Source organism: Typha latifolia, chromosome 3 (assembly GCF_019914945.1).
Source record: "Typha latifolia isolate L0001 chromosome 3, TyphaL0001v2, whole genome shotgun sequence".
Taxonomy (NCBI): domain Eukaryota; kingdom Viridiplantae; phylum Streptophyta; class Magnoliopsida; order Poales; family Typhaceae; genus Typha; species Typha latifolia.
In genome coordinates this window covers 11,038,300-11,178,211 of record NC_133088.1, presented here as the reverse complement: position 1 = coordinate 11,178,211, position 139,912 = coordinate 11,038,300, and the positions used below count along the sequence as shown (strand labels likewise).

Genomic DNA, 139,912 nt, shown 5'->3' with positions numbered 1-139,912 from the left:
ATTGCCTCTATCTCAGCTGGTAATGATGAATTCATCGGAACCATGATTGCTGATGCAATTGATAAAGTTGGTCCTGATGGTGTTCTTTCAATTGAGTCTTCCTCATCATTTGAGACCACTGTTGATGTTGAAGAAGGAATGGAGGTCTGGTGCAAGTTTTGAAGCTTTAAATTATTATTCCTATGTATATCAAATTGAGGCACATTCCTTATGTCTGCCTTTTTTCTCTCCTCCATAAGTGTTTTTAACCATTTTGCAGATTGACCGAGGTTATGTCTCCCCACAGTTTGTTACAAATCCTGAGAAGTTACTTGTTGAGTTTGAGAATGCTCGAGTACTTGTGACTGATCAAAAGATCTCAACTATAAAGGAAATAATTCCTTTGTTGGAGAAGACCACACAATTGAGAGCTCCTCTTCTCATTATTGCTGAGGATATAACAGGTGAGGCTTTGGCAACTCTTGTCGTTAACAAGCTGCGGGGTATTCTCAATGTTGCTGCAATCAAAGCTCCTGGTTTTGGCGAGCGAAGGAAGGCTCTTCTTCAGGATATTGCCATTGTGACAGGTAAAAGTGATGATTATGCTATATTCATTTCTTTGCATGATGGTTGCTTTCCTGAAGAATTCTTTGCGAGTACTATCTTTCTATAATAGTAAAGTGCTTGCTATCTATGTCCATAACATTCTAGGGCAGTTATGTTCTAGTACACTGCCTAATATTTTTCATTTTTTTTATAGCACTGCAGTCCTGAGGTTTGATGATGGATTTTTTTTCCTTATATTATTTTTTCATTTTAATATTTGTGCAAACTTATATGGTTGTAATTCAACCAACAGTTTGTAATGTAGTTTCACTCTTTGGTGAGTAATGGATAGCATTTTTTCTTCCTGTCCACAGGAAGTTGCTCTTATCTTCTTGTGGTATGACCCACCAATGTCCAAGTAAAATCTCACTCTTGTTCCAGTTGTAGTATAATGATTTTTCTCTTTTCCTTCAATGACTTGTTTAAACATTCTGTCTTGTTCAAAAGGTTAGGGGGCAACTTTGTTCAGTCAAAGGGATAGGATGGGTAATTCTTGTCAAGCATATAATTTGTTTTGCTCATAAGGTTCCATAAGATAGTTTTACTGCAGTGTTGGATGATGATTCTTTTTGGAGGAAGACTTAATTATTCTTAAAAAGTACTTAGTTTAAAAAACCTTTACTAGTGCCTAATTTACAATCAAAAGTTTTTTATTTGATTTTTTCCTTTTCTTTTTTGGATGGCAAGTTGCTCTGTTCTTTCAGAGTTCAGGGTCTCGGTTGCTGTACTTGGGTTTAGATATTTTTGGATAGTTGGCCACCCTTAAAGTACGTTTCTAATACCTTTTCATCTAAAGAATTTCTTTGAGCAGCTCCTTTTTCTCTACATACTGTTGGTCTTGGTGCTTGTTTCTATCCAAGCCTCCATTAACTTCAGAAATAATTTTTTTCTTATTTTGGAATATAGCTATTTATTATAATAATAATTTTATTCTAGAATACAAACATTATTTATTAAAATTATATCTTATACCATATACTAATCTAATTACTAATTTACCTCAATTTTTATGATATTTGATTTGATATCATAAATATCAAATCAAATAGTATTTATGATAATTTATAAAAAAATAAAATATTTGTTTTTATATATATTTTTTTATTTTATATTAGAAAATTATTACATTCTTATTCTAGAATATAAGTGAATATAAGAATCGTAAAATAAAGACCTTATTTTGAAAATAATAAAGATGAATACCTATTCTAGAATTGACTTTATTCCTAAAACAAATGTGGCTAAAGTAAATAGGATTGCTTTTTTTTCCCCTTTGTGTATGTGTGTGTGTGCTTGTTTCAAATGGTAATGCTTTATCAGGTTATCGGCAGTAGCTGAGTATCAGTTTTGTTTATTGAGCTTGTTATCAAGATGCACAATGCACATGTGCTGAGCTGATGGACCAGAATGGGCAATGTGCGAGATGCTCAAGCACGCATGCATAGCTGAGGGCAGGTCTATTCTGTGTCCATGACTGAACCTATGCTGTGGGTATCACTTCTACATCCTGGGTTAACATAAAAATTCTAGAAATTGGAATGACAGCCTTAAACTAATAACATTTTGGTGTTACAAGTTAACTGTGGAAAGAAAGCATCAAACTGTTTTTTTTATCAGTATTTAAGGATCTATCTTCTTAATCTGAACCATTTTTTCTCTTTATATTTTCCTTTCATTTTTTTTTGGCCTGATCTGTACTTACATTTCAACCTTTGTTATCTGATAAGTCATACTTTTAGAAGACTTATTATATTCTTTATCTTGCAGGTGCTGAATTCCAAGCAAAGGATCTTGGCTTATTGATAGAGAATACAACAGTGGAGCAGCTTGGCACAGCTAGGAAAATTACGGTCTCACAATCTTCCACGACCATAATTGCAGATGCAGCCACTAAAGATGAGATACAGGCTAGAATTGCACAGATAAAGAAGGAGCTTGCTGAGACGGACTCAGTCTATGATTCTGAGAAATTAGCTGAGAGAATTGCAAAACTTTCTGGTGGTGTGGCTGTCATCAAGGTTGGAGCTGCAACAGAGACAGAGCTTGAAGACCGCAAGCTCCGGATTGAGGATGCCAAGAATGCTACTTTTGCAGCCATAGAGGAGGGAATTGTACCTGGAGGTGGTGCAGCCTATGTTCATCTCTCAACCTGTGTTCCTGCCATTAAGGACAAGATCGAAGATGCCGATGAACGCCTTGGGGCTGACATCATACAGAAGGTAACTTTGCAAAGATCTCTATATCAAGGTTAAATATTTACAGCATCTAGTCTTACATATGAAATTTGTACAGGCACTAGTGGCACCTGCAGCCTTGATAGCACATAATGCTGGAGTGGAAGGAGAAGTGGTGGTGGAGAAAATTAAGGACAGCGAGTGGGAAGTGGGTTACAATGCAATGACCGATAAGTATGAGAATTTGGTGGAATCCGGTGTCATTGACCCAGCTAAGGTCACAAGATGCGCGCTACAGAATGCTTCCTCAGTGGCCGGGATGGTCTTGACAACGCAGGCTATCGTTGTAGAGAAGCCAAAGCCGAGGGCTCCCGTAGCTGGACCAGCAGAGGGGGCTCTTTCCATTTAAGTACAGGTGATTCAGCTCAGTTGGACAAATGGTAGAGTACATTTTGAGAAGGGAAAGAATGTGGCAGCAGCTTAAACTTGTTTGTTACATCTCTTCTTCGGGATTTTTTAGATTTACTGTTTTGCAATGTTATGATCCTTATGGATAAACAAATGATGTTATTCTAGGAACAATATCTCGTGTTATCAATTCAACGTATCTTGTTTTGTTGATTTCTGTTACTTGAACTTAGTGTAGTCTCATGTTGAAATACCAGCTCTCTTTTGATGTGATATAAAGTAAAGAAAAAATAAAAATAAAAATATTTTTAATAGATATAATTAGTGTATAGTATAAAATGTAATTTTAGTTTATAGTATTTGTATTCTTGAATAGAGTTCTATGATCTTTAGTTATTATTTGGGGGGAAGAAGTTATGTTTTAGAATAAAAAAATAGTCATTGTTGGAATGAACCGGAAGCTTTTATTGCGGATGACAGCTCTTTATTCTTTGTTAAGCATGTGCGTAACACATGCCCCAAACTAATAATATATTGTCTTCTTCGAAGTTTCTTACTAGAAGAATGTTAGTAAATGGCCAAGAAATTGTATAAAATGAATGATTCTGTGGACGGTACCAACTTGACCAAGATGTTAGCATGCAAGTATATATTTTTTTAATAAAAGAAAAGCATGCACGGATCACGGATGCACCTAATTGAAGGAGAGCATGCAGCGAGATGGTTATTTTGATGGTTTAATAATATTTGGTCTCAGCTTTTTCCAACTTGCTTAGGTTGGATTGGCCACATACATTTAAGCTGCTTTAGGTAGTCAGAATTGATGGGCCTATGAGTCACTTTGGTTCATTATAAACGAGGACTGCTGATAGGAGGTATAATTTTGTTATTAGCTATTAGGACAGTAGAGGTGCTTATTAGGCCTGACCCACCCAAGCCCGGTCCGAACTCGATTGGTTTGAATCAAGCTAAGCCCGGTCCGAGCCTGGTTTAGACCTCCCGACTCAACCCCGAAAAGGTAATAGATGGCATGAGCTAGGCCTTTGCCCGCACAACCCGACTCGAAAGCTTGAGTCCTACGCTTGCCCGTAGCCCGATGGCTGGACAGCAAGGGAGGGACGGCCGTTGGTGGCTACTCAACGGTCAACCTCTCGCTTGTGGCTCGGTCCTCCGGCAGCCCTAAGAAGAAATAATAAGAGAGGGAGCTAGAGAGAGAGAGAGAGAGAGTAAGAAGATAAGGAAGAAGAGAGATAGAGAGGCTCACCGACGAGTAAGAGGGTCAATAGTGGCTCTTCTCGACGGTTGGAGGTTGCTGTGGAGCTAGAAGGAGAGAGAGGTAGAGAGAGAAAAAGACTAGAAGAATAAGAGAAAGACAAAGAGAAAATTAGAGAGAGAGAGAGAGGGGTTGGGGTGGTTCGTGTGGCGGCGGCGGAGTGGCCGGTGGGCTCAGTTCCACCTCCACACGTCCCCGCGACGCCAAATAAGGAAGGGCTCGGTGGAAGTGCCTGGCACCTCTGCCATGGCAACTACATGTAGAGCATGCTGGGCACGAGGCCAGCCACAGCGTGGCCGGTCGCGTTGTGCTAAGCTATTTCAATTATTTTTTTTACTTATTTGGGTCATTACAAAAATAATGGGTAGGGAGAGCATTTATAGCGACTTTTATCAAAGTTGCCTTTCTAGCTTCAAAAAAGGAATGACGTGATACGATTCAGACTTCACTGATGTCGTCTCAAGCATGGATACACTTTAGAGATGTCTTTGTCTTTTATTTTAGTGTTTAATTCTAGAAAAATAACTTTTTTGTATGTCGCATTCGAACGTGGGTGGAGTGCGTTCGAACGCCTGCATCAAATTCGCACATCCAGAGAGTGTGAATTGTGCGTTCGAATGCGCCTGCGAACGCCTGCATCGTGTTCGCAAATCCAGAGAAGGGAGAAATGTGTGCATTCGAATATGATCGGGCACGTTTGAACGCGGTCGGCGAAAATGCACTGTTTAGGGTTAATTTTGAATTATTGGTTAGCCTTTAAAGGTGTGGATGGAAACCATGGAGTCATTATTGATGATTTTAATTTTTGCCTTGTTTCCTTCGTCTTCTTCGCTCCCGTTCTCTCGATCCTGGCGACGCCGCTTCTAACCTCCCTCGACCGGCCAATCACCCTAGTCCCTTAGGGGCGACCCTCTTCTCCTAATTCTTCCAATCTATCCAACACTTGCTATAACGCCCCTGCCCGACACGGGCACGTGCCCGCCCACGCGCCTATCAGGCACGCGCGACGCACACGACAAGTCGGGCGCGGCCCGTCACGCATAGATCGACCGAAGTCTCAGCCCTGTACGTTGTATATGATCCATCTATTGAAGAAAGGCCTAGAGCAGCACCTAAGTAAAAAATAGACGAGAGGAAGGACCAGGTCCGCGCACGCCTTCTCGAGGGCTACTATACTACCACTACTATCTCCTGTGCACATATAATCATGACATCATCAAATAAAACCTGCTAACCTATCCATAATCACGTAATTCATCACCAGATAAATCATACTATTAACCAAATAAACCTGTTAACATATGAATATCCCAGTCCACAATAATATATATTAAACCACTACATAATCTGGCAGGACCCACACAGGCCACAATAAACTAGCAAGATACAACTAAAACGACTAATATAAGAGTACATTATGATTCGACCTGTATTATACAATTCATCGTCTAATATAAAAGAGTACAAATATTAAATACTGGTACAACTCAAGTCCTATATAAACTATCATCTGTACCGTCTCGCATCTATAGCTCACCTCATTATCGCTCTAAAATATCTTCTCAACATATGTCAAGTCGCTATTACGTACCACATATCTGAGAGGGTTAGGAAAGAAATAAAGAGAGTCATGAGCAAAAGGCTCAGTAAATAGACCTTACCCCGAATTAGTGATGCCAAATAGAGAGTAAATCATGTACTAGATAATATGAATCAGAAAGAGCATCATATCATGAATGAGTATATGAATGTTCCTCAATAATACATAAATAAAAAATAGATAACATGTCATGTCATAACTAGTAAAATATATAATCCTCAATAATGTATAAATAAATCTCCATGTCATACCATCATCATAATTTTCTCTCAAATATGACACATGATGCATGCCGACCATGACCATACTATGATATTAAATGCAACCACATATGATGCATATTGATCACTCGATAATTAGGTAACCAAATGATAATGAAATTATATGCATTTCTCAACATCACAATCATCACCGACATCTCGGTATAATATCATCATACTAGACCACTGTGCACAATCAACCCCCAGTACCCGGTCTCAACATCATGCCCGAAGGCTCCGAGCATATTCTGCCATCCGCTAGGAGTATCTCAAATATAACCATACCCTGCCATCCGCTAAGGGTATCAACATCCATCCAGACTGGGCACCCTTCTAGCTGATAAAAATCTCGTGAGGATAACTCGCCACATATGCCCTGGCGAACGGCATGTGTCTGAATGTCTGCTGCGCACACAGACTAACGACCTCGGACGTAAGGCCAACAGGATCGCGACTATGTCGAGCGATTAATCATCCACCAAGCGTGTCCTAACCCTCGCGCCTACTTGGGTATCCTCATGCTTTCTATCAACTATTCTATCAATCACATTTCATGCTTTCATTCTAAATGATAGATCGCATGCATATATCAAGTACGATAATAAGGCAATGTATAACAGGAATTTAGGTGGAACAAGAATCTAGAGAAAAATGATGCAATGTAGACTCCAACCATGTATCTAACACATGCATAATCCTACTAGTCTATCACATTCACACTCATACTAGAAATAACTCCGATACAAAGTCATAATAGTATAATCATCTTTAATCATCTCTATTTATCATCACCATACTCATTCAAGATCAGCCTAATCAAGCGCATGATAAAATATGCTCAATTGTAATCATCTTTAGATAAAGTCATATAATCATATTGGAGGCCAAAACATGCATATACATAAGATATAATATATCCTAATTTGAGAAAGACGTTTAGGGGATAAGACTACTCACCACCACTGCAAATACCAAACAACAACTCGTTCACGTTGCTACGACAATAATTAAGCCTCGATAGCTAAGTCCATGGGATCCTAAACAGGGGGGTCGGAATCTAAAATTATTTAAGTAGTATGATGTTAGCCGTTTATCTGATTAAAATCCGTTCATGTAATATATGATGATTTAGAAGGTTTTAAAATTTATACTTATCTTTATAACTAGCTAGATTTTTAATTACAGATAAAAATAAAATTAAAAATATAGATAAAACCTAACTATAATTATATCTTGATTAATTAAAGATTATTTTATAAAATAATAAATAAATACATAAGCCTAGTATTTTATTTGTTACAAAAATAACAATATATAATAAATTAATAGAATTACTTAAAATTTCTATCATAAGAATATTAGAATATAAATCTAATAATTATAATTTACAAATCTATCTATTAATCTAGTATACATATAAGTAAATAAATAAGTAAATAAATATAAGTATTACCTATATTTTATGTGTAATAGTTTATAACCTAATTAATCATCAATAAACTTTAATTAACAATAATCATAATGATGAATATGTATTATTATTAAAATAAATAATGTCTAAATCTATTTGTATTAATTAAGAAAGAAATACCTAAATAAATAAATAATAAAATTAAAAGGATAATGAATCACTAGTACTAGTGATGGGCTTGGCCCAGCACTGGCCTGCTACAGTGGTGGGCCGAGCCCAGCACTGTTGTAGAAAAATAAAAAGAGAAGAAGCAACTGAGGAAGAAGAAGAAGAAAAGGAGGAAGAAGGAAGAAGAAGAAGAGAAGAGAAGAAGGGAAGAAAGAGGAGGGAGGTGTGGACCCGGGCCGGCGGGGAGGGCGTTGGCAGTTGGTGGCCAGCCAGCTGCCGACCTCTCGCTGGCGGTTTAAACTGAGAAAAACTCAAAGTCTAAGTGTCAACAGCATACAAATAACCCTACATGGGCCCCACACAGGCCACAACACATCATCAAGAGCTTTTCACAACTACATATATACAACGGTGGTATATACATCATTATACAAGTACAAAGTCACCGGCTAGAATATAAGACAATGATAAAGACATACTTGGAGGATGTCCACATGTACATTAAATAAGAGAACTCAACTAGCGCAAAACACTAACCACACACTACTTTTTACCCACTCGCGAGGTCTCTAAGGGAGTATCCTGCTCCACTCGCTCACTTGGGTCTTTGGAAAGGAGAAAACAAAAAGAGTCATGAGCTATAGGCTCAGAGATTAGACCTTACCCCGAATCAGTGATGCCAAACAGAGAGTAAATCATGTACTGGATAATATGAATCAGAAAGTAGCATGATGCCATGTATGAACATATATATATGTATCCTCAATGACATATATGAATGAAATTAATCCTCATGAATGAGCATATTATATCCTCATCTAAAAATATCACATGATGAAATTACTATATAACATCACCGAATATAACGACATATCATGTATAACAATAATAAAACTGGTCACATTAATGATGATGCATGATGCATGCAAACCACTAGAATATAACGACATATCATGTATAACAATAATAAAACTGGTCACATCAATGATGATGCATGATGCATGCAAACCACTAGATAATCGTATATGTCAGAGCCAGATATAATCCACATATCTCTCACTATCACAATTAACCGTCTCAACTCTGAATATTATCCACCATGCTGGACTACGGTACCCGGCCCCAAACTCGATACACATTATGTCACAAGCTCAGAGCATACCCTGTCATACGCTAAGAGTATCTCTGTAGATAAATCATACCCTGCCATACGCTAAGGGTATCTTAGAAGAAAGTAATCATACCCTGCCATACGCTAAGGGTATCTCAGAAGAAAGTAATCATACCCTGCCATACGCTAAGGGTATATCAATGATAGTTGTACCCTGTCATACGCTAAGAGTACAACCATCAGCCATCACCATACTCTGTCATACGCTAAGAGTATGTCCAGTACCAGTCCGGACTAGATACCGTTCCAGCCATCACATCATATCACATCTCATCACATACACATGTACTTTTATGATTTTCTATACATGATAAATCATATGTATATATATCCAGTACGGACAACGATCATGCAACTCAGGAATTTAGGTGATAAAGAAGCCGAGAGAAAAATGATGCAATGCCAACTCTAATCATGTATACTTTTGCTAGTTTATCACATGCATACTCATGATAGAGATCATCCCGACATAAAAACTATAATAGTATAATCATCTCTATATATATCACCAATGTACTCATATCTCAGATCAGCCTAATTAAATGCATGATAAAATATGCTTTACTGAAATCATCTCTAGATAAAATCATATAATCATGCTGGAGGCCAAAACATTCGTATACGTAAGATATAATATATCCTAATTTGAGAAAGGCGTCTAGGGGATAAGACTACTCACACCACTGCAAATACCAAATCACCACTCGCTCACGCTGCTACGATAACGATCAAGCCTCGATAGCTAGGTCCACAGGGTCTTGAACAGGGGGGTCGGGATCTGAAATTATTTATAACAAACATGTCAATTCTTCTATTCATTAAAATTAACCCGACAAAATGATAGTTTTTAGTTTTAATTATGTACTCTTCAATTCTATATTTGTTTTTGTTATTTATTAATCATAATTATATTATTTACTAGTGTATTTAAAATATATTTTATCTATCTACTATTCTCTTTGATAATTAAGAAAATAATAATTAAGTTACTGCAATTAATTATGTAAGAGTATACGTACATAACCCTAAAAATTTCTTAGGATTAAAATAGTAATTTATATTGCAGGTGTTTTGCTAAACATGATATAATTAGAACTATATACTAACTATGATATAATTATATTTAATTTGTATAACTTAAATACATTAAATTAACTAAGCTAAACTAATTGTGCATATCTATATATATATATATATAGAAAAAAAATAGAATTGTATATAGTGCTGGGCTTAGCCCGGCACCATGCATAGCAAGGCGCTGGGCTGAGCCCAGCACCCCTTGCAGAGTGCAGCCAGGGAGAGAAAGGAAGAAGGAGGAGAGGAAGAAGAAAGAGAAGAAGAAGAAGAAGAAGAAGAAGGAGAAGAAGAAGAAAGAAGAAGAAGAAGAAGAAGAAGAGGAAGAAGGTTGGGCCATGGGGGAAGGGTGCGGCCGCTGGTGGCCACTCAGTAGCCGGCCTCTCGCCGACGGCTCAATCCTCCGGCGATCTGAGAGAAAGAGAGGTAGAGAGAGAGAGAGAGAGAGAGAGAGAGAGAAAGAAGGAGGGAAGCTCACCGGCGTTAGTGGATGTGGCGGCGGCAGCGGGTAGAGAGAGAGAAGGGGTGTTAGACGAGAATGAATCCGAGAGAGAGAGAAAGTGAAAGAGAGAGAGAGAGAGAGAGAGAGAGAGAGAGAGAGAAACGGTGGGGAGGGGGCTACGACGGCGGCGACAGGGGCCTACCGCGCCAGCTGGCTCGGCCAGGTTGGCCGAGCCGGCGCTTGGGGCGCGTGGCGCCCAACACTGCTGCCACTGCATGGCACGAACTGTCGTGCCATGCAGTGGTGTAGTTTTTTTTTTTAACTTGGGCTTGGGTTATTACACATACAAGTGTTGATCCAATGGATCCACCTAGCGAGGAAGCCCATATGTCTAAGAACTTAAAAGATAGCATTCCAGTTAAGCTTGTCATAGGCTTTCTCCATGTCATACTTAATCATGATAATGGGAATATCACACTTAAACTTCTCCATAGAATGTGAATTTTTTTGAGTACAAATAATATTACTAGAGATGGGTCACCCAACCACAAAAGCAGTTTGCTTAGAAGAAACTAACTCTATCAACAACTTCCTCATTCTATTGGCTAAAAGTTTAGCCAACATCCGATAGCAAACATTGCATAAAGAGGTACGATGAAAAGCTTGAACCTTACGAGCATTTGGCTTCGTATAGACTAGAGCAACATAAGTTTGAACCCACATAGGAGGGAGGGTGCCATGAATATGAAATTGTCTCAAGGCTAGGCCATGTTTCTGATTAAGGTGGTTCTAATAAGTCTGAAAAAAATTCAATATGAAAGCCATCCGGCCCTGGTGCCTTCCCAAGGGGCATGGACCACAAGGTGGTATAGATTTCCTCCCGAGTAAACATGGTGAGGAACTCATCAACACATGATATCAGAATAATAGAGAAGGCACAAGGAAAGATATTAGGGTTAGTCTACAACTAATAATTATCAGTAAATGTATGTCAAATTTGATAAGGATACTCAATGATCTCAGTAGAATGAAGCATAATGGATGTAATTAAAATTTTGCGAATGATGAAGCAAAGTAGAGACATGGAAAGAGTAGATATTACGGTCCCCCTGATTAGCCTTGAAACACCCAAACCTCCAAATACACGTGTAAACCGCGTGGGTAAATCCCCCCATGCGGTGCATCACATGACCTGTCGGTAATAGAATTTCACAAGGCACATAGCAGCGCAAGTTTATACCATAAATAAACTTAACCATAAGAGTTCGGATATAAGTTCCACAGGCCACAATAAGCCTTCAAGATACACATCCAAAATGAAACTCTAAAATCCGAAATACAATGTCAATCATAACGCACTCGTAGGGGCTCAATACAACTAATAGATATACTAAAATAAAAGGACAGTTACTCCTCGCTACCCGCACCTGCGTCCCTTAGCTCTAAAATAATGCCACCAAGAGGTGGTGAGCACACAGCCCAGCGAGTAGGATCCATACAATCTATAATAATGAAATCATAAGTGCATATCCAATGCAGGCCTATAGTTGCTAGCCATAACAATACGCTTGTTTAAATGACCTACCATGAGTTATTAAATCTATGCAATCAATAAGGACTACACGTCACTATCCTGGAATATGCAAGTTCCTAAACGTATCATGATAAGTCCACACAGATATCATGCTTAACACAATCTTTTATTCGTACAAATCTCAATCATAGTGTTTACATGTTATGCATAGCAATAAAAGAGTAGTTAGTCATCTCATGCTCACCAAGGCATTAATCATGTTTTATCATAGCTCACCGAGCCATTCACCACACATGATAGATACTCTTAAGAAAATCATCCATCACATAACTATCCATCATCTCATACATCGAGGGGGATATATACACATCTAGCAATGTCACCTACACATGCATGGCGACACTGCATGTGACCGATTGTTTGTGGCTATCAGACTAAGCACCATAGTCGTAAGTCCATATCTCACTCTCTCTAAATCATCACCGCCCTCAGTGGGAGAATCGGGAGCCCTCAACTCATCAACGGATGCTCTAACCCTGCCATCGTCGGTACCGCTAAAGATATATCCCTGCCTCACAATCATATTCTTTTATTATCATAATTTAGTCCTCACTATGCAATATAATTACCTAAATGCCACACAAGCTCCTGACCTCAGGTGTAGGCCGCTAATAATATAGTCATATAAAATACACTCTACCCTTAACCCTAGACTGAGTGAGTATGGGCACTGCCTAGTTAGAGCCCGATTACTAATGATAGGTGAAAGTGGTGCAGTGTCTATGAGTGTATAAGGTATGTCATAGTCATCATGATCGTTACATTCTATATTCATAACAAATATTTATACAAGAGTTTATCATATATGATACATGTAGAGCATCGTTACTATAACACCCCCGCCTGGCATGGCACGTGCACACCCACGCGCGGCGCACGTGAAAAGTCGGGCGGGGCCCATCACGCATAGATATTCTCCTGTGCATATGTAATCATGACATCATCAAATAAAACCTGCTAACCTATCTATGATTATATAATCTATCACCAAATAAATCATACTATTAACCAAATAAACCTGTTAACATATGAATATCCCAGTCCACAATAATACAAGAGTACACTATGATTCGACTTGTATTATCCAAATCATCGTCTAATATAAAAGAGTACAAATATCAAATACTGGTACAACTCAATATCTGGTTAAAGTATTATCTATACCGTCTCGCATCTATAACTCACCTCATCATCGCTCTAAAATATCTTCTCAAGATATCTCAAGTTGCTATCACGTACCACATATCTGAGAGGGTTAGAAAAGAAATAAAAAGAGTCATGAGCTAAAGGCTCGGTGAATAGACCTTACCCCGAATCAGTGAAGCCAAAAAGAGAATAAATTAAGTACTGTATAATATGAATTAGAAAGAGTATCATGTAATGAATGAATATATGAATGTATTCTCAATAATACATCAATGAAAAGTAAATAACATGTCATAATTGATAAAAGTATATAATCCTCGACAATGAGTAAACAAATCTCCATGTCATACTATCATCATAACTTTCTCTCAAATATGACACATGATGCATGTCGACTATGACCATGTTATGAGATCAAATGCAACCATATGATGTATATTGACCACTCGATAATCATGTAATAAGATGATAATAAAATCATATGCATTTCTCAACATCTCAGTCATCAATGTTATCTCTATATGTCATCATCATACTAGACCACTGTGCACAGTCAACACCTAGTACCCGGTCTCAACATCATGTCCGAAGGCTCAGAGTATACTCCGCTACTCGTAAAAGTATGTCAAATATAACCATACCCCGCCACCCGCAAGGGTATCAACATCATCCAGAACGGGCACCCTCCTAGCTGATAGAAACCTCGTGAGGATAACTCGCCACATATGCCCTAGCGAACGGCATGTGTCCGAATATCTGCTGCACACACAGACTAACGACCTCGGACGTAAGGCCAACAGGATCGCGATTATGTCGAGCAATCAATCATCTCCTAGCACGCCCTAACTCTCGCGCCCACTCGGGTATTCTCACGCTTTCTATCAACTATCTAATCAATCATATTTCATGCTTTCCTTCTAAATGACAAATCATATGCATATATCTAGTACAATAACAAGTCAATGCATAACAGGAATTTAGGTGGAATAGGAATCAAGAGAAAATGATGCAATACAAGTCTCCAACCATGTATCTAACACATGCATACTCCCACTAGTTTATCACATGCACAATCATGCTAGAGATCATCTCAGTACATAATCATAATAGTAGAATCATCTCTAATCATCTTTATATATCACCAATGTACTCATATCTCAGATTAGCCTAATCAAATGCATGATAAAATATGCTCGACTGAAATCATCTCTAGATAAAGTCATATAATTATACTGGAGGCCAAAACATGCATGTACATAATATTTAATATATTCTAATTTGATAAAGGCGTCTACGGAATAAGACTACTCACAGTATAATTAGAAGACCCAATACACATATCCCTCACGTCCATCGATCAATCATCACAAATTACTAGCAAGGTCTACAAAGTATCAAATAAGGGGGTTGGGATCTGAAAATGTTTGAGTAATATAAGGTTAGTTATTTATTCAATTAGGATCCGTTTGTGTAACATATGATGACTTATTAGGTTTAAAATTTCTTCTTTTGTTTTTATTAAATAATTTGATCTATATCATATATTTAATTATAATAATATTAGTATGTTATTATTCTAATTGTAGATTTATTTATAAAACTATAATTTGCTAATTATATATTAAGTATATAATAGACAATCTCTTTTGATAAAAAAACGTAAAAGAGCTCTATGTACAATAATATAATTTAAGATACAAGCACCTATATTATATAATATTATATAATTATACTTTAATTACTTTGTTACTACTACCCTTACTAAACAAATTAAGAGTTGCATATAAAATAATCTTTACTTAATCATGTAATATAAACATTAAGTAAGCCTACTATTATATTGCATGAATAAGAATGTATAATAAGTTGTACATATATATATATATATATACCTAATTATAAAGACATGTATTAATCTTATAAAATATATGAAGTTAAAAATATATTTATGTACAAATATTTATAATTGTAATTAACTGAAATTACACTAATTACACTTAGCATGTTACTAAATATATCTATTCTTGACAAATTAAACTAAAAATCTAATTTAGATTAACTAAATAACATAAGTACTTTACACGGGTTTTATTACTAGAGAAGGTAAAACGAACAGAGGAAAAAGAAGTAGAGGAAAGGAAGAAGAAGAAGAAGAAGAAGAAGAAGAAGAAGAAGAAGAAGAAGAAGAAGAAGAAGAAGAAGAAGAAGAAGAAGAGAAGCGAAGGGAGGGAGGCTCACCTTGGCTGTAGCGGCGACGGTGACAGCGGTAGACCAATATCGATAAGCGAAGGAGAGAAAGAGAGAGCTTGAGAGAGAGAGAGAGAGGTGATTGGGAGAGAGAGGAGGGTAAGAGAGAGAGAACGAGTCTTTAGAGAGAGAGAGAATGAGTCTTTAGAGAGAGAGAGAGAGAGCTATAGAGAGAGACGGTGAGGGTGGTGTTGTGGCGGCGACGGCAACGACGGCGGCTGTAGGCTCGCGTTGACAAGAAAACATGTGAGAGGGAGGGAGAGAGAGAGAGAGAATATGTGAGAGAAAGAGAGAGAGATATAAAGGGGAAGAGAGAGGCAGTGGGGACGTCGGCGCTGCGGCTGCGGCGCCAGTGGACCCACCAGAGCTAGCTGGCCCAGCATGGTTGGCCGGGCCAGCGGCTGGGAGTGCGTGGCATCCCCAGCCGCGCTAGCAAGCATGGCACGAGGCCGGCCACATTGTGGCCGCCTATGTCGTGTATTGCATAAATCTTTTTTTTTTTTCATGTTGGGTTATTACAGTTAAATGGAAGGTATAATAACTGTAACTATATTATTCTAGACTTGTATAAACTCTACTCGTGGGGGGGGGTCTCCACAGTACACTAAATCTCGTCAGCTAGTCGGCTCCTCCGGAATCCCAAAATTCTCCTCACGTAGTGTCAATCTTATTAATTTATGCAAGTAAGGCCATACGTAAGATTAGCGAATTAATAGAATACATTTTCTTATTAGAGAATTTATGTTTAGGCGTATACATGAGTCAAGGGTCCCCAGGGTGAGTTCTACGTTATCCTAAAATTCACATGATAATAAATTATCATTACAGGGGTGGTTAGACTAATTAATCAAGTGAAATAGAGAAATGAGGCTATAGGGTCCAATTAGCCCAAAATAGGCTAGGCTGAGGGTATTAGGTTGGGCCCAAGCCCAACTCATGGGTTGCAGTCCAACAGGCCCGTGGCGTCATGGGCTGCGGGCTGAACCGCAGCCCGTTTAGCCCTATGGGCTGCAGTTCAAACCGCAGCCCACATGCCTTGTTGTTTCATGGGCTGCGGTCTAAGCCGCAGCCCAGCAGGGGTGTGGGTGGGGGGTTAAACAACCCCCACCCTCGCACGCCCTTCCCTTCCAAGGGAAGGAGATAGAGGGAGGGGAGAGAAGGTCCATGAGGCCGTAGTGCCGGCAGCGCAGCCCCGAGGCCGGCGGCACAGCCACGAGGCTAGCGGCGCAGCACGAAGCCGAGAAGGGTAAGTAAACAGGAAGAAAAAGAAAAAGGGGAGGAGGGCTCGACGGTGGCGGGGCGCGCTCCATGGCCGACGGGCATGGAGGTCCTTCCTCCCTTCACCAAGGGCCCGAAGCCCGTTTAGAGATGGTTTCTCTCCTTCTACCAGAGCCCTTGGATCGGCAGATAGACGCAGAGTCGTTGGCCGCCGCGGACTCCGATGACGGCGAGGGGGAAGGAGGTTAATCTACTAAATTTAATGGCGGGGTAGGAGGGCTTACCGATTCGTGGGCTTGGCCTCATCAGCTTCGGGGCTTTATCTGCTCCGGCATCGGCAACCCGCGAGAAAGGAGAGGGAGAGAGGTAGCGAGGTGGAGGAGAAAATGGGGGTTGGGATGGCTGTAGTGAGGGGAAGAAGTGGAGGATTTAATGGAGGTGGGGATGGTGGCATGCACGGCAAGTGAAGAGGAAGAAGAAGAAGAAGGACGGGGGGGGGGTGTGGCGGTGTCTTGGGGATCGGGACACACGCACACGCTTGGCACGTGCGCGGCACCCCATTTTTAAATTTTTTTATTTTTTTATTTGGGGTGTTACAAGCCCACTGGATCAAGGATTTGGAATGCCACTTAGCCTCAATTTGGCGAAGAATGATAGTATGATTGTTATGGTGGGCATTGAGGGTAAGAGCCTCATTTATACTAAGATAATCCCTATAGTATGTTGCCTCAAGGGTAATAATTTGGTCATTTATGTGGGCTGCGTGATTTTTTGGACGTATTCACTAAATCATAGGGCTCGATTTGTAAATAGTAAAAATATAGGGTGTAAACCATAATTACGTTATAAAGCAAGGTGTTATATACAATTTTTTTGAAAAAATATTTTTAACTAAGAGAAATTTATGAGAAATAGAAATAATATTTTTATTTTTTTATGTTCAAAGTGTTCACATTTTAATAATTAGCTATGGTAGCTATCTAAAAATAGGGATATGAAAAAAAAGTTAGCTATGAGACAGTTGATTAGTCGCTTTCGAGAAAGCGATTTTTTTGTTATACTAATATGAAAAATAATTTAGACAGTGTTATAGTTTTGAAAATATATTTTAGTACAGCAGTGTGGATAGATTTTGAAGGGTATATATGCAAAGAAAACCATTTCGAAAATAGGAGAAAAAAAACTGGAAACAACCGTTCCAAGTAGGGATGAAAACGGATCGGATACGGATCGGATAGTGCCCAACCCATATTCGTATCCATATTTTTAGTCCGGATACAAATTCGGATACGGATATTGGACGGATAGAAAAATTTAAAACCATATCCTAACTAAACGGATATGGATAATTTTCGGATAGAGGATCGGATCTTAAACGGATATTGATTGAATTTAAAATAATTATAATATTTTATTTATATATAATTAACACAAAATTATTAAGAGTTTTACGATAAATAATTTTTTTGTATGTCAAATTTATAAAATTAGAGAAATTAATCTCTATAAATAATATATAATGTATTATTAGTAATAATATTAATATTTACTATTTAAATAAGCAAATTAAAAACTGTAAATTATTTAAAAAAATATGCGGATAAACGGATATCCGATATCCGTATCCGAATCCGAAAAATATATCCGACCCGTATCCGAATTCGTATCCGAATTTTTTTCAAAAATTCTATCCGTATCCGAATCGGATAGAAAATTTTTATCCGAATCCGATCCGAATCGGGTCGGATAGCGGGTCGGGTCGGAGTTAATCCTATCCGTTTTCACCCCCTAGTTCCAAGTCAACAGTCCGCTTAATTTATTTTGGAGTTCAAGATGGCTGCTTGTTTTCCTTGGAAGAGTCTTCGTAGGAGCAACCTTCCAACACGGGGAAGACAAAGGAATGCAGACCAAAAGGCAAACCTCTCCTCTCTCCACTCTTTTCCCAGCAATGGCTTCTAGGTATCTCCACCTTTTGGTGCTCCTTTTCTCCTGGAATCTCTTGCTCGGTTTTGCTGCAAGCCAAGACAACTATGCCTCTGTGGTGTCGAGCTACAGAGAGCAGGAGATTTCGCTCGGGCCCTTCGATTGGACGTATTTGAGAGGTCGGTGGGTGTAAAATTTGATGTTTTATAGAGTTATCTCGTTTAATGATCACTTCTGGGCTTTTGTTGTTTTTGATTCATGGTTTGACCTTTTTTGGTGGAGAATGATTGGATTTTTTTTTTCTTTTGTTTCTAATTCATAGTCAATATGCTTATAGCTTCGACTTCATGATCATAATTCTGTTTGGGTGCAGGATATTTTATTCTGATTCCTTAGTTGCTTCCGTAGGAATCCGGTTAATTGTTAACAATCTTTTCTTTCATTTTGAGGGTGATGTTTCGGATTATAATCTTCTTATAAGTTTCTAGGGTCCCTAAAAGCATGATTGAAGAAAATGTTATTCCCAATTAATGCGAAAAATTGCATCGATTGCACCTCATGTCTATGCCCACAAGGCCACAACCAGAGTCATCTACACCACCTTTCTCCACCCACGCTCCGTCACGTTTCTCTCTCCCTTTGCCTCCTCTTGATACGTGCAATAATCTAGTTTTGACAATGATGGAATTCAAAAAGCTTACTCATTTGTGGGTCTTCAGCAGCTAATCAGTTAAAAAGGTTGATGTTATCACATGCTCCTCTTGTTTCAATTACGTCAAAAGTTTCCTTTTTTTCTTTTGGATTTTATATGCCTCTGAACCTTTTTTTTTTTCTGTTTTCTTAGATTCTTTCTTCCTACTCTATATATTACTGGCTAAATGACTCTTTGAACCAATCATGTTGATGCAAATGCTGAGAAGGTAAGTTTTAGTTTGGTCCATAAAAAGATGGTCCCAAATATCTGTAATCAAACCTAAGGTCACATAAGAATTAGAAAAAGAAGGTGAAGAAAAAAAAAGGGAAATAGAACAGTAGAGTGAGAACTGAGAAGGTGATTAAAGTGCCCTAAATCTGCCCTCTTCGTTCTGTTTGTCTTCTCAAAGACAACGCGTTTATAAGAAAACCATTCTTATAAGCTTGGCATTATGACAAGATAATAGATCTATTGACTATAGATCATTGATTTATGAGTTATCTGTTTGTAGAACAGAGTGTATTGTATTCTTTAGAAATTAGCACTAGTGCAAAAGGATGCCCAAATTTGTGTGAAGAAGTTCTCTGTTATCTCATTAGGACCGGCAAATATATTATATAAAATGTTAAATAGATGTATAAAATGGCTGAAGGTTTAATCTTAGTCATATGATGACTTTATTTTCCTTGACTTTTATTGTTGTGAAAAGCATGGGGTCAGTGACACCAACGTGTGCACACACACACATATATAATTGAGTACATTACATATTAGATATTTTTACTAGTGATACATTAGTAAGTGTGTAAAGTAGCTATATAATTCCTTGAATATGTAAATTACCTACTTATCACCAGTAAGTGTGTAAAGTAGCTATATAATTCCTTGAATATGTAAAATACCTACATAAAATATGATTCCCCAAGTAACAAACAAGTAAATATTTCTAACAAATATTATAAGTTGATAACTATCTATCAACAAACATAAAAAACATCACAAAGAAAGCAATATATATATATATATATATATAAAACTCATAGTTATCTTATGGTTTTTGCGTACATTAATATCTAGTGCTTGTAAAATGCATATGTGGTCATTTGAAGTTTCACCCTAGATGGGGTAGTATTGGCCAAAACTTAATGAAAACTAAAGTTGAAACGTATTGGTTAAGGTTGAAACCATAGTTCCTAGTTTTGGTCGATTCCGATCCTAGCTGGTCACCAATCTTGCCCGAAACCCGGCGGGGACGGGTGGGATTTGACTTGGACCCACCTTCTACCTGCCTCTCTTTCTCTCCTTTATCTCTCTCTCTTTTCTTTCTCTCTTTTTTTTCTCTCCTTTTTTTCTCTCCTTTTCTCTTCTTTCTCACTTCTTCCATTAGCGACCGAGTAGATCTCCAACAACCTCGACCTCTGGCAACATTCTTCGATGACCTCGACCTCCGGCGACTTCGAATGAGTTTTTTTTTAATTATTTTTTTAGTTTTTAATTCCTCTTGTTCTCTTTCTTTTTCTCTTCGTGCACTAAGTAGATCCGACGACCTCCACTGTTGTTGCTGCGGTGAAGCAGCAACATTAGTTGCTGAGAGCCCGTGAGAGAAAGGGGGGGGGGGGAGGAAGGGGGAGATAGAGGGGGGGGAAAGAAGTAAGAAAAAATAGGAACCTTATCTATGTGAGTAATTTTTGAGTAAATTTTGAATTTTGAGAGGGGGAAAGGGGAGAGAGAGAGCTCAATATTCATTAAAATTTTAAATTTTAAATAAGTTAATACATTTTTTAAGTTTTTAGGCTTTATATGTAAATAATTTTTATTTTCTTATTATCCTCATTTTTTTCTAAATTTTTAGAATTTCTTTTTGCATTTTAAAATAATATTTAGAATTTTATGTAATTAAAAAAATCGTCCGATCTGATACAAGTGGCTAATACTGCCGATACGGCAGATATGTATTATTTTTTCAGATGGCCGATATCGATACCAATCCCGATACTGGAAACCTTGGCTAAAACTATTAAGATTTCGGGTTTTGACATTTATTTTGGACCACAATAAGCTAAAACAATCTATTTCGGTCTAAAATATTCATTTTTCTAGGGTTTAAAATTGGAACCAACCGAAACTGAACAAAACTTTAAACCATCAACTGCATATTGGATACGTGGTCCGCATGTGCACCCCAATGCAGTACACGTGTGGTCCACATTTTAGTAAATTTTTTTATTAAGTTCCTCATATATATTTACTAGAAATTGGATCATTTGTTTCTATTGACTTTTTAAGTAGCTGAGGACAAGATCCAAACTTTTTGAAATAATTTAATATTCTTATGTACTCTGCGAAGGCTATTTTTTATGTTCCTTTCTGATGGCTATTGGTGATCTTCGTTGTTAAAATACTAATATTTATTTCTCATATTGACAATTTCATAACCTGCACTTTTACTTTCTTGTAGTCGAGCTGCCACCTTGGTTTTCTTCTACGACCATGAATTTTTTGTCTGATGTGAACATTGTAAGTTAGTTACAAATAAAAAAAAAATGGCTTTTGTATGTACAAATGTTACTCTGCTACATTTAAAGTCTAAAGTCTTGTTGGGCTTAAGTTATGTCACTTATTTTCGGCAATGGTGATTTTGCTAATCTTATTATGTTCAATTATTTTATTTGGCACTTAAAATGCCTATTACCATGCGAAATGTGGTTGATGCTGCAAATGTGACTTTAATATTCTGTTTTTTTGGTTCCAGTACATGTATAATTGTATACATCTATGAATGCTTGTCTTTATCCATAATTACATAGAAACATCTCTGTATGTGTAATTTAGTGTGTATTGATGTATGCATAGATGCCAAACCTGACCCCTATCTATCGTCGCATCGATTCGAGGCATCAGCAAAACCCTGGATGATTAATTATGCAAATTGCAGGGCATAATTTTAAGATGATACAACATGATATTCAAAATCTTTGAATGGATGTAGAGGAGTGATGGTTTGCATATAAGGTAGTGGGTCCCATATGGACACTTGTTAGAAGAGGAGGGAACTGGGAAAGTGGGAGGTGATGATGCTATTGGTTGGTTTGATAGGTTTTAGTCTTTTAGGGGGAGGAGATGGACTTTAGGGGGAAAGTCAAAACTCAATAGTGAGAGGTGATGGATTTTGGAGGGAAGCTAGGGAATAAGTGAGCCAGTAGATCAAAAATCTAATAGTTATAATATATATATAATTTTGGGCTTATAAAGCCGAGTTTGAGCAAGCGCCTTGTGTTTAGGTTTGGTTAAAATATATTTGAGATGAGCCATAGCCAACCTAAGCCCGAGTCGAGAGCTTGTTTATTTTGACACCCTAGTTGCTACCCTTGTTTGCAATGCTGGCAAGCACTTGAAGTGGAGATCTCCTATCATGGATTCATATTCTGGGCCATATAGCCCATGCCACATTGCCACCTAACACATATTGTGTAGGCAAGAATGCGGCATTGTGCAAGAAGATTTGCATGGCTTGGTATTCCATGTATGGTGCTAGGTTTCATCATATTTCTTGTGCCACACAATACTGGCATTGTTCATGTCGACCGACACAAATGGTGTCCTGCTGTCTCACAAGGTGCCTACAACACTTAAATTCTTGCTTGCCATATTTGTTAAAAGAATTATACACATTAGATCACCATTGTTTTTCACAACTAGCTTTTGGACATCTATATAGATTCCCCTTCTATCAAATTCAGTTGTATGAGAATTGAATCAAGTCTGTTCTAGTATTTGCTTGTAGTCTTTGTAGTTGGCGTGGATGTGGTTACTACTTACTATTATAACTCCGTTTAAAATGAAGCTAAGTTATTTGCAGATTAAGATAGAGATTATAAAGGAATGGAAGAAGATAGCCGAGTAGATTTGTTTCGATAAGTAGGGAGAGAGAAAGACGTAGTAGTAGATTTGTTTTAATAAGTACAGAGAGATAAAGAGGTCAAAGAATAATCATTAGTTCTCTTGGTTCAAATCAACTTTGAAAATTTGTAGGGGAGATAGGAGTCCTACACCGACTAGATTTAGAAATATGGAAAGTAAACCAAATCCAAATTCCTTTAAGAAAAATCGAGTCCTAGGTTAAGAAAACTGAATAAGTAGTGAACTTTGAAAATCAAAATTGAGTAGGAGATGGAAAGACCAATTCTGCTCTAACTACGAAAATCGATCTCAAGTCGGTGGGCGAAAATTTGAGTAAGAGTAGAAGATGGAAAGCCGAATAAAAGTAGGAAAAACAAAAGTATGACAAACACAATGACAATTTCTTTTAACATGGAAATTTTTTTAGTATGTTGAGAGGATAAAACTACGGATCCGCATAAATCGGATCAATCTATATTGTATCATTTGTAGATATAAGTACTTACAACACCCTATACAATCCGTCATCTAAGTGTTGAAGTTCGTATTTCTTGCTCTTTTCATCTTGATTAACTACTCCATAAATAAATTGTCTTCATGTCGAGTTCGTAGTACATCACTATGGATCACTCCTCAAACTCCTCGTGTTTGTGGTGGTAGTCGATGTAGACTTGGTTTAGCTCATCTGATGCACTTGCTCAAACTCTGATGTGGAACAAGCACTCAGACATACGTAGAAGTTTTCCTTATAATAGATGAAAATTTAACTCCGTGAGGGAACTAGAGAACTCTTCTAAGTTGAGACAAAAAATTCCTAGAGTTCTCTCTTAGATGGATGCCTCAACCTTTGCCTCTCAGTCCCTTAAAGAGAGATGAGGAACATCTATTATTTGTTCTAGGATAGGCCACTATAGGAATCCTTAAAGCATTTTTTATTCTGAACTTTTCTTTGCTATCTTATGCATGCCCTCCGGATGTCATTTATCCCATTTAGATGCCATGTAAGTTTTCTTAAGTGAACCGTTCTGACCGTCCTAATATTCTTAGTCCTGTCCGGATAAAGTGATACATTTTTTTCTGAATTCAATTCTGCATCAATTGACTTGAAATTTTTGCACATTCTGACCTTCCATAAGCTATGTAATATGGCTATACAGTTGAATCTGATTTGTACAACTCAATTAGATGTGTTTTTGTCCATGAATTAAATATCGCTTTCACAATCTCCTAGAAATTCAACCTAATACCTTAAAATTTTGACTTGGAATCAAAGATTAGCTCACTTTTGATATTTTTTAACCAGATTGGTGACATCATTAGGTATTGAGGTTCAGATTGAAAGTGGCTGAAACCATCCGACTGATCTAGAGTGAAACTCAAAATATGGTCAATAATTGTGTCGAGAAGTTGACTGATTTTCATGGAATTGAGATAGATTGGTTTTGGCTAAAACCCAATGACCATGGTATATAGTTCCCTTCAGAAGTTGACCCATTTTCCTAGACTTGCATACAATTCTAGTGGATTTCGAATAGTTGTTTGACCTTTTCTACTCTGATTAATCTTACAAGTTGTATAGGAAGGAGTTTTGTATCATAACTGATGTGCTTGGAGGAGATCCAGTGTAAGTTTGATTTGTTTTCTTTTCTGACATCTAATTCATTGACTTTGTGATGAATATTCACTAATATGAATGATGTGATACCGTTTTTCTTTTTTATATCTTTCAAATGCATAAGGGTGATTAATCTGAAACTAGGAGAGATCTTAGGTTTATTTAGGTGGATTTTGCAAAATGTACTTTCTATATCTTTCTGGTAATTTGCATATATAAATTGCTTATATATGTAATGTAGACATCTTGTAAATCCATTCTGTATCTTATAAATTGCAAAATTAATCATGATTTATCATAGCTCACCGAGCTATTTACCACATAATTTAGATATTCTCCAAAAGTTATTCATCACATAATCATCCATCATCTCATACATCGAGGAGAGATACATACATATCTAGCGGTAATGTCACCCAAACATGCATGGCAATGCTGTATGCGATCGATTGTCTGTGGCCATCAGACTAAGGACCCCGGTCGTAGGCCCATATCTCACTATCTCTAAATCATCACCGCCCTTAGCGGAATAGTCAAGAGCCCTCAGCTCATCAGTGGATGCCATAACCCTGCGTCGTCGGGTACTGCTAGAGATAATGTTCTTACTATCATCATAATTTAGTTCTGACCATGCAGTGTAATTATCTGAATGCCACTTAGGTTATCGACCTCAGGTGTAAGCCGCTAATAGTATAAGTCATATACGATACACTGTACCCTTAACCTCGGGCTGAGCGAGTAGAGGGCACTGCCTAGTCAGAACACGACTACTAATGATAAGTGGAAGTGATGCAGTGTTTTTGGATGTATAAGTCATATCATAGTCATCATGATTATTACATTCTATATTCACTACAGATATTTATGCAAGAGTGTCTTATACCAGGATACATATAAATCATAGTTACATTAATGCATGTGCTAACATTAACATTCCAATAATATCATAAAGAGTATATTATCAACAACAACACATGCCAAGATACATCATGGTAGACTAAATGCTTGTGTTAATATTAACATTCCCACAATATCATGAAAAGTATACTATCAACATCTACGCATACTGGGATACATAATAGTTATACTAAATGCATGTGCTAACATTATCATTCTTGTAACATCAGGAAAAGTATAATAGCAGCAACTATATTGTTCTAGGCTCATATAAACTCTACTCGCCTGGGGATCTCCACAGTACTCTAATTCCCCTCAACTAGCCGGCTTCTTCGGAATCCCAAAATCCTCCTCGCACGGTGTCGATCCTAACAATTCACGCAAGTAAAGCCATACGTAAAGTTAGTGAATTAATAGAATTAGACATATCACATGAGTCAAGAGTTCCCTAGGGTGAGTTCCATGTCATCCTAAAATTCACATTATTTAGGTGATAAGAATTATCTTTAGGGGAGTGGTTAGGCTAATTAATAAGATGGGGATAGGGAATGGGGCTTACAGGGTCCAAATAACCCCATTGGGCTTAGGCTGATGCATAGGTGGGGTTGGGTTGGGCTCGAGCCCAACCCAGCAGGGCAAGGGAGGCCTTGGTGGGCAGCCCACAAGGTTAGCTGTGGTGGGCTGCGGTCCACCAAGTATTTGGTTGGTGGGCTGTAGTTTGCAGCCCACCCAAACCTTGGCTTAGTGGGCTGTGGTCAGGATCACGGCCCACCAGAACTTAGAATGTGGGCTGCGGGGGAGGGGAGGTTTGCTTAACCCCCCCTTCCACCCCCCTCCATCATCTCCTTCCAAGCAAGGGGAGGAGACCGAGGAAGGAGACGCAGCCACCACAGAGGTCGACGGTGCCGACGGCTCAGCCACGCGGCCGGGTAAAGGTGCGGCGGACGGGAGGTGGTAAGAAAAGGAAAAGAAAAAGAGATGAGCAAGGCTCGACGGCGGTGGGGCGTAGCCTGAGCCCGCCTGGAGCCGCTGTCCGTCCTCCCCGCCTACGGGGGAGCAGGAGCAGCTCGCCCGACGACCGGGGTGGCCGACGAGGCGGCGAGGCGCACTTCATGACCGGTAGCCATGGAGGTTCCCCCCTCCTTCACTAAAGGCCCGAAGCCCATCTAAGGAACTCCTCCCCTCCTCCACCGGAGCCCTCGAACTGGGCGGTTAGACGCAAGGTCGTCGGCCGCCGAGGACTCCGATGATGGCGAGGGGAAGGGATTGAATACCAAATTTTAACGAGGGGTTTAGGGGCTTATCGAGAGGGTCGTACGGCTTGGCTTTGTCGGCTCCGGCGTTGGTAGCACGAGAGAAGGAGAGGGAGAGAGATGGTGGGGTGGAGGGGAAATAGGGGAGGGTGGCTGGGTGGCATGCACGGAAGAAGAAGGATGAGAGGATGGGTGTGGCAGGCTGGGACGCACGCGCTCCGCGTGTTCGTCGGGGTTTTTTTTTATAATATTTTCTGGGTGTTACACAAGATCTGGAATGAACTAGAAAGTTATGCAGTCCTTTCCTGGAGGTTGATTGATCATATGACATCACAAAGTACATAACAAACTAAAGACAGTTAGCTTGAGAAAATACAAATAATAGGCAGATAGAACAAGAATAAAGTTAGACAAAAATATAATAAACTTTTGGAGTAAAAGCAGATTGTGGAAGAAAGAAACACTGATCAGCTACTCCATGTTACCTAAGGCTGTTGTTAGACCTTAAATCCACCCACTCATAATTTCACTGATACATTGTTTTTGAATGATCCATTCTGCTTCAAAGAACTCATTGTGCAAGTGGTCTAGACTCTAGAGGCAACTTCTCCTTTATTGGTAATGGAGGTTCCAGTATTATAAAGTATAAACGCTCCACTCTAGGACTCCTCTCAGCAAGAAAATATAGCTGCCTTTGATACCATAGACTCTGAAACTTTCACAAAAATAATATGTTGTTATTTGACTAAGTCCCAGTCATTTCCAGTCCTTCATAGTGAAGCCAGGATCATCCTTCCTATATGGATCAAGCAGCTACAGAAGTGCTGATAGTTAGGTGCTCTCTTCTCCACTGTCTTACAAGTTGCCTAATCTCTGAACTTGATCATCTGTTCTTTTACATGTTATCTTATTTTCTTATTTCTAAAACTTACCACACTGGCTCACAATCATACGACCTTAAAGGAGATGTTAATGTGCCATTGAACTGCTAGGAGATGTTTACACAATTTGGTTTTGCAGAAGTGACTGTTTTATCTTTTTTGTTGTAATCAGTTTTATAAATGCAAGTGAGCACTTTTGCCAATAGATCTTGATATATGGAGAAATAAAGACAAAAGAAAGTAGGGAACCACAACTGGGCAGTATAGAAGTGATAAAGCTATAAGATGTTTTGTTCAGTTTTTTCCCTCTTATCATGCTTGTAGAGGGTTATACAGAAGAAAAACATTATTCCATTGTTAAAAATGTCTTTATTTACTGAATCATGCAGGATAGAGAACAGTTGAAAGAGCTTCCAAAAAGTAGGCTCCCTGTGCTTTGTTTAAAGGATGGCAACCCTTCTATTCCAGACTTATCAGAAGAGCATTTGAATAATCTATGTATGGCCTTGAACTCTTGAAAATACTTTTTTCTTGATTTTGTGTTAATAAGTAGTAACTGGGGCAATATGTTTATGTTTCTCGATTTTCATGATTACTAATTGTCGGGAAACATCTGTATTTTGTGGTTGGTTGAAGTTTCTTGTTAGGTATAAGCAATGATGGCCGTGCCATAAGAGGAGAAAAAAATGGATACTCACCTTCGCCTTTGCCGTTGCTGTCGCCGATCGCCGTCGCCCGAGCGCGTTGGGTGTCTATATATATATATATATCAATTTCTCTCTCTCTCTCTCTCTCTCTCCTCCTCCTCCCTCGGGCTAGGGCATCCGACGCGCTTGGGCAACGGCGACGGGTAGCTCGACGACGAGCGGCGGAACTATTAGGAGGGGTGCTATGCGGCACCCCTCGTGCCATGTGCCGGTACGCCGTCGGCACGGCCATCCATGGGAATAAGTAAAGCCTTTTAGACACGATACAATTCTTGCAACATACTTTGACATCGTTGCGAATCCATGATACTAGTGTCTACCTTGAATTGTTTCTTGACAGGAAAATTTCTTAGATGTTTATTATGGTAACTCCTTGTAAATCATCTAAATTTGTTTTTTTCCATCTAGTGGTAGGTTAATCTAATTTTTTGTAGGTTCAGAAGACGTACTTATTGTAGTTCTTTGCTGAAGAACTTCTTTGAGTTTGATTGTACAAACATATCTCTTTTACTTTATGTTCTGTCACAGGTTGGTATATTTTTAGCTAGACCTAAAAGTATTGCCAGAAGGAATGTTTTTCATTCTCGTATGCTAGCTACTGTCTGTTAGGCTTCATTGAATTATAAGCGGCCTTGAGCATGCTACTCAGCACATGCTTGCCTGATCTGATCTTGAAAAGATGACACCGATACTAACTATGCTATGACACCTCCTAGTATAATAATAGCATTTGCCAACTCACTATCTACTCTAAAAGGTAAAGTTGTTAGAGAACAGGAGTTATAATATTTATACTCTTAGCATTCTCTTTCACTTCCAGGCTTGGGACATTATAACAGGCCCATGGAGTGGGTTTGAATTAAATTGGCGGAGATGTTACTCTAAAAACTTAATCTGTTAGAGAATGATTGCTTTAGGGTTTGTTCTCTATATAAGAAGCAGTGTATGATGAACACGCTACTTTTGATAGAATATATTGTTCGTCCTATCTGCTTCTCTTCTCTTTGCTCTCTTATACTTTTGTGATAGTGATCACAAACTTTCTTTGCCGACTACGCCATACACATTACAGAACATGTCTTAGTACTAAAGTATACAATTTCGAGAAGATATGGTTCATAGTTCAACTAAATTTAGAGCTATGAAAATTAAAAGTGCAAGTCAAAAACCAAAAGTGATTTAGTGTAGGAAACCGAAACCAAGTAAGAAAAGAATTCTGAAATTTACTTAAAGTAAAAAAAGTGAACTTAAGTCGATGAGTGAAAAACTGAGTCCAAGTAGGAAAATAATTTCTAAAAAATGTAAAAGTTGATAATGAATAGAAAATTAAACACGGCAAACACACCATGCCATATTTTTTAATGTGGAAAACCTCTCTTGTAGAGTGAAAAAAATCACAGACCCGCCCAAAGCTGATCAATCTATTTCACCAAACAATAGAAACAAAATTTACTTACAACCTCTCCCGCAACTTCAATGCCATAGTGTTTAAATAATCTCTTAAATTGGAACAATCTTATTAACTATCCTTGTGAAGTAGAAAGTCTCTCTTTGATAAGCATTGGAACTACGTGTTTACTCTCAATCCTCATGTCATTGTGGTAGATATCAATGGAGACTACATTGGTTCAGCTCCCCTGATTTTTTGGGTCATTATCTGTTAAAGCACAAACACTCGGACATATGTAGATGACACAATTGATAGGAGATATGTGACTTGACCATATATTAGAATCTAATTTATACTACTCAATTACATTTAATTTATCAATGAATTTGTTATTACAAAAGTATTGCACTTACAAAGTACATATGAATTTTCAAGTGATCTTGGGGGAAAATATGTTCCAAAGAGAATGAAGTGATATTGGACATTTCTACGGAGGCTATTTATAAAGCACAAATGATCTAGGAGCAGCCTGATACGAGCTGAACAATATCTTGAATAATATGGGGAACTTGTGATTGACATTGCTGGAGAGAAATGTCTCTGTCTATTTGAAGGTTGCTTGAAGATCGAGTGGGAGAGTTCTGATACTTAACTAATATGAAAATGAGATTTAGTTTCTTATGAGAACCAGAATCCTGATCATTCTTAAAAAAATATTTTATTAAAGGGTCGTTTACACTAATTATTTTGCAAGAGAATCTCAGAAAATTCAGTGACGGTATTTCATGGCTCCTTTTTCTTGAGTTCCTATGCCCTTTTTTATTTATCTCTAATGGTCAACATGATCTTGATGGGAAATTACTTCGTTGCAGTGTCAAATTTTCTTAAGAATGGTTCATTTATGGTTGCACAAAGAGTGTTCAGTATGGAACAATGCATTCCGTTCCAGGAAAATATGACAATCACCTTGACAAACGAGCAGGTTCTCTCCTTCATTCCAGATACTGTAACCAGTTACTGACTCAGACTACTAATATCAAATTTATTACTCAAACCTCTTTATGGATAAGATACATTTATTGCTGTTAGCCAGACAACAAACTGCGTTGAACATGAACATGAACATGTTAGGAGTGAAACTTCTAATATATCCAAATTGAAACTCACCTATGCTCCATCACCAATAAAAGTGCAGATAATGTGATGCATGTGATTTTACCTTACATGAAATTTATGAGAATTTGATCTTAGATGCTAGTCTTCTACAGCAGGTGATCAAGTACAACTTATTGCAGCATTATTGCGGATTCAACTTAATGAATTTTAACTATTATCTTCTTGTCTGACGTCTTATCCTAAGATGTCATGTCTTGGGGAAGAAAAAGAAACTTTGTTTTAACAGGGGTAAAATGTGATGACCCAGATCTTAATTTCCTTAATTAATCTATCTACATGTGTACATATTAGATTATTCAATTCTAGCGTCCTTCATAGTGAATGAACATCAAACCTTGAATTCTTAACAAGTTTTTATTTGATCTTTTGAAACATAGACATGGGATGTGATCCATGTTAAGCCCACAAATTCTATGCTTCTCTGAATCTAAAACTTCTGTCGGCGATTATTCTTGGTGTGCTTAACTTTAGCGTAAAAAGTAGGTTTCTCTGTAAAGTATATGCCATAGCAGAAGTTATTGCAGGCATTTTTGTTTCACTCACTGCAGCCATATGTTAATTTTGGAGCAATCAGTACCAGAATCCACTAAGTGCACAGACTACAGGAAGATGGGCAGCAACAATAACTGAAAACACTAACCAACTGCTTCTTAGGCTCAGATATTGAGTGGTAATATATGAACTCTGATAACTTATTGACAAAATACTCAACAGTACCTTGATGAAGTATGAGTGAGCTAGATAGAGTCATTATCTGCAGTTCATCATCACTCTTCAGTTCTACTTTCTAATGGCCCTAACTGTTCAATTTTTCTGTTTGTTCTGCTCTTTGCCCAGAGAAAAAGAAAAATAAAAAGAAGAAAAAGCTGTCTGATTCCTGTATAGTAACTTCTGTGTGCAAGCTTGTGAAATAATGTTACTGTCAAAATCCAGTGAAACCAGACAGAAACAAGTAGGATTAAAATCTGCGTTGGCACCTTAAATGGAGCATTGTGAACTGTCTTTCTCTAATTGTGGAATATCATTTCTGTACATTTACTTCTTTGAAGCTTTACTATGTCGTGATAATAGGGTACTAAATTTATTTTCATCTTCTAACTAAATCATCAGGACAGAGGAAATTGTCTCTTTTCTTTTTCATTTTTGTTAGTTTATACTCTAAATGAAATTAATGATATTGAAGTAGGGAGCAATTTTACAGATATCTCCTGGAGTATGGTACATTGCATTCTTCAATGGCCTTGGACCTTCTCGCACACAGTCAAAGATGGTACACTATTATCAAGCACTAGAATTAGTAGATACTTTTGCATCCAACTGCAGTGGTATCATACAGTCAGTTTCTTTTTTATTTTTTGCTTAAAATTTGGCGTAAATTTCTTATTTCTGGATTGTTGTGTCCTTTGCTTTTATATTCCTTTTCTATACATAATAATCCATGGATGCAAGTGCAGATCAATCGAGGCAAATCATATAGTATCATTACCAGCATAATTGTAGAAGGTTGCCCTAGCACATCAATATGGGGTCCTTACTGTAACCAGACGATTGACATGATGTCTTGTTCTCAACCTGTACAAAGAAAGAAGCCAAGAAATCTCATGGATTTAAGTATGTACAGTTTGGGTGCACTGAACCATCGTATAAGAAGTGAGGACCACAATGAAGCTAATCAACTATTACCTAGACAGAAAGGTGCAACAGAAAAACTAGTGGACAACAATAATACCTCCACACTGACAATACAAAGTTCAATTATGTGCAACAATTTGAATGAGTCATCATGTCTGAGGCACGGGGAGCTAAAGTTCTACTTCTTGGACATAATTGGTATAGCATCCCAGTTTGAAATTACTGCTGGTGCTTTCCACCTAAATCCGATGACTTTAATGAACAATACAGGAAATTTTAGTCAAGTTGTCCTAAAGTGCTTTGTTCGCTATAACGCGATACCGCTGAAGAGTTCACATGATCATTCTGCTGATATAAGCAGGGAACCTTTAATTATAAAGTCACCAAAAATTGGACGCTGGTACATTGCTGTTCAGGTGGTTAACCAGACAGAAGTGAATGGGATTATACAAGAAGCAAGTTTGGAGACTAACATGTGTTTCTCCTTGGAGTGGCAAATATTTGATTGCTTTAATGGAAAGGCTGGAAGTGGTTGTTCATGGGATATGTATATGCTTCAGGTAGGATATTGGTAATTACTTCCTTTATCATTGCTAAGCTGCTACTATTTCATGTGGTTTAATTATTCACCATAAAGTGTAGATATAGCTGTCAAAATTTATGCTTATCACTTCTATACATCCATTTACTGTAATATAGTTCTCTCTTATATTATAATCTGCCAAAGAAGTGAAAAGTGAATAGGAGTGTGGCATATTGCAAACTTTATAGTTGATTTAGAACCAAAAGATTTACCAGGGCCTACAGATGCATATTTTTCTTCCCACCTAAATTCCTCTAAATGGGAATTGACTTAAAGAGTCCACACACGATCAGTTTGCTTTTTCAGTTTCTTTATTGTACACTGAGGAAATATTTTGCATTACCAAATAGGTTGAACTTCTGTATTGCAATTAAAGGAGGTAGAATTAGTCAAATGACTCAAATCCCCCCTTCCCCCAAATCCCAGCTACATAAATGCGTACTTAATTTCAGTTTTCACTGCTTCTGCTTCACTACTTTGTCATTAGTAGTATTTGGACATATTGCTTTGATCCTAAAAATTCTAATCTTTACATAGACACATCTATCTATGAGAGATTTTAATCATTACTTTTGTTTGTAGTGCAAAATTTGAGATACTATTATTCTAATCTGATAAATGTTGAAAGCTGCCTGTCATAGTGATTTCTGCATTCTTGCGTTTCTCTTTCCTGAAATGTTATTTGCACCTTGTCATGTTATTAGCATCATAATGCAGTACTTACATACGGCTTACGATATGAAGACAAAACTTGCCATGTGCCTTCTCATTGTTTTACTGTCCCTATTAGATATCCCATCTCTCTCTGCCTATTCTTTCATTCAATTTAATTGATATTTCAGTGACACATTTGCCTTTTATTTCATTCATGAAGAGGTCATCAAGATGCAATCAGATTTTCTGTGAAGCTATGGTCTTCATGCATTTATTCCATATGCTATTCTGATTTTTGCTTTGTCTTTTCTTGATAAAGATAATAACCATATGTTATAATTGGTGCAAAACTGCCAATTATAATTACAAAGTTAAGGGATGCTCTCCTCGATTTCAAATAGAACGACGTGGATAACCACTTCCTTCGAGACCATTGTTGATTTTATTATTATTATTATTATTATTATTTTTTTTTCATAAGATTATGGCACTTGTTAACTATGGAGAGTTCTCTCCTTTTCAGTGTTTTCTCGGTCTCCCTCTCATGTGTGCTGCTATCTTCCCTCCCTAAAACCTAACCAATACAACAACACTCCTACCTATCTCTCCACATCCCACCCTCTTCCTCTTAGAGAGTAAAATGACACTAATAAACAAGTTATTGCTGCTTTATCACAGAAAATATTTAAGGATTATATTATGCTCTAAATCTACAAAAGGTAATAAAATTAGATCGACGAGTACTAGAAGAATCTTCTATATTATTTATTAATAAGAAACACCGGGAAAGTAATTTGCTATGATATAATATGCTAATTGGAAGGATTAATTATGAATTTATGTTGGTTTCCTGCAGAGAGTTCCCAAAAGAAATCCAGCTGTTCCGTATGAGTCCTATTACCTTCCTCTTGATGAAAAAGCATCCATTAGTTCCAACAAATTCTTCCTGGAGAATCTGTTGAGCAGTTCTTCTGTTGAGGAAGACGCATGGACTTTCTTCTTTCTGGATATTCCACGAGGTGCTGCAGGATCTGTTATCCATGTTCAGCTGATATCTGATATGAAAGTGAATTACATACTCTACTTGAAATTTGGTGGTTTACCAGTGAATGATTCCTGGGACTATTTTGCAAGTAGCACTAGTAGTAGCAACAATTCCAACTTGTGGACATTGAATGATTCACATGATAAAAGCATCAATCTATATATTCTGTATGCCAGGGAAGGAACTTGGGGTTTTGGATTGAAGCATTCTACCAACAGGGAGAAAAACCCTCAGACTTCTATGTCAATTTCCCTTGAGGGTTGCCCTAGAGATTGCAGTCATAACGGCGCATGCCACTCTCAAGTGGATGAAAGTGGATTGACGTTCTACAGGTCTCTCATAGATCTTCCTTTTTCTATAATAAAATAGATTTTTAAAGTAGGATGTCATTGAACATTGTTTATTTCAATATAATGCTATCAGATCTTCATAATCTAATCATGGTAGCATTTACTAAATCATCTAACAAATGCATTTGTTTTTTGGTTCCAGCTACTGCTCGTGTAATCATAATTATGGGGGATTTGATTGCAGCATTGAGCTTGTTTCACAGATAGGTAATCATATTTCATCTTACAGGAATACTCCTACATTTTATTGGACTTTCCAATTTGAAGTTCTCTGTCATGCTTGTGCTGAAGAATTAGGCAGTGGCTTGCAAAGTATTGTTGGCTTACCATCATTTAAAGATATAGTTTGGCACCAATAATTCAACCTTCCTAGGCGTAGAGAATAACAATGTTTGATATAAAATTGATAAAGTAGTATTTTTGTGAAACTAGTTATGTGTTCCAAATTATTGCAATTGTACTTTATTATTTATAAATGTCAAAGCAGTCAGTCAGCTTATTTCATCATAAAATCACATAATGGGCATCAAAGTGGAAGACAGCTAATTCAATTATGAAGCCCTTTATCAGAGCTCTACTAAAAATCCCTTCTCCGCTTCTCTTCTAGGATTCTTTTTAAAAATTTGCTAGTGTTACTATGCTTAATTTTTTAACTTGGTTGATGCTAAGACAGTGATATTTGAAAGCAAGATGGATGTATAGGATATTTACTTGCAATAAATGAAATAAATTTTAGGAAGTGAATAATCCATCTATAGTTGTAGAAAACTAGAAATATTCTAATATACAGAAGATAGTAATACAACTAACTTGCGATAAGTATAATACATTGATTAAAAATTTAAAAATGTCTTAAAGCCTGCACCATGGAAAGCAGTATTTTGATTTTGATTTTTTTGCCACCACTGGGTTAGCAAGCTGGTTGGACTGTATATGTGGCTTTTGGCGGGTGCTAAGGCAGCGGCTGGGTCACATAGGCAGTTTTTGGCGGCCCGTTTGGTGATTTAGGTAGATTAGATTAGCAGTTTGATGAGGGGTTGACTTGGGTGTAGGTGTGTGCAAGAAGTTATGTTTGTTGGTGGGCCAAAATAGACCTGATTGATTCTTGATCTTTGTGAGTGAGAACAAGGTATCACAAGTTGAAATACATTAAAGGTGATATAAGTCATACTATGTTGTAGTAATAATATTTGGATGAAAGATAAGGAAAGAATAAGAAGGAAACGAAGAAGAGAACTGAGATGGAAACCAACTCAATCTTATGCAGTTCATCGCAATATCATTCTCCTTGTACATGGCATGTGAATCTCATAGATATAGTCTGGATTTAACATTATATTGTTATAGTACTTATCTCACTTCGACAAGATCTTCATGAAAGGGAAAGTTCAGAGACCCCCACGGGTCTCCATAAAAGGAGATATGAAACCTCCCAAAGCTAATCCTAAGTGTCTTCAAAGACATCTAACTTATTATGTAACTTAAAAAGGACATAGATATGCTAATCATATCCAAGGTAGGAAATTGAAGCTCATAATGAAAACATAGGATTTTCTAGTTGATTCATATGGTACCAAAATCAGCAAATTGAATAACCTATATAACGAATTTTGATATAATCTATTGACATATTTGATGTCCATTCATTGATTGATGGCATCATCATTGTATTAATCAAGGTTCGTCGGATCAGCTGATCCTGATCTAGGTCCGATTCCAGTCAAATGACTGGGATTAGTTAGGATCAGCTAGTTTTGATTAAACCGGGCTAAATCCATTATAGATATGACCCGGATCCGATCTGAGGATATCAATTATTAATGTCCCCAAGCTCTTCCTCTTTCTCTCTTTACTCTTTTCTTCTCACTCTCTCTCTCTTTTGCTTTTTTCTCCTTTTTTTCTCACTCTCACTTACTAACGGAGAGATCTAGCTCCAATGAACTCCGACGAACTTTGGCGACGCAAATCTCACTCCAACAAACTCTAATGAACTATAGATTATCAAGTATTCATTATTTGAAACCATCACATGATCCACATGCTGGTTATTATTCTCCTTAGTATCCTTAGACATAAGATCGAAATATTGATTATTATCCTCCTCAGATACAATAAGATCTATTTGATATGAATAATATGATGCAATCACTATTTGGAGCACCAGACCACCCTAGACATAATTATTTTTAAATTTATGGTGATTATGATGATGACGATTCAGGTGAACGACACGGCCGATCCGGTCGATACATATCATTTTTTCGGAAGACCGATCCCAATTTTTCGAACCTTGAAATTAATGTGAGGAAGATCAACAATACTAATGAAATCTACTATAAGTCCACCTACAAATCCTTTAGGCTTTGAAAATGCATACACAATATCATTGTAGACTTGTAGTCCTTGGGGTTAATCTAATGTATCCTATTCTAATATGTGCTTCTTTTCGAATTACAGGACACATGTGGCAATCAATCTTTCTAGTTGGCTCAAATGCGGCAGCTCTATTACCTGCATTCTGGGCTCTACATAGAAAGGTAACCTTTTCTTTTTACTTCTATTCTTTGGTTTCCTCAAGAAATAGCTTGATCACAGTGCTAAATTTTGTCCATTTGTCATTTGTGTTATGCTACAAAGTAACTAAGCTTTGAGAAAGATTAATAGTTAGGAAGTGCCATAATATAATATCAAGGTTTTAGAGTAGTTAGGTCTAAGGTCGAGTATATGGAATGTAAATTCAGTAAATTAAGGCATCAAAACGATGCAGTCAAAATTACTCTTGGTGTGCAAGAAATAGCTAAAAGAGAGTATTTTCGTTACCCTAGTTCAATAGTTTAAGAAGATGTAGAGATTGATGAGGATGTTGCTTATAGAAGTAAAGAGGGATGGTTAAAATGGAAAGTTCTTCTAGGTGGCGTTTGGTTGCAGTTTAGGGTCAGTTTAGCCCTACTCTCATTTTAAAGCTTGAATATGGTACCTCTAATTTGATTAGGGAAATTAGGTGCTTCATTGTAAGCCATGGGTATTATTTTCATCATTATCTTTGACAAGGCATGCATTTCAAAATGAAAGGTTCCCTAAAACTTGGACAAGGTACATAAAACTTACAGAAAGTGTAAAACTGTAAATTGAGGATACCTTAGGTAAATTGACACAATTATCCTCATTAATGGATTGATGGGATGGATGGAATAAAACACAAGACAATAATATTAAAATTAGCCATCTCTTCCACTAAATTTCTCTGAAAATGTAGGTATCCATATACGCACTACCTTATCTCAATGAATGCAATGCCTACAACTGTATAAGCATTTCTGATTTATATGACTGATATAAATAGATATGCAGTGCATGGGTATAAAATAACAATTCAACTTCTTATGTCCGCAATATGTATCTAGATGTGTGCAATTCATATTCATACATGTGCAATTCACGTACATAGGTACACAATCCAAATTTATATATACTGAATGCTGATTTATATAAAGCAATGACAAGTTATCTTCTCAATGTTGTTTTTCATAAATAATTACCTTTTGTTCAGAAAAAACTATAGCATGAACATTTTATATTGCACAAGATAAATGTAGAATTTTAACATGTCCAAACAAATATACAACAATATATATCTAGTGCATGGGTATAAAACTACAATTCAACCCTTATGTCTGTAATATGTGTCACGACCCGAAATAGGAATTATGACCGGCCATGCATCTCAATATGCTTGAGATACATGAAGCCTTAATAATACTTTCTACGAGTATGATGACAAATAAATAAATAAAATGAAAAACTGCTTTATTAAATTTATAACTAATTGCAATAAATATAAAACAATGTTATTATTTTTGAGTCTCTAACGAAATAAATAAATCTTCTAATCTAAAACATAAAATCCAAAAGAGCGGAAAAGTAAATAGGTGAATCCTATGTGGAGGTGGAGTCCGAGTACATCTCGCTCAGTCGCCCCGCTGACTATTACCTGAGATAAATAAATAAATACAAAAAAATAATTTATGAGCCAACAACTATAGCTCAGTGAGTGGAATTCACTCGAAAACCAAATAAATTCTCAATTTTGTTAATGCTGAATAAGATTAATTGAAAGTAACAATATCCATAACAATTTGAAATAAGCATGCTCTTTAAAATAATAAAATGATAACCATAAAGAGTCACAACTTGTAATCTTGCACAATTTCAACGGATTAACATCTTTTCAATATTTATACAATCATATGTCTCAATGGGTCTAAATCCTGTGGATCCACATCAACTAGAAGTCACATCGAGATGACGCTCAAGACTTTTCTTCATAGCTGATCCGGTTAGGGTCATCAGATGGTATCACTATGTGATCAACACATTCTGTTTTTTTCACTAACCGTTAAGAGAAGTTAGAGTCACGTAGAAATTTATCATTCATCCTAGGACTATTCCTTAACCCCGCCAAAGTCACCTAAAAAAGTCACCGCAGTAAATCGATTTAGGACTTTCCCCTGGACTTTCAGATAGACTTGAGTCACACGGAAAAATCGCAAGTGATTTATATTAGGACTGTTCTCTAAGTCATACCAATACTAGTCTCGTTTTTTTTTCACAAATTTTGATATTTGCACAAAGTATGGTGATGTAGTAAGTATAATGATTAAATGCACATAGAAAAATGTAATAATTAAATTTGCACGTACAGATGAAAATAATAATTTCGCATACAGAAAATTTACAAGTGAACCCACTCACCTGAGTCTAGGCAAGACAACTGAATCTCAAATCCCTAGCTCACGTGCTAAAAATCACTACATTTAATAATAAATAACAATAATATTTTTAATAAAAAAAAATATAAAAAAATTCCTACAATTTAACTAAAAAAATTTAATAATTTGAGTCAAAATAAGCCCAAATCAGTTAGGCTAGGTTGCAATTAGCCCACAGCCCAACCAACCCACACTTAAATGGATTGGGCCCAAGGCCCAATCCAATTAACTAATGGAACTGGGTTGGGTTCCTTGGATTCGGATCCAACCCGACCCGATCCGACCCGAATCCAATCACTTGATGGGAGAAGGTCAGACTCGGGTTGCCTGAGTCTGTCTTCTCCAAGCCAGAGAGAGAGAGAGAGAGAGAGAGAGAGAGAGAGAGAGAGAGAGAGAGAGAGAGAGAGAGAAAGGAAAAGAGAGAGGAAAAGAGAAAGAGGAAGACGCCGGCGGCCACCACTGCGACGGTTCGCCGGCCGCACCCTCAGCTCGCCAACACCCACACGGTGTCGCCGTCTTCACGAGGTGGAGGAGAACTCGCGAACAGTGACCGGAGCCATGAGGGCTCCAACGGTGAACGCCCACGGCACGAGGGCAACGGCAAGATGCTTCCAGATGGAGCAGCAGCGACCCGAAGCCACCGGCCAGCCTAATTTGCTGGCGAAGCCGAAGAACCCCCAAATTAGGTATTTTTAATTTACTTAATTAAATCAAAATTAAACTAGAGGGATGAGAGAGGGCTCACCAGGGAGGAGTGTGGTGGTCCCAATTTCCTCCGGCGAAGCTCCGACGGGCCAAACCCATGTCGCGATTTCGACGGTAAGGAAGAAAGCGAGAGAGATGAGGAAGAAGAGAGAGAAGGGGGCTGAGGTGGTTAAGTAGAGAGAGAGGATTAGGGTTTTAATTTATAGATTAAAGAAAAATCTAGATCTAATTCGATCCGGATTAGGCGTGATTTCTCTCTGCGCCTCGTCGCGTGCCGGAGAGGGAGAGGGGAGGGGCTGCACGTGCAGAGTACGTGCACCCTCCTCTCTCAACCCTTAAATTTTTTTTTTTTTTGGTTACAACTATTCCCAACAAAAAGAAATTTCGTCCTCGAAATTAAAATTAGCGTAATGAAGGATAAAGTAATACCGTAATAGTCGCTATGAAGATTGAGGAAATAGCTCCGGATACTTTTCTCTCGTTTCATCTTCACGCTCCCAAGTTGTTTCTTCCGGCTTGTGGTTTTGCCATAAAATCTTCACGAAGGGGATTACCCTATTGCGAAGAGTTTTTTGTTGAATCTCTAGAATTTCCACAGGGTGCTCCTCATAAGATAGATTTTCTCAAATCACATGGTCCGCACTAGGCACATACTTTCTCAACATAGATACATGGAAGACATTATGTACTTTAGATAACCTAGGTGGCAAAGCAATTTGGTATGCCACCTCTCCAATGCGCTTTAACACCTCAAATGGTTCAATAAAGCGAGGACTCAACTTGCCTTTCTTACCAAACCTGATCAATCCTTTCTAAGGTGACACCTTTAGGAAAACCATGTCGCCTACTTGAAACTCAAGGTTTCTTCTCCGGTTTATCGTATAGCTCTTTTGACGGCTTTGAGCTGCAAGAAGCTTTTCCTTAATTTTGACGATTTTTTGCGTGGCATCTTGTACTATATCTGGTCCCAATAACTGTCTTTCACAAACCTCAAACCAACAAAGTGGAGATCTGCATTTTCTACCATACAACGCCTCGTAAGGAGCTAGCTCCAAACTCGAATGGTAGCTATTATTGTATGAGAACTTCATGAGTGGAAGATGATCATCCCAATTTCCTTTCCACTCCAAAGAACATGCTCGCAACATATCCTCAAGGGTTTGAATAGTCCTCTCGGATTGTCCATCAGTTTGCGGGTGATAAGCTGAACTGAATCTCAATCGTGTCCCCATAGCTGAATGAAGACTCCACCAGAATTTAGAAACAAAACAAGAATTTCGATCAGACATGATAGACAAAGGTGCGCCATGGAGTCAAATAATCTCTCTAATATAAAGTTGTGCAAGACGATCTAAGGAGTAAGTCATACGAATGGCCAAAAAGTGACCAGACTTAGTCTGCCCACGATCACCCAAATTGCATCATAATTTGATCTAGTGCGGGGAAGTCCCGAGACAAAGTCCATAGTCACATCCTTCCACTTTCATTCTGATAAAGGCAAAGGCTGTAATATCCCTGCAGGTTTTTGGTGCTCAACTTTGATTTGCTGACAAGTGAGACATCTAGCTACAAAGTTAGCTATGTCCTTCTTCATGCCATTCCACTAGAAGTTTTCTCGCAAATCTCTATACATTTTTGTGCTGCCTGGGTGGATACTGAATCCTGAACTGTGAGCCTTTGACATAATTTTATTCTTTAACTCCTCACTAGCTGGGACGCAGACTCGATTCCGGTATTTGACTAGTCCTTCCTCTGATCTCGAATAGCCAGGAGCTTTTCCTTTTTCTAATCCTTCCAAGATCTTCGTGAGGTTGGCATCCTCTAATTGAGCAGCCTGGATGCGATCTAAAAGTGTAGGTTTGACCACTAGCCGGCTGCAAATAGCTACTCTCTCTGGATTTGATGTTACTTCAATCTTCAAGCGTCTGAATTCTTCAATAATACACTGCTGACAAATAAGTGCTGATAAGTGCCCTTCTGATGATTTCCTGCTCAAAGCATCGGCTACCACATTTGCCTTCCCAGGATGTTAATTGATACTAACATCATAATCCTTGATTAATTCTAGCCACCTGCGTTGTCTCAAATTAAGTTCTTTCTGAGTGAAGATATACTTGAGGCTCTTGTGATCAGTGAAAATTTTACAAAATTCTCCATAAAGGTAGTGACGCCAAATCTTTAGTGCAAATACCACCGCAGCCAACTCAAGGTCATGAGTAGGATAGTTTTTCTCATGAATCTTAAGTTGTCTAGATGCATAAGTTATTACCTTTCCATGCTGCATCAAAACCAAGGTTCCCAGTTTCGGCTGCGGTTTCGGCCGATCCCGACCGAAACGGGTGGGAACGGGTCGGATCCGACCCGGGGGACATCAATAATTGATGTCCCCACCCCCCCACCTGCCTCTCTCTCTTTTCCTCTCTTTCCTCTCTTTCTCTCTTTTCTTTCTTTCTCTCTTTTCTTTCTTTCTCTCTTTCTCACGGATCTCTTACTCTCTTTCTCACCGGTGACTGAATAGTGAGTAGATCTCCATCTCTCCGGTGATCTCGACCTCCGGCGACGTTATCCGACGACCTCCAATGAATCTTATTTTTTTGTCATTTTTCTAAATTTTTTCTGCATTTTTAAATAATATTTAGAATTTTATATAATTAAAAAATAGTCCGATCCGATACGAACGGCCGATACGGCCGATACGTATCGTTTTTTTGGACGGCCGATACCGATCCCGATCCCGATACTGGGAACCTTGATCAAAACACAACTGAGACTCTGTCGGGATGCATTACTATAAATTACAAAGTTGCCGCCCTCTGTCGGAAGTGAAAGGATAGGAGCTAAAATCAATCTCTGCTTGAGCTCTTGGAAGCTATTTTCACAATCATCTGACCACTCAAATCTCACCTCTTTTTGGTGAGGTGAGTAAGTGGCAAGGCAATCCGTGAAAATCCCTCCACAAACCTTCTATAGTAGCCTGCCAATCCAAGGAAACTGCGTACTTCAGATACTGAAGTAGGCCTCGGCTATTTGCTAACAGCCTCGATCTTCTTTTGATCCACCTTGACTCCATCCTTGCTGATTATATGTCCTAAGAAAGCCATCTCATCCAACCAAAACTCGCACTTCTTAAACTTTGCATAAAGCTTTTCCTCACGAAGAGTTTGAAATATTGTCCTCAGATGTTTCTCATACTTTTCCCTGCTCTTGGAATAGATCAATATATCGTCAATGAATATCACAACAAACTGGTCTAAGAAGGTTTTGAAGACCTGGTTCATTAAGTCTATAAAAGCTGTACGTGCATTTGTAAGGCCGAAAGACATCACTAAGAACTCATAATGGCCATATCGAGTCCTAAGTGCTGTCTTTGCAATATTTTCATTCTTGATCTCCAATTGGTGATAACCAGATCTCAAATCGATTTTTGAGAAGACCTGAGAGTCTTGCAGTTGATCAAAAAGATCATTGATCCGGGGTAGTGGATACTTGTCCTTTATAGTGACTTTATTTAACTCCCGATAATCAATGCAAAGACGCATCGATCTTTCTTTCTTCTTTACAAATAAAACTGGTGCTCCCCAAGGTGATACACTCAGACGAATAAAATCCAAATCCAGCAACTCTTGAAGTTGGGTCTGCAACTCTCTAAGTTCTGCTGGTGCCATCCTGTAGGGTGCGTTTGATATTGGTTCAGTGCCAGGGAGCAAATCTATGGTGAAGTCTATCTCTCTATCGGGTGGAAGACCAGGTAGATCTTCAGGAAAAATATCTAGAAATTCATTTACCACTTGAAGTTCATAAATCTCCTACTTTGCACGCTCCACGCCCACTACCGATGCCAAAAAGCCTGGGCATCCTTTCTTCATTAATCGATTTGCTTGAAGCGCTGAGATAATACTGGTCGTAGGAATCTTTCGCTCACCCTGGAAGAAAAATTCTGGCTTCTCCGGGATAGAAAATGTGACCCTTTTCATTCTACAATCTACTATAGCATGATGTGCAGATAGTCAATCCATACCCAATATAACATCAAAATCATGCATGTCTAAACAAATAAGATCTACTGGAAGTTTCTGATCGTCTATCTCTACTAAACAAGATCTGCAAATAACATTTAAAAGTATGGTCCTCCCTATGGGTATAGTCACTGCTAAATATGATTCCATGATCTCAGGTGCAATAGTTAATAAGGAAAGAAAATCAGGTGAACCAAAAGAGTGTGAAGCTCCAGCAGAGTCTATAAGGACTTTAGCTAGTATGGAAGAAATAGATAATGTATCTTGCACCACGGATGGTGAGTGCTCAGCCTCTTCCTGCGTCAAAGTATAAATTCTTCTTTTATTCTCTGGCCTCGCTCCTGGATTTCCACTACTTGCTGGAGGCCTATTGTTCGCTGTGCCAGACTGGGACGGTCGATGCTGTTGATCCTGCTGAGAAGTTGGACGCCATCTCCCACGTGGTGCTCTGCAATCTCTCGCCAAGTGGCCGGGTCTTCTACAGTTGTAGCAGCTTCGGGGTACTCCATTGCACCCAACACTAGACGAATGGGGGCGTCCACACCTCATATAATTTTTAAGCTGATTCTGTTTGGGACCTCCCCTAGAAGGGTTTAGTCCACTCCCGACCCTCAAGGGCTGTCCAGACGATTGACCACCTCCTCTGTTTTGCTCTTAATACCTCCTCGGCCTCTTCTGTGGATGCTGCTGTTCTCGTTCTCGCGAAAGCTTCCCAATGTTTCTCTCGGCGAGGAGTGCCTTAGACACCATTTCTGGAAGTGTCTGACACTGGAATAGTGATATCCTATCTCTGATGGCTGGCCGCAACTTACCCTCGAAGAAGCTAACTTTCTCTTCTTCGTTCGCTGCTATATATGGAACAAATTGCAACAGCTCGGTGAACCTCGCCTCAAAGTCCACCACAGACATGCCTCCCTGTCTCAGCTCAAAGAACTCATCCAATTTCTTTTTCTTTAAGGCCCGAGGATAGTACTTCTCGAAGAAAATCCTCTTAAAGTTTTCCCAGGTCAGCTCCTTCTCTCGTCCAATGTACTGACACTCAATCATCTGCCACTAATGCTCTGCCCGATCCTCAAACATATAGGTTGTCAAGGCAACCCTTTGATCCTTTGAACAATCCAATACTCGCAATATCTTCTTGATTCGCAGCAGCCATGCCTCTGCTTCAATCGGATCAGTAGTCCCTCTAAAGGCAGGTGGAGATGCCTTCAAAAAATTTTCAAACACTGTACCCCTATCTAGACTAAGGGGCCTTGACTCTGATCTAGCCGGAGTCTGCGATGATTGTCCTCCAATGGCCTGAAGAAGGGTTTGTGGCACTGATACCACTGTATGAGTAGCAGGAACTGGGGCAGGAGTGGGGATCTGGGTAGGGGTAGGAGTCTGGATAGGAGTAGGAGCTTAGGTAGGAGCAGTTTCCGATCCCGTACCAGGAATAGCAGTTGGTGCAAGGGCTGGCGCTTGAGCAGGAGCAGGCTCTTGCTCCTTACTCCTGTTAGGAGATAAACTCTAGGCCACAGCTCCTCGTCGACGACGACACGTATAAATATTACCCCTTCAAGATTTATAAATAAGATAAGAATAATTTTACTGAATATAATAAAAATTTCATAACGAACCTGAGCTTATGCCACCGGACCTCCACACAACTCTAAGGGTGATTTAGGATGACAAAATTTTAGGCTCTGATACCAACATTGTCATGACCCGAAATAGAAATCATGACCGACTATGCTTGAGATACACGAAGCCTTAATAATAATTTCTACGAGTACGATGACAAATAAATAAATAAAATGAAAAATTGTTTTATTAAATTTATAACTAATTGCAATAAACATAAAACAATGTTATTGTTTTTGAGTCTCTAACGAAATAAATAAATCTTCTAATCTAAAACATAAAATCCAAAAGAGCAAAAAAGTAAATAGGTGAATCCTATGTGGAGGTGGAGTCCGGGTACATCTCGCTCAATCGCCCCGCTGACTATTACTAGAGATAGATAAATAAATACAAAAAAAAAGAATCCATGAGCCAACAACTATAGCTCAGTGAGTGGAATCCACTCGAAAACCAAATAAATTCTAAATTATATTAATGCTGAATAAAATTAAATTAAAAGCAACAATATCTATAACGATTTGCAATAAGCATGCTCTTTAAAATAATAAAATGATAACCATAAAGAGTCACAACTTGTAACCTTGCACAGTTTCAACGTATTAACAATTTTTCAATATTTATACTGTCATATATCTCAATGGGTCTAAACCCTTTGGATCCACATCAACTAGAAGTCATATCGAGATGACGCTCAAGACTTTTCTTCATAGCTGTTCCGGTTAGGATCATCAGATGGTATCACTATGTGATCAACACATTCTGTCTTTTCTACTAACCGTTGAGAAAAGTTAGAATCACGTAGGAATTTATCATTCATCCTGGGACTGTTCCTTAACCCCGCCAGAGTCACCTAAGAAAGTCAGCGTAGTAATCTGATTTAGGACTTTCCCCTGAACTTCCAGATAGACTTGAGTCACCACGGAAAAATCGCAAGTGATTTATACCGGGACTGTTCTCTAAGTCATACCAATACTAGTCTCATTTTTCTTTTCACAAATTTTGATATTTGCACAAAGTATGGTGATGCACTAAGTATAATGATTACATGCACACAGAAAATGTAACAATTAAATTTGCACGTACGGATAGAAATAATAATTTCGCATACAGAAAATTTATATAGTTCGACAAAGGTACGAAATATAATAAAATAAATATATGAGTGAACCCACTCACCTGAGTCTAGGCAAGATAGCTGAATCTCAAATCCCTAGCTCACGTGTTAAAAATCACCACCTTTAATAATAAATAACAATAATATTTTTAATAAATATATATATATATATATATATATAAATTTCTACAATTTAACTCAAAAAATATTAATAATTTGAGCCAAAATAAGCCCAAATCACTTAGGCTATCTTGGCAATTGGTCCGCACCCAACCAACCCACACTTAAATGGATTGGGCCCAAGGCCCAATCCAATTAACTAATGGAACCGGGTGGGGTTCCTTGGATTCGGATCCAACCCGACCTGAATCCAACAACTTAAATGGATTGGGCCCAAGGCCCAATCCAATTAACTAATGGAACCAGGTCGGGTTCCTTGGATTCGGATCCAACCCGACCCGAATCCAATCACTTGATGGGAGAAGGCTAGACTCGGGTTGCCCGAGCCTGTCTTCTCCAAGTCGAGAGAGAGAGAGAGAGAGAGAGAGAGAGAGAGAGAGAGAGAGAGAGAGAGAGAGAAAGGAAAAGAGAGAGGAAAAGAGAAAGAGGAAGATGCCGGCGGCCACCGCGGCGACGGTTCGCCGGCTGCACCCTCAGCTCGCCAACACCCACACGGTGTCGCCGTCCTCGCGAGGTGGAGAACTCGCGAATGGTGATCGATCCCATGGTCGACGGTGACCGGAGCCACGAGGGCTCCAACGGTGAATGCCCACGGCACGCTGCCAACGGCAAGATGCTTCCAGATGGAGCGGCAACGACCCGAAGCCGCCGACCGGCCTAATTTGCCGGCGAAGCCGAAGAACTCCCAAATTAGGTATTTTTAATTTACTTAATTAAATTAAAATTAAACTAGAGGGATGAGAGAGGGCTCACTAGGGAGGAGTGTGGTGGTCCCAATTTCCTCCGGCGAAGCTCCGACGGGCCGAACCCATGTCGCGATTCCGACGGTAAGGAAGAAGAAAGCGAGAGAGAGGAGGAAGAAGAGAGAGAAGGGGGCTGAGGTGGTTAAGTAGAGAGAGAGAGGATTAGGGTTTTAATTTATAGATTAAAGAAAAATCTAGATCTAATCCGATCCGGATTAGGCCTGATTTCTCTTTGCGCCTTGTCGCATGCCGGAGAGGGAGAGGGGAGGGGAGGGACTGCACGTGCACCCTCCTCTCTCAACCCCTAAATTTTTTTTTTTTTTTTTTTTTTCTGATTCTTACAATATATATCTGGATGTTAGCAATATATATTTATACATGTGCAATTCACGTATATAGGTACACAATGCAAATTTATATATACTGAATGCTGATTTATATAAAGCAGTGACAAGTTTTGTTTTTCATAAATGATTCTCTGTTGGTTCAGAGAAAACTATAGCATGAACATTTTATATCACACATATAAATGTAGAATTTTAACATGTCCAAACAAATATACAACAGCATAGATGGTTACAACTCATTTTGACATACAAGTCCAGTAAAATTAGTTTTTAGTATTCTTTAGAAAGTCATTTGATCGAGCACTATAGCGTTTCAAATCTGGATACACCTTGTGTCTTTTTGTCCAAATTCAAATACCATCATATTTCGTTGAATATGGTCTTCAACTCTTCATATTCAAGTACAGAAATCTGCAATTGAGGTCCCTCTATTGCCTTGGATTATGTTCGATAGATGTTTAATTCCTAGCTCCCACCAAGGTGCACTCAATAGTTATATATTTTACTAACCATTCAGTCAAGAAATCTTCTACCCATTTAGAATTATGAAAATAGAAAGTCTAAGTTCTTACTATTTGTACCAAGAAGAGTAATGTTGCTACATGCCCATCTTTAGATCAACTGCAAAAAAGTGCCGGTGCAGTTTCATGTTGAAAGGAATGATCTAGTATTCGCACTTAAGTACTTTTATTGGTAGGAATAAACACAGCTCCACTATGAAATCTGGCTTCATCTTCACTGCCCTTTGCATAGCTAAAATCATTTGATTAAGTTGTTCCCTATTGTAAAAATATATTTAAGTAAAACAAGCTTAACTTACATTTATTATGTGCTCATGAAACAACATTAAATATATTCTTATTTTCCTACGGCATATTTGCAGTACATTCTTTGTCGGGCATAAATGATATCGTTTTCAATCGTGTCTCCCCGAAGCAATTCCATGATTTGTTTCCTACTTACATTCATGGCATCGTCCTTTAAAATGCAAAACAAACTATCACAGAAATATATACAGTCATGAAACTATTTTTGTAGTGCATAGAATTTTGCCCGTAATGCATGAAATGATGAAATTGTTCACAATGCATATAGTTATGGTTGCAATGCAAAGGACAATTTGTATTCATTGAAAATATAATTTCATGCATTACAAGCATAATTGTTTACATTACAAAAATAGTTTACATAACTGTGTATATTTCTGTGACCAATGATGGTCATGCTGATGATGGCACATCACCTGACAAGGGTGTGTGCTGATTCGCACGGGTCATGTGAGGTTTGAAACAGATTTTATTGATCCAAAATGAATCTATTAGAGTGGTAAATCTTAATATTCTATATGTTTTTTTTTCCATCATGTGATAAACATCTCACATTTTATTTTTAGTTTTTCCTATTTCAATTGTATTATAGAGTACTTAATCATATTATGGAGTGTTCAATCATTAATATTAGTTTTAATAAATATATTCAACCATATTATGTGTTAAATAATATTTCTATTTAATTATTGCTATATCTTTAATAAAATAGGTCAATTACAAAAAAATCTAAAGATAAACGAGTCTAATGTAGGCTTTTAATACATATATTCAAAGCAAAAACTAAAGATATGATGTGTTGAAGACCTAAAACTAGGGATGGTCATGCTGGTATAGTGGCATGACACTTGGCACGGGATGTTCTAGTGGCACATCCTCGTGCCGAGCCATGTCGGTCCAACACGGCTACGTGCCGTCTGACATTGCATGTGGAGCATTTTTTTTTAGATTTTTTTTCTATTTTCATCACTCATCATCAAATCAATTTTAGTTCCCATGCATGTTTAAAATTTATATTATATCATAGGAGAATTATGAAATTTCTATTTGTTTAAAGATTATGAGACGTTACAACAAACAATATTATTCGTGGATAAGTTTTGAAGATTATTGACAGTATTTAATATAATATTCTCGTGTTATTTTTGTGTCGACAAACGAAGTCGTTGAACCTCCTTATCATGCTACATTCAACTAAATATTAGTTTTAATTAATGAACTATTTTATCAATTAATATTATGCGTTGAATGTTATTATGTATTCAATTATATTATGGAGTATTGAATTATATTATGAAATGTTCAATCATTAATTTTAGTTTTAATGAATGTCTTCACTCATGTGTTGAATAATATTTATTTTTAACTGTTGTTTTATTTTTAATAAACTAGGTCATCTATAAATATAATCTAAAGATAAAACACTATAATGTATGTTTAAATATATATATATACTTAAATAAAGAATTAAAGATTAAATATATATGTATGTTTAAAGATTGACATGCCGGAAACCCAAAAACATCTCTAAATATCTTATAAATTTTATTAAAAATATTATAAATGCATAGGGGAGTGCCACTGGCACGCTGGGAAGGTTCCACTGGCACAACTATCGTTGCCTAAAACCATCTTTAAATTCATTAATTTTTTATTAAAAAAAGTCAAAGGCATGCCAAAGCATGCCAATGGCAGGCAGGGACGTGCTGATCTGCATGGGGTATGCCGACCGGCATGACCATCATTGTATGTGACAATTTAGTTTGCATTTGGAAGGATGATGCCACGCATGTAAGTAGCAAAGGAATCATGAAATTGATCAACGTAGACATAATTGAAGATAATACAATTTGTGCTCGACAAAGAATTTACCACAACTGTGCCATAGAAAAACAAGAATATGCTCATTGTTGTTTCATGAACATTGAATTACATGAGTTAAGTATCTTTTACTTAAATATATTTTGACAACAGAGAACAACTTAACCAAATAGTTTTGGCTATGTCATGCGCAATGAAGATGACATGGTAGAGTCATGTTTATTCCCAACAATGAAAGAAAGAAGACTACACAAGTGCTACTACTGGATTATTTTTTAAACAAGCCGTTGTACTACACCTTCTTGTAGTTGATCTAAAAAAGGGTGTGCAGTGACATTACTCTTGGATAGAAGTTGACAAGTATTTATAGGAGGTGATACAAATGGTATGAACTTGGATTTTCTGTTTGCAAACTTCTGAGTATTTGCATGTTTTTATATGTACTTTTTCTTTGTTATTTGCATACTTCTATGAGTACCTTTATCCACAAGGTAATTGGGTAGACGATTTCTTAATGGAATGGTTTAATAAAATATATAACCATGGAGTGCGCCTTAGCAGAGGCTGAGAAATTATATTTAAGAAACATATTCTAAGGCTTGATTGCCATATGTTTGTACTTAGATATGAAGATTGTATTCATGTGAAGTTTTAGGATTTGGACAAAAAGACATGGGGCATCTCTAATTAGTCACTCTATGTGGCTCGCTATTTCTAAAGAATATTGTAATTGACTTTATTGGACTTGTAGGTCTCCGACGAGTTGGAACTATTTGCACTGCTTTATGCTTGTTTGTACATGTTAAAATTATACATTTATCTATGCAATATAAAATGTTCATGCAATAGTTTTGTCTAAACCAATAGGGAATTATTTATGAAAACCAATATTAAGTATATAAGTAATGCAATCCAAAGGGGGCTCGATCAAATCTGGCTAGGGTTGGACCCAAACAACAAGTAAGAGACATGGATCTGGGTTAGAGTGCATGCAAGGCAGGGCAGTAGGGCTTTGGTGCGTCTCTGCCTCTAGTGAGCGTGTCCCGAGCCAAGGGGTGACCGATTGAAGTAGGGAGGACCCTGGGATAGGTCTAGCCAAAGCTCTTCGGTTTTGGGGTAAACTAGGGCTCAGACACAAAAAGGTGTTCTAGTCGGCTGGTGGGTACACAGTACTAGGTTGGGTTGGTTGGAGCAGGGCACATCTAGGGCTTTGGGTGTCACGACCCGAAATAAGAATCATGACCGACCATGCATCTCAATATGCTTGAGATACACGAATCCTTATTAATGCTTTCTACGTGTACGATGGCAAAATAAATAAATAAAATGAAGATCCGCTTTATTAAATTTAAAACTAATTACAATAAGCATAAAACAATGTTATTATTTTTTAGTCTCTAAACGAAATAAATAAATCTTCTAATCTAAAACATAAAATCCAAAAGAGTGAAAAAGTAAATAGGTGAATCCTAAGTGGAGGTGGAGTCCGGGTACATCTCGCTCAGTCGCCCCACTGACTATTACCTGAGATAGATAAATAAATACAAAAATAATAATCCATGAGCCAACAACTATACCTCAGTGAGTGGAATCCACTCGAAAACCAAATAAATTCTAAATTATATTAATGCTGAATAAAATTAAATTAAAAGCAACAATATCTATAACGATTTGCAATAAGCATGCTCTTTAAAATAATAAAATGATAACCATAAAGAGTCACAACTTGTAACCTTGCACAGTTTCAACGTATTAACATCTTTTTAATATTTATACAGTCATATGTCTCAATAGGTCTAAACCCTGTGGATCCACATCAACTAAAAGTCACATTGAGATGACGCTCAAGATTTTTCTTCATAGCTGATCCGGTTAGGGTCATCAGATAGTATCACTAGGTGATCAACACATTCTGTCTTTTCTACTAACCGTTGAGAAAAGTTAAAGTCACGTAGGAATTTATCAAGCTTACCAAGGAGTCACGTGGTGGTCTCCATTGGCTCCGGCGGCGCTCCGGCAGGCCGATTCCACGGCGTGACTCCTACGATGAGAAAAAAAAAGAAAACGAAGGAGGAGGATCTCTGCGCCTCGTTGCGTGCAGGAGAGGGAGAGGGGAGGGACTGCACGTGCAGAGCACGTGCACCCTCCTCTCTCAACCCCTAATTTTTTTTTTCTGGTTCTTACATTAGGGGTGTGCATCCAAGGTGGTAGGGTGGTTGACTAGAGGGTATGGGATCCTAAGTAGGGTGGTGGTAGATGTCGGCTCAGTGGAGAGAACACGGCTATGGTGTGACTAGGGTAGTGGAGATTGTGTGGCTAGGAGGTTGGGCCGACGGTGGGCTTCGACCAGGGCAGATCTAGGCTTGGGAGGGTGGTGGTGATGGCTGGACCGAATGGGGTAAGGCAGGAGTGAGAAAGGAAGCCAAAGACTAGAAGGGTGGACTAGATGGAGGATGGCGTGCAATATGAGCAGCTCGTGGCTAGGCGAGGCCGAGGAAGCTAGGGTTTGTGTTAGGTCAAATGGAGGATGAGGGGGAGAGAGCGAGAGGAAGGAGATTGGACTAAGACTCAATTTGATAATCAGCTTGATAATTAGCCAATGGCACACACCCATGCCAACCTATGCTGATCGGCACGCATGCCGTGTTGGACCGACACAGCATACCAGTCATTGTGCCATGTGGAGCTATTTAAATTTTTTTTTTTCGTCAATCATTCTCAAATCAACCGATCATTTAGAAGGCTTAGATAAAATTGATGATAATGAGACTAGTGATGATAATGATGGTGATACTAACGAGACTCAGTCTGGTGGCGATGATGATAGAGATAAGGCATGCATATCTATTAGATAACCTTCTCAATGGTATTATTTTTACAGAGAATTTGAGTTTGTAGAACATCAAGAAAGGTGCACCCACATGATTATATGCGTTCATCATCATTACCATCGTATTAATCACACTCACTGGAGCTAGAACACTCTTATTATACTTTATATCTACTATCTGCATATGCTTATAGTGTATCTATACCTATGCTAGTGCCGGTCATTTCCATATATGTTCAATATCCATATCATATTATAGGAGAATTTTAAAATTTCTATTTGTATGAAGATTATATAAGATATTATAATGAGCAATACTATTAGTGAATGAGTTTTGAAAAATATTAACAGTATTTAATGCAATATTTTCATATTATTCTTATGCTGACAAATGAAGTCTTTGATCCTTCTTGACATTTTACATTCAGCTAGATATTAGTTTTAGTTCTTGAACTATTATTATTTAATATTATGCGTTCAATTTTATTATGGAGTATTCAATTATATTATAGGGTGTTTAATTATTAATATCAATTTTAATAAAAATATTCGATCATATTATGTATTGAATAATTATATTTAACTGTTGCTTTATCTGTAATAAAATAGGTCATTGACAAATAATATCGAAGAGAAAGTATTATAATATAGGTCTAATACATATATTTAAATGAAAAACTAAAGATTGACATATTGAAGACCTAAAAACATCTCTAAATATTCTAAAAAGTTTTTAAAAATATTACAAATGCGTGTCAGTGGCACGCAGGGGTGTGCCATCAGCAAGCCAGGGCTTGTCGTGCCGATGGTGGCACGACACGGCATGTGCCACTAGCACAACCATCGTTGACATAAGGTATCCTCAATTTACACTTTTTATTGGGTTTTCTGTACCCTTATTCGGGGTATAGCAACCCTTTCAATTTGAAATGCATGTCTTGTCAAATAGAATGATGGAAATACTACGCATGGTTTACAACTAGACATCTAATATCCCTAATCCAATTAGAGGTATCATATTCAAGCTTAAAAAATGAGAGTAAGGCTAACCTGGTTTTTCTCTAAACTGCAACCAAATGCCATCCTAGTGTGTTGTGCAATTGTTATATACCTGTAAATTGAAAGGGAAGCTTTATAGGATGTCTATAGGATCAACAGTTCTTTATGGATCAGGATGTTGTGCAACACAAAAGAACATATTCGAGGGCAGGTGTGCTGAAATGAAGATGTTAAGGTGGATCTGTGGTGCTACTAGAAAAGAATCAAAGATATAATAAGGAATGATAATATTAGATAAACATTAGGAGTAGCATGCTAGGATCCATAAATTATGAATTACGCAAGAACAGATTTAGCTGGTTTGGACACATCCAATGAAGACCATCTAGATTTAGCTGGTTTACGCAGTAGGGTATTCTGAATTTGGGGCTAAACAGGGTGGGCATATTGTACTTTTACTTGCCTCTTATATTATATAGTATGTGCGATCTGATAAATAAGCTGAAGTGAACAAAACACTACTTTAAATAAGACCTATTAGCTGATGAGGATTCTTATGGAGTTTTATTTGCAAATTACAATAAGATTCATTGCTGATTGCTGAAAGATTCTTAAGGAGTTTTATTTGCAAGTTACAATAAGATCCATTGCTGATTGCTGAATGATAACCTTTTATTTTTATCTCTTTCCTAATGAAATTAGCCTTCATTAGTTTGCAACCTCTGATATGCTGAAATTGAGACTTACTATCTGTTAACTCACTAGCTATTGAGAATAGTAGTTTTTATCTTTTATACTCTAACACTCATCCTCACTTCTGAGCTTGAGACATTTGAAAGACCCAAGAATTGAACTTAACTTAAATAGATGGAGGTTTTATACTTTAGGCAAGCGATGGGTCTGACAGGATTTGAAGCCAAGAATCTTGCTCTGATACCATGTTAACTGACTAGCTGCTGTAAAAGCTAGATTTATTAGAGAATAGTGGTTATTATTTTTTATATTTTAACATTATCTTATTTCTTAAGATTTACAACTTAAATGGTATAATTTTTTTTGGTTTATCTGCAATAAGTGACAATTTCAATTGTAAAAGATTAAATAGCATCTCTGCTAATAGGATTGAATATTTTCTACACAGGCATTTGCTGAATGGGTTCTTTTCACCTCTAGTGGAATATCAAGTGGCCTGTATCATGCATGTGATGTTGGGACCTGGTGCATCTTATCTTTCCACGTACTACAGGTATGCAACATGCAACCAGCAAATTTGTATCATTTCTTATAAAGAGAAAAGAGAGTGCTGACTTGTCAAATACTTGAAATATAGCTTAAAAAGAAATTTACACATTCGAATGTAGTAGTTGGAAATTGCAAATCCATAGCTATGAGAATAGCATATACCATCTGAACACTAAGAGAATGGAACATGTTCCAAATAGTCCACCATTATTTGGTTGTCTACACTCTGCAATTTCCCGTATTTCGTTTGAGAATGACTTCTTTCATGATCTCAGTTGCAAGTTTGCAACTATTAAAATAGTTTGTTTTACCTGCCCACTAGTTTTGTTCATGTCAATTTAATCTCCTTTCTTCCTGGAATTTTCTTAGCATAGATTTTCAGACCAACTGTGGGAATTGATGTTTGGTAACTGTTAAAGGTATGATATATATTGTTGATCTATATCTTAACACCTTAAGTTTTTTGGGTCAATTGGTTATCTAACATAGTATCAAATCTTAGTTTAGAGGTCTCAAATTTAAACATTGTTTGGCCCCATTTAATTTTTTTAATTATTTATTCTTGCACGACATGGAGGGTTGCATACTCTATTGTCTTTCATCTATCCACATATAGTGCGTAGAGATCGTACATGAGAGGGAGTACTAAAAGTATGATATATATTATTTGTCCCTTAATAGATAAGTTTTTGGGTCAATTGGTTATCTAACGACAACTATTATTCGGGAGAGAGAGTTTTTCTATTATGAGAAGACCAACGAGGAAGATGAAAGTAATGGATTGTTTGGGTCAATTTGATTTGGGAACCAATTCAAAATGGAATTAGTTGATTTCATTTGGAGAGAATTCAATTGAATTCATTTGGAAATGAATTCCATTGTTTGTAAAATAATGAAATTTAAAATGAAATCCATTTAAGTTTGTTTCGTTTGAAAAAAGGTAGAAATTTATTTTGTTATGTTCTTGCTTTCCTATTTTACCCATGAGCTTCAATAAAAATGTATTATTTTAAGGGTTAATTTTGAGATTTAGAAAACTTAACTAAGTGGAAAATGAATTCCATTCAAATCTGACCTCAAATCATCGGAACATATTAAATAGTTTGTAAGAGAACTCTATGAGTGGAAGATGATCATCTCAATTTTCTTTTCACTTCAAGGAACAAGCTCGCAACATATCCTCAAGGGTTTACATAGTCCTCTCAGATTGTCCATCAGTCTGCGAGTGATAAGTTAAGATGAATTCAATTGTGTCCTTGTAGCTGAATGTAGACTCTGATAGAAGTTAGAAACAAATCAAGGATCTCGATCAGACACGATAGACAATAGTGCTCCATGGAGTCGGACAATCTCCCGAATATAAAGCTGTGTAAGATAATCTAGGGAGTAAGTCATACGAATGATGAAAAAATGGGCAGACTTAGTTAATATATTCACAATCACCCAAATTGCATCATGATTTTATCTAGTGCGAGGAAGTCCCTAGACAAAGTCCATAGTCACATCTTCCCACTTTCACTCAGACAAGGGCAAAGGTTGTAACATTCTTGCAGGTTTTTGATGTTCAACTTTGATTTGCTGACATGTGAGACATCTAACAACAAAGTTAGCTATGTCATTCATACCATTCCACCAAAACTTCTCTTGCAAATCTCTATACATCTTCGTGTTGCCTAAGTAAATACTGAACTCTGAATTGTGAGTCTCTGACATAATTTCATTCTTTGACTCTTCACTGGCTGGGACACAAACATGGTTTTGGTACTCAACTAATCCTCTATCTGACCTCGAATAGTCGGGAGCTTCTCCTTTCTCTAATTCTTCAAGATTTTCTTGAGATTAGCATCTTCTAATTGAGTAGTATGCATGCAATCTAAAAGTGTAGTCTGACCACTAATTAGCTGCATATGGCTGCTCCCTCCAGGTGTGGTGTCACCTCTATCTCCAAGCGTCTAAAATTCTCAATAATGCACTACTCATGAGTGAGTGTTGCTAAGTGTCCCTCTGATGATTTTCTACTCAAGGCATCAACTATCACATTTGCCTTCCCTAGATAATAATTGATGCTAACGTCATAATCCTTGATCAATTCTAGCCACCTACGTTGCCTCAAGTTAATCTCCTTCTGAGTGAAGATATACTTGAGGCTCTTATAATCAATGAAAATTGCACAAGATGCTCCATAAAGATAGTGACGCTAAATCTTCAGTGTAAAAACCACCGTAGCCAACTCAAGATCACAATCACCCGTCCACTCAAATCTCACCCCTTTCTTAGTGAAGTGAGTAAGTGGCAAGGCAATTCATGAAAAGCCCTCCATAAACCTTATGTAGTAGCCTGCCAATTCAAGGAAACTACGCACCTCAGATACTAAAGTCGGTCTTGGCCATTTGTTGACAGCCTCAATTTTCTTTTGATCCACCTTGACTCCATCCTTGCCGATTATATGTCCCAAGAAAACAACCTCATCTAGCCAAAATTCACACTTCTTAAACTTTGCATAAAGCTTTTTCTTCGGAAGAATTTGATGTATTATCTTCAGATGTTTCTTATGCTTTTCCTTGCTCTTGTAGTAGATTAGTATATCGTCGATGGAGACCACAACAAATTGATCCAAGAAAGGTCTGAAGACCTGGTTCATCTGGTCTATAAAAGTTGCAGGCGCATTAGTGAGACCAAAAGGCATCACTAAGAACTCGTAATGGCCATGAGCCCTAAATGTTGTCTTTGCAATGTCGTCACCTTTGATCTTCAATTGGTGATAGCCATATCTCAAGTCAATCTTAGAGAAGACCCGAGAGTCCCGTAGCTGATCAAATAGATCATCGATCCGAGATAGTGGATATCTATTCTTCTCTGTAATTTTATTTAACTTCCGGTAATCAATGCAAAGTCACATCAATCCATCTTTCCTTTTTACAAATAAAACTGTTGCTCCCCTAGGTGATACACTCGGATGAATAAACCCAAATCTAACAATTCTTGAAGTTGAGTCTGTAGCTCTCGAAGTTCTGCTGGTGTCATCCTATAAGGTGTCTTTGATATTGGTTCAGTGCCAGGAAAAAGATCTATAGTGAAGTCTATCTTTCTATAAGGTGGAAGACCAGGTAAATCTTCAGAAAAAATATTTAGAAATTCATTCACTATTTAAAGTTCATGAATCTTCTACTCCACTCGCTTTGTGCCCACCATAAATGCCAAGAAGCCTTGACATCCTTTCTTCAATAACCGGTTTGCCTGAAGGGATAAGATAATACCAGTTACAGGAATCCTTTGCTCACCGTGGAAAAATTCGGGCTCCTCCAAAAATGTTTTGGTCCACTCCCAATTCTCAAATGCTGTCTAGATGATTGACTACCTCCGCTGCTCTAACCCTAGTATCTTCTCTACTTCTGTGGCTGCTGCTATTTTTGTTATTGGCGAAACTCTCCAATATTTCTATCAGTGAGGAGTGCCTTAGACACCATCTCATGAAGTTTTTGGCACTAAAAAAGTGAGATCCTATCTCTAATGGTTGACCACAACATACGCTCAACGAAGCTGACTTTCTCCTCTTCACTCGTTGCTATATATGGAACAAACCGCAACAACTCGGTGAACCTCACCTCAAAAGTCCACGACAGGCATGCCTCAATGTTTGAGCTTGAACTATCATCTTTCTTCTTCTTCAGGGATTGAGAATAATAGTTTTTAAAGATCTTCTAAAAGTTATCCCAAGTCAGCTCCTTCTCCCGTCCAATATACTAGCGCTCAATCATCTGCCACCAATGCTCTACCTAATCCTTAAATATGTAGGTTGTCAAAGCAACCCTCTGGTCCTTTAAGCAGTCCAAAACTCGCAGTATCTTCTTAATCCGAAGCAGCCATGTCTATGCTTAGATCGGATCAGTAGTCCTCCTAAAGGCTGGTGGAAACGCCTTCAAAAATTTCTCAAATACTATACTCCTATCTAAACTAAGGGGCCTAGCTTATGATGTAGTCGGACTCTGTGATGACTGCCTTCCAATGGCCTGAAGAAGAGCTTGAAGTGCTGAAATCACTATACCAAGAAGAGGAATTTAGGCAGTAGTAGGAATCTGTCAGGGGCAGTTTTTGGTCCTGACCCAGGAATAACAATAGGTGCAAGAGAGCGCTTGAGAAGGAGTAGGCTCTCGCTCCCTAGAACTATCAGGAGAGGAACTCTGGGCTGCAACTCCTCGTCGATGATGACATGCATAAATAATGCCTCTTCAATATTTATAAATATATATAAGAATAAATTTCACTAAATATAACAAAATAATTTCGTAGCGAACCTGAGCTTGTGCAATTGGACCTCCACATAACTCTAAGGGTGACTAAAACTTTGGCTCTGATACCACAATTGTCACGATCTAAAATCAAAATCATGATCGACCATGTACCTTAATACATTTGAGATATACGAAGCCTTAACTAATATTTTGTTAAGTCTTAAAATGACAAAATTTCATTATGAACAACTAACTTTAATAAATATAATCCAAAAGTAAAAAAAGACCAATGCCATCATTAATGTGTCTCTAAGCAAATTGAATTAATAGATAGTCTAAAACATAAAAATTAAAAGAATTGAAAGGTAAAAAGGGTAGATCCTAAGTGTAGGTGGAGTCCCGGTGTATCTCGCTAAGTAGCCACGCTGACTATTACCTGAAATATTAGAATGAGAATCCCATGAGCCAACAACTATAGCTCAACGAGTGAAATCCACTCAAAAGCCAAATAAATCTAAATTTATAAACATAACTTGAACTAAATTCAAATCCAAGGATATAAAATAATAATTTCACTAAGCATGTTTATAGTAACAATAATAACGGTACAAATAATAACAGAGTGAGTTATATCTCATAACATGCTCAGTTCTAATATACTAAAATTTTCTCAATAATAATGTCATTTGTCTCACTTGGGTCAATACCTTGTTGATCCACCTTAGCTAGAAGTCACCTCGAGATGGTGCTCCGGTCTTTTCCTCATAGTTGATCCAGTTAGGATCACTAAGAAATGTGACTATGTGATAAACACACCATATCTCTTATACTAACCATTGAGAGATTAGAATCACCTCAAAAAGTCTTTTGATCTAACATGAGGTTGCTCCCTTAATCCGTCAGAATCACCTTGGTGATTTAAAATAGAACTTTCCGCTAGACTTCTAAGCAGACTTGAGTCATCACGAATAATAACAAACAATTTATACTATGACTGTTTTCTAAGTCATACCAAATATCAATTATATTTTTGTACTAATATTTTGTTTTAGTAACAATTGCTATTTGCACGAAGTATAGCAATACATTGAATCATATATTTTGTACACAGAAATATAATAATTAAATTTGCATACAAAAATGTGAGTGAACTCACTCACCCGAGTCTAGGTAAAACAACAAAAATCTCTAATCTCTAGTCTACGTGTAAAATCACCACTTTTAATAATAAATAATAATAAATTTTAAATTAAATAATATCATGATTTCTACAATTTAAAGCTAAATAAATTGCTCAAATAGGCTAAATCAAGCCCAATTGGTTGGGCTGGGTTGCGGGCTGGCTGCAGCCCAAACATTTCAATAATCGGCTGGGCCCAGGCCCAACCGAACTAAATGAGTTGGGCTGCTAGCTGTAGTCCAACTATCTTTTAGTCAGTTGGGTCGAGTTGGACCCAAACCCAAAACCCAATACGAGTTGGGATCAAAAGATCCCAACCGAATCCTCTCTCAACGAAGAAGAGGAAAGGGAGGAGAAGAGAAAGGAGAGGAGGGAGTCGTCGGCGATCGCACCGACAGCGGACCCCCCTAATCATCAACGTGCGATGACCTTGCCCTACGACAAACAGCGACCCGAGCCATGAGGGCTCTAAAGGGAGTATTAACGGCACGAACCCAGCAGTGCAAAGCTTTCGGTGAAGGCATGAAAACGACCCGAAACAATCGGTCGGCTCGAAGTCGATGAAGCCGCAACACCAAGGAAATTAGGTATTTTAAATCTACACTATTAAACTTAAATTAAACTTGAGGGATGGGAGAGGGCTTACTGACGAGTTGTCTGGTAGTCTTCGATTTCTCTGATGGTGCTCCTGCGGGTTGGTTCTACGGTGACAACTCCGACGGTAAAGAAAGGAAGAAGAACAAGAGGGAAGAAAGGGCTAGGGTGAAAGAGAGGAGATTTAGGGTTTTATTTATAGAGAAAATTCAAATCTGATTTGGATTTGGATTTGGCTAAAATTTCACGACTACTTCGTCATGTGCTAGAGAGGGAGAAGGTGAAGGGTGCGCATGTGCACTGCACGTGTGTCCTAAGAGATTTTTTTTTAGTTCTTACAGTCTCTACCTTTTGTGAATCCTCCAAAAAACTCTTAGACATCTATGCAACCTTTGGACTTCATAATATATCTTATCTTCTCAACCTTTTGAGCTCCTAGAAAAACCTTTACACTTTCTAACATGATCCTTGACTTCTTAATCTTTGGACCTCCCAAAAAACTGTTTTGGTCTTCCCTTCCTCTTTATAAACCCAATGCAACCTCTATAGGGGGGATAATTTTTCGATGGTTATCAAACACTTTTATTCTCCACATAAATCTCTCCTATACTCTTTATCTCCTCTTTACAAACCTCCCATAATCCTTGTGGGTTCTTTTGTCAATGTACCTTATCACTCGGCTTCATTTCCATGTATTTGCTACTGTCTTGAGGGATTTCCTGTAACAGAACGAAGACTATTGTTGCCTGGAGTTGAAGACAAAGGCATGGCATAAGATTAAATACTATCCTTCACATCGGGTGCAATCCAATAATATTATGCTACTGTTTATATCTTACTTTGGTCCTAAATCCTGCAGCCATCTATAAGTTTTTGAAGCCTAGACTATTTTTAACCTGTTCTTGATTGATCTAAGTCTCATAGTCGATCCACTGTTCTCTTTGGTCATATCTTTTGATTATAAATTTCAGATTTGCTGGTTTGTTAAGTTTAAGATGAGATGGATTTAATCTTGCTTATATTTTAATAGACGCCTTCATGATAATTTATTGCTTATGTTTTCTGTATTGCTGAATTCATTTAGCCTTCGTTTGTCCATTATTTGATCGAACCCAAAGTGGACCCAGTTTTAAGACCCGTGGGTCGGTTTCCGTAAACCTACTGAGCCTATATCTTTAGCTATTATGTATCTATATGATATATTAATTATTATGTATCTATATGGATAACTTGTAATTGGTGGTCCATGCGGTATATCTCTTTAATTAGCCTTTTATTTGTTACATGCAATTTCTTGCCACCATGCTATCAATTAATCTCGAAGTAGGAATCCATTTTTGTATCCTCATTCAGTCATTCCTGAAGAATGCTACTCTTTTAAGACTACTTGCCAACAGTTACAAAGACATTGCTACTATCTCAAGGCTTGCTTACAACATGCCCCTCTATGTTCCTTCTCCAATTACTGTTGATGATGATTGTTCTCTATCTGGCTTCAGTTTATGGACTTTTGGCTTTCCTTCATGGCTGTTGTTGGCACTTTCATTTATATGGCTGCAATTAGTGAGGCCTCCAAAAGAGCAATCCATACAGGTGTATTCATCCTCACTGCTCTTTTAGCTGTGACTGGTGCAACTAGGTACTTGTGTGGGATAGATGATTCCCTATACATTTTCTAACTCTGCTTGGTTTATTTATGTGATGTATAAAAGTGATATCTCAGGACTGCAAATATTGGAATTGTAATAGCGATTGGCACTGTTGGCCTTCTAATTGGATGGTTATTAGAATTCTCCACAGCACAAAGATTCATATACTGTCTGCAGGGCTTTGACCTGAATCTGTCCGAATGGTAAGCTTCCAGGCGATTGATCTCATTTTGCAATTTTCTTAAGTACTTGTGAAAGTTTTCTGTCAAGTATTGCAATTCAGTTTTTTTATTTTTATTTTCTAAGATATTTAGTATTCTGAAGAGCTATTCCAACTCTGCTCTAGGTGGCAAAATATTGGAAGCTTGTTCTCGAACATTGTGAAAACACTTAAGAAAAGATTCCAGTGGCGATTTCTACTCTTGGGGTTTATTGCATTATCCTTGGCTGCAGCAAGCTGGAAACTAGAAGCTATTGACAGCTATTGGATTTGGCATAGGTGAGACTTGAGAGAGAACCTTTTCATTTAAGAAGCTTTACAATCTTTAACTTGCTTTCATGTTGTCAAGAGCAATTGAGTAGGATTAGCCAGTTCTGTGAATTTTTAGTCATTCTAATGGCTATATACTCAGAAAAAAGAAAAACACAAGTACATACTTGCTGCTATCCTTTTCCTTATCTCCACTTTATGGATTTAATTACCATGAAATAAATGAAGCCATCCCATGGGTTGAACTAATTATGAGTAGATTTAGGAGCTAAACTTCATATCTTGTTAGGTCATAATTTGTTAAACTGCTGATTCCAAAACCCAGTGAATCTAGAAGTTATGGAGAGTTTTTGAATACTAAGATGATCTTTTAGAGGAATCTTGATTGATAAAGATATTTCTTTTGACTGCAGCTTTTGGCATATCACTATATACACATCTTCCTTCTTCTTCCTGTGTTCGACTCTTGTGGAAAGAAGTAATGAAAGTCAAGCACCTGCTTATGAGCTAGCGCGTCAGGACTCGTTCTCAAGAACAGGACCAAGAGAAATATAGAAAGCAAAAGCAAGCAATCTTTTTGGTGTTATCTTTTTAATATTTAATATTATATTGCAAATTTGCATTGTGCAACTGATGATATTGGTGCCAGTTTTATGAGTAAAAGTACTGGTACTCTAGCAAAGATATTGTATGAAAGAACATCAGTTCTCAGGGTCAAGGGCATATTTGGTTTTACCTCTTATCAGCATACAAACCATTATTGAGAAGGAAGTTGCAATAGGGGAAATCAGGCATTAGGTATTCTACTCTGCTTTGCATCGTACAACAATTGTACATATTGAGATGCAGGAAATGGGAATAAACTGCAGTATGATTGTTTATTTATTGGTTCAAGAACCTTGTATTCCTTATGAGGTTTGTAGCTCTTATTTAGTTTCTTTTTTTTCCTGCACAAAATGGTTTCTTCTGTACAAGACAAAATTATATTGCAAAGTATGTATAATTTGTTACAAATTTAGGGAATTACCCTGCAGTTTATATTAAACAATTCATGCAATTTATTGCATCTATTATTGAGGACTGCTTAATATCTAATTGTTGTTATGTTCGCAAAGGAAAATTGTATTTTATGTGGAAAATCAGAATATCAAATTACAGTATAGTTTGTTGCAATATTGTGAATTGCTTTGCAGGTTATATTAAACAATTCATGCAATTTATTGCATCTATTATAAGGATTGCTTAATATCTACTTGTTGTTATGCCAGTGAAGGAAGATTGTATTTTATGTTGAGCATCAGAATATCAAATTATACTTTCTGTGCTGAATGTTCCTTTGTGAATTTCTTTCTGCCTTCTTACTAATTTTCTGCAGGGGTAAATATTTATATTGATCGTTTTCGACCTCGAAGTCCCTTTATGTTTTTATATTTCATGGACTCAAAATTTCTCTTGGAATTGGTCTTCCTTTGGCTTCTCCCAAATAGAAAGTTACATAATAATTGTTTCATGGTAAGTCCGTTCTTAGCAAGAAGGGTTTCAATATTGCATACTGCTTTCTCTACTAGGTTGTATCAGAAAATGTGGAGCAATGTTCTTAGCTGTCTGCATTTAAATGCCTGTGAGATTATCCTATTCACCAAGCTTCACATTACATTTTGGTTATACTTAGTTCTCGAGTATACTGGAGCAAGGGGCAATCTCAAGGTGGGTAAAGATATGCTTATTTATATAATATTGTGGAATGCAAGCTTCAGTTCACTTGTAAAATAAGAATAAATTTATTTTAAAATAAGCCTTCTTATTACGGTGCAGTAATTAAATAATATTTTAGCTTATTCTAGTATAGTAATTCATTATTTTTTTATCATCTTATGTTATACAACTTTTAAAAATTAGTTTAATAATAATTCACAATTATTATATTGCCTTTAGAATAGATATCACTTGATTACAATCAATTCACCTACAGAAATAGTCATATCACATAAATATTTGTATTGTCATGCATTATAGTGCATTGTCATGCATTGTAACGTATTAACACATTGTATAGCCACTGCGTTATCAGGCATTATCACACACTATAATGTATTATCATTGTATTATCATGCATTGCAACGCTTTGCCACTATATTATCACGCACTACAACACATTACCATTATATTATCACGCACTACAACGCATTGCTACACATGCTATGCACTGCGTTGCCGCTCTATATCTAATACATTGTCATTGTTATGTATTGTTATGTATTTGTAAATTCACATTTATTCTTAATGCAAGTATACGAAGCATTTTAATCTTGTATTTATAATAAAAAATAGTATTATTTTAGAAAAATACTATTTATTACTATTTACATATATTCAAGGGTATTTTTGTCATTTGGTTTAAAATATTATTAATTTCCAATACAATTTTATTATTTTTTAATACTTTACTATTGACTTTATGTGACATCAAATATAATTATTATTCCTTATACTAATTTTGGACTAAATATTAGAATAGCTTATAATAATATAAGCTATCTTTTTTTAGTATTAAAATTAGAATAGTTATTCATATTTCACACTTATTCCACAAGTGAACATAGCTTTAGACAGAAACGATAAATCCTTTTGGTAGTTCCAAGTAATTAGAATTATGAGGAGCCATAAGATAATAAAAAAAATGGTGAAAAAAATAGTGAAGGAGAAAAGAAGAGAACTATAGAGCTAATAGAGCTCCATCTCAAATTTTCAATTAAGCAAAACTCTATAATAATATAAATAGAAAAAGGAAATGCTACAACTATGTATAGTATCTTACTCTGTACATCATTTAAAATCAGGAATAAAATTAGAAAGCTAAAGAACAAATTATATGGATTGGCTTATCTTATCGAGGAATAGTTGGAAAAATATATAAAAAAAAAGAAAAGGAAAACAAAAGCCTAGCTGACATAACATAAATATAAAGTTTGCAAAACTAACTGACTTTGCAAATTAAGAAAGAAGGTATTAAAAGGTACCACAAAGTCTTCCTTAGTATAAAAACAAATTAACTAAATCACTTCACACTAGCTAACCAAATCCCAAAGTAGACATAATAAAAATAGATTAGGAAGAGGTTACCCAAATGATAAAATTTTAAAAAATCAAAAAAGAGAAAATAGAACCCAAGAAGAATTTCTTTACAAATTATCACAAATTAAAACAAATGCCGGACTCAATTTGTATACAATGAGGAAAACTGTTATGAACCGGCTGATTCGATCTATAACGGTTCTAGGCTAGATTGAGGATATAACTTTCAAAGGGAGCTGCGGATAATCTAACCGTTGGATCTTCGTAAATTTTGGATATGTTGTCGCCCTTGAAAAATGCTTTTCAATGAATTCAAGATCGCAGGGTTTGGATGGCTAAACCTTGAGATATCAGCCGAACAGTGGTCGAAGGTGAGATAAACCCTAGCTTAATATCCCTTCAATGGCTAGATGAGTGCCAGGTTAATTCCTTAGTATGAACGGGGAGAAGTTGTTGTAGAAGAGGGGGACTAGGATAGGGGTGGCAAAACTTGACTCGACTCGATAACCTGACACGATAACCCGATTGTTAATCGGGTTTGGGTTTAGGTTAATTGGGTTCGGTCATAAACAAGGTCAACCTGCCTAACCCGATTATTAATCGGGTCGTGTTCGGGTTTATTCGTCTGACCCGCTTGACCCGTTTAACTCGTTTAAGTAAACGGGTCGGGCGGGTCGGGTCGACCCGCCAACCCGCCACACACACACATATATTCTAAATTTCTAATTTGACCCAAATACCGTAATACCCTAAGACCCAAGTCATCAATACTTATTTCCTCAATCCTCACACCAACCACCAGCGTCGTCGCCCCCTTCCCTTACCTCCTTCCCTTACCCATGCCCGTAGCCCACTTTGCCGTCGCCCCTTCCCTCCTGACTCTTCACACTGAGTAACATCGACACAACGTCTCCTCATCGCCGGCACTCGAGCTTCTCATGCCGCCTGAGGACTGAGGTCCTCACGCCATCAGGTCCTCATATCGGATCTGCCCCCTCACGTCGCCCGAGCTCACCGATCCGGCGATCCCCTTCACTCACGCCGTCGATCCCCCTCACTCACACTTCCTCACGCCGCCCGAGCTCACCGATCCCCTTCACTCACGCCATCGACACCTGAGCTCCTTGCGCTGTCGGACACCTGAGCTCCTCGCATCGTCGGTTGAGAAGTGCTTCCCAGGTCAAGCCAGTTGCATTTGCTAACTGATATTAGCCTTTACAAAAATAAAAGCATGCTGTCACCACATATTCAGACCAGACAATGACTACTATACTTTTACGCCCTTATAATTTGTAGTAGTTAGATGTCATTTTTCTTTTCTGGTACTAGTAAATAATCTTCTTCAAGCTCCATCCAGACCAAATATTTGATTTAACATAGAGGTATATTTTATACAACCAAATCTACATGGCATTATTCCGTCTAGTTAGATCAATATATATATCAATTTATCAATGGACACTAAGGGTCTATTCTTTAAAAAATTTCTACCAGTCTGCCTTATACTTCTGTTATACATTGAGGTTTTAATTTCTTGTTAGATCTGTTTAGTCAAATCTATCTCACTTGATTTTAGTTGAATTTAATTTAGTTTCATGACTTTAATTATATGTCAAGATATTATTTCTCTTGCTTTCATTTTAATTATGGGTGTTTTTTACTTAGATTTGCTTGTTAAATATCTTACTAATCTTATAGTGGCATCTTATCCATTAGCCTTTTTATCAATTATATACAAACTTTTTAATTAGTTTGAAGTGTTTAATTACTGATTATTGTTTAGTTACAAATTTTACTGTATTATTTTTTTAATTTCTTGTTAGATCTATTTAGTCAAGTCCATCTCACTTGATTTTAGTTCAATTTAATTTAGTTTCATAGATTTAGTTCCATGTCATGATATTATTTCTCTTACTCTCATTTTAGTTATGGGTGATGATAATGTGGAGATATTCTCTAAAGATGGAGAAAATATTTCTAAGAAGGTTCCTCCTCCCATAGTAGGTGGAGAGAATTCTAGTAGTAAAAGAAAAGGAAAACAAACATTTAGTGTTTGGGAAGTGTTTATGGAGCTACCAAAAGGAGAAGATGGGTTAAAGAGAGTCAAATGTAAATTATGTGGTGTTATATATATATCAAATAATAAGTACGGGACTGGAAATATGAAACATCATATACTTATATGCCCAAAGTTGAAAACTAAAGATATAGGCCAGTTATTCCTTGCCAAATCAGAAGGATCAATATCTTTACAAGTTTCTAAGTTTGATCAGGAGAAATACCGTGAATTGATGACAATGACAATTGTTAAGCATGAATTACCTTTTTAATTTGTTGATTATGAAGGAGTTAGAATATTGCATAGTTACTTATGTGATGAGGTCAAACATATTAGTAGAAATACAGCTAAGACAGATATTTTAAAAATGTACAGAAGGGAGAAGAATAAACTCAACGATTGGTTACATTCTATTCCTAGAAGAATCAGTTTAACATCCGACTTGTGGACCTCTATAACCACTGATTGTTATCTATGTCTCACAGCACACTTTATTGATGAAAATTGGGTATTGCAAAAAAAACTATAAATTTTTGTGCAATGTCAACTTCACACACTGGAATAGCTTTGTCTAATAAGATTTATATATTGTTGACTGAATGGGGTAAAGAGAAAAAGTTATTTTCTATAACACTTGATAATGTATCTGCAAATGATTTATTTGTTGAGTTGTTGAGGAGCCAACTTATGTTGAATGATGCTTTATTATGTAATGGTGATTTCTTTCATGTTCGTTGTTGTGCTCATATTCTTAACTTAATAGTGCAAGAAGGTCTAAAAGAAATAGATAATTCTGTATTCAAAATCAGAGAGAGCATTAAATATGTTAAGGGGTCACAAGTCAGAAAATAGAGATTTGCTGAGTGTGTTAAACAAGTTTCTTTGAATAGTAGTAAATGATTAAAACAATATGTGCTTACAAGATGGAATTCAACTTACCTAATGCTTGACAGTGCTATTATATATCGCCGTGCATTTCTTCATTTATAATTGAGTGATTCAAATTACAAGTATTGTCCATCACAAGAAGATTAGGGTAAAGCTGAAAAGATTTGCAAGTTTTTAAAGTTGTTTTATGATGTTACATCTCTATTTTCTAGATCTATATATATCCTACAGTAAATTTATACTTTTCTAAGATAGTTTTGATCCAATTGAATATAATGGAAGGCATGCGAAGCTCGGATAATTTTATTAGTCATATAGCCACACAAATGAATGTGAAGTTTGAAAATATTGAAAATAATACAGTATTATTTTAGCGATAGCTATCATCCTAGATCCACGATTCAAAATACATTTTGTGAAATTTTTATACAACAAACTATATGGCTCTTCTTATGAGATGATAAAGATACGCGAAAAATTGTTTGTTCTTTTTGATCACTATGTTCAGAACACTTTTAAAGTTTCCAATATGTTATCTTCAAATACTTTATGTAAAGTTTCAAATGATACTAAAGATAATAACTCTATGATGAATGTAATTTCGTACCATTAGTATGTTTTAATCATTATATTTTTTAATGTTCTTTATATATTCAGAATAATAAATTTTTTTATGTAGGAGTTTGATTCATTTGAGAGTTTTGAGTTTGTGAGTAAATCACAAAAGTCACAATTAGAATTGTATCTTGAAGAGCCTCAAATTAATCGAAGTTCTAAATTGGATATTCTTAATTATTGAAAATCAAATCAATTTCGATATCCAGATCTTTCTCTCATGGCATGCGATATATTAAGTATTCATATCTCCACAGTTGCTTCTGAATCTGCTTTTAGTGTTGGTGGTAAAGTACTTGATTAATATAGAAGTGTTTTAAAGCCTGAAACTGTGGAAACTTTAATTTGTACTCGAGATTGGTTATTTTATACTAGAGGTAAGTATATTATTATTTTCTTATATAAATATTCAAAAAATTTAGTCTACTAATTATTTTATCATATTATGATAGACAATTTGGTAGCATTGGAGGAGCTAACGAAAGATATTATAAATTTGGACTTAATGGCTAATGCAAGTGAAGTTGTAGAATCTGGTGAATGCTCAAATGCATAAATCTAAATCCGGTGAATGCTCATTGACTAATGTAAGTGAAGTTTTATATATATCTTATATTGTAGATGTTTACTTTTTGTTCTTTTTGGCAAGGTCGTGATATTTAGAGATGAAGAGCTTAATGATAGTGTTTGTATATTTCAAACTATTTGTAATTTGTAATGGATTGTAAACTCTAAATTTTGTTCTAATTGTCATGGGATTGTATGGATTTTGTTGGAACTTTGTTGGAACTTTATTCTTAATCCATTGTATAGACTTTTGTTATGTTAACTTATTAGGATTGTAATTTTGATATTGTATAAATTTTGAGTTGGAAATATATTATTTTATTTGTATGAATGTATGATATACTTTTTGAGAGTCGAAACTTTGTTCTAAACTCTATTGTATGGGTTTGTTATGATGAATTATTAGGATTGTAATTTTGATATGGTATAAGTTTTGAGTTGGAAATATATTATTTTGTTTGTATGAATGTATGATACACTTTTTGAGAGTTGAAATTTTGTTCTAAACTCTATTGTATGGGTTTTGTTATAATGAATTATTAGGATTGTAATTTTGATGTTGTATGAGTTGAGTTAAAAATAGGTTATTTTATTTGTGTAATACACCATTTATATATAATAAATAAGTAAATATTAAATTTTATATATGATTTATATTAAACGGGTTAGACGGGTTGTATTAACGTGTCGGGTTAACACAACCCGTTTAGGTATACGGGTTAGATGGGTCGTGTTAGCGTGTCGTGTTAACTTGACCCGTTTATTAAACGGGTTAGGCGGGTCGTGTCGTGTTACCCGTTTATTAATCGGGTCGTGTTTGTGTTTACCAAATGCAACCCGTTTATTAATCGGTCATGTTCGTGTTAAGGTAATATTGACCCGACCCGAATCTGACCTGACCTGAATCTGACCCGACCCAAACTCGCTTAACCCGACCCGATTGTCACCCCCTAGATTAGGAGTTAGAGGAAGCCGACCAAAGACTTGGGAGTGGAAGGAAGGAGGTGGGAGAGAACGCTAATGACTAGATCAAGAAAAGAAAGAAATAAAAGCACAATGCCGATTTCAATTATCAGATTCTACTTCAATTAGGATTCCTCCACATATTTACAGAAGCTCACCCTAGGGACTCAAACAACTAAGTGAAAACCCTAACAAACCAAGTAAACCAGTTTCCTTATCTTCTCGGATTAACCTTTCGTTTCACCACAGATAGATTATGAATCTGGAGAAGCTGTAAATACCAAAGTTCTATATCTGGAGGTTGATAATCTTATCCAACTAGTTTGATATTATTCGGATGTCTGTAGAATATTTTATGAATATTTTCCCAAAAATGCACAGAATTTAGTTAATTAAATAAAGTCCTAACCTATTAAGACTCTAACTAAACCAAATAAGCAAATAAGATGACTAAACTCAACCCATTGAGCCCAATGTCTTTCGAGGTGATCCGACCTAGTCCAAATCGCATCAAAAACCTGCAAGAAGAAAAGAAAAACCTTAAAAAGTAAAGCAACAAACAGTAGAGTGTGATGAGAGTAACCCATGAGAGAAGAGACCTTCCAAATGGTGTGGGCAAAAAGCGGAGCACCCACAGGCGCAAATAGGAAGAAGAGTAAGATGGGCTCGATGTGTGAGAGAGAAAGTTGGGGTTGATGGTAAGGAGAGAAAAAACTAATTTGATGTGTAAGGAGAAAAATAATTTAAAGGAGAAAAGAAAGGGGTTTGCATAGTTAGACATTTAATTAAATGATTAATAAATTAGATTAAACCGTTGGGTTGGGTTGGGTTGGGTTTAAAAAAAGGGTAAATTAAGTTGAATCAGTAAGAAAATGCTCAAAAGAATTAAGAGACTCATATCGCAGGTACTATCTTTTGTAGTTAGAAGTGCTTCAGTGCTCCAGACAAAGATCCTGATGTGCGCATTAGAAAGCAATTTGCATTAAAATTAACAAAAAGAAAAGAAAAGAAAACTTACCTATCATATTAGCAGTTTTGAGTTCTTTAATTTTAGAATAGCATGTAAATATCTCTTTTACTCATTTAGTCCTAATAAGTAAAAAAAGATTGTTATGTCCTAAAACTAAACTATATCCAAATACAATATATAAAGTATGTGTTTAATTTTGCCGGGTTATACATCCAAATCTAATAAAAATGGGGAATATTACCTATATAAATTTTACATAAAGAGCATGCAAAATATATGCTTTCAATTTTGCTAAGATATACATCTAAATTTATAATTTTAGTAAACACTAAATGAGTAAAAGAGCTCAAATTTACTATTACTAATATTAAAGAAAACCACAATATCATTAAAAAAACATGAATGCACTCCTCTTCTAGAAATTTACATCAACCTTTAGAATAAAATATTAAAATTATAAATCACTGAGTATGTTACACCATAAATCACACTAAAATCATCACTAATATAAATTAATAAATCATAATAACAAAACCAAACTGTAATAACAATAAATCATCACTTAGTATTACACCATAAATATTATAATTACACCTCAATTACATGATATAGTTTTATAACTTCTCTCTACTGTCTCCTTTATGCACCAACCCATCATAAGCAATCTCAGCAGTTATCTTTTCTCTGATTTTTATAATATCTTGCTTATAAAAGTCACATTGCAAACTTTGTTGTATGGAATTTTTATATTGTAAGAAAAATACACTATATTCTTACCTGCCCATTAAGGTCATATAACTAATGATTTCAACATCAAAAACAAATAAAATATATACATTCGTCACTATTGTGAGATATTTTAGCAGAAATCATATTCCAATTGCTTTTTCTATCAATTTTACATTGGCTATATATCTTTTTGTGCTAATTAAAAAAATAATCATTTATAATTTTATGTACTTATGTTATTTAGTAAGTTACTATATTGTTGGCCTCTTTTATGTAGTTATCATTAGGTAGAGAAGTATTTAATACTTTTTTATACATATTTTGAACTTGTTTGCACTCTTATTGTTGAATTGTCTCTATTTGACACATGCCACACTACATCCCATCAGTCAATACTATAAATGAAAATGTTGAGTTATTTGATATAATGTGGGCTAATTTTTTCAGTGGCGGAGGTTCTGCGGAGCAAAGTGAATAGCGGGCATAATCTTGTGGGAGTGGCTGGGGTGGAGCTGGCGTTTGAGATAGCCAGCACCAACCTGGCTACTTCTGAGGTCAAGGATACTTGGATTTGGTGGCCACACCCACTGGGGGTTCCGAAGGCCGCATCCATTTATCGATTCCTCAAACCTGCCGAGGGCGAGGTGTGGCTTGGCTGGCGTGGATTGTGGAAGCTAAAGGTGGCGCATCGAGTACGACTGTTTTGCTGGAAGCTCTTATGGGGAAGATTACCTACTAAAGAAATGATGCATGCTATCCGAATAGGAGGAGAGGATAGGTGCTGCCTCTGCAGTCTATTCACTGAGACCATTGATCATCTGTTCTATGCATGCCGATATAGCAAAGAAGTGTGGTCCAAGCTGGGCAAGGCACTTCCAGAGGTTGCGGAGCTAAGCGACTCAGTGAGCTCGGAATGGATAACTAGGGTATGGGGTAGGAGAACAGTGGGTGACGACTATATCAGGGCGCTAATAGCGACTACGTGTTGGGGCATTTGGAAGCAGCGCAATCGAGTGGCCTTTGGTGAGAGCTTGGAGGTGGCAGATGCCGTGGCGAGGCGTAGCCTCTTCATGACTGACGAATATACTCCGACCACGACAATCAGAACAACGGAAGGAAGACAAGAGCAAGTCGAGTGGCGTAGACCATGGGAAGGACGAGTGAAACTAAACACTGATGGGGCCTTCCGCACCAGGGCTTGCCAAGCTAGAGCGGGGGCAGTTATCCGAGATGACAGGGGAAGGCTTGTAGTAGCTAGGTGGGAACCAGCGCCGGTGGTGTCGCCCTTATACGCAGAGGCTTGGGCTCTCCGAATTGGACTGAGCCTACTCAAGGCAGAGCAGCCAGTGGAGGTGGAGTCGAACTCAGAGGTCTTGGTGAGGATAATGAAGGAGGACAGCCCCTGCCCTTGGCAGATTAAAAGCATCATACGTGATTGCAAAACCCAGATGAATGGGCTAGCTAAGTGTACTGTAGCTCATGTAGGTAGGAAATGTAATAGGCTTGCTGATTGGGCCGCGCTGAGGGGATTGGCAGCAACCCGGGCCGGAATGATCCTAGCGGGGGAACCAATTCCTCAGGAATTGTATGTTTTGGGCGAGGTGGGGCATTACCCATGTGAGCCAATCATCAATAGCTAACTATAGCTCATTTACTCCAAAAAAAAATGTGGGCTAATTTAAAAAAGTATATAGAACCACCAAATATTTTAGAGAAGTATTATGCTAAAATTATTTTCATGGCAAGTGCAACAATATTATATCTATTTAGTGCATTTAGGAGAATTACTTACATATTGGGGTCATAAATTGGCCAACTCAAATTATTATCTTTTAGCCTTAATTACAAAAGCAATGTGATTCTTAGTCGTGTTTTTACTTATATTTTTTTTTAGATTAGTGCAAGTGTATGATAATGATGCAATAACTACAAAGTTGTAGAGAAAAATAAATAGTTCATACTAGTCATAATACTAATTACTTGAAACTACCAAAGGATTTATCATGCGTCACTACTGAGGAGCCATAAGATAATAAAAAAAATGGTGAAAAAATAGTGAATGAGAAAAGAAGAGAACTATAGAGCTAATAGGATTCCATCTCAAATTTTTAATTAAGGAAAACTCTGTAATAATATAAATAGAAAAATGAAATGATACTATCTTATTCTATACATCATTTAAAATTAGGAATAAACTTAGAAAGCTAAAGAACAAATTATATGCATTAGCTTATCTGATCGAGGAATAGTTGGAAAAATACAAAAAAAAAAGGAAAACAAAAGCCTAGCTAACAGAACATTAATATAAAGTTAGTGAAACGAACCGACTTTGCAAATTAAGAAAGAAGGTATTAAAAGGTACCACAAAGTCTTCTTCCTTAGTATAAAAACTAATTAACTAAATCACTTCACACTAGCTAACCGGATCCCAAAGTAGACATAATAAAAATAGATTAGCAAGAGGTTAGCCAAATAATAAAATTTTAAAAAATTGAAAACGAGAAAATAGAACCCAAGGAGAATTACTTTACAAAACATCACAAATTAAAACAAATGCCGTACTCAATTTGTATACTCAATAAGGAAAACCTGCAAGAAGAATAAACAAGAAAACTTAAAAAGTAAAGGAACAAATGGGAGTAACCGATAGGAAGAAGAGGAAGACGGGCTCGATGCATGAGTGAGAAAGTTCCGGTTGATGATAAGAAGAGAAAAAACTAATTTGATGTGTGATGAGAAAAATAATTGAAAGAAGGAGAAAACAAAGGGGTTTGTGTAGTTAGACATTTAATTAAATAATTAATAGATTAAATTAAACTGTTGGGTTGGGTTAAAAAAAAAGGGTAAATTAAGTTAAATCAGTAAGAAAATGCTCAAAAGAATTAAGAGGCTCATATCGCAGGTACTATCTACTATCAAAATAGAATAAAAGAAGTAAATACATTCTAGTTTATTTTTCTTACATATCATGCTATAGATTTCAATATATCATATTTCTATGTGTATTAAGCTATATGGTAACTATATTTCCATATTCCATGTTCCAAAATTCGAACAATTTTCACTGCGATTTGCTTGTTCCCAGTCAAATACTAATTTTGCTATCTACAGAGGTATACAATTGGGATGGGATTCACTGTGGGGAGTGGTGCAAACTGAACTTATGCATATCGAATCGGGAGGGCCACTAAATACACACGACAGCTCTAATTATACCCACCAAAATCTTACGATCTTTGTATATACCTTTTTAGACTCAGATCAAGATTATTAGATGCGTTCGATATGCTAGACTTGGGCATATCTGTTATAACAGGGCTGAGACCGACCCATACGGATTGACGAGGGAACTTGGTAGTGAATATGATTTCCCTTCTATCTAGCAATTTTATTTTATCAGATAAAAAAATTTATTATTCAAGAAAAGGAAAATGATTTTAAATAATAATAATAAGAAAAGAAGAAGAAGAAAGAACAACTCGTTTCTTCCACTTCTCTTGTCAGTAGCACAGAATCTAATCCCGGGCGTTCGTTCTACGTACAGATAGTTTCGAATAGAGAAGCGCACCGAAGCAAAACCCTAACCTCTCACTCTTTTCGTCCCTTCCTTGCGTTGATCAAACTGGACTTCTTTCTTGTGTGAATCCAGGATTGAGATAGGTAATCCATCTATTGTTTCTAATTTATAATTTTTTTTCTCCCAAAAATGGAATGCTAACTTCTAAATATTAAATGATAATTTCTCTTTCATGTCTAGTTTACAGGACTTGCTTTTTAATAACAACTATTACATTGAACGATACAAATCGGTAGGACAAAATTTTTGAGCTCTCATATCTTCCATCTTTTCCTCACATTGATACAATATGTTTCAAGTATTTGTAGTGTTAAATGAGAAACCGATAAAAATAGAAGTTTTATATCTTCTTATCATTTCCTCTTAGAAAAAGTTAGAAATCCACTTAATTCTAGCAGATATCAAGATGCTGCTAATGAGCCTTAACTTAGTCTATGAAAATGATATTTCGTAGGAACAATAAATTAAAGACTAACTTTTATATTGTACTTTATACGTGTAGATGCAGTTTTCTTCTTTCTTTTTTTTTTTAATTGAAAGAAATACATGAAGGCAAATGGCCCAACATTTTCTTTTTGTGCATTTTCTCTTTGACTATTGAGGGTCCATATTAATGCTCTTCTTTATATATTATGTCTGTCAAATTCTCTATTGCATTGATTAATTTTATCTTACTCTAAAGTTGTGTCTGGTCTTTCCATTGTCCTTGACTACTTAAGATGTCATTTGTAGATAAAACAGTCATACTAGTAATTTGTAGATAGACCCATCGTACATCATTCATGTGAGGATAACTTTTCACATGGTCTCATTTTTTAGCTACTTTGTATTCTTGGGTGCTCCAGTATACATTAACTCAAAAATTGATAAGGAGAAAGGTTGCATCCACCAAGAACTTAGTGTTATATGTTCCATGATTAGTATTGATTTATAAAGTAGTGAAGTTATGGAGGAGGGTCTGCGAGCGAATGATAATGCTCTTATCGATATTAAGAAGGAACAATTGGCGCACCAAGATACTGCAAAATCATCATTGAGTGAGTATGAAGGTAATTCAAATGACTTTCTCAACTGAAGATGAAGGATGCGAGTTTTTCAACAAATATGCCAAGCAAAAAGGTTTTAGTATCAGAAAGGATGTAATAAAACACAACTCTAAAATTGGTATGGTAGTCTATCATCGATTCCTTTGCACAAGAGCAGGATTACGAGAGAAGAAGTATATGGACATGGAAGATAGAAAAAGAAAGGAACGAGTTCCTACTCGTTGTGAATGTCCTACGCATCTTAGTATTCGATTTCATTTGAGCAATGGTATATGGTTTGTGCATGATTTTGAGGATCGACATAATCACGAGTTAGTTGGACCTGATGAAGTGCCTCTACTTTGGTCACACAAAAAGATAGATGAGGTTCAAAAGTCTGACATAATTGCCTTACAGAATGCTAGGCTTCGTAAGCACCAAATAATGGTTGTAATAGAACACAAATATAGTGGACCTAAAATGTGGGCTTCATACCAAGGGATCTATATAACTTTTCAAATAGGATAGAGAAGTCAAAAATCTCTAAAGGTAATGCTGATACTCTCTCTAAATCCAATAATGAGTGGCAAGAAGAAAATTTCTAAAGGTAATGTTGATATTCTCGCGTCTTGATCCTTACCTCCATGAATTAGGTGATGGGTAACTTTGATAATGCATCAATCATCTCTGGGCTATTTTGGTGATAGATTTTATTAGTAATAGCTCTTTCATTACATCACCGATGTCGTTGCTCTCTGACGGTGTTTCTCATATGTGCTACAAATTTCTGACTATAATCCCTTGCAACCAAGTGGTAATTAATTCTATTATTTTAGGATTTGAAACAGTTTCTTTATGTTTTTGTTTATTGTTACATCCATCTTATATAGAAAGCTTACTACCGAGTACCTATTGATTCATTTGTGAAGTCAGTGCTTTTAAAGTGATGATATCTATCATCATTGGATTGTGGTACCTTTCAGAATGATTTGCTTTTTGTAAGCCGAGCGCGTGCATGCGTCCTAGCGCCCATATTTCCTCCTCCTCCCCCCCCCCCCCAACCCCCACCGCACCATCCCGCCCTCCCTCACTTCTCTCGGGTTGCCAACGCCGAAACCGACGGCCGACAAGGCCAACCGCGCGACCCCTCGGTAAATCTTTTTTTTATTGTTGTTTTTCTTTCTTCCATACTTAACCCCTCGGCCGCCGAGCCTTACCCGACCGTGTGGCTGCGCCGCCGGCACCATCAACCTTGATGGTGGCCGTGTCTCTCTCTCTCTCTCTCCTTGATTTCCTCCTCTCTTTTCTCTCCCCTTCCCTCCGGCTGCGCAGACTGTAGCCGGTGTCAAACCTTGGTGGGCTGTGGTTGGACCCCAGCCCACCTCGGCCAACCTTGTGGGCTGCAGTTGGACTGCAGCCCACCAAGGCCTCCCTTGCCTATTAGGTTAGACTTAAGCCCAACCCAACACCCCAACCTAGGCTCATTTGGGGTCACCCTAGGGGACCCTATAGCCCTATTTCTCTATTCCACCTAAACTCACCCTAGGGGACCTTGACTCATGTATATGCCTAAACCTAAATTCTCTAATAAGAAAATTTATTCTATTAATTCGCTAATCTTACATATGGTTTTACTTGCGTGAATTAATAGTATCGACACTGCATGAGGAGGATTTTGGGATTCTAGAGGAGCCGACTAGCTGAGGAGAATTAGAGTACTATGGAGACCCCCTAGGCGAGTGTAGAAAATGTTAGTATTAATACATGCATCTAGTGTACCATGATATATCTTGACATGTGCAGTTATTGATAGTTTACTCATCATGATGTTATGAGAATATTAATATTAGCACATGCATTAGTGTAACGATGATTTACATGTATCCTATATGATAAACCTTTGCATAAATATCTGTTGTGAATATAGAATATAACGATCATGATGACTATGACATGACTTATACATTTACAGACACTGGACCACTTCCACCTATTATTAGTAGTTAGGTTCTGACTAAGTAGTGCCCTTACTAGCTCAGCCCAGGGTTAAGAGTAGAGTGTATCATATATGACTATATTATTAGCGGCCTACACCTGAGGTCGGGAGCCTGTGTAGCATTCAAATAATTATACTGCATAGTCAGAACTAGATTATGATGATAGAATAACATGATTGTAAGGTGGAGATATATCTCTAGTAGTACCCGACGACGCATAGTTAGGGCGTCCATATGAGCTGAGGGCTCTTGATTCTCCTGCTGAGGGCGGTGATGATTTAGAGATGTGAGATATGGACCTACGACCGGGATTCTTAGTCTGATCGCCATAGACAATCGGTCACATGCAATGTCGCCATGCATGTTTAGGTGACATTACCGCTAGATGTGTATATATCCCTCCTCGATGTATGAGATGATGGATAGTTATATGATGGATGATTTTTTTGAGAATATCTACATTGTGTAGTGAATGGCTCGGTGAGCTATGATAAAACATGATTAATGCCTTACTGAGCATGAAATGACTAAACTACTCTTTCACTTTTAAGCATAACATGTAAACACTATGATTGAGATTTGTATGAATAAAAGATTATATCAAGTTTTATACATGTATGGACTTATCCTGATATGATTAGGAGTTGGCATGTTCCAAGATAGTGACGTGTAGTCTTTATTGATTGCATTGATTTAGTAACTCATGGTAAGTTATTTAAATAAGCATATTTTATTGCTAGCAATTATAGACATGCATTGGATATGCACCTATGATTTCATTGTTATAGATTGTATGGATTCTACTCATTGAGCTGTGTGCTCACCACCTCTTGGTGGCATCATTTCGAGCTAGGGGAAGCCAGGTGCAGGTAGCGAGGAGTAGCTGCCTTTATTTTAGTTATGACTATTTCTATTAGTTGTATTGAGCCCCTATGAGGGTGTTATGATTGGCGTTGTATTTTGGATATGTATCTTGAAAGCTTGTTATGTCCTGTGGAACTTGTATCCAAACTCATAATTGCTTGAGTTTATTTGTGGTTTGAACCTATATTTCTTTGTGCCTTGTGGAAACTTATTACTGACACGTCACGTGATGCATCGCGTGAGGGGATTTACCCACGCAGTATACACGTGTATTTAGAGGTTTGAGTGTTTCAACTTGGTATCAGAACTTAGGTTCACCATAAATCCGGTAAGTCTTCCTAGATACTATCCAAATGTATAGGTAAGTAATAATAATAATGAATAACTAGGAATAAATAAACATTGAAGTCACATACGACATTTGACATACTTGAGAATTGAGAACTAAACTGCGTTGAACTTACTAGGAATGCCACCTAGACGTGCTCGGTCTGTGCGTGCGACTGTTCGTGGACGAGCTTTAGCCCCCATTGACGAACCGGTTACCGGTACTTCAGCCAACATCGAGGCCCTTGGACAGCTTGTCAGATAGAAAGAGAGGCTCATTGGAGAATTAGTTCGGGAGTGCACGACAGCTATGTCTAAGATGCTCATACTGAGGGAGCCGTCAAAGTAGGTTACTCCAGCTGAGCAGATTGGAGCGGGGTCCGCCTAGTCGCTGAACCGTTTCATGCAGCTGAACCACCCTTTGTTCAGCGGCACGACGAACCCCATGGAGGCAAATAGGTGGATTGTGGATGTAAGGAAGATCCTGAGTGCCCAGAGAGTCGCCAGGTGACCTTTGTCACTTTCCTTTGCTGCGGAGAGGCGGAAGAGTGGTGGAGGGCCACTGAGCGTATGATGCCGGGCTGCCTTGCTGAGGAGTACATCACTTGGAAGGCGTTTTCAAATTATTTTGATCAAAAATATTTCCCTGCATCCCTGCGTTTCGAGCTAACGAGGGAATTTACCCAGTTGAGACAGGGAAATATGAGAATATGAGAATAGGTTTAACGCCCTATCCCGTTTTTGCCCCAGAATCATACCTGATGATGCGGCTAGGACTGACCAGTTCAAGATGGGCCTTCGGATCAAGATCCGGAAGTAGGTGAATATGGTGAGGAATCTAACCTATGTAGAGCTGGTGGCGAATGCAAGGATAGCTGAGAGGGAATTATTGGAGGAGCGCTCGCAGCGTTAGGAGCGAGTAGCAGGACATACTAGCCGCTTTGATAGGCGTCCGCGTGGAGGTCATTCTGGTGGGACCTTCCTACGATCGAGATGCCATCCTTATGCTGTGGTGCAGGTTCTAGAGCTACCCTGAGTAGACCCAGTCCTTAGGGTTCAGGCAGGCCGGGTAAGGCTCGACCTTCTATTAGTGGTAGGAGGTCAGCAGTAGTTTTGAGTAATTTTGGTAGTGGTGGTTTTGCACGGCCGTCTACCCCTGAGGGTTGGACTGTTATGCTTGCAAGCAAGAGTCTGTTTCTTATTAAACATATTGACAAAAGATGAGATGAGCAACTACACCAAGATATTCATGCAACCGGTAGAATTTAAATTTCAAGCTTTAAAGTTAATGTTGTAGGCTATTTTAGTATATATATCTTTTAAGCTAACTTTATAGGTTGTCGATTATCTCACTAGTTTAACTCGCAATGTCTATTTATATTTTATAGTGAATGATTATTTTACATAGGGTGATAACTTCGCATTACACCACAGTACGAGCTTATAACCCCATATTACACCGCAATACCTATTTATTTCTTCTAGTGCATAATTATTTTATATAGAGTGCGGGCTTATAATCTAACATTATTTCGTAGTTCCTATTTATATCTTTTAGTGCATTGTTATTTTAGTGCATGCTTATATCTCTGTATTACCCCCATAGTGCCTCTTTATTTAATGTATAACTTTTTTATATAAAGAGTGTAAAGTTATTTACCTTCACAATTATTTCTTCATAGTATAGGTAAATAGAATATTTTAAGTCTATAGTTTCAATAAAAAATAATATTATTTCTAAAAATTACTATTTACTACTAGCTTAATATATACTCAAGAGTATTTTTACCGGTTTAAAACATCATCAACTCCCTATACAATTTCATTATTCTTTAATATTTTAATATTAACTTTATATCACATTAAATATAATTATTATTTTTTATACTAGTATTAAACTAAATATTAGAATAACTAAACTAATATTAGCTCTCTTCTTCTAGTATTAAGAATTAGAATAGTTATGATTATTCAGCTCTTATTCCAAGTAAACACAGCCTTAGTTGTTCAAAAGATTATTCTCTAGAGACTCACAATAACACACATCCACCGTGAAGCATATTACATACTGTTTTAATATCAATTACAATAATTAAAACCGGAACAATGCTGAAAGTGAAGCCTCCTCCGGGTTATACCAGTTAATCCTATGAACACTTGCAAGCATATTTCCATTTTATCTTTTCACAAACTATTAAGAGAAGAAACAACGGCCAAATTATTCAGCATAAACTACAAGAACTCAATACAAGGCACCAAACCACCAGCTAACTGGAAAGATAGCAGGGTCAGACTCACACAGCCAAGATTTGTTTGCTACATTACTTCAATGAAGGCAACATTGTAATTTATGATCCATGCAGAGGAAAATTGAGCCACTAGTTTGACCTGACTGGCCTCCAGTTATTTACCCACTCTGTCATCATCGATACATTTCTACTAATGTCTTCAACGTTGTCGCTACGCAAAGCGACCACAACATCTTCTGCATAGCTTTCTCTTGCCTCCTCTAGTAGCATTTGAAAGATCTCACACTCAATGTTGTTAGTGAGCTTCGCGCCCATGTAACCTCTGCACATATTTTGTGTGTCAATCAATAACTAGTGCTACTAAATGAGGAAAGGAAGGTAAATTGCATCCAAAGGATGAGAGATGCTGCAAGTTGGTTTTAGTTATAGTGAAGCGACAGCATATCCTTGTGAGGAACTCCTTGAGGGTTCTCCCGTAATTGTGTCATTACCTACTAGTTAAGCGATCGTGAAGAATCGAATTGTCTGTCTGTAGAACAACAACGCGGTCGAACCAACGTTCAGGGAAGAAATCGCAACCATGATAATCTACGATATTTCCACCTTCTTCCATCATGTCCTCAAGTTCATCACATACCTGCCATGTCAAAACAAAAGGAAACTTATGCATGCATACCAGAAATACCAAAATGAAACCTATATAACGAGTGACTTTTAAGAGGGATGGATTAAATGGCCACATAGACAATATTATCAAGATCTTAAACCATAACCAAATTCTGACCGAATAGCTTGATTACAACCAACATCTCATAATGAACCATTGATCCAAATAGATAAGAGCTTCGCCCATCTAGTATGTTTTGCTTACATTGAGTGCAAAACTGCAGAATACTACCACCACCAACCAAGAAGAAGGCATGACCATATCAGTGATATATTAGTATTATAGGAGCCAACTCATTTGAAGTTTATATTTTACAGGTATATATACCATACACATTCAAGAGGAAAAAAAAGGTTTGCAGGCAAAATGATGCAACCTACGACCTTGGCACTCAAGCAAACATTATAATTCAAGTTACTTAAAAGAAATTACTGTGCGGCAGAAGGAAAAGCTTCAATCATACAAAAGCATGTCAAAAGACAAGTTCCTTTTATAGCAACAAAAAGCAAACCCATTAGAATTTAAGTCAACTTTAAATCTCTATGAATCCAACTCTTAAAACTAATTGAATGGCATAGCTTCAAGGTCATGATAAGGGTCTAATATTTTGGTGCCGGATTGAAACTAGTAACAACTAAGCATATCGGAAGAAAATAAATGAATGAAATTGAAATTAGACATAACAAATAAATAAATCTCAAAGCATATCAGAAGAAAAGATTGAACATAGATGTCATCCTGTTGATTAATAGTTAATATAATCTACAAAGGAACTGCTCGCAATGAGGTCATAATACAAAACGCCTGAAAAGACTTGTTATGTTCCATAACCACATTTTTCCTCTTCTAATAGAATGAAGTGGATCGACCTAATAACAAATCAACTTCCAACGAGCACCAGATGTCTCTTCAAGGCTTCAAAATGCCTACATTACTTTGATTATGAAAGCAAAAGGAAAAATCATCCTTTGTCTAGAAGAATTCTTCCTAACAACCTGACATAAAACACTGGCAGAATCTAATTCCAATCTATATAAATCACACTCAACACCTTGGAAAGTCCTATTTCTCTCTCCCAAAGATGATCAATTTCAGAGCTTAAACTAGTTCACAAAGTCACCATGAAACAGATTCCTATACTTTGCATAAATGTGAGACAAAATATAACAAGCAATTAAGAGATTATTCCCTTAAATAATAATAAGATTCTTCTTCAACAAAATTAGCCTAAGTTTCAATTATAAATAATCACACCTCTAAGCAGCATCGGCTTAATTCTGATCTCAATGAGAATATAATTAGCGAGGGTGTTATTAACTTACAATATGCAGATGATACTTTGATATTATTCAAAGTAGATGAGAAGGAGACGACTACTCTTAAAAATATTCTTCACTATTTTGAGAGTATTGCTAGTTTGAAAATTAATTTCAATAAAAATTCTTTAGTCTATTTGAGAAGTGTTAAAAGAGAAGAATAGAAGTTTCAATGCTTGTAAAGTTGTATATCAAAAATTGACTGAATTAATTATCTGTTGAAGAATAAATGCTTGTAAAATTGTAAATCAGTAATTATCTGTTAAGCACTTAATCCGTTGAAATGTTTTAATCTGTTAAATGTTAATTAACTTGGTAATTAGTCTATTAATTTGTTTGTCAGTAATTACATATAAATATATAATGTATATTATATATGTTTATATATTTAATTTTTATTTTTTTATATTAAAAATGCCAAACCGCCTTGTCGCTCGCTTTCCACCTAGGCGATAGATAATGGGGTGACCGCTCGCCACCCGCGGCCACCTTTCAAAACATTGGAAGTTTGCTGATTATGAAATGTCAAACGGTAACTTTACTTGTGATACTTAAGACTCTCTTTATGTGATAGCAAGCTAAGGAAGCATGACCGGTACCCTGTTATTGAAAAAATTGAGAAGAGGCTTGCAAGTTGGAAAGGGAAATTATTATCTTTACGGGGTAAGATTGCTCTAATTAACTCCGTATTGAACTCTATACCCTCATACTACCTCTCCTTCTATATTATATCAGGGTTAGTAAAAGGATTAAGTGATTAACTAGTTGAGGAGCAATTTTCTTTCAAAAGGAGCCAATGAAGAAGATAAAGGTTACCATCTGATAAACTAGATTTCGGTCTATTGGAAGAAAGAGTTTGAAGGCTTGGGTATTTTGAATCTGCAGGAGAAGAATACTACTCTGTTGAAAAGCGATAAAATTATTAATCTCCCCAAACCAGTTGCGAGCACAGATTATTTGTAAAAAAAATACTATAAGAGGGCGCAAAAAGATGGTTTCAAGTTGTAAGTTATTATTTTTGGAGATGTGTGCCAAGTATTGGTGCAATGTTTAAGACTGGTCTTTGGCAGAAGTTGGGAAATGGGACCATTAAATTTTAGACTAACATTTGAGTAGGCGAATGTATCTTGGCTGCCAAATCTTTTACTCTTTTTGATATCACTTGGGATGAGCGTATCACTGTCTCTAAAGCTTGGGATGATGGAAGATGGCAGATTATTTATAGAAAAGGGCTGAATGAGTCTTTAAAGGTAGTGAAGCAACAAATGTTTCAGTTCATCAACAGTTGTGGACATTCGCCCCATCACCTAGCACCTAGGCGGAAGGCAAGTGCCAAGGCGGCTTAAAATTTTTGACATATAAAATTTTTAAAAATTATATATCAATATAATATATAATTGTATATAAAATTTTAAATGGTTTACTAATTTACTACACCAAAACTATTAAACCATAGGTGCTAATATATTCCCCCAAAAAAAAATCATTGGGAAAATTTTGTTGGTCTAATAAGGAGGATTAGATGCACCTCCTTCACTTCCATCATGTCCCACGTGTCTAGCATATGCATTTGTTTTGCAGAAAATTGAATAGTGTATTGAAAGGCGGCTGCAGATTGCGGGCGGTCACCCCACCGCCTAGCGCCTAGGCGGAAGGCGGCGTAGTATTTTAATATATACAAATTAAAAAAAATTATATATATTATATAATATATTCTAATATAACTAAAAATTAATACTAAGATTACAAGTAGCCAAAATAGAATCATAACTAATCCTTTTTTCTCATTTAACAATCACTGAGATCCTAAAATAACAAGAAAATTAAAAAAATCCCCATACTACCCTTCAGTACTACTTCAAATGCCAGCCTGTCATCCATTTATAGTAGGGCTAAAATTAGAAATATAGGAAAAAAAGCTTGAAAAGGAGGGAAGCAGAGAGCGAGAGATAGCTCAGCATCTCGTCGTAGGAGAGAGAGAAAGCTGCAGTGAAAGAGCGAGAAAGGGCAACAAATGCAGATGAGCTCGTGCTATCGCTTGTCGCTGCTGCCGTTGCCGCTCGTGCTTCTGTTGCCGCTTGCCGTCGCTGCCGCTCATGCTTCTGCTGCCGTTTGCTGTCGTTGCCGCTCATGCTACTTCTGCTGCTTGCCATTGTTGCCGCTTGCCGCCGCTCGTGCTACCGCTTAGGGCAGAAAAGGAGGATCGAGTGAGAGAGAAGACTGAGGAGATCGATGTTATTTTCTTTTTTAAAGTTTGCCAGAATCCGACCCATGTATATCGACCCGACCCGTGTATATCGATCTGACCCGCGTCTAGTGGGCCGCCATGCACCAAAGCAAGCCGCTAGGTGCCAAAGTGGCCCGCCCCGAGCACTAATGCGGCCGGACCGCCTTTGGCAGGCCGCATTGCTACTTTGCGGGGCGGCCGCCTTTACCGCTTTTCAAAACACTGAAATTGAAGATTCCAGCATATGAGTTTATTCTTATACTCTACAAGAAATGTGAGAGATGACCGTATGTGGCGATTTGATTCTTCTAGGATTTATACAATGTGTTCATTATATAATTTTTAAATAATAGTAGGGTGGGGGGGATTTTGAGGGTTAATAATGGATTGTGGAAGACTCATATGCCTCTAAGTGCATGTTTGGAGTTTGGCTTCTCTGAATTTAAAATCTGTAGTATCAAAAATTCATCCCAAGTAATTATAATATTTTTGGTGTTTGGCACTTGGAATTATTTCACATGCAGTTACCAGGTTTCCTCTTCTCTTTCTTTCATCCCACCTATCCAATCACCGAAACCAATCCATATTAATCATGTTGTCCAGGGCACCGTCAAGACTAACCAGAGCACCGTCAAGACCAATCGGGTGAAGTTAATGCTGCAGCGGAAGCAGAATTAGAAGGGCTAAGGCTGGAATCTGTTCCGTGGGGTTGTTCTGTCTAATGTGGCGTTCTGTTCTTTGCACTGTTTGTGTGTGTGTGTGTGTTTGTTCTGCTAGTTTGTGTACTTTGTAAGAAAGTGATGTGCAGGGTCTGTAGCTAGGAACCTTCATTTTGGTGTGGGTTGTAATATTTAACAGTTTGGCTTGTCTATCTGGATGGTAGAGCAGGCCTTTTGTATCTTGATGAAACTGAGCATATATGACTCTATTCAATAAATCTATATATAATCACACCTCTATCTTTCATCACCACAAAACATCATGAGCCTACTATAATTTCAAGAAGTAACATAGCATATTTCAAATTTCTAAGATTCGGCAAACATGGAAAAGATTCGATTGATCTGACCAGGTCCTCATTGATGATGTGGCATTCGAGCTCATCGTCCCACCCGTCGTGAAGTTCCTTTTCTTTCACGAGATCGCCGACGTTGACGTGGCGAAGTCCGGCGGCATCAGCGAGGAGTGAACTCGTCGTCGTCTTCCCCGTCCCCGGCGTCCCCGTCACCAATATGTTCGGCCGAGATCGCCGCGAGTCGCCAGCCGCCATTAAGATTAGGGTTATTTCCACCCCCTAAAATAAACCCTAGGATTTTTGTAACCCTTTTATATTTATAAATAGTGGACATTACACATAACACCCTACATTTTGTCTATATTACAAATAAAATCCTCTCTTTTCATTATTAATATACAGAGACCTCTATTTCCTAAAAACATATCAACACACATCCTACCATCTTCAACTGATTTTTATCCCAAAAAAAAACATCCTACCATTAAATAGATAAATACAATTTAACCCCATATGAAATTAGCTTAATTATATAACTAAATTAAGCCTTCAAAACAACACAGAGACAAGCCAAAATCCAATTTATGATAATAATATAATCAAATCAAATCATCGAGAATACTAAAATTTCATCCAAACACTGAAAATCTGATACTCGCAATTGATGAATTTTAGTCTCCCCTTAATTTTCTTTGGTTGTCCTAATCTCTATTATCCTTTTATAATAGATGAGCACCTTTCATCCATACTAGCATATTTGCTAGTGAAAATATCAAGTTTGATTATATTTTTGGGCATTTTTATGTGTTATACATAATAGATTCGAATCAATTTGAGTATGGGTCACATCAAACTTATGTTCCTTGTTTGCCTCCATTATAGAACTAATGTCGTGGTTCGAACCTACCAAGAATGATTCAAATAGTTTCTACAGTAATGTTAAATTTGGGCTTACTTTGATTTCCATCTTCAATTTCTTTGCACATGCATGTCTTTCATAAGTAATGCAACTTAATCATACATAAAACTCTAGATTGTATAATATATTTACTAGTGTTTTGTACCCACAAGTTTATCATTAGAAAATATTGTAATAGCATAGATTATTTGGGTTTTATACCTAATTCATTTCATCGTAATTTTACAACATATGTAAAATATAAATATGATGCATGTTTTAATCATGGGGAGCAGTGTATCACTGTCATATCTTGTGATAGATTTTTGGCTACACATCTCATGACCTTAATAGATTTCATAGATTTATCATATGGATTTGTTGTACTTTATTGTTATATTATGTGATTTGAGTTTCTTTGACATATCATTTATTTTCATTGGATTTCATTTACCTATCACGTGTTTTTGATGAATTCTATTGACTTATCTTGAGACATGACTATTTCTTTTTTGACGTGTTAAAAAATTATAGTTACACTGTTGAAATTCTTGAAATTTTTTGAAATTGTTAAACGTAGAAAAGCGAAAATTGGAATTGTTTAATTAGTGGAAATTACCGAATTGACATGCTCAAAATTGAATCGGTTAATCTTTTGAACATTTGAATTATATTTTTCTATTTTTCCCCTGCGACAACTTAGCTCTGCTATGGTTCGATCTTCTCCCCATCACAAAGGGTTCTCTTGTTGCTGCTATATTTTATCCTTCCTTCTCCTAGTCTTGTTGCTAAGAGATTGGAGAGGCTTTACTCCCCCCTCATGGGTTTTTTTTTTTTATCTCTTCTCCTTTTTTCTAATATAAGTTAAGTCAAATCGGATCGCATCGTGAGGATATTGGGCTCGATAGATTGACATCTACTAAAATAGTCCCCAATATCAGAGGAGCTGAAATGAATTTATTTCTACATCAACGTCTACCACTATTAGGGGTATAAACGAGTCGAGCTTGAGCGAGCTGGACCCAGCTCGGCTCGGCTCAACAGCATTTTACCCTAGCTTGGCTCGGCTCGATAGCTTAATTCGAGCTGGAGAAACTTAGCTCGGCTTGACCCGAGCCCAGCTCGACAAGCCTCGAGCTCAGCTTGCCAGCTTGTGGGCCAAATGGGTTGGGTATATTCATCATGGTCTTTGCAGTGAGGAAAAAAAATAGATTTTGAAAATTTAAATTGAAACTTGCAACAAACTTATAATGATAAATAAAAAATAAATCAAAACCACTGATAACTTACCTGCAAGTAACAAGTAAAAATACTTCTACAAAAAAGTAATAATATGCCCCACAAGGGTTACAACTTACAAGCAAATGAAAGAATTATAAGTACAAGCAATTGATCACTTAAATATTATCCCCACAAAAGTTACAAGTTAATGATCATTTAAAATTTCCCACAAGAGTTACAAAAATAAGCAAGGCTCTGTTACACATTTATACTCAGAATAAAGAAAATTAAAGTACTAATTTATAGTAAACTTACATATGGACATTTCATTGTCTTTTGAGTAGCTCTAATCCAATTCCTAGTGCAAACCAAAGCTTCCACTCCCTTTAGAGTCAAAGAACTTCAATAATCATCTAATACACTTCCTCCAGCACTAAAGGTAGACTCTGATGCTACTGTAGTAATCGTATAGAAAGAATATCACGAGCCATCTTAGACATAATAGAAAATTTCAGTGTATTTATTTTCCACTAATTTAATATATCGAAAGTGCTAGAATCACATGTTTCATTTGGCTATTGCAAAAATATCTCATATTTTGATTTAACAGGTCTTATGGTACTAGTAGATCTTAGAAAATCATCAAATTCTAAAGTAATCCTTGTAATATGTCTCTTATTATTTGAAGAATGAAGCATTGATATGTTTGATGTCATATTTAATACATTGGAACTATGTTCTTAGGTAGCCGAGTAATCATATACATATATAGAGTAAAGATCCTCTAATGTAACTTGAATTGAAGCAATAATATTTAAAACCTCATTTGTTGGATAAATTTTAGGGAAAGCGGACTAAACAATCTTCATTTTATATCTCTCCAGAATAGATGCAATTGCCATCAATGTGTTGCACTCACCCTAATATTTATCAAACTTACTTCTCATTACTCTCACCATTGCTCTAATGTATTCATCAAAAGAATTTGACTCCTCCAATAATGTTCTCTTAGTATTGTAAATTTCTGGAAGGAATTGATTAGATGTAGGAAATGTAGATCTAGAAAACACATTAGTTGCAACATTTATCACTATCAATATCTTCTAAATTTTTTCAAACTTGCACTAATCTTGCTCAGTAGGAAGCCACCTGTAATTAGCATCTCTATCTGCATAAAGGCTAAACCACCATTTTGAATGTGAAGGTAGAATCTAGCATATCATATGTGGAGTTCCATCTGGTAGGAACATCAGTACACAGCCCTCTTGTTGTAGTTAAGCTAAATTGTTTGTCAATTTCACCAAATTTAAATAAATGATTATGAGACTTTTTCAAATATTTTGCTGTCTCTCTAATATTATTGATCACTCTGATACACTTAGTTAGGATCTTTTCTTGTTACATTAGTTAGTTATTTTTATTAAAATAAAATTTTTGTAAGTCACGTTCGAACGCAGGAGGGGTCACGCTCGAACGCCCTTGCAAACGCCTGCATCAGATTCACAAATACAGAGAACACATATTGTGCGTTCGAACACGGTCGGGCAAGTTCGAACGCCCACGTTCGAACATCTGCATCGCATTTGCACATACAGAGAACGTCTTTTATGCGTTCGAACGCGGTCGGCGGGAATCCTCTAGAATTATGGTTACTTATTGTTTCAGGACTTCCACGAGCTCCGGTGGAAGGGGCTTTCTGGTCGGGTTTCGGGCCCTTATTGAAGAGATGAGGCACCTCCATGACTGTCAGCTATGGAGCGTGCCCTACCGCCGTCGAGCCCTCCCCTTTTTTTTCTTTTTTCTTCCTTTTGACCTTGTGGGCCTTCTCTCTCCCCCCTCGGTCTCCTTCCCTCGGAAGGAGATGGTGTGGGAGGGTGGGGGTTAAATAGACCCCCACCCATTCCCCTTAATGGGCTGCGTTGGACTGCAGCCCACTAATCCAATCTTTGGTAGGCTACGGTTGGACTGCAGCCCACAGCCAGCCTTGGTGGGCTATGGTTGGATCCCCCAGCCCACCTCATGCAACCTTGTGGGCTGCAGTTGGACTGCAACCCACTAAGGCCCCCTTGCCTATTAGGTTAGGTTTGAGCCCAGCCAATCCCATTTGGAGCCATTTTGATCTTATATCCCTATTTATCTACTTCCACTTAATTAATTAGCCTAACTGAATTTTAAGGTAACATAGAACTCACCCTAGGAGATCCTTGACTCATGTTTATGCCTAAACATAAATTCTCTAATAAGAAAATTTATTCTATTAATTCGCTAATCTTACATATAGCCTACTTGTGTGAATTAATAGGATTGATACTACGTGAGGAGGAATTTGGGATTTCGGAGGAGTCGGCTAGCTGACGAGAATTAGTATACTATGGAGAGTAGAGTTGATACAAGTCTAGAATACTGTAGTTACAATTATTACACCTTCCATGATATTGTAGGAATGTTAGTATTAGTACATGCATTTAGTGTACTATCACGTATTTTGACATATGCAGTTATTGATAGATTACTCATCATGATATTATGAGAATGCTAGCATATGCATTAGTAATGATGCTCTACATGTATCTTGTATGATATACCTTTGTATAAATATCTGTTGTGAATATAGAATGTAACGATCATGATGACTATGACATGCCTTATATACTCACAAACACTGCACCACTTCCACCTATCATTAGTAGTCGGGTTTTGACTAAGCAATGCCCCTACTCACTCAGCCTAGGGTTAAGGGTAAAGTGTATCTTATATGACTATACTATTAGCGGCCTACACCTGAGGTCGGGAGCATGTGTGGCATTCAGGTAATTTATACTGCATAGTCAGGGCTAGATTATAATGATAGAAGAACATGATTGTGAGGCGGGGATATATCTCTAGCGGTACCCGACGACACAAGGTTAGGGCGTCCGTTGATGAACCGAGGGCTCCCGATTCTCCCGATGAGGGTGGTGATGATTTAGAGAGAGTGAGATATGGGCTTACGACCGGTGTCCTTAGTCTGATGGCCACAGACTACTGGTCACATGTAGTGTCGCCATGTGTAGGTGGCATTACCGTTAGATGTGTATATATCCCTCCTCGATGTATGAGATGATGGATGATTATGTGATGAATGATTTTCTTGAGAGTATTTACCCTGTGTGGTGAATAGCCTGATGAGTTATGATAAGTATGATTAATGCCTCGGTGGGCATGAGATGACTAAACTACTCTTTTATTACTGTGCATAACATGTAAACACTATAATTGAGATATGTATGAATAAAAGATTATATCAAGTATGATATCTGTGTGGACTTATCTTGATACGTTTAGTAACTAGCATATTCCAGGATATTGACGTGAAATCTTTATTGTTTCTATTGATCTAGTAACTCATGGTAAGTCATTTCAACAAGCATATTATTATTGCTAGCAATTATAGATATGCATTGGATATGCATATGTGATTTCATTGTTTAGATTGATGGATCCTACTCGCTGGGCTGTGAGCTCACCACCTCTTGGTGGCATTATTTCAGAGCTAAGAGACGCAGGTGCGGGTAGCGAGGAGTAGTTGCCATTCGATTTCAGTATGTCTATTAGTTGTATTGAGCCCTAATTGAGCTCCTGCGAGGGCGTTATGATTGACGTTGTATTTTGGACTTTAATGTTATATTTTATATGCATATCTAGAAGGCTTATTGTGGCCTGTGGAACTTGTATCCGGACTCTTATGGTTGAGTTTATTTATGGTATGAACTTGTACTGTTGTGTGCATCCTATTACTGATAGGTCATGTGATGCACTACATGGGGGAATTTACCCACGTGGTTTACACGTGTATTTGGAAGTTTGGGTGTTTCACAATTCCAACAATATTTTCATTTAGATAAACAAAGCAGTGGAAATAAAGTAGTTCAAGATCACAGTATTCTAAGACAATTTTATTCCAATTATTTTCCAATAAATGAAAAGTTCATTTCAATAAAAAGAAATTTGACTACACCTTCTCTAAAGGCCAGCAAGAAGGATCACAGATTCAGATCTGATTGAATTTAAAGGAAGCTGAAAAATGTCAAAAAACTTGCAGAGAAGAATAATAAGAAAGGGAGTTCCAAGGGAACCTAAAACAATATATTTATAACATAAATATATTCATAATCCTGTTTTTTCGAGTAAAACAATATATTCATAACATGAACTAGCACAGCATTATCGCAGTTCTTTTCAAATTGTAGTGTTGTTGATCTATGCCCAAACTAGTTTACTTACTAATTTTATTTTTATCCATGCATGTAGGCTATATACTAAATAATGAGCCTAATCCTTTAATTCATCTCGATCCTAAAAAATGAGTTACACTAAGTTCAAATTATACGCATATAATTCTCTAGTTAAAAAGATTCATAAAATATCAATCTTAATGCTCATCACTTTTGTTATGGATTTGTAATATTTAACCACTGAAAAAACATAAGCTTTGAAACGAGCTCATATATCTTTCGTCTCTTATATAGTGGCTACAACAACTAGGTAGTATAAGATTTAATCAACCAAAACATTCTTGGACACGAGAGAAGAGAAGGCTAGTCTCACATAAAAAATTCTAGGTGAAGATGAGATGGATTCAGCAATGAAGATAGAGAATGAGTAGGTGAAAATGTTTTGATTGCTAAAAAAATTATTAACTAACCTTGACTCCTTGAGAGGTGGAGGATGAGATCAATCCGACGATGAAGATAGAGAGTGACTCTCGTCGGTGGTGAAAAAGAAGATGGTTGCCAACTCGCTGTTGGTGTCCTTAGTGGTGAAGATGGGTTTCAGTGGTCTGGTGGAGAATACTTGTCTTTTGGCTGTCGACGCGTCAACTGTGATGATCGTCGTCGGTGCCTCGATGGTGAAAAAGGTGATGGTTGCCTTTGGTGATCAGAGAAGATGGTGGAGAAGAGGGTTCGGTGGAGGGTTAGGCCTTTCACCTTTGGGTTTTGGGTGGTGCGGTGGTGCCGATCTGGGAATAGAATCAAAAATTTGGGGAGAAAGCTAGGGCTTTCTCCTTATTTATACATATCATATCAATTGTTGGATTTAAGATCCAATGATAATAATTATGTATATATAATCGAGACTAATCGAGTCGAGTCTGAGCGAGCCGATGCTGGCTCGATTTATTTAGAGCTAGAGCCGAGCCCGTGAGCCTAGCCGACGAGCTTTTTTGACAGGCCTAATCACACATAAGTTTGAGAGGTTGATATGTAGCTCGGGTTCTTAAAAAAAAGAGGCCTTTTACTTTATAAGAATAATCATGTAGTTAACCACCAGTTGTAAGTAAGTTATATATATATATATATATATATAAAAGAATAGTTAATCATGTAGTTAACCACCCATTGTGTTGTAAGTAAGTTTTATATATATATATATATAGAAACACATACAAGAGAAAGGGAGATCTTAAATTTTAAATTGTAGTGCAATTTTTTTAAAGTCAAGACCTTATATTTCTTAAAATTATCTATTGGATATATTATATGACCCCTCTAAAAGTGAAGTCTGGCTCTATCTTTGAGTCTACTAAGCAAGATATGTATACTAATTCTACCATCTCTAGTAAATCAAATATTGTTTGAGAAACATTTCTTGATAAAACCCTTTATGATGATTTTTATAACGAAGATTAGATTTCTTAAAACAATTTAGAGAAATAATTTCTAGTTGAGCGGATCTACTTGGTCAAGAGTCATGATGCTAAAAGGCAACTAGAATCATTTTCTCTCGACTAAAAGGATATTCTGATTCAATTTTTTTAATATATTCTCATTTTCTCTCGAATTCTTTTTATATTACATAAAAAAATAATAATTATATTCTTAACCTATGTTATAATTAAACACCTAACGTTGTTAGTTTAGTTTAAAATACCCAAAATAAGACTAAGGAATGAGCCTAACCGGCTCCCTTAAACTCAATTTAACGAAATGGAGTGTAAAATATTACAATAAAAACAAATATTATATGACAAAAAAAAAAGGTCCGTTCCAATAATACCCAAGTCAGATCGGACGGACGGATAATAAATATCCCAGCCTTCTTCACCTCTTTGTACCGTCCATGTTGCCTCGGGATTCACGTGGAGAGAAATCCATCTTAAATTAGCATCTCGAGGTGGCTTAGTACGGTTGAGCGGCCGTGATCTTCACTCACTCTCTCCACCAGCAACGCAGCAGCAGAACCTCATCCTTACGAGCCCTTCCGATTTCTTTCTATTTTTTTTTTCTATTTTCTTTTTCTTTTTTCCTTCCTTTCTCGCTGCCGTTAGAGCCAGCCTCAGCCTCACTTCTCTTGCTCTCTCTTCTTCTTTTCCCAACACTCATCACGGATTGTTGATATATAGATAGGGTGGAGAAGAATAGACTACTGACGTGGCCATTTTCCCACACTTCGCAGGAATGGATGCAGGGAAGAGCCTCCTCTCCTCGTCTCTTCCTTCTCCTTCCTATCTCCCAAGAACCCACTTCAGGAATCCAGTCTCCACCTCAGGTAGCTATCAATTGGCAATCGTTTTTCCATAATCACATTCCACCGGTTTGAATCCTCTTTTGTTGCACTTATTTTTAAGAACATTACCAGCTGACCATCGATTATAGTGAGTATTTACCTTATAGGAAAAACATCCAAATAGATGGTGGATTCTATTTGTTTTGGTAATTGAATTTGCACTAGAATCAGTGTACTGTTGTATCGAATATGATAAAAAAATTCACCCTTTTTCCATCAACAAGAGCATCCTTTTTAAGCAGTGTGCTTAGTGCCTTTTTTTTAGCTTCAATTTAATTGTCTCAGCATCTATGATGGAGCTGCTGCATATTTCTAGTAAATATAACTTTGTGAATATCAAATTGTTGCTCCCTTGTAGTGGTAGGCATGCAATTTTATAGCTGGCAGCCTAATGGTATGCAACATTTAGGATTATTTTGGGTACTGAAAAATGGGTTTTCTGCAATTACTTTTTTTTTTTCTTTGCAGTACAAATGCTACATGAGCACACAAGCCGAGTAGTTGCCTCCATGCCAACATCGTCCACTTTGCGTCATTTTCCTACATCAGTTCTTTCCTTGGAACAACGTGAGGATTATAAAGGCCACTATTTCTTAAAGGATGAAAAGGTTGCCCAGGTAATGCTCTTGGACATCCACTCTTATTTCTACACATAGAACAATAAAACCATACAAATGATGGATTATGTTCAGACAAAAGTTTTTCCATTTTAAAAATGGTTTTACTTTAGCTTTGTATGCTTGTGTTGTTAATATTAGGCCCAGATGATAGCTCGGTAGGTAACTAGAAATACAGAAATTTTTACTATATTATGAAATATACTATGAGAAGAATATCATAACATGTTCTAGTAAAAAAGCCATTTCAAGAGTTTCAAGTTTTTATCCATATCCATAAAGTCATCCTAAAATGCTTACGAATATAGTGATCTGATGATGAAAGCATTATAGAAAAAATGCAATCAATTATGTTATACAACTTTCTTCTTTCCTCCATTCTCATCAATGCTATACAGTGATTTATGTCGAAAGTGTCTGTGGGGATCATAAATTAATAAACAACTAAGTTCCTACAAACTGAGGCCCTTTAAGATAGAAATCCCTGTTCCAAGAGTTCACAAAGGGCTAAATTATCAAAATTTTCCTCCTCATACTCTGGAACAGAAAATAATTAAACTGCAATGCATGATTCAATATAATCCATTGCCACAAGGCCCATAACTATGCAGTGTATTTAAAAATAGGATCACATGTTTATGCAACCTAGTCAGTGTCAGAGGAAGTTAGAAAATGTTTACTCAGTGAATAGTTGAAACCTAGAAAAGAAACATAAATTTATTTGCAGAATGGTCCTGAGAGCATTAAAGGTAAAAGAATCACTGCTTCATGAAGGTTTTTGAGGGAAGACTATACAAATACTTTGAATCTCTCAATGTCGGCATTGAACATTTTTATAGGGTGACATTGAGCTTACACAAGAATGTCACAATATGAAGTCGCCAATACCTGCAATTACCTTTAGACATCAGATATGACTCTGCATGTAAAGCTAGGAGCACCTAAAGAAAAATGCTCCAGGCTCTTGGCGCAGGCAATATTTTGCAGTGAAGATGAGTGCTAGGATGTGTAGGTAAGATGTGTATCAGTGGCTTTTTAAGCTTGTGCCCAAGTTCTAAGAATGCACCTTCAAGCAACAAGGAAATGTAAATCTACATCATACATATCATCAACAGCACCCAAAAAGCTTTGTAAAAGATCAAATTGTCAAATTGCAACTCCCCACAGTAAATATTTCTAGTATCTACACCTGTCTTCCAATTTTAAGGTCAACTCACTATTGGATTCTCCCAATAATGAGTGCAACAATTTCTCATGACATATTTGACCTCATGGCATCTAGGAAAAGATCTTCATAATGATAGGGAGTTTCCCAGCTATTTATAAGTTGGCATCCTACTTTTATAATTGTCATAAAAGTAATAAACCTCATGCTTAATTTCTACTACCATGTTAATAAAAACAAAATGCATTTTGTTGCACTGCCTCTCGAGAGAAATATATCATGTTACTGCACTTTAAACTAAGAGCCATTCATGTAGGTATAAGAATATGATAACAACTACGAACTATCTTTCATTTCTATTATCTAATGCTACCTCTAGTATGTAATTTGAATCATTTCATTTAAACCCCTCGCATCCTAGTCACTAGACTAATGCACTATGATCGAATTGTGCATACAAGAGTATGGATTGAAAAATAATGGAAAGCTTGGTAGGTGGGTGAAGGGATAATAATGATTGATGGAAATCTACTTATTTATGGTATTGTAACAGGCCCATGTGTCTCATGTGAACAAGATTTTCTCAATAGCTAGTAAAAGATTTTGATAAGTTTTGACCCGATAGATCCTATACTATAACAATTTAATAGACAAAAAATAGAAGAAACCAACAAACTCTAGCCTTCTGGCGAGTTCAGCCAACTTTAGGGAAAAGATAAAGAGAAGAAAATACTTTATTGCTTGCCAAACTCAAGTAAACCAACAAATAAGTAGCCTCCTTATTGATCTAATCACTCAGGGAAAAAAATAATCCTAAACCCATCAAAATCTATAAAAATAAATTAATTTAATCAATGATTTAGTTGTTGGGCGTTCAAATGGCTGGTAGAGCATTCGAACACATCAACAAACTTTCCTCTCCATCTGCACTCGTTCGAATAGCATGGCAAACCTAGTTGGGCATTCAAACTGTTGGCCAGATGTTCGAATGCCTGACCCAAATTTCGTCTATTTTGGCGAATCTCCTCCACTAGTTGCCTTATGTCAGCTCCTCTAATAAGGAATTGGAATGGAGCGACTAGACTTTCATTCGTATCACTTCTCTTCCCTTAAAGATGAACCTTGTCCTCAAGGTTTAGATGTAGACATCTCAGCTATAACTCTTCAAAATTCTTTTACGTAATATCCTCCAATCATAATCCTTCCCAATGGACCAATGCTTCTCGCACTAAGGCACCTCTATTCTTAAACTAGAGAAATTTCAAGTTTCATCGTGTTCCATAACAATTTTCCCAAAATCAGCAATTTGAGGTAGACATGGTACACTGTGCCCTTTCTCGTCTACCTACTTCTTTAGTAGAGACCCCTCTGATGCAGACGGTATGCCACCTATCTAATCCTCCAGTAACCTCACCTCACCATCTTTTGGCTAAGGTATGTGGTGCCCAAACCACCCAACCTAGATCCCATTGGTTCCGCACCACTATTAGTGACTCAATTGGAGTCATTTCCATCATCATCATCAATAATGCCCCTGCTTTGCAACTCATCATCCATTTCATCACCCGATGGGCCGCCCCCACATCCCTTTGCGATTGGTACTTCTTTCCCATTGTCTCGAATTCTATTGTGAAACTTTCGTAGTCAAAGGTGATCGGTTCCAAACTTTGCAGCTACTCCACCACCAAGATGACATTAGAGCCTTGTAGTCCTAAGGGCTATGTATTGATGAGGAAGTGGTAGTCTTGCAATCGGACCTCCACATCACGACAAATCTCCTTGCACTCCAACCTTTAATTGGCAATGGTGGGCCCCCCAAAATTTCAAAACTTTTTGTTAATTAATGGGATCACTGCCATTTATACTATATTATTAATAGTTTTCTGTTTCCCATTTTCAAATCTATCAAGCTAACCATCTAAACAAAATAAACAAAAATAAAATCCTAGTAGCCAAGAGAAAAGAATTAATCTTTCTTTTCTTTTAAGTCTTTTTCCAATGCCTCATTTGATTAGAAGAAAAATAATGAAGGATGATAATAGAAAGCCACGGTAAATCTGTCATTGCATTAATAGCACTAGGTAAGTATTTATTTCTTTTTATACTAAATGTTTTTTATCTAATTGATTTCTTTCCTATTCTTACTAGGTTTTTATTTCAATTATGGTTGGTCAAATAGAAATTGGTGTTAATGAAACAAATATTGATATAAAAAATCATCAAATTATTGATATAAAAAATCTCCCGTCAAATCCTAAATTAAGAATTATAATATCTAATTACCACCTAGATATACAACATAAAATTAGAAGAATGTATTTACAAAGGGGTCCATGTCAATCAATGCCATAAATTTTATATAACAAAGTTTGATACTATATCTCGACGATTTATTCTCACCGAGTGCAAATATAAATTTTTAGTATAATTTAGAGGGGCAAAAATTATTGTACAGTTTTTATCATTTAAAACTTTAGTTGGTACTCTTAAAATTTCTTAGTTTGCATTTTATATAAGTAAAATATAATTTGATATTTTTTTAATATAATTGACTTCATAATCTTGCCCCCCCTCCTCCAATAAAAATTCTTAGCTCTGCCATTGGCCTTGTATATCCAACCTAGGGGATCTTCACCTAATTACTTTGGAAAGTTTAGACGGGTGACACGGGGCTGAAATCCCCTAGCTTGAATGTCCTCAAGCGCTCTAATAGATGTGATGACCAACATTCCATGTAGTAGAGCTAGCATTTTATGCGATGCGCATCATATGTTTCGTCACCTCATCAATGCTATTGTAAATTACCTGTATAGTCTCCCATGTTCTGACTGTGTCCTCACTTTTTGATAGAAACTCTAGCGCATTGAGATGGTCTTCAACTGATATCACCTATGTCTTCGACATCCTCCACGACTTTGTGTTGAGTTGATTAATGGATTTTAGTCAACCGGGCACAAAATCTCTAATATCAATTGATAAGTTTTGAGCAGCAAATTCTATCAAGCATTATCACAGTAGTTTAATGGACAAAAAAAGAAGTCAACAAAACCTAGCCCTTTGGCTAGTAGGTCGACTTGAGAGAAAAGAAAAAGATAAGAAAATACATTATTACTTGCCAAAATCAAGTTAAAATAGCATATAAATAGCCTTCCAATCAAACTAATCACTTAAGAAAACAAAACAGACCTTAAAGTCGTCATACTCTTTAAACATAAATTAATTTAATCAACGATCTGGTTGTCGGGCGTTTGAACGGCTCGAGGGCTATTTGAACTCATTGGCAAACTTTTCTCTTTGTCCAAAATGTTCTGAACTTGTTCGAACGACATGATGAACCCAATCGGGCATTTGAATGGTTGGCTAAGCATTTGAATGCTCGGCCAAAATTTCGTCTATTCTGATGTTTCCTCCTCTATTAGCCGCCTGATGTTGTCTCCTTTAATAAGTCAACTGGATTGGAATGACTAGACTTCCACTCCTATTAGATTTTGCTTATAAATGAAGCATTTCATAGTATGTTTTTGCAAATTCTATTTTTATTTAAGTTGTATGGGAAATATTAGCGGACAAGCATATAGAAGAGTTAAGAGTCTCCTATTATTTAGCCTCCTTTTAGTGATGCCAATCGGGTCGGATCGGATCGCATTATGAAGACAATGGGCTCGATGAATCAAATTTATTTATCTTTTAAATGATTCATGTTTATCTCTTATGTAATCCTGTAAGGCAAGTTTAGTTATGCTATGTAAACCGTTAAGGCAAGTCTAGTTAAGTTATGTAAGCCAATAAGATAAGTTCAATTGAGTCACGTAAGTCACTAAGACAAGTTCAATTAAGTCATCTCCAAGCCTCTAAGGTAAGTTCTAGTTTAAGTCATATAAACTTTTAGGGCTAAGTCCGAGTAGGACTTATTATACCCGACCTATATATATAGAGGGGCTGAGCTTCTTTGTTTATTCATCCAAGCATCCAATCCAAGCATCCAATGAAAAATTAAGAATAATATTTTAGCTTTAGACTACCTTAGGAGTAAGAGTAAGATAATCTAAGAGTAAAAGTAAATTAATCATAGTCGTTTATTTTCCTAGGAGTAGATCTAAGTTAGAAACTCTAATTCTATCTCTAACCCATAGCCACTATCATCTCTATGAGTCACCCTACCTTACGGCTGTCCACTACCACTCTTGGCCATTCGCCACCCTCCGATGACTGCCGTAACATCGGATATTTACCGTTCTATCTTATTCTGACCTTGCTTCTCTATTTTATTTATATTTTTTTATCTCGACCTCTAATTTAATTAAGACCAAAGCCATTAGAACCCTAACTCACGAGGCTACCAATACCTAAGATTTTCATAATTTTCTTATGTCCGAATTAGTCTAGATCTAGTTCGTAACACTTGGGCTCTGTAGACCTTTTCTCTTTTCTTCCTTTGTCTTACTCTTTTTGTTTGGCTGTCTAAGAAGACATTCTCTTACATCTTTAGCTAGGTTGTGCAATTTTTTAACAGAATACTGTCATGTTTTCGCAGGAAACATGAATCAAACTTTACATTTTCTCCAATGATTTATTCTTTGATGCAGATTAGCCTAAAAGTCTCTCCTTACTGTAAATGTGCAATGCATTCTACAAACTTTAGCACTAAGATTGAATATCTTGTTATGTTTTTAAGATAGCATCAAACATGACTTTCACCTTAATCCTTTATGTGCTCAGACATGGTTGCAGTCATAGAAGTCTTAAATTTTGTTTCTTTTTTTTATTCAATTGCATGGTATTATCATGAGAAGTCACTATATTTCTGTTTTTCTATCAGTAAATAGAAATACTCTTGATATGTTGTTAATTTGAGGAAGGAAATTTCATAATTCATATAATGATGATGTTTTCTTAATGAGTTTTCATTATATTGGTAGAGACACTGTTAATAAGTTGGTAACTTGAGGAAGGAAATTTCATATAATGGTGAGATTTTCTTAGTGATATTACAGGAGATCTTCTTTAAACTATTAGGTAGTAATATTGAGATACATATGCATATTGTTCCATGACTAGCATCATAATAGAAAGGTATTCAGTACATTCTCATTATTTATGATCAATGTTGTGGTCCAAGAAATGTTTACTTTTCTCTTTCTCCAGAAACAATCGAATGTTTAGTTTTGTTTTGCAGAGATTTTCCAGCGAGCACTTATTCCCAGTTATCTTTTTTATATGACCTATCATGTTGACCAAATATTTTATTCTCATATTATAATGTTTTAGAGTAAGGCTTCATAGGATGTGTCTTAATTGCATTAGATTTTCATGTGCATCCTTGTTAGCATCTTCATTTGGTCAGTTATTTGCTGACACATTTGCTTGATCCATTGACACGTTCAAATTAATATCATTCTGTTTAACTATTTAAGGAAACTCTGGATAGGCAGCAATTAGAGACTGGAACATCTTCTTGTGAAGAGAATGAAGAGCAGGAATTTGACCAATATCGGAAATATTTTGAACGCCAAATGCTTTATCAGTCAGGATTCTGGTATGCTTGTCTATTTGAACATTTCTAATGCTGGCTTGTTTATTTCTGAACCCACTATGCTTGTTCTCCTCATTTCAGGTTGCCACCTACATGCAGTGAGGAAAATCCAATTTCAGTCTCAACTGAAGAATTGATTGCACATGACAATACTGCAACTATAGAAAATGGAGCTAAGGAATTTGAGAATAGTGCAAATTCTGTAACCCCAGATGATGTCCTTGCCCTTGCTAAGAGGGCCATGATGGCCACAAGAAAAGCTGCTGTACTAGCAGAAAAATCCAATATCTTGGCTGCAGAGTTGAATGAGCCACATTTTCATGGGTTTGTTTCATTCCTTTAAGGCCTATCTTTTTTACCAATAGTAAATTAAGTGCTTTAATCTTATTGCTGCAACTAAAATATGACTTGTTTTCAGTGCTGATCCCAAAGAATTCTGCAAGGAGATCTTGACAAGGGAAGAAGTAATTATTAGATCAAAAAGAATATTGGAGAGGAGACCCAAGAAGCGGAAGGTCTCAAAGAATCTGGACAATTTTATTTATGATGTCCCCAGTTTGAAGAACACTAACATGAGCAAGAAGATTGATAAAAGTCTTGATCTAAATGATCCCCTCAGATTATTTTTGTGGGGCCCTGAAACAAAACAATTATTAACTGTTAAAGAAGAAAAGGAGTTGTTTGTTCAGATACAGGCATGTTTTTCGTCCTCTCGTTCTCTTGCAAGATTTAACTTTGTTAACATGGTCTAGCCCTTTTCTAATGATTCGTAATTATAATTCTTAACAGGATCTTATCAGATTGGAAGAAGTTAAGCAAAGACTTTCTGTTCAATTTGCTCGTGAACCTACCTTAGCTGAGTGGGCTCAAGCTGTTGGAATGAGCTGCCAAGATCTGCAGTCTCGCCTTTATTCTGGAAAGCGCAGCCGAGAAAAGATGATTAATGGTAACCTGCGTCTTGTGGTACATGTAGCTAAACAATATGAGGGGAAGGGTCTCAACATTCAGGATCTACTGCAGGTAGGTTATCCTTCTCCACTTACTACATGCTGTACTGGTATTTTGTTCCCTGTGTTCATTTATCTTCCTTAATTTATGCTGACTACTTATCTTTTGATTATGGTGAAACCGTTGCTGTGTTAATTTTTGTGATCCTTATGTCTTCCCAATAGCAAGATTTAAAAGAGCCTTATCTCCTATTAGATTGGGATTGATTACATGAATACTATCTGCCATTTAGCAAGACATGTGTTGATCTTCATCTCATCTGTTGACTATAACATGAATCAACTCCAAACTATTCTACTGTGCTTTTGATTTTTCTACTTTTAAATTCCATCTATTGTTAGTCAAATTGATGATCTTTTCCTTCCATTTCTCTGATAATCCAGATGAATTTTATGCTAATCAAGAGAAATATCATTCGGTTGTTTAACAGCCATCCAATTGATAATCACTTGACTGAGAATAAATGAATCCTGAAGAAGTTGAAGATATATTGAGGAACTTTAGACCTTGTTTATAATGAATGATGAACAATGTGAAACAATGAAACATTAATTACTAGATGTCACACTGTCCACCCCCCTATGTATTCTTGTTTATTAATCATGAAGAAGTTATGCCCTGTGAATATGAATCATTTCCATATAATTACACAAAATCAGAGAAGGTAGGGTCTTACTCTTATATTTGCCCATTTCAATTTTTGCAGTTGCAATATTTAGATTAGTCTGTTGGAATCATTGAATTGTTCCATTCTGTCATATCAGGAGTTGATAGTTAATTTCAAGTTTGAAAAAGCCTTTTGTTCTCCTCTTCAAGATAATCGTAGTGCATTCTTTCAGTATAAAAGTATCTGTTACTGTAGGAGGGAAGCAGGGGTTTGATGAGGAGCTTGGAGAAATTTAAGCCTAAAGCAGGATGCCGGTTTTCAACTTATGCATATTGGTGGATACGTCAATCTATTAGGAAGGCCATATTTCAGAACTCGAGAACAGTTCGATTGCCGGTATGAATGGCTTTCTTTTGTATTTTCATTAAAACTGAAGTGTTCAGACTTTTTTTTTAAAAGATAAAGTCCTACATTCAATTTTGATGCAATTATTCAACCAAACCTGCGGTTTTTTTATGCATACAAGTATTCTTGCTGCATCTATGCAAGGTGCACCTACAGGCTGCCACTTTCTGGATTTTCAGCTATATTATCTGTGGTAAAAATTCCCTTATAGGTGGGAATTGATTGAGGATATTGGAAGGGAGGATGATGGATTTGGAAGTCATCAGTTTTTCAATCCCCATGAGTTTTTTCTTATTATTATGAAAAATACCCTTGAGATGAGTAAATATCCAGTATCTTGCTATCCCAGGATACATGATAAAATGGTCTAGTTATAGAAAAAGAACTTGAAATAAGTTACCCTTGAAGCAAGATTCTGTGTTTGTTATAAGACAAGGTAGAGTCAATAAGTTATTCTGATTATCACAATTTCGTGGTACCTGCACTGATCCAGATTACAGCAGTACATTTGGGAACTGGGAAATTCCTAAGAAGTAAGCCTCTTGCTTCCAGCAGCTGTATCTCAGCACATACACATAGTAACATGCTCATTTTATAATAATAAGATTCCCAAAACTCTTTAATTCAAATGCTTTGTATTACTGAGTTATTACTTCAGATTGCTATCAAAGGTTAAGTTCACTCTTTCTTATCAGGGGTAAAGAATATGATAGATACAATAGTTATGATGTTCCGCGAATGCAATATAAGCACTCTACATATACATATGTGTTTCTCATCTAAAGCATCAAAGGGTACGGGACTAGATTCATGTAGGTTAGCGAGATCACAACCAGAAGTGCAGTCTCCAAAGTAGCTGACCAATATGGCCAATCTAAGAAGACTCTAGCCATATCACATCAGATACTATGTAGAACATGAAACTCGCCGAATACTTCACAAAAAATAGCTGGTAATTCCTTAACGGATCCTATTTTTCCAAAATTAAAATAGAAAAGTGGATACTATGGATACTTGGATACTTTGAAAGTTGAAATGTAAAGTCAAATTAAACATTCCTATTAGTTCAGAGGGTTCCATTTATAATAAGACTCGGGGCCAGAAGTTGATATTGGGATTGTCTATGAATTTTAAGGAGATTGATATTGGGATTTCATGTCACAATGAACTTGTAATTTACAAATTTGAAATTCTCTTCTTTTCACTCAATATTAGTAATTGCCAATTTATTAAAAATTATTAGCTTTCTAATGAATAGTTAGATGTGCTTGGCATGTACCATTACATGTTACCAAAATATAATAGAATACAAGCACTAACATATTGCCAACATTAGCTTTATATTTTCATTTAGAGAGGCTGTCTAAATTATATATTATAGATATAAATTCACAATGTATTCTTAGCGTATCATATCCTTGTTTCTCACGATTGCCCATACTGGGATATTCGTATTCCATACCAGTATCCATGTTTCGTAGTGGTCAATTAGTTGTTATTGCAAGTTTGAAGTCAGCAGAGGGAAGAAGATAGTAACAGGTTGGATCAACATTATCCATTGTAAAATAGATGCGGCGACAGCAAAACCTAAGATCTTCAGTATCAGCAGCGATGATTACGATCTCGACGAGATGTGCATTGAACCAGAGAGAGATATTTGCTGACAGAAGAACACATGCCAGTGAACTCATTGGAAGATGAACAGTCGAGGGTAGAGGGATGCACACACTATATCACTTGTCGAACTCACAGGGAAAAAATAGAGCACTTGTGCAGAAGGAGTTTGACAGAATAGGGAGACTCACATTGCGTGAGGAATTGACTGGGAGAGAACTCATGCTCATGATGAGTTCGACAGGGATATGAGACATGTCATGTAACTTGGGGAGTTCAATGTGAATTGGGGACTTGTATTTGCGTAACAAATTGACAGGAAGGAGATTTCGCTCCACGTGAGGTGTCTAATAGAAAATATTATTGCTCTAATACCATGTTGCAAAAAGGAAACTTTTCTACTATTTTTTACTAGGCTAAAGAATATATAGACAGAATAGGTATGATGTTCCCTAGCCACAATACAAGGACTCTACATACATATATGCATGAATATAGATCTTTGAATTGCCAAAGCTTCTTAACAGTGACAATTGATAGCCACTAGTCAGAAAATGTCTCGAGATTGTAGGAAACTAGGAACGACCTTCGTAACATTCGAATAAAAGTACACAACCTCACAGAAGGAGAGGAGAGCCAATTATTAGGCAACAACCCCATTTGTCAATTTTGTAAAATAAATTCATTGATTTCAGCTTGAAAAGAATTGAGTCTAAACATGTTGATGAGCTTTTGGCACTTGAAACTTCTTGAAATTGGTTCCTAATATCGTACCTTAATTTTTATTTTTTGCAAAATACTCCTTACTCTGTCTTACTCATTCTCATGGACACTCAAAGTAATTGTAGTTTATCTAATAGTTTCGGATCAACAAATTTCCTTGTCATCTTCTATACTGATATCTGATTTCCGAGAATTGCTCGCGAATGGAAAAACTAGTAGCATTTGATCTGATAGAAGTAAAATTCACTTATTGTATTCCATGGTTGCAGGAGAATGTTTTTGCAGTTCTGAAGAAGATAAAGACTGCAAGGAGATTATACCTTCAAGAAGGCCATCTACCAACATACGAAGACATAGCGAGGCGTGTTGGGATCACAACTGAAAGGTTGCGAAGTTTGTTATTAACATCTAGAAAACCAGTCTCAATTCAAGAACGTCCTTGGTCAGATCAGGATGTCACTTTCCAGGTAATTATGCTAATTAGATAGCAGGAAAAAAACAACAACTGTTGATATGTTTCTCAATATTGAGCTTTTATTCCCTTGCCAACTTTAGGTGAGCTACTTGTAGTTTTATCATTACTTGTTTCATAATTTGTTCCTTTAGTACTTCTTTTGATGTTAACACACATTCTTTTAGTATCCTCTTTTTCAGATCTTGAGCTTTCACATTGAGTCATTTTTAAGATATTTATTTAATTTTTTGTTTCTCAACATGCTCCTTCTGAAAGCTTCCATTGATTTACTGCAATATCTATATGAACAATCTTATATTTGCTACATTCGTGTTGCTTTACTAGACCCCTGTTGTTGCCCACATTCTTAGACATGAATCTTTTTCCCTTTTCTTGTCACATATTTTTTCCTTAGCTGCTTGAAAATGTAAGGATTTGTTGTGCCTATTGGGCAATTGGTGAAGCGGCGCCGACACTGGCATGGCAGGCCTGCCGTGAGGCATGGCACTATGCAGGTTGTCCAGAATTGATCTGATTTCCACTGGTGGATTGTCTATTCAGTGACTTCCCCCTTTTCAGGTTGACTTAGTTAACGATCCATAAGGGCGATGGCCTCCCTGAGGTGCATATGATTGTCTTATAAGTATCCAAGGCCAGCGTATATCATTTTGATTTAATGATTGTGAGAATTTCTTTCGTACATAATTACAAGAGCAAGCACATTACGTCATCTCCCTGTTATTGGTTTTATTATCTTCCTTGTTTCCTGTACATATTTCTACATACAAATCCATGTAATTCCTTTTCTACACTCATAAATTCAAGCTTGATATTTAAAAAGTTGTTGGACATTTTCTATACCCAAATACACTGTATCATGTCTAAGTCAATTTTCTGCTGAAGTTTGTTGTATCAAGAGTTCACTTGATGGTTGCAGGAAATCACGGCAGACCCGGAGGTTGAAGTACCTGATCTGAAAATAACCAAGATGATGATGAGACAGCATGTGGTAGACCTCCTTAGAATTCTCAAACCTAGGGAGAGGACAATAATTCTATACCGTTTCGGCATACATGACGGTGAGCGAAAATCTCTCACTGAGATCGGCAACATGTTTGGCCTGTCAAAGGAAAGGGTTCGGCAGATAGAAAGTCACGCTTTGGAAAAGCTGAAAGCAAGTCTCCCAAGCCAAGGTCTAGAAGCTTATATGGAATTGATAGTTCAAGGAATCTAGGTGCTCATCACTATATTTGCTCTGAAGCTGGTTTTGATTCAGTTGTTCATTGCAAATGGCTCGTTCTATGGTTATGTTACATATAAAATATACATCTCCAACTGACTGTACATTCGTTCAGTTCTTGTAAATCTCATGTGTTAAAAGGAATGACTTCTAATTGTTTGTTTAGTTTTTTTCCATCTTTTTTGCGCCTAGTGGTGTATTTAGTGGAAAAGTGGTTTTTTGGCTATAAATTTTCAGAACTAGATTTGCTCGTTCAAAAAAGTTATATATGCTTTTTCAAGAAGAATGTGGTTCAAATTAAGTGAATGCTATGATGAATAGTTAAATAATAGAAAATTTGTGAAGGCATCTTTTCTATAAAAAAAACATTTCTTGATTAGAGCTTTTTATAAAACCCTGGGCTTTTGCTAGGTTTTTTATTTAGCATATAAAATTAAATGCATATATATTTTTTATAATCGATGTAATATTTTGTTGAAGTACACAGGATTTATATATCTATTATTACAAATAAAAAAAATAAATATACTTAAATTGCAAAACCCTCTATAAGCTCACATAGTTCGACATTGGGCAAAGGAAGTTTAATTACAATAGTGAACTAGGGTTTTATTGTATCCTTCAGAATTTTTTTTGCTAACTCAACGAGAATCAATCGGTTCTGAAACAGTAGAATATATTTGATTAGATCAAGCAAGCTCTAACATACTTTAATGCAAAAACTCTAATATATTTTAATGCATATATAACGACTTAGTCTAGCATTGCATATATAATACCTTAGCTTAGCATTGCATACGGTAACTCCAACAATTATATACATAAAATATATTAATTTATTTATCATCTATTTTATCACTCTATTTTAAATTAAATCGAAGGGTATTTCAGTAATTTTATTCTTTACTCTCACTTTATGTCACATCAAACATAATTATTACATCTTTAGAATACAAATAAATATAGGAATAGATATTCCTAGAATAAATCCCTTATTTTAATAATAACAAATTAGACTTTATTATTCCAATTTCACTCCGTTCCCAATGTGAACAAGGTCTTTAAGTTTTCAACTACAACATTAATTTGTATCGATATTTTATCATGTAATAGGGATATCTACATTAATAGAGAGACTAAAAAAAGAAAAAGAAAGGACATACGTAGATATGACTTTGGTCACAATATAATATTTTGCATGAAAGGATGTCATAAATGTATTAGACTAAAAAAATAGAGTTCTTATATGTATTGACACAATTTATAATTCTATGAAGACTATAATAGAAAGAAAACTCATATTTATAATTTTATCAAAATGAGTAGCACAACGGCTTGAACTAGAATCATATAATTCTACTTTATGGCCTCTAATAATTTATTATCAACTGGTTGAGGTATTGCTAACACTCCACAAGACATTACAAGATTTATAATGAAGAGAATGTTGGATGTGATTTTAGTGTGAATGTGGATCTCACATAATGTGAGATTAAATTAAATGTGGTCTTTTTAAAATTCATATATATAAGAGTTTTTTAGAATTACTATGTAACTCACATCACTTTAAGTAGCTCATTATTATATATTCAAACCTGAGTTAGTTGAGTCAATTATGAGACTAACAATCTAATATCAACTATCATAAGCATACCAACAATCCACCAATATTATAAGGTTGGCATAAAAAGAGAACTCTATACTTGTAACCTTTCCCTTTTTTTCTCTTAAATTAGGCTACCCTCGCCTCTCAACATATCTAACTCAATTTGATATCCCCTAATCATCTACAATGAGTCTAAGCACACTATATCATTTTAACAAAATCATTTTTATACACTTTTAAAACTAATTAATGGTTTTACTGGTCTACCCATTAATGCAAACTATTTTTCTAAGAAAGTTACATATAATCAAATTTCTCGCTATAAATAAAACTTATTGTACGGGATTTTAGTTTTTTATGTTATTTTAAAATAACTTAATATATTTGTGGATTTAGGTGATAGCAATGGTAAGGGCTTCCACTTTGCAAATTATTATGTGCTAATAGTAAGATAGAGATTTTATCAAAATAACCCTATTTCCTTTTGTGAGGTTTAACCATATTTTGTTAAACCTACTAAAGTTATATTATTTAAATCTTACATTTTAATTTTAAAGTTTTCATAAAATTCTCTTATTTTTTCCTTCCCGACCATTCTAACTTCTCTAAGGCATCTAATGATGAGCTAAGGTTAAACTAACTAGTGATTTTTAGTAATATATTATGTATAGACTTAGAATATGTAAGTCACTAAGCAAAATAATCAACATTACATATTCAACGTTAATCAAGGATCAACCAATAATTTGAGGACAATTAATTCTATGTTAGCCTAAGTACAATAGAGTTAGCAAGAGTAAATGAGTGTCACCAACCCTCTCCACTAAGTAAATTTTCTTGCTTTGCCTAAGATGCCTCCCAATCCACTCAACCCTCTAATGTGATGTATTTGTAGAATAAAGTGGTTATGATGGAAATAGGAGTTTTTCACTTTGCAAATTATTTATGTGCTAATAGCAAGATAGATGTTTATCAAAATGATTATGTTTCACTTTGTTAGGTTTAACCCTATATTTTTCTTGCTAAATTTACCAAAGTTATCTTAATTAAATCTTATGTTTTAATTATTTGAAGTTTCCATAACATTCTCTTGTCTTTCTCTACTCAATCATTCTTGCTTCTCCATGGTATCCGGTGATGAGGTGAGGTTAGATTAATTAGTAATTTTTAGTAATATATTGCATATAAGACTCATAATATGCAAGTTACCTAGCTTTATAAATATTAATACTTATTCAGCCTTTGTTGATGAACCAAGGACCAATCAATAGTTTGGGAACGATTAATTCATATAGATTTACATGCAATGGAGTTAGCGAGAGTAAATAAGTGCTACCAACCGTTTCTCCTATAAATTTTTATACTTTGGCTAAAAAATCTCATTATTCGTCTAAGCCTCTCTTAATTAAGATAGTCTCTCATGAGCCCTTAAAAATACTCTTGGCAACCACTCCTAAAACAAAAAAAAAAATACTTGAACATATTGGACATAACTCTTCAAAGACTTATTTTTTACCTCAGTTTTTTGTAGCCCCATACTACAATATCTTCAAAATTCCTCTAGCACATTTGACTTGAACCTAAAGTGTCTAAAAGATGTTTTTGTCGAATGGTGCTTCAACCTGATTGAAATATTTTTAATAGGTATCCTCCTTTAGCCTATCTCACTAAAGAAATTGTTAGAAGGTGAAAATTGGTAGCCAACTTCAAGTTATTGATATAATACCTGATTTCTTTTACTATCAAGTTTTCTTTTGAGGTAGATATGATAAACATTCTCATGAGGGTCATAGATCTTTTACTAGTGCTTAATCTTATCCCCTGACTTCAAAACTTTCAACTATTGGCAGAGGAGATCAAATCGGCACCGATATCAGTGTAGTTCATGAAGTTGGACCAACTAGAAATAATATATTTCAGATTATCACATACAAGAACTTGCTATTTATTTATTACAAATGTGACCATCTCGGTTATAATTTCATGTTCTCTATAAATAGGATACCTTTCTGTTATTACTATGCAACTAGGGGATGCGACCTTTTTGAATCTCTAGTGGGTGGCCTAAGGATGTGTGCTCGCTAGTCTAAGCTTCGGAAAAATAACTTCAATCAAGCCTTTGATCAAAGTTCAACAAAAGGATAGACGTAACCACTAGCCCGAGGAGTGGTGGGTGGTGGCTCCCCTTCATCATTGATGATTAATTAAGGTAAGATCAACTCTGTTATTCCGACTTCCTAGGGAGGTAAGTTTACTACTCTCATTGTAGGTCATTAGGCCTCGAGATTATCTCTCAACAACGATAATGTTACCACCGGTCTTTTGCTGTTAGTCTTTAAATCCTTTACTATTAGATCATGTATCTATTCCTAGATTGCAGATCTCTATGACAAATTTATAACCATTAGGGAATCTTCTCAGTCCTCATTTCCTAACTCCTCAACTATTGTGTACTAATCTAACTAAAGTTGACAAAGCCTATGGGGCCTTGAATAGTTAGGTCTTAATTTTGCCATACTTCCAAAGTGCGCGATGGTGACCAATTCTATAAGTAATGTGATTGATCCTATGGATACTATGAAACTAACATCCCTACTCTTGTGTCTAACCTCCACATTCCAAGTCACTCGTACTTTGCCAAACTTAATGGTTACTAGTTTCCCAAGTGGCTTACGATACATTCAATCTATTGCAAAGCTTCCGAACCAATAGATTGTGATATTATCTATCTTTGATGATCCAAATCCAACCTCTCAAACCAATCATTCTCCCCCTACCCCTAGTGACTTTTTTTTCCCAAACCTCTCATCTCACACTCCCTACCACCAATTGCCGACCCCAAGTTGCTATCACCACCCCTTTGCCTTCTCAAATTGACCTTCACCACTTATAGTAGTTTTAGATTTTCTCTGAGATTGTTTCTCATCCTAATGTTGAACCCTAAGCATGAGGTTCTCATGCTTCCAACAATCACCACTCTTGCTACTGTCTATATCAAGCTATGACTGTTATTGTCCTTATTCTTGATTAAGCAAATGCTAAATTTTCCATAAAAAATCTCTGGGCATCGTCATGCCCAGTCGGAGATCATAAGCCTCCCCGAAGGCATAAACTCCATTAGCAACCTCCTAGTTCTTGACAATGACGATAATGACAAGTTGTTTACTATATTGAAAATTCTTGAGAATTTCAACTCTTTTTTGAGAAACTTTCTGAATTGTTGGAAGACGAGCCTTGAGAGCCACCATCTATGGAGGCTGCAATTGCTCCTCCTCATTTGCAGGATAAGATTTTTGGCCTTGAGTTGCAACAAGAGACCAAGATGAGGCGGAGGTACAAACATAGCCAGTCTATGAATGAGTCTTTCTCATTTAACTCTAAGCTTCTTACATTAAGTATAGAGGGGCCGTTGCGGGCAAAGAAAAGAAATATCATGCTAGTGGAGAAGCTTGTTAACATTGCTCTTGTAAACTCGAAAGATCAAAGAGGTTTGGTTAATCTATTTGCTATGACAATATTGAGAAAAATAGATGTTGAATTTGGTTTCTTTATAATATTATTTATGAATATTCCATATTTATTATTGAGCTATATGATAGTTAATCTAATGTTGTCATTTATTTAATTAATTAAAGATAATACTATTGTTTATAATAGGCTCATCATCATCTTTGTCATCTTTGATTATCTCTTATTTTTATGCTTATGATTTTATATCTATATTTCTATTGGGATATTTTGCTCTCCTTGTGAAGGTATTTGTTTTACTAATTTTTATCATTTGTGACAGGATATGGGCAAATAGCTAGTCAACTAGAAGATCAAAGGAAAAGAGAATGTGATACATGATTGAGCTTGAGCGAAGAGTGCATGCCTTACTTAGAGCGATGCGCGGAGTTGATCTAGTAACAACAATAGCTCTTACATTGACTAATATGAAAGGAATGAGGAGAGTCACAGCTCAAATTCAACATGTTACCACTACTTGCATTTGGTTTTCTTTATATCAACTTAGTCCATACTATTAAAATTTTCTCTTAAACTAAGTTTAATCGCTTTAATAATTTATCATTGTTTTTCTATTCACATTGATAAAGATTTGGAGTCTAGTCCTCCCCTTCTATCTTTCCAACTAAAAAAGATGCTCAAGTCTTCTTAATTAGTCAAATTGCTACTATACTTTAATTGAAGTAGCGTGAAATGGATGCAAGCATTAGCTTGGAGATGAGACTCGCAAGGAATATGTGAATTTGCTGCCAATCCAACTTTTGATCTAGGTCAAATATTTGGTGAGGCGGCGATCAAGCCATGCTCTCCTTTTCCATGGTTAATAGTATATATGCTATAATTACAGGGGAATTACCAAAAAGGAAATCATTCTTCTTGTCTTAATCTCTTTTCTTGTCAATCTCCTAATATTTCTTATACACGGTGTAATAATAGGCATGATAATTCTTGTATTTTGGTTTGTCCGGATATAATGTTTGTGAATGTTTTTTTTAGCTTTACTCCTTATATTGTTGTTTATCATCTCCCTCATATTGCTTCAAACCATGCCCCTTTAGTTGTTCAGTTTGGTGATGAACAAATTTGGTCTCGAAGTCCCCCTCCACCATTTCTTGTCCTCCATCAGTTATCAATTACAACCTCTCAATCTCGGTATTTCTTTGCTCAATTGGAATTATAACTGTCTTGGTTGGCTTGAGTCCCATCTTTCCTCGGTTAGGTCAAAAAATGCTTGCTTGAAGAGCAAGAAATGGTGACCCTTATCTCTAATAGTGACACCTATCTTCTAGTCTCTCTCAATCGCAAGTTTGTTGCCATCCTTAGACAAATATCCTTTAAGTACATAGTAAATCTAGATCCTCTTGGATTAAGGAAGGGGATGATAATTTTAGGTTTTTCAATTCATCACCAAATTCATAGATAGAGAAACCTCATCGCTAATTTGAACAACTCAAGGAGTGATAGTATTTCGAGTCGCATTTGATTGAACATGATTTTTTATGAAAAACTATAGGGTGAGGATGTTGAAGGGTCTTTTCTATTGGACTACTAGCTTACAATTATATATATGTGACTTGATATGATGATTTCGCTAGGACCTCTCTGAAGCAAAGGTGAGATAGGTTTTATAGTTTATGCTAGCTAAGAGGTTCTTTGATATGAATAACTTTATGCTAAATTTTGTAGGATCTACTAAGATATCTTAGGCCCTTAATTAATTTGATGATCAATTTTCAGAAGTCAAGGACCTTACTGTAGACATGGGGCTAAACCTTTATCACTTTTACACTTAAGAAGATTCACTTTGCTAGTGTTGTAGATTATAGGCCTATCTCCTTTTTGTTCTCTAATGTAAATAGGGTGTTATGTAATTATGGTGATTAAGTAGTGATATCTTCCTTTCTTTTAAAAAATAACAATTAACTCATCCTTTATTTTAATGGTTTTCATTTTGAGGAAACCCTATACAAAAAATAATTATCAGTGACACAAGCAGTTTTAAGCTTGATACACAAAAGAAACGAGAGAGATAGGGGCGATGATCCTTGAAACACTCATATCTCTACAAAACACTAAGAGAATGTAGCAACGAGGACCAACAATGTGAACGCTAATTATCACCACTAACAACCTAAGCAAATGACAAACTCGGATGAGTATTGAGGAAGGGAAGCAATAACAAGCCCTGAGGATGTGATTCTGACAACAGCACAACCAATGGGTACAAAATGACCATGGGTGAGATAGAGAAGAAAATGGAATAAAGGGGAGGATGAGAAAAACATCAAGCATGATTATTGACCAAGAGCAGGACCTCTCCCCTTTTCCTAGCCAAAACTACTAGGGGAAAAAGAGTGGGAGGTGGGCGCTTGAAAGAGCTAGAGAAGCTTGAGCAAAAACCGTAGAGTGTTATGTTTTCTTGTGGATCAGATAAAATGAGAAAGTATAATAAGAAAAAGAAAGAAGAAAGAATAATGCTATGCTCACAAATGTTATGTAAAAAGTGATGATGTAGAATCTTATCAATCAATGATTCTCCTCTCTTAATATTACAATTATTATAACCAATGCACAAGACGTTGCCACATCATCACTTTTTGGAGAATGCTTGTGAAGTGTTTGTAGGTAAGGATTTATCCGAAAAGAAATACACAAATATTATTAGGCACATTTCTCTCACATGCTAAACATAATTGAGTGAGAAACCATATCAAAGCTAATAGATGATACATGAACTTACATGAACTGTAACAATTTTTATAGCTAATATGGTTGGAAGAGAGGACCTTCTTTGAAAATAAATAATAAATATAACTTAATGAATTCCTACTTAAACTTACAAGAAAAGAACGAATATAATCAACAAAATTTAAATGCCATCACGTGAATTGTGGATATGATTAACCCAAATTGTGTATGATTTTGGAGAGAGATGAAGATGTGCCAAAGACAGAGCAAACAATCCCAATAGCGATGATTATGATACAAGATGTTCCCTGCAAGGCGAAAAGGAAACGATTAAATGTTAGACAGATAACTTTGGTGTTTTTAGTATCTTGATAATTAGCAGAAATAATCAATGTAAGTTCCACATGGATTATCTTCCTATCTTGATAATTGTATCAAATTTGCTTTGGTTGTAAACATCACTATAAGCATCTTTCAAGTTCGTTAACTCAGTGGCTGCTTTAGATTGATCCATGTAGACAGTAAGCTTAATATTTGAGGAATCACTTTTGGTATGCATTTAATATCCAACTTTTGGTATATCATCATGTTTCACGTCTTTTGATTGAGAAGATGATAATAGAAGAGAACTTATCTAGAACTAAAATTAAAACTATTGACAGAAAATAAATATAATTTCCCTAAACTATGATGATTCTCTAGCAATATAAATATAGCAGAGATTATTTGGACATTTATTGTCATTTAAACATAAGTATAATTGGAGAATTCAGGAAAATATCTTTGTTATTTCAGCCAGTAAAGTCATGGAGAAGCTCTACCCAACCTATATAATTAGGAAGTAATGTGTACCTGAATCCAAGTGGCTTTGCCCCTGAGAATGCTCAAAAAGCAAGCACATGGTAGAATTAAAGTCTGCCATAACAAAATGTTAGCCATGGTAAATGAACAAAATCACATGTTCAGTTAATTGGAATATGGTACTTACTACAAGCATGGTAAGAAGAGACCCAATTAAAGCCATCACAAGTCCTGATCAGGCAAAATAAGGTTCAAGTTAGACAAGCAAAAGTATGTAATCTACTATATGAGGACATAAAGATTTAGGTCTTGCTTCTTCTACCAATTCCATGCATTAATTCGTAGTACAAAATATTTATAACTTGACGAAATAAACTTACCAAAGAAAGGGACAGCAAGAGCGACACACAAGGAAGAGATCACCAAAATTGTTCTAATGATGATTGCATGCATGTGCGACTTTTGATGGTTTGATGGTATTAGTTCCTCGAAACTCAATGCCATAGGAGTCAGAGTCAATGCATATGTAAATGCCAGTTAAGGGAGATAAATTCCAGCAATTCAAGTTCATCTAGATATAGTAAACCTTTGATAATAATGGGGAAGCTTCCCAACTGGAGGCTAAATGGTAAGCTAGATTTTTTTGCAGGTCTGTGAATGGTGTGATTAATGATTAACGCAATCTTAACAGTATTATGCAAGGTTAAATATAAATAGAACATCGGGGATCCTATTGTACAATATATTGCTAGGAAATATCTATTGAGGAAAGCAGCAGATTATATGAAGTTGCCTCAAAAAGAAAATAGAAAAAACAAGAAAGGATATTTGGTAATAGGGTTCACCACCTGCAACAAGGTCAAAAAGTATATATTATCAGGAACCAAAGAAAGGATATGTATTAGTTAGGCAGTACTGAAATCCAACAAATGACATGAATGAGAAAAGGCAATAAAACGAAGCTACTGAATTTATTAAAATTTCCAGGTTAGCTAAATCAATGCTTTTCTAGCATCATTATCAAGTCTTTTTGTAATAATATTTAGAACAACATATCCATGTTGCATTTTACCATAGGCTAAAGTCTTTGGGACAAATCATAGTCCTTCACCTTTTTTTTTAAAATATATAATCAATGTCATGTCTTAAGGATCATTGAGCTATATCAACTTTCTGATTCTTGCGAATAGATAGAAAGGCAAGAAATTTAGTATTTGAGGCATCCTAAGATTATATGAGACTTATTGACTTACAAATACAGACCAGTATATTGATACACATACCCTTGAATTTATAGTTTTGGACTCTGTAAATTTTCCATAAAAGCTCGACTTCACAGCAAATTGAGAAGGAATAGTATAGTCAAAGTAAAATTTTAGACAAACATTACCGTAGTCCACAGAGCAATTTTAGAAGCCACTAGGTTATGGGGCAAGTTGAGAGTGAACTGAGATTGTGTGGATTCACCAAACATAGTATACCCCATCACAGCAACTCCCGCAAATAACACTGTACAAATTGCAAAACTGAGAACAAATAGGAAAGTATTAGTTTACAACTGAGAGTGAATATGGAAGCTAGATCTAAGTAGAGTTTGTTGACACCAGTTACCTAGTGAAGAGAACTGAAGGATACTGGCTGGATTTCTTGAGAGAAGAGTATATGTTTGGGAAAACTGCATGACCTGAATAGCAGTATCCATACAACCCAATGGCAATGGGAATGCCTCCGAGATTTATTGGAGAGCCCTTGTTCTCAAAGCCGACTTTATCAACTACTCCGACCCAGAACAAGCAGAAGAAAACTAGTATAGATGCGATGACTCCCCCCGCTGCCAACAAGCATGAGAACAATCATTCAGAAATTCTGCTGATAGAAGACTATCAGGTCTCATATAAGCTAGAACTGAGGGATGGAAGAAACTGCATGTTCCTTATTGCTTCATGTTAGTTACTCTGGCTTCTAGGACTATAGTGGTTCTCAATAGACCGACATGCTAATATGGCAACAGTGAATTAGATAATTAAAAGAACTGCAAAAATTAACAAAATTAGTTGTAGGCTGACCTGAGATGTAGCTAAGAACGCTGAGATCACGTAACCAAGTGGTAGGCAGTACCACAAGAGTGGTGATGATCGCAAAGAGAACATGAGAGTTAAGGTGCAGGCCACCTATATCCAGTTGTGCATTGGGAAATAAGGATGATAAGTTGTCGCTCTCGAGTATTATATACTCAACACAACATGCCTGCAGAATACCAACGATCCGAGGTAGTGTCAGATTTACTTCATTTGCTAGAAAAGGATCTGATGGGATCCTATCGTCATAGCTTAGTAAATATTGGCTAGAACTATAACAGAATATATATTGCTTAAAATGTTGGTGTTATGAGTTTGACACTACAGCCAAGTGATTGGTCCTCAATGAATAGCGAGTTGCAATTAATAATAAATGAAAATTATAGGACAGATCACTAGAGAAATCAGGAAAACCTATCTTTCGATCCTCGTACAAAATACAAGGAGTTCTTCCCGAGAGATGAATTCAGTTACTTTTCATCATAAAGTGTTACGCAAGTGTCATTGCAGGGTTAGAATTACTTAAGAAACTATCTTCATCTATATGAAAGAATGAATACCACAATAACGATCACAAGTTTGTACTTACGTACAGTTCCACGTACAAGATTATCTGCAGGCAATAACAACACAGAAAGGTAAAATGTCAGCTTCAACGGAATTATAAGAATTTAGAGAAGCATAGAGAGGCTGCAGAAGCACTCACCGAGATGGCAATCCGACCTGTGGTGCCAAATGCGGCCTGACCGATATCTGGGTAGGTCTCCAGGCCTTCCTCACTATCCAAGCAATGGCGCAGGAGGATGCCTGTGTACCATGCCAGTACTGCAAACATAAAGAGAATGGAAAGCCCTGCCCAGCCACCTTCTTTCACGGCATATGGTGTTGAAAGGATCCCAACTCCACAGAGGACATTCACTCCTAGGTGTATGATGATGCAACAGTTAGTGCAGTAAGAAGAAATCGGAACTAAACCTTCCATTCAAGAACCCATTTTAGAGTACTTGGTTGCAACTAAGTGTGGGAACTGCAAAGAGTAGAACTAATCATATGCAGAACTGAGTATGATCTGAACTGGGCTAAAATTTGTAAACTTGTAAATAGTGGGAGTCATGGAAAAAGTAAATCAAACAGGAAAGGACATAATTTACATAAAGTTCACAAGATCTTTTCAAATTGCCGAACTTCAAAATACATTTTTGGTGAATTTAAGTGTCCTTAAACACAAGGAAGTTAGGAGTTATCCATATAGTTCTTTCATGTTTAGCCTCTCAAAGATGAACTATGCTTAGTTTATAGCTGAACCTTTTCTCTTAGCTCTTTCTCCTTCTGGGTTTTGGACCAGTGGATTCTTTTCCGATACACATTCTTGTTTATTTGGACAAGAGTATTTGCATCAGTGCTAACACTAATAAAGAGTTGAGAAACCCTACTCCTCTTTCTAATCTTATATGTATCAAGCTTTTCTAATTGGATTTAGCCTACAAGCTATTTTTTCATCAAATATTTTAACTTATTAAAAGAATTACATGAAGGAATCAAAAAGGAGAATCAATAACTTGTAACATGAACAGTTGGTATGATAGAGCTACTGTTGTCTTCAAGTGTGCCAATAAAGAGAGATGTCCCGACTAGCAGCTGGTTTATAAATTTGAATAAAATACATACTATGAACTTGGACTATTTATGCAGTTAGGTTCATTACTCACTTGTCACTGTCCGAGATGACCATATCTGGCCCATCCTAAGTAATAATCTATGAGAGAATGTACTGAAATGGAATAATCATGATAAGATTGCTGTCTCTCAAGTTGGATAGCCCACAGAAATCAACAGTACTATACGAGACTAACTGTCAGAGATAATAGAACAGATTGGCCTCATCAATACGAATTAGTAATTTGTCATTCTTCACTAATACTTTGTGGGAATTGGATTAGTACCCATGTTTTATTTGGATTCAGTGGTAGAGTAGTGATTATGATTCGTGCATACAGTTTGAAAGAGCTTGAGAGATCCAGAGTCCATAAGACTATGGGAGACACAACCTCGAAAAATGGACTCCAGGCATTAAATGTGAATTGTCTTGTCTGGATTAAAAATAAAAGAACGCAGGGTTACAGTAGAGTAATGGACTCTGTGTGAGACCAACTAACGAAAGCGTTATTAGATATAAATGTGATGTGCTATTGTAAGAGATAGATTTGATGGTGTTTAAGTAGCATAATAAACTACACGAAGTGACGAGCATTTGAAGGTGATCACTAGGATAATCTTGCATATATTACAAACATAGGAGTTATCTATTTCAACGCTTCATTTTCTCCAGTTTTTTAATTTATAAAAGGAAATTTTCAAATATCATCCAACGTGTTAGCAATTATGCGGTTAACACCTTGTATTTATGTTATTTGTAATTTAACCCTTCCTTTTTGCTTATGAGTTTTATGACACCCTACTATTACTTTGACAAACTATCCTTAATCTTAGATCAAGATTTATTTCACTTTGCTCATAAATTTACACAAATTCTTTGTGACATTTTCTAACCTAACATATACTAACTAAATTTACTGAAATGCCCTTAAGAAAATGTTCTTAAATTTTTTTAGATATTGTGATAGTAATTTTAGGTAATGGCATTTTAAGGAAAATGGAAGACAAAGATACTGTTGGAATATTCTTATTAAACTACTTAACTTAACCCACGTATAACATAAATATTATAAGCCAAAAAAAGGACGACTTAAATTACAATATCTCAAAGACGGCTGTCAAAGTTTTTCTATATAGACTAGACCTGGTGCCGAGTTAAGCTAACTTTGATGACTTCAATAATGCAGTGCTCCAAGGGTTATCTTAATAGAATATGTTCTATATGATATTGTTCTGAAAGGTTAGATATAACTCCAGTAACGGGAAAAGGATGGTGTAAAATGAAATTTTCTATAGAAAAGAAAAAAAGGGAAGTTAAGTAGGAAGTGTTATGCGTACCATTCATCACAGCCTGACTATAAGAGCACTGGCGTTGGATAGGCAATTCATGCGAGACCACTGAAGGTTTAAGATCTTCTGGGATCTTTTTCAAAGATGGTCTTCTCGTTGGGGCAGGAGGGACTAAAAGAGAATGAGAACTCTTCCTTTCGATTTCTTCTTGCTGCTGCTCGTCGGCAGCGGTCGTCGGTAGGAGTGGTTTGATAAGCGAGGAGAAAATCTCGGGCGTGTGTTTGCCTCGGAATGAAGAAGTAATGAACGAGTTGGATAATCTGCTCAATGTTGGTGTGCCCAAGAATCCAATATTTGGCGGCGTAACACTACTGTAGATATCTATGGATTGCCTGAAAAGAACAGAGAAAGAAGAGAATTTCAATTAATAGAATGTATGAAATTATATGTGATTACCAACCATTGCTACGACCATGATTACTAGGATAAATTAGAGTTGATCCTAATGTGATCGATATATCGTTTTTTCTTCTACAACAGGAGTTGCGGGAATCATATGAGATGGATCAAAAGATGAGTTCTTGAAGGTCCTCCAATCAAATTTGAGCAGCAAAAAGTAGCACTGAATCTGAGACGGACTGGTTTTGTTTGAAAACTGCATTCTAGTGCTATGGTACTCGAGTTTGAGAACGCTTTTGCAACTCTCATGCTAACTTACTTCAAAATTAAATATTTAACTTCCTATGTGGTCCATAATTCATATAATTCATATTAATTTACAATTGTTAATCACTCATTAACGGGAATGTGGAAAATTTTGTTACCTCCACAAAAATACAGTTTGGGGGTAATTTAGTTATTTAGTAATCAATTTTGACTACTTATGATAGACAATATTAGCACTAATGACCACAAGGATTAAGTAATTAAACTTAGAAAATTAAAACTAGGCCAAACCATATGAGAATAAATTATAGTTTGAGGTAATAATTAACGCATTTCTTTACTGCCCACAACACATTTCTCTCTAAAAGAAGAGAAAAGAGAAAATAAAATTAGCTCATCTTCTTAGTCTCATCCAAATGTTGAAAACCCTGTAGCTAAACTACAGAGGCTGCCAATTGATTTCAATAATAAATGGATACTAAATTTCGTTACTTTATTTGCCTAGAACCGATGCGGATACAAAATCGAATATCAGATAAATCCTACAAACTGTTCATATGAATAAAGATCTTATATTACTAGAATTATGTAGCACGTTTAGGAAATATCTACAAAGCTCAAAGAAGGCTTATCCACCAATCATCGACCAACCGAGATAACTCCAATTAGCAAGCTAAGCTCACTAAACGGATAAGGTGGACACTGGCCAGGTGGGATAAGATGTTCATACTGATCTCTCCATGTGTGTGATGAGCCATGAATTCTTTTACACGAAATTATTATCATTATTATTGACTAGTAGACAACATTGTTGCTTTCTCCACCAACTTCGTCATCTCAATGGTCAGATGGATCATAGATTGGACTACTAACTCGAACCAAATGAATCTTTCTACTACTACACTATCATTTTCTATCACATCTGGTGATCGTTCTAATCCTAATCTCGAAACTTAATATGTGTCTCAGAATAAAAATTAAATATCTCTTGGTAGATCCCTAGTATACAATATATATATATAATATATTTCTAACTCATTTGTCGTATATTGTAACAGACGTACAGGAGCAGCACGTGGATAAGGGTCATTGGTGATCCACGTCAATCAGCAGCCTTGCAGGGGCCAGAATGGGTGAAACAATGTGGGGGCATATAGAAACATTTTCCGAGATAATTTTTTCTTTGTTATTTAACCAGATGGAATATCCCCCTTACAATACCAATCCAATAATTTGCCTATGCAAAGACAAAATTACCCTCAAGCTAGTTGTAGGAAAATTATAAATAATAATAATAATAATAATTAGTGTAGTGTGGATGTAATTAAAGAAACTAAAAAGGCATTCTGCTCCCCAAAAGCAAGCTACAAGATCCACCGTGGTGATGAAAAGTAATACTAGCACAGCAAAAGTGATAGACATATTATTAGTATGGTAGAAATAAATTTATATTTTGATTAAAGAATAAAAATAAATAAAAATGATATTTTTCGTAATAACTCGGTTATAAAATTCTTCCTAATTTAGCTAGAAATCAGTGTCCTCTGTATGGGTCTCATCCAGGTCAGCTCCAACCCCCACCCAACTGGAAACAACTTAGAGGACGATGAAGGAGGAATAATACTGCATAGATCCCATTAATTAGAAAAGGCCAAAAAGAATAGTTCCCAAATCATCGCCGTACTCATCCACTCATTCTGTCATACGAATTATGCCCAATTTAAATCCGGAAATTAGAGAGCCCGAGATCTAACCACTTCATCGCGGCGCCGCGTTTCTATCACCTATCACCGTCCCAAACGAGATCCAACGGCGAATACAGAGCATCGATATCCCGTCGTTCGATCGGACACGGACGGGCGAGATTTATTAGGGACGATTCGAAAAGCGAGGCGTACCTGTAACTTTGGGGCCATGCGGAGTTGTAGGAGCTCGGCCTGCTGCGCCGCGGGCTATCTTCCGTCGACGAATCTGAGCCGTCGGATTCGTCATCGGCGTCCTCGTCTTCCGCCCGTCGGAGATTGCTGCCCTCCTCGGCGTCGGCCACGTCGTCGTCGCCATCTTCGTCGTCGGTCTCGATGAAGAGGTTCTTATCCGACACCGAGTTCTTCATCTAGCCAAACGATTCAAGATTTATATTCACAGATTTAATTTCGAAATGGATCTAATGGGGCAAAAATAGATAGGAGATGAAATCGAACGAGAGTAGAAGGGAACCTCTTTGCTCTTGCTCGGAAGTCGAGATAGATCTGCTTCTTGCTCCAAGGAAGTTTAAGAAGGATGATGAGAGAGAGAGAGAGAGAGAGAGAGAGAGAGAGAGAGAGAGAGAGAGAGAGAGAGAGTTGGGAAATGGAACCGGTATTATGTGACGCCGTGGCTTGAGTGTCTATATATATGCAGAGAGACAGGTACCATGTGGGAGCAATGGGGGGGGGGGAGGGAAGAGAGCAAAAAGATAATGTGACCGATGACTCCGGTCCGTCATTCGTGTATGTCATTATACCTTATTTGCCCCTCTCTTATTTTCGAATTACTTTTCTTTCCTTCTTTTGAATTACAAAATAACCCGTGAATTATTCGCCCTATCACTTACTATGAGTATTTGACCAAAACAGTCCTCCCCCACCCCCCCGTGATCAGCAAATAAATGTTAGCCTTTTATGTAAGATAATAATTTGAAATAAATTTAAATTTAGAAACATACGTAATTTCTCTTTAAAAATATAATATTTGATTACTAAATATGATTAGTGATCCCTAACTAAGTCCATGAGAATTACTTGGCCTCGAACAAAAGGGGGACTTAAATTTTACCCTCTTTATTGATATTGATAATTTTTTTGGTATTAGTAACAAGTAGTGTCAAATAGGTCAATTATTAATTGCTCACTTGAGTTCGACTTAAATATTTGTTTGATGCGATGTGGGTTATGTCGAATCATATCATGAGGTTATTAGGCTCAATGGATCGAATCTATTCATCTTTTAATTAATTCATGTTTATATTTTATGTAAACCTTTAAGGCAGGTCTAGTTAAATCATGTAAGCCTCTAAGACAAGTCCAATTAAGTCATGTAAGCCTTTAAGACAAAGATAATTAAGTCATTTAAGCCTTTAAAGCAAATTCTAGTTCGAGTCGTGTAAGCTAGTCACTAGTATGACTTATTATACCTGACCTCTACATATAGAAGGGTTGGGCTTGTTTATTTAAGAATTCAAGTATTGAGAAATTATTAAGTTTTAGCCAATTTATTATTATAGTATTTACCATTTTATCGTAATCATTAAATCGTCTTTATATTCATAAAAGTAGATCTTAAACGTAGAACCCTTCTAAGCTTCCAAACTCTAGCCATCATCTTTCTCCCACGAGCCACTCTACTTACGGCCATCCACCACCACCTTTAGCCATCCACTACCCTTCGATGACCGTCATAATGTCAAATGATTATCAATCTGTCTAGTTCTAACCTTCTTCTTTTTTTTGTCTTTTCACTTCGTAACTTATGAGGTTGACACCCATAAAAATATCATAATTTTCTTACGTCTAAATCGTTTTAGATCTAGTTCGTAACAGTACTATTGAAGCCACCATTCATTGATCGATAGTTAACACAAGTTCGAGAAAGTCGAACAAGAAAGGAGCAACTATGGAGGACCAAGAACTTGTCTCCATCCTTGTAGAGGTTTTCTTGGTGCACTAGTAGTCACCGCCCCCGATGAACTACCAGCATAGGCGAAAGTGATATTCAAAAAATTTTCGACCGATTTAAAGGAGAGTCTGAAGGGGATAGAATACTTTGACTCACATGATATGATAATATGATTGGACTCACATTTTATCTCATATAACTAAAGTGAGGACCAATGATACTGCGATTAAGCTATGAAATACTTTTGCGTTGTAATTGAACGCCAGAAAATGAAGTAGTTTGGGTGAAGAATAGGATAATTTGAGGTCAGTGCTATTCGCAATTTTCTATTCTTATTTTAAAGGGTAGATATCTTTGCAGGAATAAGATAATTTGAGGTTAATATCTTTGCAAATTATGCTTTTGTGATGTTTTTTTTAAAGATTCGTGATATTTATTTCTTTGATGAATCAATAATCAAAACTCTAAATCGGTCATTAGTTTTTGTTGCTTATCCCCCTCATCATTCTTCCGTGTTGAAGAGAACTTGCTCTAGATCAGTTCAAATCTTGGCATTTGTTTACTCTTCTTCATAGTAATCATGACCAAATTATCTGCTACAATCTCTTCTAATTGATTTTTAACCGACTTGTAAGTCTTCTAAATTTATTCCTATCCGTAAACACTTTCAGATTTAGTTGATTAATATGTCTGCCAAGTTACAGATTCTGAAACAAAAACAGAATGGCAAATCTACTGTTTGCTATCATTTTATTCTGCATATTAATCAAATTAATTATCTTATTAATATGCAAGTTGGGCTATGTTTACTTCTCTTCGTTGGGTTGACGGGATATACTGCAAAGTCTCCTCCAATCCCTATGAATTTTACTACTTCTGAGGTAGCTAAGGATTCATCTATCTTTTACTGCACATATTAGAATCCTAAATTTACGTGTGAACCAACTTACAACAACCAATTTCAACTCATGCAACGTATAATCCTTCATGGAGAATCTTCCCATGCAGTTAATCAATAAAAGATGCCTAATTGATTGTACAAAAAGAATTTATAGTCCGTCAAGGGTGATACATTTTTAATAATTTAGGAGAACTATGTATCACAAAAAAAGTTCACTAAAGGTATGTGAAAATTGGTGATAGGGAATGCGAATACTCTTATTTTAGAATAAGCCTTCTTATTTAGGTGTAATAATAAAACAATAATTTAGTTTCTTCTGGTATATTAATTCATCATTCTCTTTCGTTTTATTCCATACAACTTTTAAAAAATAATTTAATAATAATTTGTACTTACTATTTCGTCCTTAGATTAAACATCACTTAATTACACATCATCTTAGCTACAGTTGAGATTTTTTCTTTCTTTCTCTCTTCTCTATATTCTCTCAAAAGACACATACTACATATAATACACTATTAATAGTGTATGTCACATAAATACACTATTATATCCATATTACAACGCAATACAAAGAACAAATTAGTTATATATTCGCACTACAATATACTACATGGATATATGTTCGCATTGTCACACATTACGTAGCTATATATCTACACTACTACGTAGTACATGGCTATATGTCCGCACTACCATATACTACATGGCTATATGTCCATATTATCATGTACTACATAATTATATGTCAACATTGCCATGTACTACATGACTATATATCTACACTACCATGCACTATATAACTATATGTCTACACTATCATGCACTATATGACTATATGTCTGTACTGGCACACACTACATGGTTATATGTCTACACTATCACGCATTATATAGTTATATATTTGTATTATCATGTATTTGTAAGTCCGCATTCATCCTAGTACAGATATATAGATCATTTTCTAAATCCACATTTATAATAAAAAATATTATAATGTAGAAAAATATATATTAATACTACTACTTTACACCAAATAAGGGTGTTTTGGTCATTTTGTATAAAATATCACTAATTCTGAGTGTAAATTCACTATTTTTTTAATATTTTAATATTAACTTTATATCACATCAAATATAATTATTACTTCTTATATTAGTATTCAACTAAATAATAAAATAATATATTATGAACTAGATCTAAACAATCTAAACGTAAGAAAATTATGAAAATTTAAGTGTTGGTAGCCTCTTGAGTTAGGGTTCTAATGACTTGATTTCACTTGAATTTGACATCGCGATGAAAATTTTAAAAAAATAATAATGAAGATTGAAACGAGGCAAAATAGTAAATATTCGACGTTGTAGCCGTTGTGAGGGGGCGACGAACGGCTAGGGGTAGTGATGGACGGTCATAGATAGGATGACTACTGAAGGAAGATGGTGGCTAAGGTTTGAAAGATCAGAAGGTTTTTACAATTACAATCTACTTTTAGAAAGATAAGGACGATCTACCAACTACAATAAACATAAAGATGAGATAATAAAAATAACTCAACTCAATGAAAAATATAGCAGATCAGACCCACATACAAATTATCTAATTTATTTAAAATTTAAAATATTTAAATTAAGCTAACTAATTGACTCAATTTGACTCGACTTGACTTGATTGATTTAATTGACTCAAACTTCCTTAGTTATATCATAACATAATATAGAAACTACTGTTCTCTAATAACTATCGTCATCACTTTACACCTTTGAAAAGTTAGTATTTGGCCCATTAACTATTTAAAACATAACTGAAAAACCTCTAGACACAAGTATGTATCTAAATACTAGGCAATGATATCACTCGTTCGCTTAAGTACAAGTCCGTAGAAATATTAAGAACGAAAGCAGAGATGAACGCTAAGATTTTAACGTGAAAAAACCCAAACGGGAAAAAAAAACCACGGATCCAAACTCGGATGAAAACCAATCACTATGATAGTAGTAGTTATAAGACTGACTCACAAAACAACCCGTCGATCCAAACGACTTTGTTCCTCTCAGTCTTGCTCGCTAAAACCCACGATTAACTGCTTCTCGTGATTGAAGTCCAACCTCAGTAGCCCTCGAGATTAATCTTTCGTCTAGATAATCCTTAAGACGAAAGATTAAGTTTTGTAGATAAGTGGAACCTTGTTAGTTGAAGAACCAATGTAGCCTCAAGAAGTCTCCTTCAATAATACTTCTTCAACCACCCTAGAGTTAGGGCATCACAATCGTTATATATGATCCCCAAGATAGAGCCAAATCCAAGTCTTATCCGAACTCATGAAAGTCTAAAATTTTCAAACTTCGTTGGTGCGTTCGAACGGCCTGACTTGATCTCAAGTACGTTCGAACGGGCTCAAGTGCATATGAACGCGACAGCTTGAATTCTTCAGGTTGCGTTCGAGCGCGTTTGTGAATGCAGCTCTCGGTTTGTGTGAACGCAGTACCCGCGTTCGAACGCGTTTGTGAACGCAGTTCTCGGTTTATGTGAACGCAGTACCCGCGTTCGAATGCATTTGTGAACGCAACTCTCGATCCGTGTGAACACAATACTCGCGTTCGAACGCGTTTGTGAACGCACCGCGTTCGAACGCGTTTATGAACGCGGTGTGAACTCAACAGCTTTTCTCTAATAATCTTGCAATTCTTCAAACCAGAGATTTTCTAGACTTGTATAAAGCTCATATACATGTTAAAATACACTTAGAATATTTTGTACACAATTGCCAACCATTAAAAACCTAACAATCTCCCTTTGGCAATTTGTGACAAAACATCTAGATTACAAGATATTACAAAGACTTCAAAATGAGCATTCAACAAGTCTAGTACATTTAGCACATCAATCCCTGCAAATAAAAATATACCAATCCAAGATCAAGTGAAAATAACTTGAAATGAATAACAATCCAAACACAAGTTATCAAGCAAGCAATTCACAAGTACTCAAGCAAACAAAGTTTACAGGTATTCAAGCAAAGTTATTATGCAGTAAACATAAACTAGTAAACTCCCCCTACGCCAGTACTCTCCTTACACTAGTAAACTCCTAAACTCTAAACACACGTCTAAACTCACACTCACTCTCCCCCTTTTTGACACAAATGCCAAAGACTAGGAACTCGGAGGGAACTGACGATGAAGAATCGACAACACAGAGTCGAGTACGGTCCCCTGACAAGCTTGTTTATCTCGTAAATCATTCACGACCGAATGGAGGTTCTGCACCTAAGTGCTAAGCTGGTCAAAACGGTCAGAGAACTATGGTAACTCCCCCTCAGTATGAGATGAATCATCGTCAGAACTATCATAAGAAATGTCGAGGTGTGATGAACGTCCAACAGCGGAAGAGGACGGCTTGAGAGGAGACGACTGATCATGAGCTTGACTCTGCTTAAGAGTTATCCGATCCAATAGTTTTTGAGAAGTAAGCAAAGCTTCTGAGGCATCCACTTGCACCCCACTCTGAGTGCACAAATTGGTAATAAAAATACCAAACGGCAACCCTTCACGAGGTGCTTCTTTTTGTGTAGTTGTCAGAATGGAATCGTATATCACCGTAGCCAAATCAATAGAAACTCCTGACAGCATCGCATGAAGGAGGAAGGCACAATCTAGACTAATATTGGAATGTCGAGTCTTGGGGGTGACATTGTACAGACAAAACAGGTGAAGCATGCGAGCCACTGATGTCAGTTTCGTATGAGGCATCATGTTTCCTTTCCAACGTTCCCTTTTGATTAACATAGTACCAGCATAGTCTTTAACATCAGGAAGCGGAGCAGACGATGGATACTGAAACTCGCCGTCAGGAAGTTGGAGTTTAGCACGAATAACATCGGAGCCCAAGTATATCGAAACCCCACGGATAGTAGACCGTATACAGCATTCCAAAACCGTAGCATTATTGAAAAATTCCCTAACAACTTCCACATATGCAGTCCCATTCATCCGACACATGGACAACCATCCTCGCTTAGTAAATATCTGTTTGATCCCCAAGGCAAAAAAATTAGAAATGACCACTGACCGTTCATAGATAACAGGTCGAGTGCTAAAATTATGTTTATAATGGCCTGCAACAATAGATGTGGAAAACTTTGGAGCCGAAGTTGGTAATGAAAGCGACCTTGGTTTCTTGGAAACTTCAACTTTTCTAGGCATTCTTGAGAAAGAAACAAGTCGTAAGATTCAATACATGCCCAAAGCAAACAAAAAGATAACAAGAAATCCAAAAAATTCTAGAAACCATGAAGGCCCTAAATGAAATCCATCTTCCACTTGAAAACGCTAAGATATCACGTTCAATCGCACAAGAAATATCAAGATATTAACTTTAACGTGACCAAAACTCGAAAACGCACGGAATCAATCAAGATCAAGAGACTCAATTGAATAAAAAATAAGAAAATTGATGGATGATCATACCTCGCAAAAGTGAAGAAAAACTAAAAGATTCGGCCGAAAGACGCTAGATCCAGAGGAGAACTACCCTCTAAAAGGGTTTGAAGTAAAAAAATTTATGAAAAAGACCAAGATCTTGAAGATTTGAGAGGGAGAAAATAAAGGGTTTCTAGGGTTTGGAAGATGGAAGATAAAAACCCTTGGGTTCGGACGCAATATTTAAAGAACCCTCGACTGCATTCGAACGCCCCTTTTTGTTGTTGGAAAAAATTAAAAATCTTTTTGGAGATGCACTTCTAGAAATTCAAAATAGATTCAAGACATAGAATAAGACGATAAAATGAAATAAGTCATACACAGATCAATCAAATCATTAAAGGCATATTATAATCAATTCTAATGCATCACTCAAAATTAAATTAACCTTGATTGATCATAATAATATACATATGCAAATTGAGCATAGATAACATGAAACATTCTCTTTAAATAAACTTTTCTATTTAAATAGTAATACAATACAGTAATCAAATCGACTTAGTATTTAAATTTACACTTTTCGACTTATTCTCCATAACATAATATGAATTTTTCCTGTAATTTTTTTTATATACTTAAACTATATAGGTGCAATGATGCTTTCACACATGAATAGATAGCCCTTTTCTTGTAGTACATATCAAACAATGTGCAAAGAGATATTCAGATATATCAAATTGTTTTTTATTTAATTTGCAAGCAATGTACTGAGTCAAATTAGACTCTAAACAAGATGACTTTCACACTAACTCATTGTAGCCCTTTTTATTGATCTTTTATGAACACATTTGTGCCAAGCAACCAAATTATTTCCAATATAAAAACATCCACCTGAGGTATTTTTTCTATCATCACATGAACCTACTCAATCAGAATCCGTGTATCCAGATATGATAGCTTCCGAGTCATAAGTAAACCAGATACCTAAATCAGCTGTGCCACCGACATATTTTATGATACGTTTCACAGCAAACAAATATGTCTTCTTAGGTTCAGACTGAAACCTAACACACACATCGATACTAAATGTAATGTCTGGTCTACTAGCAGTTAAATACAAAAGACTACTAATCATGCTCCTATATAGTGTTTGATCAACATTTTTTCCTAAAATACCCTTATCTAGTTTTGTAGTTGTACTCATAGGAGTTCTAGCATGTTTTGCATTTTCTAAACCAAATTTAGTCACAAGATCCTTAGCATACTTGATTTGAGCGATAAATATCCCTCTTTCCAATTGAGGTAATTTGAAGTCCCAAAAATAACTTCAACTCACCCATCATGCTCATCTCAAAATGACTATGCATGAGATCTGCAAACTCGTTAGCTAAAGATTGACTCGTTGTCCCGAAGAAAATATCATCCACATATATTTGTGCCACAACTAAACTCTTAATCAACCGTCTAATGAACAATGTCTTGTCCACTCCCCCTCGAGTGAACCCCACATCCACTAAAAAAGTGGTCAACTTCTCATACCAAGCTCTTGGAGCTTGTTGTAGCCCGTAGAGGGCCTTTTTCAATTTAAACACATGAGAAGAAAATTTTTGATCTTTGAACCCTTTCGGTTGTTCCACATAAATATCTTCATTCAGAGTACCATTCAAGAAAGCACTTTTAACATCCATTTGAAACAATTTAAATTTTAAATGATAAGCAATAGCAAGCAGTATACGAATAGACTCTAATCTAGCAACAAGAGCAAATGTCTCATCAAAATCTATACCCTCAACTTGAGTATATCCCTGTGCTACTAATCTAGCTTTATTTCAAACTATATTGCCATGTTCATCACTTTTATTCTTGTAAATCCATTTTGTTCCAATGATGTTCACATTCTTAGGTCTAGGAACTAAATACCAAACATCATTCCTAGAAAATTGCTCTAATTCTTCATGCATAGCATTAACCCAAGAATCGTCTAATAATGCTTCACATCTCCGATCACTTGTGATAGTGGATGATTTGATTTCACTCTGGCAGATGGTTCTGATACATTGCAGTCATCTTTGTTCATTTCAACTTTGTCCTCGTCCTGATTCTCAATTTCCAGATCAAGCTCCTTTCCAATTTCTTCGTCATATGTATCTGCAGAAACAAAAATAGGAGTAACTTCAGTCATATTAGTCGTGGGTTCATCTATCATAACATTAACAGATTCCATAACAGTAGAAGTGTCAAGATTAAATACTCTGTAGTCTCTGCTATTATTAGAATACTCTAAGAAGATGCCTTCTCTACTTCTAGTGTCAAATTTAGTCAAATGTTCTCGATCACTCAAGATATAGCATTTACTACCAAAAACTTGAAAATATTTAACACTAGGTTTCTTACCTTTTCATATTTCATATGCAGTCATTTTTGTACCTAGTCTTAGATAAACACAATTTATCACATGTACCGCTGTATTGACCGCCTCTGCCCAAAATATTTGAGTAACCTTTTTAGCGTGAAGCATAACCCTAGCCATTTCTTGCACAACTCGGTTCTTTCTTTCCACAATCCCATTCTGTTGTGGAGTTATAGGAGCTGAAAATTCATGTTGAATACCAAGAGAATCGCAAAATATGAAAAAAATTTTATTTTCAAATTCTCTACCATGATCAGAACGAATCCTAACTAGGGTAGTAGATTTTTCATTCTGCAATTTTAAGCATAGTGATTTAAAAACTTCAAAAGTTTCAGACTTCTCACGTAAAATGGCAACCCAGGTATATCTGGAGTAATCATCTACCATTAAGAATATATAGCATTTACCTCCGAGACTTTTCATTTTTGTTGGACCCATCAAGTCCATGTGAACTAATTGTAGCAAACGGTCAGTGGTAGCTGCATTTACCTTCTTATGTGAGATCCTAATTTATTTTCTAATTTGACAAGAACCGCACATTCATTTTGACATTTCTTTCATCTTAGGTATCCTCTTACCACTTCTTGTTTGGACAGAGTAAATAATTCTTTGTGATTCACATGTCCAAGACGTTGATGCCAAAGATCTGCAATGTCAAAAGAGGCACTGTTACATTTCAGTTTATGTGGCGTTCCAACAACATAGCAATTATCAGATGTTCTAGATCCATAACATATAACATTACCATTATGATCTAGAATAGTACAATCATTTTTGGAGAATTTTACTTTATAATCTTCATCACAAAATTGACTGATACTCAAAAGATTTACTTTAAAGCCCTTAACATAAAGAATATTTTCAAGAATAGGAACCCCCGAAGAACTTACCTTTCATTTACCTATTACCTTGGATGAATTACCATCTCCGAATGTCACAACTCCCCTTATATTTTTTGAGATTAGAAAATAAGGACTTGTCACCCGACATATGTCTTGAACAGCCACTGTCTAAATACCACAAATCAGAATTTAAAGCTTTCAAGGCTGTATGCACAACATAACATTTCAAATCACTTTTCTTGACCCATATGGCCTTTTTCTTCATCCCATAAATGAGAGCATTTCTAGGTTTTTATAAAAATTTGCAATGTGGTTGAATATACCCTAAAATGCCGCAATGATAGCATATCAAAACAAACCCTTTTCTACTCACCTTTTTGTCGAGAAGTGTGACTAAAGTTTACCTTTGGTGCCGTTGACGATTCACCAGTTTGTAGATTCACCTTCCGTTTAGAAGCATTCATCCAGGATTGCTTTGTAAATGCGGTTGATGACTTCAGATATTCTTCCTTTTGTATACCTGAAGAAACGAAGACAGTTTTATTATTATTTAAATTACTAGTGTATCCAACACTATACCTTTCTTTTCTAGATATCTAAGCCTTTAGAATCTCGTCAAGTTTGTTCTTCTCTTTTAGAAATGTCACTTCCTTATGCAATCGCTCTAGTTCAATTTCATCAGCCTTCTTTTTATTTTTTGCATTGTCAAGTTGTTCAGAAAGGTCTTTGACACGTTCAAGTTCCAATTTGTACTTCTCATCAAATTGAATTCTTTCTAATTCGATTACCTTGAGTCATTGAAGTAGTCTAAGATTGCTTTTCTTGAGTTTAAACGACTCCAAGTACAGGTCATTATATGCCTTTTGAATTTCAGATTCATCTTCCTCAACTGGTAATCATCTGTACTATAAGTATCAACAACAGAGTCAGTATTAAGTAAAGAAGAGACAAAAGCTACAAAGTTTTCTTCCTCTTTTTTAAAATCATCATCAGATTCATATAAGTCATCCCAAGTAACTTTCATAGCTTTACCCTTCCTCTTAAGACGATTATGGCATTCTTATGCTGTGTCCAAAACCAGAACATTCAAAACATCAAACTTTATTCTCAGAATTCTTATTTTTCTATTTCACATTATTGTTGCTTACCCTTGTATTTATACTCACAGTATTCTTCTTTTTCATAAAAGCTTTGTTTTTCTCAAGTTTTTCAGCATTCAACTTATTTGGCTTCCAATAGAATTTATTAAACTTTTTGACGAACATGGCCAACATTTCAACATCTAAATCACCTTCATCATCAGACTCCTCTATATTTTGTTCAACTGTGGATAGGGCAATCCCTTTGGACTTCCTCGGTTTTGAAAGACTGGACTCAAATATTTGTAGATTTTCTA

The 139,912-nt window shown here is 36.4% G+C and overlaps 5 protein-coding genes across 5 annotated transcripts in view; 3 read left to right on the top strand and 2 right to left on the bottom strand.

Annotated features, from left to right (window-relative positions):
* LOC140783553 (ruBisCO large subunit-binding protein subunit alpha) overlaps positions 1 to 3,380 on the top strand; it is a 4,732-nt gene extending 1,352 nt beyond the window's left edge. The window contains exons 5-8 of the mRNA XM_073130462.1: positions 1 to 144; positions 260 to 566; positions 2,353 to 2,804; positions 2,878 to 3,380. The exon at positions 1 to 144 is cut by the window's left edge and continues 2 nt beyond it. Of these exons, the coding sequence (XP_072986563.1) occupies positions 1 to 144; positions 260 to 566; positions 2,353 to 2,804; positions 2,878 to 3,168 (1,194 nt within the window). The 3' untranslated portion in view covers positions 3,169 to 3,380. The remainder of the gene's footprint in view (positions 145 to 259; positions 567 to 2,352; positions 2,805 to 2,877) is intronic.
* Positions 3,381 to 18,608: 15,228 nt separating this feature from the next.
* LOC140784927 (uncharacterized) lies at positions 18,609 to 65,920 on the top strand. Its single transcript, XM_073132557.1, has 14 exons — positions 18,609 to 18,873; positions 21,847 to 21,905; positions 28,324 to 28,432; positions 30,904 to 31,013; positions 32,409 to 32,477; positions 32,662 to 33,399; positions 34,933 to 35,453; positions 35,614 to 35,678; positions 37,929 to 38,008; positions 56,587 to 56,691; positions 64,193 to 64,332; positions 64,417 to 64,545; positions 64,689 to 64,841; positions 65,246 to 65,920. The coding sequence occupies exons 1-14, from the start codon at positions 18,672 to 18,674 to the stop codon at positions 65,385 to 65,387; spliced, it is 2,622 nt and encodes an 873-aa protein (XP_072988658.1). The 5' UTR covers positions 18,609 to 18,671; the 3' UTR covers positions 65,388 to 65,920.
* Positions 65,921 to 84,682: 18,762 nt separating this feature from the next.
* On the bottom strand, positions 84,683 to 90,255 carry LOC140784696 (adenylate kinase isoenzyme 6 homolog). The gene is made up of 3 exons (XM_073132224.1): positions 90,017 to 90,255; positions 85,229 to 85,374; positions 84,683 to 85,059 (listed from the first exon to the last, which is right to left on the bottom strand). The coding sequence occupies exons 1-3, from the start codon at positions 90,215 to 90,217 to the stop codon at positions 84,867 to 84,869; spliced, it is 540 nt and encodes a 179-aa protein (XP_072988325.1). The 5' UTR covers positions 90,218 to 90,255; the 3' UTR covers positions 84,683 to 84,866.
* An 8,070-nt stretch (positions 90,256 to 98,325) lies between these two features.
* On the top strand, positions 98,326 to 112,158 carry LOC140785258 (RNA polymerase sigma factor sigF, chloroplastic). Its single transcript, XM_073133060.1, has 9 exons — positions 98,326 to 98,609; positions 99,096 to 99,244; positions 105,824 to 105,945; positions 106,024 to 106,266; positions 106,361 to 106,637; positions 106,732 to 106,962; positions 107,813 to 107,953; positions 110,569 to 110,766; positions 111,691 to 112,158. Exons 1-9 carry the CDS (start codon positions 98,519 to 98,521, stop codon positions 111,985 to 111,987), a joined length of 1,749 nt encoding a protein of 582 aa, XP_072989161.1. The 5' UTR covers positions 98,326 to 98,518; the 3' UTR covers positions 111,988 to 112,158.
* A 7,580-nt stretch (positions 112,159 to 119,738) lies between these two features.
* LOC140785003 (amino acid transporter AVT1C-like) lies at positions 119,739 to 128,648 on the bottom strand. The gene is made up of 13 exons (XM_073132677.1): positions 128,503 to 128,648; positions 128,184 to 128,398; positions 125,668 to 126,011; positions 123,380 to 123,594; positions 123,263 to 123,286; positions 122,662 to 122,842; positions 122,207 to 122,426; positions 121,986 to 122,121; positions 121,424 to 121,443; positions 120,976 to 121,121; positions 120,783 to 120,826; positions 120,647 to 120,709; positions 119,739 to 120,102 (listed from the first exon to the last, which is right to left on the bottom strand). Exons 2-13 carry the CDS (start codon positions 128,396 to 128,398, stop codon positions 120,007 to 120,009), a joined length of 1,704 nt encoding a protein of 567 aa, XP_072988778.1. The 5' UTR covers positions 128,503 to 128,648; the 3' UTR covers positions 119,739 to 120,006.
* Positions 128,649 to 139,912: the final 11,264 nt, after the last annotated feature.

Bases quoted from the DNA above. Each gene is read 5' to 3' on its own strand.
- LOC140784927 (XM_073132557.1), top strand. From the start codon at position 18,672: ATGCAGACCAAAAGGCAAACCTCTCCTCTCTCCACTCTTTTCCCAGCA. The intron at 33,400-34,932 runs GTAGGATATTGG...GGTTTCCTGCAG, and splicing joins GGGATATGTATATGCTTCAG to AGAGTTCCCAAAAGAAATCC. The intron at 64,333-64,416 runs GTACTTGTGTGG...GTGATATCTCAG, and splicing joins GCTGTGACTGGTGCAACTAG to GACTGCAAATATTGGAATTG.
- LOC140784696 (XM_073132224.1), bottom strand. From the start codon at position 90,217: ATGGCGGCTGGCGACTCGCGGCGATCTCGGCCGAACATATTGGTGACG. The intron at 85,375-90,016 runs GTCAGATCAATC...TTGACATGGCAG, and splicing joins ACATCATCAATGAGGACCTG to GTATGTGATGAACTTGAGGA. The intron at 85,060-85,228 runs GTAATGACACAA...AAATATGTGCAG, and splicing joins CACGATCGCTTAACTAGTAG to AGGTTACATGGGCGCGAAGC.
- LOC140785258 (XM_073133060.1), top strand. From the start codon at position 98,519: ATGGATGCAGGGAAGAGCCTCCTCTCCTCGTCTCTTCCTTCTCCTTCC. The intron at 98,610-99,095 runs GTAGCTATCAAT...TTTTCTTTGCAG, and splicing joins GAATCCAGTCTCCACCTCAG to TACAAATGCTACATGAGCAC. The intron at 106,638-106,731 runs GCATGTTTTTCG...AATTCTTAACAG, and splicing joins AGTTGTTTGTTCAGATACAG to GATCTTATCAGATTGGAAGA.
- LOC140785003 (XM_073132677.1), bottom strand. From the start codon at position 128,398: ATGAAGAACTCGGTGTCGGATAAGAACCTCTTCATCGAGACCGACGAC. The intron at 126,012-128,183 runs GTACGCCTCGCT...TGTTCTTTTCAG, and splicing joins GCATGGCCCCAAAGTTACAG to GCAATCCATAGATATCTACA. The intron at 121,122-121,423 runs ATATCCTTTCTT...ACTGGCATTTAC, and splicing joins GTGGTGAACCCTATTACCAA to ATATGCATTGACTCTGACTC.